The sequence below is a fragment of the Phoxinus phoxinus genome (assembly GCF_949152265.1).
Source record: "Phoxinus phoxinus genome assembly, chromosome: 23".
Taxonomy (NCBI): domain Eukaryota; kingdom Metazoa; phylum Chordata; class Actinopteri; order Cypriniformes; family Leuciscidae; genus Phoxinus; species Phoxinus phoxinus.
In genome coordinates, this window is record NC_136898.1 from 22,144,392 (window position 1) to 22,288,570 (window position 144,179).

Consider the following 144,179-nt stretch of genomic DNA (forward strand, 5'->3'; position numbering starts at 1 on the left):
GACATTAAGTCTTTTCATGTGCTTGTCCTTTGAACAAGTAAATTGGTAATTCACTTGTCCAAGTAAAAGATTTTCTTGTACATCATTTTTTTTTGTGTGTGTGTTGTAAATACTAATTTATTCTGAAGTAATATTCTCATCAGTGTTCAGTCAGCTTTGACATTTAAATTTGCATATTTATATTTTAGCCTTTATAAAGAGCATTTTTCCCTAATCGTTTTAAATATGTTTCATCTTTCATTTTAAATTCTTACATTTTATCAATAAATTAATTTAGAATAATAAGTTGCTCTATGCCGGTTACCAATCAAATTAAATAATTTACACTGAAAAATTACAACTGGATTAAATAATGTTATGAGATTGTTTAAAATATTTTTTTGAAAATACAATATGAAATATTGGAAAGAATGATACTTTTAATCACAAAACCAAACCACCAATAGGTGGCGGCAGGCGACCGTCTTAATGAGTCATTGAGCCATTTATTAAAACCATTCGTTTAAACGGTTCATTCAAAACGCTGAATCATTCAGTAGTGAAAATATAGTGTTCCCGGTGAGATGAGTTATGGTTCTGCTATGATCTTTGTTTGGAACTATTTTCGCTGCTGAAATAGAACAAAAACAGTCAATATTGTGTCTAAAATGTAACTTAAGTGACTTAATATGAATTACTTGTTTATTGAACTGTCATATGAAATCAGTGTCACATTTTCAATCATGATGGTATTCAGCACTCTTGGCAGTGTGATGTTGCTTAAAGGGTTAGTTCACCCAAAAATGAAAATAATGTCATTAATGACTCACCCTCATGTCGTTCTAAGCCCGTAAGACCTCCGTTCATCTTCGGAACACAGTTTAAGATATTTTAGATTTAGTCCGAGAGATTTCTGTCCCTCCATTAAAGCTGTATATACAGTATACTGTCCATGTCCATAAAGGTAATATAAACATCATCACAGTAGTCCATGTGACATCAGTGGGTTAGTTAGAAGTTTTTGAAGCATCGAAAATACTTTTTGGTCCAAAAATAACACAAAATAAGACTTTATTCAGCATTGTATTCTCTCCCGGGTCTGTTGTCAATCTGCGTTCAGGACTCCGCAGTGACGCTGTTGACGTATGACGCTGATGACGTGTTATCTGGTGCGCCCGAACTTCGTTTACAGTCTGAGGGAGACGCACGCTATATTCAAGCTATTCTACATTGTTTGCGTGGATATCATTTTTTTAATGGTGCGTAAATGTGCATGTCGCGGATGAGACACTTTTACAGCGTGCGTCTCCCTCAGTCTATAAATGAAGCTCGGGCGCACCAGATAACACGTCATCAGCGTCTTACGCCATCAGCGTAACTGTGAAGGATTTACAACAGACCCGGGAGAGAATACAATGCTGAATAAAGTCTTATTTTGTGTTATTTTTGGACCAAAAAGTATTTTCGATGCTTCAAAAACTTCTAACTAACCCACTGATGTCACATGGACTACTTTGATGATGTTTATATTACCTTTATGGACATGGACAGTATACTGTATATACAGCTTCAATGGAGGGACAGAAATCTCTCGGACTAAATCTAAAATATCTTATACTGTGTTCCGAAGATGAACGGAGGTCTTACGGGCTTAGAACGACATGAGGGTGAGTCATTAATGACATTATTTTCATTTTTGGGTGAACTAACCCTTTAACTGTATCATATGTTTTAAATATAAAAAATCCATATTCATTTTTACTGCTGTATGACGTTTGCTTCCATTTCTCCTCATGAGGCGCGAGCCTCAACAGCGCAACCTGGTTACCGTCACAAACAGTCGATACAGTATATATTTGTAAAATATTATAAAACAATCTGGAAAGAAATGGGCTTCATTAATCACTTGTGGTCTACCTCAGGGCTCGGTGCTGGGACCAGTACTGTTGTAAATTAACACTGTAGTGAAATTATTGTTCCTTCTGTACTATATTCAATAAGTAAAAAAAAGCTAAATAGAGGAGATTGTGTTGGGTATAGAGCTGGTAAGTCCCGCCCCTTCCGTAAAACCCCGCTGGACCTCAAAGTTGAAAAACCGTCAATGCAAGTGAATGGGAGAAAATAATTATTTTCTGGTCCCGTTTGAATTGTGCCATAAATGTGAACATATGTTGTCTGTGAATTTTTTATATAATCTTTCGTGTGAAGAATGCTACAATTTAGCGGGTAGAAGTTTGATACGGGTAGACTTTGTGTGAGAGCACTTTGTGGACTACAACTCTTCGCTGCTTTCGACGCGTTTGAAACGTCAACACCACTAGCTCACGGCTCTAGCTCACGGATCCCGCTAGACATGGCTGTCTTTGGTGCACTTCACCGCCTTCTTTCAGGGAGAGGACAAAATCGTTGAGGTTGGCGAAAACCACGGATAAGTCAACTTTATGGGGTGACGTCACATAGGCGACATGTAGTCTTTCTCGTTATGTCTTTTCCACAACTGCTAGCCGACGAATCATACCATATACTGTCAAACTTGTAACATGAAAGATTATATAAAAAATTCACAGACAACATATGTTCACATTCATGGCACAATTCAAACGGGACCAGAAAATAATTATTTTCTCCCATTCACTTGCATTGACGGTTTTTCAACTTTGAGGTCCAGCGGGGTTTTACGGAAGGGGCGGGACTTACCAGCTCTATATGGTTTGGTCAGGGTTATTTTTATTCTCCTAACCCACATTACATTAAAACCAGTTGACGTGAGGACTACACATTTTTATGTCAAAGCTAAAAATAACTTCCCCAGGAAGTGGAAATAAATATTTAAAATATGAGTTATATGTATATATATATATATATATTTAACTTAATTTACATAAATAAATAAAGTTAATTTACAGGTATCCAAATCTTAAATATAAAAGTGTAAAAATAACAGTGTTCTATCTCTATTTAGTAACACATTTATATATATATATATATATAAATGTGTTACTATTATATATATATATATATATATATATATAAATGTGTTACTAAATAGAGATAGAACACTGTTATTTTTACACTTTTATATTTAAGATTTGGATACCTGTAAATTAACTTTATTTATTTATGTAAATTAAGTTAAAAGGGCAAAAATATATAATATAAAAAAAAATTGTACAATAATAATAGTATTACGAGGCTTTGTATAGGCTATAATAAACTCAATGTTAAGAGGTGTTGAAGTAGAGAGAATGCTGGGGGTTTGCGAGCACAGTTTGACATTCAATCATCACAGCAATCAGCTCTCAGCTGTGTGTTAATGACAGGCCCACTCATTAGAGCCTATTACAAGAGCACACTGAAAAACACAACACTTTGTGAGCATCACACAAACACTGTACAGCTGAATGAGAACAGCATGAGAGCAAACTCTGCTCATCTCAACAGATTGCTGAAATTAGGTTCAAATGAGATTTGCCTTATAATGTTACAAATGCTAGATTGATCTGAAAGAGGAAAAGTTTTCAATTTCATCTCAATTTATCAGCTGGGATCGCTTTCATAATGCCTTACATGCAAGGTGCAGTCAAGAACAAACAGTGCTTAGGTCTGCCAGATCTTAAGTAAGTTTTAATTTCGTCAGATTTAGAATCAGTTATTGGTTTAATATGTGAATGTGAGTTCAGTGCACAATGGTTATTTATCCTCCAGTAAAATGAGGTCAGGTTTCTGATAATCGAGGTCACAGTCATATTTCAGAGAGTATACAGTAACTGCATGGTCTTTGCATAGAAATGCTACTTGAAACTCTCAATTTTCTTAGAACAAAATAGGGAGTAGTTCATCCTTTTTCGCAACAAATGGTCTGTGAAATCATGTGCATCATCTTCAGAAACCCCAGGACATTTTATATGAATGAACCGTTTTGTTTTCCATTCCATTGTCTGAACATAGCTTGTCTAAAACCTTCACTTTTATGTTAGATATTATATATGTTAGATAACTTGGATCTATAAAACATATCTATATGTCTCATGACAAAAAAAAAAACACAAATCAGATTTGTGCCTCAAATACATAAAAAAGTGCATCACATTCATGGATAGAGACATGAAATTTTAATCACAGAAAAAAGTATATAATACATGAAATAATTTGATTTTAAACACAATTATGTCGAATAAAGTATTCATGACATACACAAAAAAATTTATCATATTAAATATAACTTTATATATATTAATGAACTTCAATATGCTCATTTGTTTTACAATCAGTCGCTTCTGCTCGAGACCAGTGATTTAGACAATGCTGCTGTGGTTTGTGCCATTCTTGGAACTAGTGCTTTTGCAAAAACAGGAAACAGTGGTTGCTGTTGAACAGGTGAGAACAAAAAACCTCATGGATGCAAAAAAATACAAAATAAATGCAGCACTACTCACAGAACGCGATCTCAAACAGACCAGAACAGCAGATAATGTGCCTCCATCTGCTCCATGGCTTATTTTTAAGTCTCTAATAACAGTCTTGACTGTTTAAATGCTTAATTGCACGCTGAACGTAGATCCCTGCCATTACAATGACAAGTGGGACAAATCTGTTATTGTAAAAGCTACAGAAATGTTCAACGGTCCTGGTGTTAAAACAGAGACTGTCTTCAGATGAATAGTGGAGGACACAGCTGAGGGCAGAGCTGTAATTATCCTACATGAGAAGGTCACTCCCAGAGACCGGTAATGAACACAAGTGGCCTGTTTGAGATACGAGGCTCGGATTTAAAAAACATTACAGCTAATGCTATTAATGTGGTTTATTTACACTGAAAAATAGGATCATGAGACGAACAGTTTGCACATATAATCTGAGAAAACTAATTAGTCCGAAAATATACCCAGTACAATTAGACGATACATTTCACACACACACACAAAAAAAAATTCTAGGACCCCACTAAACAATTTACATTTCCAGGCTTCATAGTAATACTTATAGAAAGTCTCGCCACTGTTAAAAATAAAGGTTCCTTATTGGTATTGATGGTTCCATTTAGAGCGTTTAAGGTTCACGGAACCTTTCCGTTCCACAGAAGGTTCTTTATAGTGGAAAAAAGGTTCTTTAGATTCTTCACACTGAGAAAAGCATGGTTCTTTTAGGATGCTCACGCTTGGTTTGTTTGGTCCGGACCAAAAAAAATAAAAAAAACTCCAAAACAGTTAGTCCGTTTAGCGTTCATATTGGCATTTTAACACCGAACCTAAAGATACCGATTTTTGGAACATCAAAAACAATGCTGTGTTCTGGGCTAAACACGCTCGTTGTATGTGCGTAGCTGCATGAGCAGCTGAGAACTCGTGAAGAGCTTATAAACTGTGTAAAGAAGTAAAACGGCGTCAGGAATCTCTCCGTCACACAAACCCAGATCTGCTGCGAGGAGACGCGGTTCTGATCCTGTGATGAGCAACATCACCACTATGATGAGAATAAACGGGTATACTTGAGCTTTCTGTCTTTTTTGGGTCGCATCTTGTGACATCATGTCCTGTTTTTGGTTCGTTTACATGTCTTTGGTCCGTGTTGTGTTCATATTTCATTCATTCGTTTCGAAGCGGAGCAAGATACATATTTTCCGATTGTTTGGTGCCACCAGGGTTCAGATGGCAGCGTTCACACTCATTCAAATGAACCGCGCTAAAAACGTGTGTCCACCAAAGTGTTTTTTCACGCGGCTGGCGTGTTTTTTCAATTGTTTTCAATGTGAGTGCCGCGTTTTTAAAACGCCATGAGCGTAATGAGGGGCTGAGCGTCTTTTTCACGCTGAAGCGCTGAGCGCTCGCCGTTTTTTACAGGTCGCCAAGAGTTGAAGAATGTTCAACTCTGGGTAAAACGCCGCAATCATCATTGTCACTTTTTACCAAACCGACCAATCACAGTGGAGGAGGGGCGGGACTAATACCACACAGACCAACGGATATTCTGTATCATAGCAACGAAGCATCTCAACTGAAAAAAAAAACTGCGCTGCCAAAACACTCTCAAGTGCACATAGCTCGCGTTTTCCGCTGGCTAAAAACGCTTTGGTGGACACACAGCCTAACAGAGCAATCGCACCAGAGTTCGTTTTAATCTAATCAAACATGCCAAGTGTGAACACACCCTTAAGAACTGTTCACTGAAAGCTTCTCTGGGCAATTCTGGCTCCGCGAGAACCCCCTTTTGGAACCTTCATTTTTAAAAGGATAGTTCACCCAAAAATTAAATGTCATCTTTCATTCACCCACCCCCATGTTGTTCGAAACCTGTAAGCATTTCTTTCTTCTGCGGAACACAAAAGAAGATATTTTGAAGAATGTCGGTAACCAAACAGTTGATTGACCCCATTGACTTGCATAGTATGGGAAGAAATACTTTGGAAGTCAATGGGGTGCATCAACTGTTTAAATATCCATATTATTTAAAATATCTTCCTCAAAAAACTTGAGGATGAGTAAATTATGACATAATTTACATTTTTGGGTGAACTATGCCTTTAAAAGTGTACTTTCTAAAACCTTCTTGATTCTGGTCAGCGTATGATCTATACTTAGACTGAAGTGGCAATTTTGAGGCCAAAATACAGAATCTGCTGCTACCATATTCATTGCTAAAGAAATGTGTGTAGGTTATTTCTCAGAAATGAATGTTTCTTCTTGAACACTTCCCTTTTTAGCCATCAAACATTGGGTTGAGAAAATTCCCCACAGTGCTGCGATCAGTGTCCTCCAAAAGACGTCCGTAAGAAGAACGTCTGCAACACACAGACAAATCATAAGGCCACTGACAATACATTCAGCGAAAATAAAATGCGAATTTACTTTATCGCCTACCACTTGAGTTAAAATTAAAGGGTTGAACTCTTAATATTCACCAAAGTTTAAAGACAAAAATATGACGTTATATTTAGCATGAAGAAAATAACATATATTTAACTCTTTTTTTTCATGCAATTTATGCACATTCCCTCCCAACTACTGTAATGCAAAATATTGTCCTTCCAATTCATAATTTATTACAACCAGCAAATATTAAACTCACTACAATAAATACTACCATGATGTATGTATGAATACTTAGCAATTTAAGTATAATGCAAGAAATGTATATATTTCTATTTTGCAAAAAAATAAATCATAATGAAATGTAATAATGAAAAATATTTCATATTTTATTATTTATTAATATATATATATATATTACCAGCTTTGTGGGATTCACCCTAAAATGCTTTGGCAGGAAAATAAAGAAAGATATCAACAAATAACAGAGCTTGACTCACCGTATTTTGAAGTAGTACGCCCCACCAAGTAAGATTAATACAATGCCAAGGAAGCCAATTACAATGGCAGCGACACTCCCTAAAAAGGAATGAGGAAAATATTCAGTTTCCTCAATCATTTATGACTTATAGTCAGTCATGAAACCTATTTTAAGCATACTAAGAATAATTACTATATTATTTGTATAATTTATAATTCATATCAAGCAAAACACATAAGAATCGTGAACAAAAAGTAGACTGAAAAGACCGATCAAACTGCAGCGGACTGTAATTTTCACACACTCTTTCTTTTCGCATAAAGTGTCCCTGGAACGAATTTAGATACTTTGGACATTTGATTTTTAAATTACAGAACAAAACTTATAGTGTTCACTTCAAAATGAAGACAGAAAGTATCGTTTCACTTTGTGGTTTGTCACACGCTAGTGGATCATGTCCATAGTTCCCGTGCTGAACTACACCTGTGGTTCCTCTGCTACAGCGTGTGTGAATTTGAGGAGACCCGACTTCAGACGTCCACTCAAAATCCCTGCGACGCCAGCTAAACGTCGTTGAGTTAAAGTGTTAGTTCTGAGAAAAGCTCTACCAGCATTTGTTTGCAGATGACACTTGTTTTGTTTGTTTGACACTTGTTCAGTGCAATGACATTCAGATAGATTTAACTCTATACCAAGTTTCCAAATACCAGTTTGAGTGTAAAGTACAAACAACCCCTACTTGGATGCTATAAAAAGGGTAAGGAATAATATAACCTTTACGGGAAAAGGCTAGATAACTGTTAAAAGTTCAATCACTTAGTTACTGTTTTAAATATTAACTTGGGACACTCTTAAAGTGTTTGGGAATCAGTGGTTTGGACGTGTACAAAATAATAAATCCAGTTGCTAAATACACAAACCTGTTTGAGACCTGCCTTGATGAATATTCAAGAATTTTAGTATTTCGCAATATAGTTTAGGCTAACTATAGGCTTAAGGAATTAAAAAGTGATAATATCTTGAGAAAGTCATCTTACCCTCTTAAATTTTATACTAAAATATAATATTTTTAGGGTCACTTTAGTTGATAACCTCAATAAATTAGTTTAAATTTAATTTAGCTGAACTGATCCGGTTTATGAAAACCATATAGGAGACTATAGATACAATCTAATAAGGAAATAAAATACACCCTTGACCTACTTAAGATCTGGAGCAGAAGGTCAGAAAAAATAACTTATGTCTTCTTTCAACTAGATAAATTGGTCAACACTCAACAGGAACTGAAACACAGTATTAAACGTAATAAAATGATACATTTACACAAGTTGCAAAAAAACATGCACTCATACCTGAGCTCAGGGCCTCTGGTTCCTTCCTTTCTTGTCCAACAGTAGTTTGTGGTGATTGTTCAATAGTATTTACAGTAGAAGAGGACACAGGTTTAGATGTAGAAGTTACCGTAGTAGATGTTGCACTAGTAACATTCGCTGTCGTGTTTCCCGGCGTTGTTTTCTGTGAGGTAAGAGTCTCTGAGGAGGATGTTGTTTGATTTTTAGTCGCGAAACTCGAGATTGTGGTCGATGCGTTTGTCGTATTGTTGACTGTGCTGGTGAGCGCAGCTCCTGAGGAGGTAGTATTGAGGCCAGAGGTTGTATTTGATGTTGTCTGAGCTGATGTGGAGTCGTTCGTAGTGCTCGAGGTGGAATTCACAGTCAAATCAGTCGTTGTTTCTTGTGTACTGAGGACCGTGGAGGAAGACTGACTCGTCGTGACATCTGCAGATGTTGTGAAAGGAGAAGTCAACGCCGATGAATGAGATGCTGTAGTTTCTGATGCTGTAGTTTCTGATGCCGTAGTTGCTGATGCCGTAGTTTCTGATGCCGTAGTTGCTGCTGTCGATGTTGATGAAGTGTTAGCTATGCTGCCCACAAATATCATCCAACCTTCATGCCACAACACACACAAAAAGTCACATTAACTTACGCACAATACATAATGTCAACACTAACCACCTCTTGCACCAAAACTACATCTTCTAAACAAGAAACACTTACATGGAGTTGCTTTAAAGGGATTGTTTACACAAAAATGAAATTCTGTCATCATTTACTCACCCTAGAGTCATTTCAAACTTGTTGAACACAATATATATTTTGAAGAATGTTGGCAATCACACAGTTGACGACAACCATTGACTTCCATTGTATTTTTGTTGTTGTTCGTACTATGGAAGTAAAGGCTAACTTACCTGTTGTAGCACAACGGAAAATATTGCAAAAAATATTCAAAATGTCTTCTTTTGTGTTCAACAGAAGAAAGAAACTCTCACAGGGTTGGAACAACTTGAGGGTGAGCACAAGTAATGACACAATTTTCATTTTTGGGTGAACTTTCCCTTTAATGTCCAGTAGTAGCGCATTACGTTTAAATTCAAATCATTACCTTTATTACACCTTATAAAAACTAAAGAAACACACATGAGACACATACAGTGACGTCAAAGGGTAATTTTAGTAGTGCATGTTAAGCCTAATATATAATTGTTAAAGCCTAATAATAGACAATTTCCATTACACGTGTCGCTTACATGTAAATATTGTCTAATTCATTACAAAAGCAATGTAATTTCAATTTAAAGGTCCGTAAAATAATTATTGACTAATGGTGCGTATTTGTTGATAACTTATGTGTGAGTATAGTAACAATTTTAATCATACCTGCTAATATCACCACCGCTGAGAAGTACATCTTCATTTTCCTTCCTCTTTCGTTTCAGAGGTATCGAGTGACTGTTCAACAGTTTCTCTATCGCGCTATAACACATGTGAGTGACAAGGAAATTCAGGCGCGCATGTCGTGAGCGCGCAGGGGACACGTGCACGCCTAGGTCTAATAATGACATGTCAGATGAGCGAAAAAAGAAATAGGTGGGCAAATGTGCTTTCTAGGCAGATAAAAAGACGAAAAGCGAAGTATTATATTCGGAGTGTAGGCTAATGGCACGAACTATAAACAGTTCATGAGAAACCATAGAAGTGCAATGACCAAAACGCAACACTAGGTAGAAGCAAATCATAGATTTACCGAGACCTGTCACCATGAAATCAAAATAATCAATAATTATTATTTTTTTGGAATACCACAGCGTTTATTATAAATTGTTTATCCACGCACACTGTTTTTTTTATTTATTCATGTGCCTCCTAATCTTTAATCAAGATAACTGACAGTCACTGACAATAATCTGTCGCTCACTTGAGATCCACCAATAGAAATCCACAATAGCAGCTGATTACCCTAAAAGTATATAAGTTATAACAACATTACGTTGCTTTAACTCATCGAAATAAGTTAAGACATTTTAAACTTTTTTTATAAGTTATTCAAGATTTTAATGATTTTTTAAGTCAGTTTAATGTAATTTAAGTTGAAATGACTTAAACATCCAAGTTGATTGTACTTGATTTAAGCAAACAGCATTTGTTTACAGTCTCCGACAAGCGGATGCGAGGAGTCCCTGTTCCTGTTTGTTCTTGACGTTTGACATAAAGTATGGCTAATGTTAATGTGACATTATGACCATACAAATATTAAAGACGAAGGATATTAAGATCCATTACTGAATGTAATAATACAATCACTGTGATTATTGCTCAGCTTTTTAATTCATATATTCCACAAACATTGGTGTATTTTTACATAAATCGCAACTGCATGCCATAGATCCTGCTTGTCCCCATTTGTAAGATAATGCATATCTTTAGGTACAAATGACAGATAGGCTATTGAATGTAGTTTTATTTTTAAATAATTTGGTCACACTAATTTGGTCACAATATTGACAAAGTAAATAAACCCATGTGTTATATATAGGCTATATTTCTGTTCCTCTTAAAATCCACCTTTCCTGTCACTTTATTTATTTTATGGAATAATGCACACCTCGTGTAAAAATCTAAAATATTCTGGCAGTAAAATCTATGCATTGCCATCACTGTAATATCTCACTAACAATAGTCAAATCTAGTCAAATAGCTGGAACATGCGCACTTATGACTTATATGATATTTAATTAACCAAGATTAAATGTTATACTACTATATTAGTAATTTATTTCATTATTTTATCTTAATTTACAAGTAAAAACGTCACAATTACAGCCTTACTGAGCAATGTTGCAAACCGTTTCTTTGCGCCACCCGGTGGTGATTTCACGAACTACCTACTGAGACCTACTGCAAGACCACAGGCGGAAACAATGTTGTCATATCATCATTACATAGGCCTACATATGCTGAGACTTCGTCAGGTTTATCCTCATTCCAAACCACATTCCGACGATGATCTGTCAAATACGTCATATAGGTGCGGAGCTCAGTGGGAACAAAGTGCATGTTGACTTTGTTTTGCAACTCACAAATGCACCATGGAATATTATGGTGATGATAACAGTATCAGTAAATATCAATGATATCATATCAGTATAGTAGGCCTACAAGACAGAATAAGAACCCTGTTGAAGCATAAGGCGGTTCGCTGGTCTAAGCTGGCCAGTTGGTTTCCACTGCTTAGACTGGTTTTCAGATTAATCAGTTAAACACCGGCTAGGCCAGATAAACTATAGAGAGCAGCAAACCAACTTGTGCTAAGCTGGTATTTTGGGTACAGTAGGCCTACATCAAAAACATTCATTCTGTCAGCACATTAGTAGTTTAATGGTGAAAGAGGAAAGAATAGGCCTGTACTTTTCATCAAAGACTCTAAAGAAAGCAGTGTCATTGAGGCGCTTGTTCTGGGAGTTTCAGTGACATTTCAAACATGCTTTCATGGTTTCGAGAGTTTCATCATATTCATATTCACAAAATGATGCAACAACCTTAACACGCACAGAATACAACATGCCAACACTGTGAAACGTTCACAATGCAGAACTTAATGCAGTTTAAGCAGCAAGAACTCTTTACAGAGCAGTGTTGTTTCAGCATTTATACTAGGCTAGTTTTTATTAATATTTTGAGTTAGTGTTTATTTTATTTCGAGTAATGAAAATGTTTTTTGATTGTTTTAGTAAGTTATAAGTTAACTAACCCTGTTACAGAGTTTTGATGCAGGAAACATTTATGGACAGAAATTATGCACCAAAAGCTGAATGTTGATTCTTTGAAAGTCTTTCTCTGAAAGTTGTTTTTTCCTTTTCCTTTAATTTTTTTCTGCTTTCATTTAATTTTTGTTTAATTTAATATTCAGAACTATAAGATATATGATCATTAAATCTATGGCTATATGGTTTCCTAATAAAGTTCCAAATAAATGCCAAAAGAGAAAGGGAAATCGACAGGAAATCACAAGAGGAAACCATTTAAAGACGTATAAATTTAATTTAATTTTTGGTATAGCTATCAAAATACTCTGGATCTTGTTTCATTTAAAACGTAGTGGAAAAAAATATAGGCTACCATATAACATTAATAAATTGACAACATATTCCAATTATCTATAACATGTATAACTTTATTAACAAATAATTTATTCGAGATGTCCACCAACATCAGCACCAAAGTCTCCCCTACAATTTTTCGTATCGCATGTTGTCATCTACAAACACTGATGCCGAGTGGGCGTGGCCTAGGCTACAGGTGTGCCGAAACTTGGAGCAGTTTTGATGTTGACGAGACCGACAGTCACGTGACGTTCAACAATAGCCAGATTTAATGGGATCCTCCCACCAGAAGTTTCTACTGCCCTTATACTTTTTACACACACGAAACAAAGTAATTGATTTCCAGAGGGGCTACTTTTGTGTGTGATCTCCCAAATTTGTCATGAGAACCCCTGGGATTTTTATTTTCGGGATGGTGCTCGCGCCTTGCGGGTGGCTTCTGGAGCTGGTCAGCACCGTGGCACCAGGCTGGCGCACGATCAACAACATCCCCGGAGAATCCCTCGATCTGGTCCTCCAGCAAGGATTATGGGACATCTGCAAGACTTTCTCATCAACCCGGGATATTCAGTGCAACCAGCCGGACACTCAGTACTTCGGCGCGCAGATCATCCAGATCGCGCGAGGCTTGATGCTGGCGTCACTCATCCTCAATGCCATCGCCTTCGGCGTGGCGACGGCCGGGGTGCGGTGCTGGACGGATAAACCGCACTGGACCGTCGCGGGCGTCGGAGGTGTCCTCATCTTCATCTCAGGGGTCCTCACCATCATCCCAGTGGCGTGGTACACTCACATCATGACCACCATCTTCTCCACGTCCCCCGACATTCGTGTGGGATACTGCCTGGTGCTGGGCTTCATCGGCGGGTGCATGGAGGTGCTCGGGGGGTTGGTGATGTCCATCGGGTTGTGTCGGCGCTGTGACGGACGGAAGCCGAGGACAGACACGCGCAGAGTCCCGGTGCCCAGTGTGATCAGCGGGAGCAGTGTCCCGTACTACTCCAAACAAACCGAGATGGACCTCACGCGAGCGAAGACGCAACAGGACCGTCGACCAGTGAACACGACGACTAGAGCACGACCTTACGACTCCGATTTGTAAAATACAAACTTTTAACCTTGTGAATGCAAGACCCTTACGACAAACACCACCGTGACCATCGCAGTCTCCAGTCTCTCAGGCTGGCTAAGCTGGTTTTGCTGGTTTTAGCTGGTCTCCCAGCCTGGTCAGTGGTCAGCTAAAAAAAAGAAAAGAAAAAGTGTCCAAAACACCTCTAAAACCAGCCTGGCAGACCAGCTAAAACAAGCCAACTATCTCAGGCTGGTTTAAGCCGGTTTTTTTGTTTGTTTTTTGTTTCTTCAGCAGGGATGTCAACGTTTCATTAATTTTTTTGAATGACATATTTTTTTAGCTATAACAGGACAATATTGTGGGAAAAAAAGGCCTTTAGCATTTAGAAAATGCCTTATATTTTGCAATGGCATTGTAAAATTTAATGATTTCCCGGAAAAACTTAGTCACTGTAAAATTTACAGTCAAAGCAAGCAGTAAAAGTAAGGGGCCTAAAGTTGAAATAGTTTTTATTGTCGTTATGTTTTGTTACATTTTAGGTTTTTAGTTCACGTTGAAAATTGTGTGTGTGTGTGTGTGTGTGTGGAAAGGCCTTTTTTGATTAACTATAATTCATCATGTGACCATCTGTTTTACCACCTGTATTATCATTGATGTTATTAGTGTAACCTCATATCAACTGTTGCGGAAATCATGGTTACCATTATAAATGTTGTTAAGGGAAGTGAAGTTTTGAGGTTATATTGAAGAGCACTAACACCATCCGTTTGGTTTTATACTTTGCACTTTATAATATAAAGCCCTTGTAATTTTATTGGCAGTTCCTTCACTGTCGTGTCGTAGCACACTGGGCTCTAATGTATAAATACAGTAACTTATCAGGAACCTCTTAAGTTTGCGCAGTTATACCAACTGCAAAAAGCAAACACATTCTTTTGAAGTAAGCTAATATTTGCACTGCACACGGTACAGAAGTGTATGTCTCTAGACATAACCATGTAAAATATCTTTGTGGATTTTTTTTTTGTTCAATTTGAATGCAAATGGTTGAAGGCTGTTTATTTCCCTGTATTTTTATGGTGATGATGAACATTGTCAAGAGCTGTGGCTCATCTTTACCTGTATGAATATAATAAATGATGAAGCTAAAAATTGCTCATTTGGAACAATGTTTAACTTAATGCGTCCTAATAACAAATAGTATCCTCTTCTTGCATTTCCATTAATAAGCTATTTTTAAATGTGATGTTTTATATTCCATTTTATGGAAGTCATAAATATAACAACAATTAGAATATAACATTAAGCCATTAACTTAGTACGATTAATCATGATCAATCACATCCAAAGTAAAAGTTTGTGTTTAAATAATATATGTACTGTATGTGTATAATTATTTTGTATATATAAATACACACACATGCATATATTTTAGAAAAAATTGTTATTTATATATAAAATATTTATATTTATATATAATATAAATTATGTATATATACATGCGAATAGTTCTTAAATATATATATATGCATATGTGTGTATTTATATATACAAAATAATTATACACATACAGTACATATATTATTTAAACACAAACTTTTATTTTGGATACGATTAATCGTTGCCCATCCGTCATAATGACAATGAGAAAAAAGTTGATATGACATACTTCATAAGTAAAAAAAAGTCAAAATAATGAGATAGCTGAAATTATGACTTATTAATATCAGAATTATGACTTTTTAAGTCAATTTAAACTTAGTATGTCTTAATTTCGACTTTCCATCTCATAAACATGACTTAATTGTGATTTTCAAAAACATTTTTTTCCTTGTGGCAGAAATGGGCTTCCATAATATTTTCATTAATTATAAGCATATATTATATTATATGATATTATATATATTATAGCATATATTTTCCCCTAGCATGACAAAAATGAAAACGAAAAAAACAACAACAACTGTAAAGCAGTTGTTAAACAAACCCAATTATGAAAAAGAAAATCTGGACAAAATGTATTAAATGCATCAACATTAAACAATTATTTGGCCAAAATTATTTAATGAATGACCTGTATAAAGTTACAGCATGTAAAACAACAAGAGTGAGAAGGCATATGAATACACCAAAAACAATGTTTTCATTCATCCAATTAAACACATTTAGGGTAATGGTTCACATCTATATTTCATAACTTGAGCCAATTCAAAATATATAACTTTCCCTACATAATATTTTCTGTCAATGAAAACTATTTCATGAGAATGTAAGGTGATCAGTGTTTCCTTTGGACTTCCTTGGCTGTAACAGTGTATAGATACAGATGTGAAACATTAAGTATGCAGCAGTAAAAACTATATTTTGAACGGATTGCAAACTGATTGATTGAAACCAACACAGACTGAACAAATGTTTATGCAGATGAACTTCTGACCTGAAACCTCACAGTTACTCCGGTATAACCACTGTTTCTCTGTGACAACATGCCCCAGTCAACCCTATTCATCCCCTAGCCCTTGCATACTGGTATTCCAGGTATAAGCTGAAACATGGCATGCAGGTAAAAACCAGTTTTGTGTGAGTTTAAACCAGGTATTCGACACCACACCTTCAGATGCTAATCACAGAGAGCCACCTCCTCCAGGTTTCAGTGTGTTTCTTCTTAAGCACAAGAGACGCTTGACTCGCTTTATACGGGGACGGCTGCTCAACCCTCAAGCATGCGCACTCCGGGGATCTTGATATTCGGCATGGTCCTGGCCCCCTGCGGATGGATCCTGGACCTGACCAGCACGGTTGCACCAAACTGGCGCACCATAAACAACCTGGCCGGCCAATCTGTGGACCTGGTGGTGGAGCAAGGTATCTGGGACATCTGCAATACCTTCACAACGTCTAGAACGCAACTGTGCAACCAACGCACCAATGACAATACGTACTTCAACAACCAGATCATTCCGATCGCTCAAGGAATGATGATCGCGTCGTTGATCGTGACCATCCTTGGCCTAGCGGTGGCGACCCCTGGAGTCAGATGCTGGAGGGACAGACCGAGATGGATCCTGGCTAGTCTCGGCGGGCTCCTCATCTTCTGCTCCGGAGTCCTGACCATTATTCCAATAGCGTGGTACACTTACCTTCTCAACGGCCTCAACTCCACCTCGGTCAAGAAAGACCCATTGAAAGCGGATGACATTCGTGTGGGATACTGCATCGTTTTGGGCTTCATCGGAGGCATCATGGAGATCCTCGGCGGTTTGGTGATGTTCGTCGGGATCTGCTCCTGCTGCGGCGGACGCAACCGCGGAGAAAAGCCTGGAATCAACACAGGAAGACCAACGACCAGACCAACGACCAGGCTAGCGGACAGACCGACGCCGCTGCCCAGGGTCAGCGCACCGAGAAGCTACACCAGTGAAAGCAGCGTATCGTACTCGCAGAAGTCACTGGACGACGACCTGGACTTCCCGAGGGCCAAACCCCAGGGCAGGGGGATTGTGAACACATCCTACAGCGGAAGACCTTACGATGCTGACCTGTAAGATGACCAGCGCATACTGTGAATATTAGTTTACCACTTGTGAACGCCGTGCTAGCTGTCTACAACCGGAGCGTACACTCGCTACACCAGTACTTTTGAGTGTTTACAACAGAAAGCGATCGTGCTTTTGCCAGGATAAGTAACATGAGGACTTTAATTTTAGACTTGTAAATAGCCAAAAATGTAACTTCCTGTCGAAGGTTTGTAATACGGGTTAAAATCTACTCATGCATCTTAATCTAGCGTAATGATATTATCACATTAGTAATGAAGGATTGTGCAATATTTCTTTCTTCTGCTGCTGGAAAGTTTAGTGAAAAGGGTTAGCTGGGTTTTCTGTGATGCAGTGTAACTAGTAATACTGGTTGTTTCAGTTTGATCCTCCCTGCAAGCATGTGGGTCATGTCTGAACGGTCACGTGATCATGAGTCATGTGAACAATACAGCGATAGTCGTGAAGTATGAATAATAATGTTGCGGTTTAATGAAGGGCAGTGAGCAGATAACTTACTGTACATTCTTCAGTCTGGAAGCATCACAACAAACTTAACCGTTACACAAATGACATGAGATATTACTCATTAACTGTAAAAACAGATGCTTTTAAGAGCAACAAGGTGTAAATGAGGTTACATGGTAATAAAACCGTCCAGATAAAGGAAGTAGTGTTAATGTGACTTTATTTTGCTGTAACTCATCAGATCGTGTCATATTTCCATTCCTCAGGGTTCAAGGTTTGTGTGCTTTCTGACAGCAATAAAACATCTTTTAAATCTCTTTGTAACCATTTTTATTTTTTTTGTATTAAAGTACTATTTATTAAAAAACAGTGCTGTCCATTTGTATCGATAACCACAGTACAATTATACAAATGACCGCCTAAAGAAATGAATATCAATATGGCAACACCTTTTAACACTGGTTTAAAAAGAATAACTACAATAGTATATTGTAGACGTTATACTATAATAAGAATGCTAATGATAATATACTTTGGCCTTTTGTAAAAACCAAAACGCACTTGCTATAGAAATATATGGCGCAACCGTTGTAATTTATCCTACTAAACATAAAATTGAACATATTGTTTATTTTTGCAAGCATATTGATCACAAGCTAAAGTATATCGCAAACTAAATGTGAAAAAGTATTCACATTATTAAAGATGTCAAATGGAAGAACTTAATTTCATGTGGAAACATAATACTAATATATATATTAGGCTCTATATATATATATATATATATTAGTATATATGTATATATAGCAAATGTTGTTGAAATCTTTCAGTTTGCCTGAAATACAAACAGTCATAATTATATAAACGAAAAAATCTTTATTATAAAATACTGTACAAACAGGGTTTCACGCAGAGCTGTTGTGTAACTCCAAAAGTAAAATGAAATTCAACTAAGACCCATAGAAATTGTGGTGGCTGTTTTCCATAAATGTTTGAAAGATACTGATCAGTCCATGCAACCAATCAGCTTTCAGTCAGAGAAACTCACCGGACAGGCCTGAGCTAAATATAACCGCACTGGAATACCTGGCGTGTTTCAGAAACAAGTCGATGCACATTTAACAGGAACGCCAGTCCAAACCATGTTTAGAAATGTGTTGCAAACTTCATGCATTTCACATGCAATAGTTTTCATTTAAACGTTGAGTGCACCAATAACATGTGAATACATTCATGCACATCTCAGTGTGAGGTAAGTGTCATGGTGGAAAGCGGATGTATTTGACGTACAAGTGCGTTATGCGTTGATTGTTCTGTTGGAAGAGGGAAGCAAAGAGAGAAACAGTGTGAGTCTACTTTTGTGACCACAGAGTTCATCTCATTGTCTGTGATGCACAATGAACGACAAACCTGTTTTATGGCACGCTGCATTAAGACGTGTTAAATATGCGCTCCATTTCTCATCAGGGATTCTTCAGCGGTCTTTTTTCTGTTGACAAAGAGGTAAAAATCAGTTTACAGACTTCATGAATGCTTTAAAAGTTTGGTCTCTTTTTAAAGAAGACCCTCAGAAAGTTAAAATAGAAAATAATGTGGACTCTAAAACTGCTATAAATTCAAAGCCGCATGTCTAACCAAGTTGTGTCCCAAATTTAAACTTGATATCACAAAAACTGAGGTTCCTGTGAGATTTTGTTTAGGCGCTGTACCAAAAATAGCCACTAGACAACCACAATCCATTGAATTTGGTGCGTTCTCTTCTATCGGGTGCTAAATATAGAAACCAGGGGCCTCATTTATAAAACTGTGCGTAGGAACCTTACTAAAAGTGTACGTACGCACAAAAGCCGAAAATGGCGTACGCAAAAAAAAAATCAGATTTATAAAACCGTGCGTACGCACACCTGCACGCAATTTTCACTTTATAAATCACAGCCTACCTGATAATTTGCGTACGCAAAAAAAAAACATTTACCGCCCTTTCTCCGCCCATATTCAACCATATATAGACAATGCAAATTACCTCATTAGCCATGCATATATTAAAGGAGCAAGGACATTTGTGTTTTTTAAACCATAATGAGTGATAGGCCTACATCCATTCAAGAATGGAAGTGAAAGAAATTAAATTTACGTACTTTCAGCATATAGTTCCTTTTATGTCTTTAAACTAAACATGCATGTATGTATCTTTAGCACCCATAATGGTGATTTAATGTTATTCTTCTGACCCCAAAATTTTCAACTGTAACTCCTCCAAGAGCTTTAACTCTACAAACTCGGGTCAGACCTTCAGACTGTTCTGACTTGGTGTGTTATATCTTTTCAAACTGTTTTGACTTTCAGTTTTCTTAAAAATGTATATAAAAAATCATAAAAATCCCATAGACTTACATTGCAGAGTGCTCAAATTGAGCCAAGACAAGGTTGGGCCATTAGTGTACAAGCCAAAAACTCAAATCTAAACTCCCTGAATCCCTAGACTCAATTAAACTACCATTCTAAATCTATCTATCTATCTATCTATCTATCTATCTATCTATCTATCTATCTATCTATCTATCTATCTATCTATCTATCTATCTATCTATCTATCTATCTATCTATCTATCTTTCAAACTAACTTATCTTTCTTTCTTACTAATCTATCTATCTATCAAACTTTAACCTACTTTACACATCAAACTACTTTAAACTTCTTCAAACTCTCTGGTCCGGCTTTCTCAAGCCAGCTTAAAGTTTGTCTCAACATTTTTTGTTGTAACTGGGACTTATGAGCAACTTGTAAATATTAAAATATGTCAAACTTAATTTTGCCATTTTGCAAAGGGTTAATTCCCTTTATCCGCAGTCAGTTCCTCAACTCACCATCAGTGTCGCCAAACTGCTTTGTCTTCAAAATGTGCGTACGCATGGGTCAGAGTTTGCGTGGAGGTGCGCATATTTTCACGTCAAGTTTTTCTTTATAAATCCCACGTTTTGCGCAGGAACTGGCGTACGCATGTTTTCAGCCCCGTTTTGTGCGTACGCAAGCTTTATAAATGAGGCCCCTGGAGTCTCAGACCTTTCAGTCGATAAGCGTTTTGTCAATTTTTGAAACATGACATCACCTGGTAGGGGGAGGAGCCAGACAGATGAAAGGTTTTAAAGTCCCCCTGTAGTCAATCATTTTATCCCTCATCTTTGAGCACCAAAAGGATATATTTAAGCATATTTTTCCATGAATATTTCTTTTCATGCCTTAAAATAGCTTCAATAGCTACACCCTTGGCTCCTTTAGTATACGCGGTTCTATGAATATGCAAATTAGCCCCGCCTCCACTCACTCCACCAGCTCAGAGATCCACTCATTGATCTGATTGGTTACAAGGTAGTTTGTGATTAGTGTGTGTTTTTGAGACTGTCTTTGGTTCACTGCAGTTTTAAGGAGACAATACTCAGCAATGGTGTTGAAACCATGAATATATTCATATTAAAAACACCACATAGAAAAATAAACGAGATTAAAAGCTTGATTTACACCACAGGGGAGCTTTAAAGTCCAATATCAAATTTCAAAACGCTTTTCAGTGTTTTGAATATTTAAGCTTATGAATTCTACCCATTTTTTTATGATTACTAAAATGTTTGTATAAGCGCACAATAAATAAGTAAATAAGCGCACAAAGTTAACCCTTTATATTGGCCGTTACATATTTAAAACAGTAATATCCTATACTAAACCTAAACTAATCTTGACAAACTATATATCATTTGAAAGCTTATAATCTCTAGTTTACATATTTGGTGACTGATTTAAAAAAATACATTACAGAGGAGCCGTAATTTATCAATTTGCAACAATAATATTTTCATACTCCTAAGACGTGTTCAGACCTTTATTTTGAAATAGTGATGAACATGAAAAATCATGAAAGAAAGGTAGAAACCTCAGTTTGATGAGGTTTCATGCCAAGAGTTCAAAAGATAGCATCCATTCAATTATTTTAGAAAAAAAGATCTGAAAATGTTTTAAATATAAAAGAAAAAAAATAATAGATTCACCATTTGTGATGTGGCAGCGAGCTATAATGCACATACGTGATCTTTCGGTGTTTCTTAGAGGTTGAATTGTATGAAACTTCATAAATTGTATGAAAATTGTAAAAATAATTCCGATCACTCAAACAACATATGGAAATGGAGACGGCCTTATATGGGCAGTAATGTCAACTAGTGGAGAAGTGTGGTACTGCGCCCAAACTAAATCTCACTGAAAGCTTATTTTTTGAGATATCAACCTAAAATTTGAAACACAACTTGTTCAGATTTTTGCCTTTGATTCTTTTGCAGTTTTAGAGTCCTCCAGGTTTTGAAAATATATATATTTTATATAAAATAATAATAATTTAATTTTTAACGTTGTACATTTTCATAAACTCAAACTTCTATAACTTTTTTTCTGTTTAACTGTCTTAATTTGTTTAACTTCTACAAAAATCTACCAAGTGTCTTCTTAAAAACAAGACCAATCTTACATCTATATTCCAAAGCATTCTTGAATTACAACCATTTAACTTCGGAAAGTGCATTTTCATGTCTATTAAAAAAAGGGGGGCGCTTGATAGGTTAATACATGTGCCGAGTTCTTAGAAATATACTCTTTGTATTCATGTTGCATTTATATAGTAGCCTAAGGCTGGGCGTCATGACGGTATACTATCGTGACCACAGTATAAAGTGTCTATCGTTAGAGAGTTTCCTATATCATTCATTTCACGGTATATTCACGTAGCACAGTCGGCTACTACTTAAAGTTAAAAACACGTGAGAGTGACAAAGAAACATGAATGAGAGTTTAGGGATGTGCTTGATGTGGAGCACAATAAGCTATGAAAAATAACTGACACACAGCTGAGAAACCACCTCTCAAGACAGCACGCGATCGTCAATTCAGTTCTCTCTCCAGAGCAGAAAAAACACGCTTCTACTGATGCCTTCGTCTTCTATATTTAATGTATTCCTCTCAAGAATCAGGACAATCAACATCACAAACAAAACATCAAATGGACGCCGTGAAAAAACTGAAAATAAACGTGAAGGGATTTTGCGATGACGTCGATATAGCTTATTAAACTGAAATACACACAGTACCTTAAATTATAAATAAATGATAACCAGATATAACATACCGTGTGCCTTCCAATCAGGATTCAGGAGACATTTTCTGATCAAAAAATGTGTTTGCGACACCCTGTGTTTCTTTGGTTTTTTTCCGGTTCACGCAAATAAATAAATCACATGAAAAGTACGTCTTGTGTTACTCATTTTCTCCAGTAGGTGTCACTATTGCCAAACTATCATGCAAATCAACCAAATAAGTATTCAAGTATTATACAACATTTATAAAACAGACATTTTTTTCAAAAGGTGACAAATATTCAGCATGAAAATACACTCTCTGCGACAGCTACAGTCGGAGTATTCACGGAGTATTCAAATAAAAATAGTCGGTTATGTCTTAAATGAACGTAAACAGTTCTGTGAAAACCGGATGCGTGTGTCAGTAAATTGGATCAGTGCATTCGGCCTTAAAGGGACAGCAGCATAAATAAACTGCTGTCTGTCTCAATGTTAATCAAACAACAAAAGACACAGAAAATCACTCACTGATCCTGACTGAATCACTTCTGTATCTTTGACAAGAATCAGTTCATATTTGATTCATACTGTGAAGACTATGTCATGTTTTAGTTACCGGTATACACTATTCAATATCTGTAGTATTTCTTTGTACTTGGTTCGAGAAGTTTTAAAATATATTTTCTGAGGTAAAATTATTTATTCATTCATAAAGTTTTTGAGGAGTTGCAACACATTTTACAAAACAAACTTTCAATCACAAAATAAAGGTTCTTTATTGGCATTTATGGTTCCATATAGAACCTTTAACATCCATAGAACATTTCCATTCCACAAAAAGTTCTTTAGATTATTCATTTGTTCTTCACTAAGAAAACAGGGTTCTTTTTAGAACTGTTCGCTGGAATGTTCTTTGGGGAATCAAAAATGCTCTGCAGGGCTTGAATAAATGAAAAAAAAAATATGAATGAACAGAAATAGAAAGGAATCCAGGCAAAGTCTCACCTCTTCTTTGCCTTTTGCCTTTGTCGGAGAAATGCCATCCCAAAGAACAGGACGATGAAGCCGACGATGACCACCAGCACGCCGACGGTGAGAGGAACAGACAGAGCCTCGTTGATGGTTTCGTCACAGGAGTCTCCCGTGTATCCCAGCGTACACTCACAGCTGGGCTCCCCGTTGGCCAGCACACATCTACCATACTGGCATATGACATGTTCACATGCCACCAGACGCCGAGACACGCCGCCTTCTTCATCCAGAGGACTGGTGGACAGGGCAGACATACCCAAGCTCTGGAGTCAAACACACACACTGCAGAAATCGGTTTCAAGAACACAGACACACACCTCAAAATCTCTTAGTGGCAACAAGGTTGTGGACAGTGGGGTAAGATGTGCCACCTCCTACAAAAGTTGTAGTGTTTCTCAAATGCAGTTCCCGGGACTAACCTTGCAGATGCCTCCCTATATTACAACCCACAAAGAAGCTGACGAATTGAGCCAGACGTTTTTATTAAAATATGTAGGTAGGTGGGTCTCCAGGGCTGGAGTTGAGAAACATTGCTCAAGGCAACTACGCCCAGTTGTTTTTCAGGACGTGTCTGATCCAGGGATAGGCAACGCAGGTCCTGGAGAGTTTAGCGCCAACCCTGAAAAACCCTCACCTGCTGCGTGTAGTCTTAGTATTGATTCGAGTTGGAGCTAAACTCTGCAGGACAGCAGCACTCAAGGACTACCCTATCCCTGCTCTAATCCAATGTTATCAGAGGAAATCAGCAATATCACAAGCCCATAGAAATATCATTTCATAAAAAGGTGTGCCGTGACACATCTTACCCCACTTTATGGGTAACGGATGTTGAGTTAACGGGAGTTGGAGTTGACAGAGAGGACACAAGGAAAAAATACTTATAAAAGATTTCTTATTAATGATCATAAATACAGTAGAAACGTAATTGTGTGATATCATTACAATTTAAAATAAATATTTTAAAATGTAATGTATTCCTGTGATCAAAGCTGAATTTTCTGCATCATTACTCCACTATTCAGTGTCACATGATCCTTCAGAAATTATTCTAATATGATGATTTGATTCTCAAAAACATTTATTATTATCATCATCAATGCTGAAAACAGTTGCATGTGATGGACTTTGCGTGCGTTGCCCCTATAAACCATACATTTAAAGTGCATGGTTTCAAGAAAAAGTAATACTTTTCTCTGTTGGAACTTAGTATTGAGATACTAAGTAAGCAAATTAATGCTAAATAATTGTGAATGTAATTTTGTAACACCAATCCTAAAAGGATCAATTAAACACATTAACAGATTAGGCTACAATGTGGAATTGCAATTTTTAGTTTAATTCTTCAGAAAAAAGGTATCACATCAGTGTAAACTTGGCCACTTACCAGGAAGCAAATGTAGAGCTATTTTTAGGCAAATTCTCTAAGCAAATGAACATATGAAGACAATACACACTACCTTATAAAACAGTTCGCCTAGTGTCAATGGAAGTATGCTATTCAGAAAGCGCGGTAAAGACCTAAAACAAAATAACTATTACAGCGAGTGTCCAAAACTATAAGATATAAATATAATCGATAGCTATACTCACCATTTCCCAAGTCAAAGGTGGAAAAATACAATTAAAAGTCTAGGTGTTTAACTGTATACAAATGTGGAAGAGAAACCAGAGACAGAAATGGCTTTAGAGGAGCTGGACGGCTAGGCACGAGAAGAATAAAGCAATGCTCTCAAGCGGAAATTAAAGAGACCCACCCATTCACCACATCACCTGGGGAACTCGGTGAAACACAATTCCTGCTTGGTCGCCTAAAGAGGAGTGAACTTCAGGTTAGACAAGGGCCAGAGATGAGGATAACAGTGCAGTGACAGTCTGACAACAATCAGTGTTGTATGTACCATGTGGGCGCTGACACCCTATAAACAATCACATATTTCCTTGTCGGCGGCGCGGCACGCGCGTCCCGATCGTTTATATAGCCTACTGTCTATGGTCCCGATCCACGGCGTGGCGCCTCATAAGGTCACGTGAGGAGTCGGACGACTGCCAAAATGTGACTTAATTCGTATTTTATTTTAGTGCAGATATGTTTTATAGCTAAATAAAATTAAATCAAACGATAGCTTTATGCGAGAAAGAGACCGATAATCAACTCACGGAGTCCATCATTCCAACAGAGATTCAAATAAATAACTGTTGTGAAGTCTTAAAACGTTAAGAATAATCTTAAAAGTGTTTAATGCAGAATTTAAACATCCATGACTAAACAATATACACATCCTACACACTTTGCATGTTGCAGCATTTATTAAATCAGCTGACAGTTTAACTTAAACATATCATATCACACAATGAGCAAATCTTGTGGGCCAATAACAAGAGAAAACAAAGAGAAGCAAACACCACAAAACAATAAATGGAGTTATTTTGCTGGGAGAACGCAACTTTGACGTCAATACAGAGAACCCTTAGTCCTGATTCACACTGGAGCCTCTTCCTCTTGTTCAGACTAGCTCATGTTTCAGTGAAGGCGATGGGGTGGAGTAACAGAGTATTGAAAGTAGGCCTGGGTTTGCATAGCCAAACAAGCCTTTTGTATTGTGCATAGAAGCAGACAGAAGTGACTCAAACCCAAGGAGGAACACACCATTTATAAAATGGCAATCATTTAAAAAAGCCCTCAAATCTTTGAGCTCGAGATCAATAGCCTATAGGAAAATACACCCTTATAATGGTATAACAACTGTATGTGAGGCACTACAGTATTGAACACAGAACCGCAGATCAACTGATTGCCAAACATCTGCTTCTTACATTTAAATGTAGTTTCAATCTAGAAATACAAAGACTTTATTCTATTGAAAAGTTTTCCGCTGTCTGGGGTCCATTTCTCGGGTATTTGGACAAGGTAACAGCTCAGTCGGCCCCCAACGACTTCTCTAAGGTCTAGGCTTCATATCCCTTCTGGGCACCTAGTCTGTTGTGCAGCTTTTTATTAATATACTTATATACGTTGTTGTTGTTGTTTTTTTTTTTTGTGTAGTCTGAGCTAGTTTTGTTTGTTCTGTGTATTTACTTGAAAATCTCTTAAAATAAAGAATAAAAATAAAAGAAATAAAGACTTTGAAAGAAAAAAAAAACCCCAGACTCGGTTTCACCCCATTGCATTTCTGTTCTGGCTTGTGTTATTTCCTTCTAAGTGCTGTGTAAATATTACACCTGCAAGTTTATACACAGTACGTCACGGGTACTTTTCTTGACATTAGACTTTACAATGATTTACACTTCAGCCCTTTTTCATGTTAAAGCTTTTTTTTATTGGAATAAGAAAGTAAACCACACCCCATTTCTTGCGAAGTCAGTTTTTTTATTAGACATTTTAAAAAGCAACAGAAAAGTTAGCTGACAACAGGTGTGGTGTCAACTGGAGCAATCTGAGCCTAAAGGAAACAGAAGAAAAGTCATAGGATTACATTCTGAATCAACTTACAAGAGGATTTTTTTCTACATGAATATACATTCTTTGAAAAAAACAAAACGGAAAGCTCATTGTACCTCTTCTGGATCGTACAACTCATTATCAAAATTTTGAGAGTAGGTCGTGTGCTCCTTCATGTCAGTAGTCACCAGCGTCTCTTTCTCAGTACACACTTCCCTTGCTGCTCGCGCCCTTCTGAAAATAAAATCATATTGGGATAGTATGAAATCCAAGTATGTGGCCCAGAAGACATGCATGTATTATATTAAAAGCGTGAACCTCCTCATGTAGATGACGGCGGCCAGCAGCGCTCCAGCGAAGAGAAAGCTGAGAGAGAGAGCGAGGCCAGTGGAGCTGGAGCTGGTGTTCTGACAGAGATCCCCGCTGTAGCCCTCCTCACACTCACACACCGGCTCTCCCTTCACGCTCACACACTTCCCGTGACTCCCGCATCGCTCCTCACACGACAGCTCCGCACCCTCGTCGTCCCGAGACGGAGACTGTCCCACAGCAGAGCCCAGAGAGAAAGACCCAGATTTGGATTTGACGCCTGGTTTGGTTTTCACAAGGTCACCTGTCAACAAGCAGGAGATTTAGGCAAGAGTCTGGTTTGTGTGAATTTTGAACATTAATACCAGGTTACAAATCATTCATATTAAAATGCTGTACTACAAGATGACAAAATTATGCTTATTCAAATATTTCCTGTCATAAAGTGTGTATTATAGCTTTCTGTTAATGTAAACTGCCTGCAAAGTTCGAAAGTGCACAATAAATAAAGTGACTATCCCCAAAAGAAAGAAAGAATAGCCGTCAGTAATTCCGGTCTCACTTCCGTGACCTGCATGTGTAACAGTGACACATTAGCATAATGGCGGCCTGTGAACTACATCTACTTTGATCCTCAAACTGCAGCTGATGTGTACATGTCGAGAAGACTCGAAGAGTCTGCAAAGAATTTGAATCCACATCCTCATCCTCTGCAAAAGCAGTTGTTAAAATAACCACAGCGGTACAATAGCAGCAGAATCTTTTGACGATTGATTCTCAAATCTCCGTATGCTCTAAATGGGATTTACAAAACGCTTATCCATTAAAGATGGGACAGTACCCACTTTATTTGGACCAACTTGCTCCATAGAATCACAACCTGGAAGTATGAAAATCTGATGTACTTTCTACCGGGTGTTCAATAGTTTTGTTTTATATTGTGTAAGTTTTCAGCTAACCAGAATAATTTCTTTCTGAAGAACGTCTGCTAATCAGCTGTGGGCCATGATCACCTAAAGCGGTCTAAAAATGCAGATTGTCTGTCGTTCTCACTACTTTGATGTATATTAGTTTGTACAACAAATCTTGCTCCATCCTTTGTCTTTACTCAGTGATTCACATTAGTGCTCAGCGAACTGATGTACTACTGTTAATACAGTTCCTGTATGTGCACCACAGTAAATGTTTAATATCAGAAATCTTATTTTAAAAGAAAAAGAGAAAAGAAAATCAGATGGCTGCACTCAAGTCTGGTGAAATCTGACCGGTCATATTCATATCACATGAAGACCAATACATCAATTGGTCACGGCGTGACTTCCAAGAACAAACTGTAAAGCTTCAGATTTGCAGCATTACAGGAAAGTGGAGTACATTGTATATTTTTAACATTTGTATATTTTTAACATTTGGATATTTTTAACATTTGGATATTTTTAACATTTGGATGTATTTGTGTAAAAAAAAACAAAAAAAAAAAAAACAGCACTGTCCCCAGGAAACACATACATATATGATGTTGTTTAGAATAACTAAATCACTCACAGTCCTCATCCGATTGGTCCTGGCAGTCTGGGACCTGGTCGCAGAACTTGGACACCGGGACACACTTGAGGCCGTCCTGGCAGGCTTTACTGCCAACTGGACACTTGAGGTTGGAAACACATTTAGTCTTGTTCACAGAGAGGTAGTCCTGCGCACAGCGACACGAGCGTCCTCCGGGATATGGCAGGCACAGGTGACTGCAGCCCCCGTTGCTCTCAGAGCAGACATTGGTTCCTGGTGGGTCGAAAACACAAAACCAGACGTCACATGACTGACTTTAGGGAGAGTAACAGCTCAAACAGTGCTGTAGTGTTCAGACTGAAACACTAGCGGACTTACTGAAAAAAAACGTAAAAAAACAGATATGCATTTCTTAGGATAGATGAAACTAAAATTAAAATAAGTAAAAACCTAAAATGAAAAAGACAAGTTATACAAAAATATCAATCTAAATGTATTTGTGTTCATCAATAAGGAAAAAATTTAATCTAATATAGATAAAGAAATTATATAAACATAAGAAACATTTACTTTTATTAAAGTAAAATCAGTTAAAATGTATAAGATAAAAATCAGATAAAAAACAAGTAAAAACAAATATAAAGATGAAAATGGGATATAAATAAAATACAAAGTAAAAAAAAAAAAACCTAATCCCACAAAGCACTCAATTTGGCCTTACATTTCCAGTGTGGGGAATAAACCAGAGTGATAAAGTACTAACACTGTGTGTTCTGTTGTAGTGTGCATTTTGGCAAAATGTGTTGGATTATTAGGGCATTTCAAGTATATATTTACATACTGTTCAGAATGACATACACCTCTTCCTATTGTACAGAGTGAGTGTGCACTTATACATCTAGTTCTCACTGAAGAACCTGTCCATTGCGTGGTGAAGCTTCCTGAACACACACACACACGTGACACGCCTCAGTGCAGCTCAGATCACACACACAGATCAGAGAATACCTTTCTGACTGGATCTGCTGAAAGCCTTCAGCTCTAACACGTTTGCCTTCACCTCAAACCACATCTGCTTGGGCTGGAAGCCATCGCTGTACCACACTCGAGATGTGCCTGTGTCAAGAAGAAACCACAAACGTCAACAGCTGGCCTTTGCCATTCTGATTTTGTTTAACATGGTGCATTAATGCAATGCACAGGAAATGCTTTTCTGTTTTAATTCAGGCAATAAAGAAATCAGTATTGGTTGAGAAATAGAATGCAATATTTATAGGAGTTTGATTAGTTTATGGGAAGTAAAATTCATTCATTGTAGTCAAATTTCATGTTGATACTGTCCTAGTTTTATCTAAGACTTGGTTACAGAAGCCTTGAAGCGCTGTATTTTAATAAATATATTTTATATTAAACATTTTTTGTATATTTTAAGAGTAAAGACAGGAAGTTAATGGCTTCATGCCATCTAGTGGCACAGACACAGAACTGCAGTGTATGGAAACTGGATTCCTGGAGTTGAATGTTACCGTTCTCCAGGGTGATCCAGAAGTTGATGTTCTCGATACGTGCAAAAGAGATCATGAAGGCAGGACCGGTGCTGTACTCCTTATAAGCGGAGCCGTCTAGATTAATAGAGCTTATCACTTCTCTGCCTGGAAAAGACAAAATCAGATGCAATTGATTGCTTTGGAAAAGCCACAGCATAAAATAAGCTATTCAATTCTTGTCAAACAAACAAAACTTACTTTCCACAAGTAGAAAACAAAAGATTAAGTGTTGTATCCTAAACTAGCTAGCTCATCTTAATTTAGGCTGAATCTACAATGTTGTGTAGTCAATCCTTTTGCTCGTTTTGGGAAATAATAATAATAAATGATAAACCATTTCCTAAATTAAAATAAATATAAAATTTTACACCATATTTACAAGTTTGTGTTAAACTAGAGTAAGCTAAATTCTCACTGAGAAGAAAATTAAATAACTAGTGTCCAAGTTATAACAATTTTATTTTATATAACCACTGACCAAGTTTCATTTGAGACTTGCCCATAAAAGACGTCAATCTGCACCCTATTTGTGGAAAGGGAAATGTCATTTTTGCTTTTAACGCACCAATATCTGCCCAATACAGTGATGTTCCCTTCTCAGAAAACGCGAGTGAGGCGGGCATCTTGGCTTTGCTCCACAGCAGCGTGCGGTTCCTGCCGTCCATGTGAGCGCAGTGGACCTGAGGCACGGGCTCGGGCCCCCCCCGCCCCACTGCGGTGAAGCACAGCCGGCCCGAGGGAGGGTGCAGGGCGATGGAGATGGTCCCCTCCAGCTCTACCCGCAGCACCAGGCTGGTGAACTTCCCTCCAGGGGACGTGACGTACAGCTGCGGGCTCTTGACGCTGCTCCAGTACAGGTTACGGGTGACCCAGTCCACAGCCAGAGCGGTCACCAGGTCCCCTTTGAGCTCAAGCACGGGGCCGATCGGTGTGAAGCCAGAGCTGCTGAGTTTGAGCTGAGTTACAGATCCCTGTCCCGCGTCAGCTAGGGAGATGGTGCGGTCTCTGAGGAGCAGATCGAAGTCTGACGCCTCCTTCACGCCAGGCAGAGTCAGGTTACGGTGCTCGGGCCAGGTCTTCAGCCCAACCTCTCCTTGAAGGCTCTTGGTGAAGATCTGAGCAGGAGGAGAGCGGTCAGGGAATTAATGGCTCAGTATTCTTATAATACAAACAAGTTGTTTTATATATTATAACTTCACACACAGTAAATACTGTATGTGTTATTGAGATGCATGTAAACCAGTATTTGAATGGTTTATAGATTAAAACACTTGCAATGGAAGTGAATGGGGCCAAAGTAACAAACTTATTTTGGTGGCAAAGAAACATTTAAAACCAACGTTTTATACATTTATAATACAATTAATGTAAATTATAATTTATGAATTTTGTTTACAATGTATTCATATATCAATTATAATGATATCCAATGTATATTATAATTCTTTCCAATGTATAAAATATATATTCATAAATAAATGCTATATATATAAAGTTAATGTACCGGTATCAGGGAACTACACTAACCTTTTCCACTGGTGGCACTTGCGCTACTAACTTTTTCAGTTACTGGCGCAAAACATGATTTGGTCGCACAAATTATTTATAGTAAGCCGCTCTGGGTAATAATGAACAATAATGAAACTGTAGTGCATACAGAGGTGCTTTTTATTTTACTTGCCATCTTTTAAACCAAATGCCGCCTTGTTTTCTTTAACATTGGTTGGGATAGATTTACTGCAATAGAAAATACTGTACACAATAATGTGCTAAATTAATTTCTTTTGGATTTCAACATGCTATGGTTGCCACAGATGGGTAGACTCCTGAACTCTTAAAACAAATATAATCCATAAAATAATATAATTATAGATTTTCAGCAGCTATTGACTATTCAGTATTAAAGAAAAAAAAAAAAAAATGCATGTCTACTTCACAATTAAGTGAAATATAATAAGCCACAAATAAGGCTATATTATAAGCTACATTGAACTTAATTATCAATTCAGATTCCTCACTTTGCTTGACGCCGAAATGCAGTAGGGAGTGCTGCTGCGTCACGGGATATGTACCGGTCTATACATTTCGCGTGCTTCATACTGTCATTGTGAAGCTTCAATTTACATGGACACTTATAATCGGATTGACGGCTCTTCGGATCTTCATGTAAACACCTTAATCGATCGGATTGAGCGCGATCCGAATGCAATTTCGATCGGATTGAAAGGGTTTGTTTATTCCTTTTGTAATGCGATCGAGAGAACATGTAAACACTTGATCGGATTAAAAACCGAAACTGAAAGGACTGCGAATGTACAATGACGTATGACGCGCGGAACGAGCTGTTCTTCCTGTTGAATAAAGTGTCATATAAATGAGTGTCCCGTCATTCTAAAATTCTCATGTCACTCAGCGCCTGTGAAGTGAAGCAGGACAACGTCCCACTAATTGTTATGGATTCTCAACCACAGACGACTGGTTTTGGCCGCGGGGAGGGGCATTTTTACTGCGTGATAAATATAAGCAGCACGGCAAAACGGTTCAATGCTCATTGTCTCCAAATCATGACCAGAGACGGATTCATATTACGTCTGCTGTTTAAAACAAATAAAGAACCAATAGAGGAGAATGGTTATGCGCGAACAGCGGGAAACGTGTGACATATAAACGCGCACATCAACCTGATTACTTTATAAGTCGCGGGGCTGAAGCCAACTTTGTGTTGAATGCTCAGAGCACGTTATAAAACGTATTCTTAAAATACACATTTCTGTTTTAATAAATGCTCATAGTAAATCATAGCATATTGCCTAAAACATAAGGTAGGAAAAAAAATAATCAGTGATACATTTGCGACCCATTAAAAATTAGGGTCGCAATGGCATTTCAAAAGGTCGCATATGCGACCATTTTGGTCGCAGTGTAGTTCCCTGGGTATACAAATGTAACATCTATTATAATTAATTTTTTTTTTACATTAATATAGATAATTTTATATATTCTAAATTAGTTATAAACAATTATAATTTAGAATTAAATTATCAAATTATATAATTATAATAAATAGTGTTAACCAACAGCCAAATAGATAGTTTTAAATATTTATAGCTAACAAATTGATGAACCGATGAATCGTGCACAATTTGACAAGCAATGCGCATTAAACTAAAAGGCAAATTTTGATTTCATGTTAACTTTAAATTATAGCGTGTTCTGTAATTAGGTTTTTGTTGATTATCAGGTTGGTCCACCACAACCTGTCCTGGCGACTAACTATTGTGCGTCAAGCCATTCAAGCGCAGTACCTGTGTGATCATGGTAGGTGACAGTAGCATAAGGAAAGAGGAGGAGGAATCCACAAGTGGGGTGCAAGTGACTCCGTCCACGGCCAACAGAAGTCCTGCGGGGCAGCGACACACGGCTTTGAGGCCCGCAGCCAGCAGACACACGTGGGAGCATCTGAGCTTCTGACAGGGGTTGGACACGTTGGGCTGCAAGAGAGGGTGGACAACCTACACCAAGACACACAGAGATGACATTTATCAGTAATGCAAGGATATATTGATGTACAATACAACTTATGACATTACTAAATATCTACAGTGTGTATTCTCACTTTGAGGCCGAAAGGCTGTCCAGGTCTCTTGAGAAACACTTTGCGGTTCTTGCCAGTCAGTTTATTGGCACCTTGAACGGATCTTCTACGAGTGTCAGACCAGTAGACCATGTCATTAAACACCGCCACAGAGAAAGGACTGGGCATCTCAGACAGCTGTAGCAACTGCAAAAAAATACAAATAAATGAGTACTTTACATGTTCATCTTTAAGTGTGTGACGTTGCTGTTTGTGCATGAAAAAGGTCTTAAAGCACTAAGTCCCTCCAGCGGGAGTTACTCCATATCAAGTGTCACGGTTTCTGAACTCCCTGAAACGACTTAATTACAGTCTTGAGTTTTCTTCCAGGAACGAACACCATAATATTCCTCATTTAAATAATCCCCACCCAAGGCACACGCAAAATAAAGGGACAGGTCTGGTTGAGTTAGTATTGTTACTACTACTAGTTCGTAGTAGTGAAACTGGTCAACCTGTTCGAGCTTGTTTGGGAAATGTCCCGCCTCTTAAATCACCACCAATCACAACACTAGACCAGCTGACCAATCAGAGCACACTGCACTTTTCAGAAGGAGGGGCTTCATATCATCGAGACCGAAACTAAACCGAGTGTTCCTGACAGACTGGAAAGTGAGGTGCTGCAAAAATGGAGAATATGAAAAATAAGGTTTAACATTCAAGCATGAAAACCTATTCTAGAAGAGCTCAAAAACAATGTACCATCAAATGTTTACTGTGCCGCAAATGGGCAGGTTAAATATGTTATACTTCAAATTACCCTTATGTTTTCTCCATCCAATGTCGCTGAGCCTATACACCCGAGCTTCTCGTCAGTCCAATATAGCCGGTCCGTCAAAACGTCCACCGTCACACTGACAGGCCAGTTGAGGCCGTGGCTGATCAGCACCCTCCTGTCCGAGCCGTCCATGCCAGAGCGCTCGATCTGTGCTGGACTTCCGATCTCAGACCAGAACATTATCCTGCAAGCAACAGCTGGAGACATTACGCATCCATACAGAAGAACAATCATGTAATAGCACCAACTTGTGGAGGTTCTTCTTACCCTTTCTGCGGCAGCAGGGCAAGCGAGCGTGGCTGCTCCAAATCCTTATCCAGAATTACAAAGTAGTTTTGGGGCTTTACAATGTTGCTGGACAATCTCACAGCTAGAATCTGCCCAGCAACACCATCCACCCAGTAAAGGTTCCTTCCCATCCAGTCAATAGCAATGGAGTCAGACTTCACACCTGAACATGCAAGATTTTTGTGGTTAAGGAAGGTATTCCCAAACTTTTTTGCAAGTTGAAAATCTGACCAAAAATACTTGCATAATGCATAATTTATGAAGAAATACATTAACTACTGCCAAGGCCACAACACATTTGGATTAGAGCGAATTGAGACTTACGTGAGCCAGTATTTTCATTTGCGCTCTAAATTAGTTAAGGCTTGATGGTTACAAAACATTTTATCTATAAATGAATGCCAATATAATTTTTATGAATTATACTTATATTTTTCATTCCTGTTCTGAATAACATTAAATTGAAAGGATTTTTGGTGGAATGAGGGGGGGCTATGTATATAATGTTTGTAAAACGGTTTAATTTACTGGCGATTCACATTTCTGAATGTAATAAAAGTGAAACACTGAATGATGCAAAGGGTAATTTTACAATAATTTAACAGTTCTCTCATGTTGGTTAATGGTCACATTACATGCATGCCTTTTTTATTCCAAAAGGTATTGTAATTTTACAGTGACACTTTTCAGGATGTGTGGAACACTTGAAGCCAAAGCATTGATCGCCCCCTGGTGACAGGCTGCAGTAAAGGTCATGAACCCCACCCTCTCAATGTAATCGAATGGGACGCAAGTCAAACTAAAACAAAAAAATCCAATTACACTTCAAATAGAGGTTTGGAATTATGCAGACATGTTCAAGTGTTTGTTTTACCAATGAGTTTGCTGTCAATCATGACGTTAGACCCCATTTTATAGCATCAAATAATTAAAACCAGTGCTTGCGTTTGATTCTGCGGAGGGGGAGTATCGGGCGGGACCTTGATGCCACGGCTCCACCTCAGGATCACTACTGCGCAGACTCAGGCAATCAGCAATAATTATTTCAGGGATATTTTAGCTAAATTGTTCTACAGTGGAAGGAAGACACACGGTCCATCTTTTTTTATAGCTGTCCTTGATGCTCATTTGTCATTGACCATCTGTCATTGGTCAATAGTCACGTTTTATTTACTATGGTTGCTTTACCCAACAGATCTGTGCGTCACTGCACAACACCCTTAGAAAACACTTGTCGTTGTGCCCAACAATGGCCTTCAGTGACTATTCACAAAATAGTAGCACGGCTACTCGTAGCTTAAATTATATTTACCTTTGACAATGGTTCTAATGTTGTCCTTTTCTCCGTGGAAGGCATATTTGATGCTCTCTTCCTCCAGACTGACCCAGTAAACTCGATGCTCCCTCAGGTCATAGTCCAGAGAGAAGACGGTCTTCCGTCCTGGTGTGATGAGAGCTTGAATATTGGAGCTTCGCAGACCCAACTTTAACAGCTCGTACTGTTCAGAGACCAAAAGACTGGGCTCCTCTGCACAAAAACAAGATTCACATAGACCATATTGAGAACCAATAGTTTTTCTTTTCTTGGTGTTTTACTCTATTAATAGTATAAGCACATTTCTGCTATTTTCCAGTTGTGGAAATACACATGCAATAATTTAAATTATATATATTTTTGCCCCACATTAGCATTTTTTTGTGGCCCATTTCAGAGGAGCAGCAAACAGGTGAACTGTGGTTGTTCGCTTCACAAACGAATGGATTGATACCTGCCGTCTTGCAGCTGCGACCATCTGCCTCCAGCATAAATTCAGGGTGGCATCGACACAGGTAGGAGCCTAGCGTGTTGACGCAGTTATGACTACAGGCAGCGGGCAGAATCTCTTTACATTCATCTACGTCACTGCAGGTTAAACCGTCAGACTGAAGCCTGAAGCCAGTCTCACAGCCACATCTCTGGAAACACAAGATAATATTTGAACATACAGCCAATTGCATTTATATTCTCGCTCAAAATAGGTTTACATTTTAAGTTGTTTTAATCATGATTGAAACATTAGGGACCAGATTTACTTTCACTTTGGGTTAAATAGACACGCCGCCTGATCGCCAGCTCTCTGTGCGCGTGCTTCTGATGGGCTGTATGGTTTAAGCGCACATCCGAAGTTTAAACTAATATGGGTTTAAAACGCATGCAGATAACCTTTCATGATGAAGAACTGCAATGTACTGTGTTCGAGAAGGCAAAAACTAAACCATTGGTTTGGATTTGTGTATGGGAGGCATGAGCGGTACAGGCTCTGCACTTTTCTGGAAAGCGGGGAGCAGCAGCACATTTGCATTTAAAGATACATGCACAAAACAGCATGTTCTTCCTTGCACTAAAAAAAAAAGGGCATTTACAACACGGTATAATGATCTGAGGTATTTTAAGCTGAAACTTCAGACATTTAAAAAGGGCATAATAGGTATATTTTAAGACCTAATGCATGGATCAATATACTGTTACACAAAACTTATTTATTAACTGTTTGGGTTTACTTTATTCACTTAAACGGTCGTTATGTCTTCTCACCGAGATGGGAATTTACATTGAGCTTCGTGTTCGTGCCTAAAATGATTAAACGCAGAAATGTTCACTTTGCTTCTGCCACTTGGAGAACAGCACCACTTGTGGCTTAATGCTGTTAATGACCCTTTTATTATTGAGCACATCCTGCAGTTTATCAACAGTAGCTTGAATTCTACAACAATCACTGACCTAGACGATTTCAGAGAGGAAGGAAAGCGCACTGTTGTGAAGGAAAGAAATGCACTAAAAGCACACAGCTCCAGTTTCTTGCTGTTATATCTGTAGGGTTGCAGTCGTTGCAATGTCTACGCTCCACAAATGTTGCATATTTATTGTCTTTTTCAGACACCTGGTAGAACTACCAGGCGATAATGTAGTAAGCAATTTTAGCTGCCATAAAAAAAATAAAAAAAAAGTTATATCTCGAGTTGTCTATCTGATCGGCTTTTATAGAGACCACCAATCAAACTATATAAAGCTATTATCGTCCGATAATGTCCGATCACCTGCAGAACTTTTCACTCCCATCAGCGGATTGTGGGCTCACACATTTGATTAGTAAATCTGGCCCTAGGTATTATAAAACTATATATAAAATTAAAGAAATGTTTGACCGCTCCATGTGGAGTGCTGAAGCAGTAGTGTTGGCACGATGGGCTGCTGGGGCTGGAGCAGTTGTTCTTCAGACATCCCAGACCCTCATCAGAACCGTCGGCACAGTTAGAGACCCTGTTGCAGACCAGATCTGGGTCCACACACTCCCCACTTCCACACCGGAACAAGTGTGTCGGGCATTTCACTTCACCACCTACAAAACAAGCAAATGTTTACACTAGTATTATTGAAAGAATTCTGTTATGGAGTTTAGAATTGATTTCAGACAAGCACTCACAGCCAGATTCATCACTCTCGTCCTTGCAGTCCTTCACGCCGTCACACTTCCACGTCTTCGCAATGCATTGAGTTTTAGACGCACATGACCACTGGAACTCTCCACACTTCAGCGGAGTCACCTTGCAGTTCTAAACCAGGAGAGAAGAGCCTGTCTGACTATGGCACAGATTGATAACTTACGATCTTCTCCTTCCTCACGTCTATTATCTCACGTCAAATGTGTAAGCTGACGAGTACTCCCACTTAAACTACTAATGGCACCAGACAAAATTGCAAACAGTGGTTTTTGGGTAACCTTTTGAAACATTTGTTCAACAAGAGTTAAATCTGCCATAAAATCACAACGCTGGCGACTCAAACCAAAAGAGCAATGTTGAAATCATATGTGTAAAAAAAAAAAAAAAGCCCAAACATGCAACACCACAAACTAAACCGGCTACAAAAACACCAACACCAAAAAACAAAAAAAAACCCTGCAAACACAAAAAGCAAAAAACACAAACTACTCAAATCACAACACAAGTACAAACACACCAAAGAAAACCACACAGAACACTCCAAAGACACCAAACAACAGTTCAAGTTCAAACACTACACTACAAACACCACTCTGCAAATAAAAACTACAAACAAAACAGCACAATGTTTGTCTTTAGAGTGGTGTTTGTAGTGTAGTGTTTGAACTTGTACTGTTGTTTGGTGTCTTTGGAGTGTTCTGTGTGGTTTTCTTTGGTGTGTTTGTAGTTTTGTAGTGTAGTTTTTGTTTGCGGTTTTGTTTGGTGGTGTTTTTGTTGCATGTTTGTACTTGTGGTGTGTTGTGATTTTGTTTTGAGTAGTTTGTGCCGTTTTGTTTGTGGTGTTTGTTTTTCTGTGTAGTTACAGTAGTACAAGTCCAAACAAACATGGTACACGTGCAACTAGTAGGTTTCCCCTAGAACAAGACCGTCTCAGTGCGGCTCCTCACCGTCTCATCAGACCCATCACTGCAGTCCAGGTCTCCGTCACAGAGCCACTCTTTCAGCAGACACTCGTGAGTGTGAGGACAGCGCTGCTCCACAGGACAGTGAGGAGGCTGAGCACAGCTCTTCTCATCCGAGTGATCCCGACAGTCAGCGAACCCGTCGCAGCGGAGGGACAGAGCCACACACTGACCGTTACTGCACTGGAAACGGTCACTTGAACACGGCTCCACCACTGCAGGACAAATAAAGCCCAAGTGTAAGGAAAACAAATGTCCAAACGCTGAACAAAGTAAATCGCTAAAATGGTGTGTAGAGGTTTATTTTATATTATAAAACCTAATGTAATTTTTTTTTTAAATGTAGGTTTTCTGTGATGGTAGATTTAGGGGTAGGGTATAGAAAATAAATGTTGATACAGTACAAACTCTATTCCTATGGACAGCCCCCACAAAGATAGGGAAACTATCACTAAACTGGTGTGTACCAGCGTTCTGCATTGTGGAAGTGTTAGTGTTGCCACTTAACTTCTGTGTATTCGTGTTGTGGTTGATAGTGATTTTACTTAGGGGTCACTTCATATTAGGGAGTTAATGGCTATAAATGTCACATTTTATTACAATAAATGTGTAATTTTCCCTTTGTGTCGTTGACCTACCACAGTTGGCTTCGTCAGTGCCATCCACACAGTCTTTCTCTCCATCACAGAGGAAGGAATCAGGAAGGCAGCGAGTTTTATTATCACATGGGTGTCTGCAATCCTCTGAGAGCGTCATGCAGTTGATCTCATCTGATCGGTCCTGACACTGAGGTGTGCCGTCACATACAAGCTTCATGTCTATACACTTCTTGCCATGAGCGCACTGGAATTGGCCTGGAGGGTTGAATAATTGAAATATGTAAAAGACAGTAAAACAGTAGAAATACAATTTATTCATTATCAATTTGGTCAAAGCATACCTTTTTTACATTTACGTTCACAGTTCCTCTCATCAGATCCGTCTTTGCAATCCTTCTCTCCATCACACACGTGGCTGTACAGGACACACTCTTTCCCATCCCTACAAGGTTTGGATCCCAGGGGACATTTCAGAGGCAATGAAGCACTTGCAACCACACCAGTGTCTGAAACAAAGAAAAAAGACATTTGACTCATTTAAATGAGTATGATACAGAATTGTCATATTTAGCCTTTACCATGTTGTTCCAGAAACATGACTTTATACGGAGCAGATTCTCAATTAATAAAAATGTTCGATCTGCTCATACGAAGTTAAGTGTAGTACGGCTTCCGAAGACTTCAAACATAGCATATTTCCTCCATTTTATGGAAAAATAGGATTCAGGACATTGTTAAACAATGCTTTTTGTTTTCCAAAAAATAACTCTGAACATGTAAATGATTAGATAAATGGTACAGTAAATGATTACAGGTGTGAACTTACAACAGTTCTTCTCATCTGAACCGTCTCTACAGTCTGGTTTCCCATCACAGAGCTGCTGGCTCGTCAGGCACACCATCTTCTGGTCACAACGTAAAGCACAGGTGGGACACTGTAGCTCATCCGATCCGTCAGCGCAGTGCGGGTAACCGTCACACACTAGGGTTCTCCTAACACACTGCCGTCTGTCCTTGCACAGAAACTGGTCTGATTGGAGTAAAAAAACCTTATCATCAGATGTACATGGACTACAATACCATGTAAGAATAGAACAAATTCTACATGTTACCTGGATCTGGACACGAATATATGCAAAACTCCTCGTCTGCTCCACTCGGACAGTCCTTCTTCCCATCACATATTTGGGATTGTGTGATGCATTTTGAGGTTTCATGACAAAACACAGAAGGGCTAATGCAGACCGGCTGGGATGATATTCTAGAAGGGTCTGTGATGGACGGGCCAGTAATAGGATCTTAAATTAATTTGGTACATTTAATATCTTAACCCAAATTAAATGCGATTTCATTTTAAATACTTTTTTTTACATTGCATTTAAATATTTGTTTTTAAACTGGTTGCTTAAAATAAATGATTTATTAGTTCAGTTAAAAAACATTTACCACAGTTGTCTTCGTCAGTGGCGTCTACACAGTCTTTCTCTCCATCACAGAGGAAGTTTTCTGGGATGCAGCGAGTTTTGTTGTCACACTGGTGTTTGCAGTCATGTGATTGAGTGAAGCAGTCCATTTCATCAGAGCGGTCCTGACACTGAGGTGTGCCGTCACACACCTGCTTTCTGTCGATACACATCCTCCCATGAGCGCACTGGAACTGATCTAGGGGGAAACGTTTGGTTTAAATCCCACTTACACGCGTCTCGGCTACATAAAGCAGTTACGAATCAGCTTCATGAGTTTTACCTGCTTTACACTTATATTCACAGCCCCGTTCATCAGATCCATCCTTACAGTCCCTCTCTCCATCACACACATGACTGTACAGGACACAATCACTTCCGTCCTCACAGGGTTTAGAGCCCAAACGACACTTTAATGGCCCTGAAGTTGAGGTTTTAGCCGCTATTGTGGGACATCCCATCTCATCTGAACCGTCAATGCAGTGAGAGCGACCATCACACACCAGATTCCCATCAATACACTTCCTTCTGTCCTTGCATAGAAAGTCACCTAAAAGTAAAATTAAATTATAGTGTTATTTTCTAATACAGCCATAGCTTGTGCGCTTAAGATAGTATCCTTTAAGTACCTGAGTTTGGACATCTGTCAAAGCAAAATGTTTCATCATATCCATCAGGACAATCTCTCTTGCCATCACAGAGACTAGTGTGAGGGATGCACAGCGACCCATCACGACACAATACAGCGGGACTTTCACACTTCACCACCTTTGTGGGGTACCCTGCAGAAAAGAAAAGATCAATATATTAAATAGACTGATTAGTTTAAATTCATAGAGCTAAAAATCACATCTCAGTATCAGAGATACCCACCACAGTCAGATTCATCAGTGCCATCCACACAGTCTTTCTCTCCATCACACAGGAAGTTTTCTGGGATGCAGCGAGTTTTGTTGTCACAGCGATGGCTGCAGCTCTTGCTGCGTGTGAAGCAATCCCTCTCATCAGAAAAATCTTGACATTGTGGTTTGCCATCGCACACAAGCTTCGAGTCAATGCATTTTCTCCCATGGGCACACTGAAACTCCCCTGAGGAACAACAACAAAACCACTGAGAAACAACAAAACCACTAAGACAGAGTTTTTGAATAAGTAATATTAAAAACTGTCCTCTGAGTAACAAACTTAAAGGTGAAAGGTAACTTCTGTGCCACTACTGCCATAAAACATATATATATATATATATATATATATATATGTATATATCTGCAAGCAGCAATTAAAGGGGCAAGCACCACAGAAGCAGAATGAGGAGCTAAAAATCAAGGCAGCGAGTATCAGACTAACTACAAAAATTAGAACATTTAGTGGCGATTTTAAGCAAAATGGTGGATAGCCCATAAATACAAATCACTTGTAATGTGACAATTGCTTATTACTTGACCAATAGGTGTCACTGTCACCCAAAACTGACCACAACAGATCAATTTGGTGTCAATTATGGCGCTTTTCCACTGCATGGTACGGTACGGTTCGGTACGGCACGGCACGCTTTGGCGCTTTTCCACTGCATGGTACGGTACGGCTCACTTATGGCGCATTTCCACTGCATAGTACGGTACGGCTCGCTTTAAATGGTACCACCTCTGTTGAGGTTCCAAGCGTACCATACCAATACTAAACGTGACGTGAAAACACTGCAGATCACTGATTGGTCAGTCACTTCAGCGTCATTGTATTTGCGATACGAGACACTAAACCCGCTAGATTTAAATAGCCAAACAACAGCCAACGCAGTAGCACCTGTTTTTAGAGTATTTACTTGACAAAATAAGTAAAAAAAAAAATCAAAAAAGAAATGGCTGAATCGTGGTCAGTGGACGAGGTGTCGACGTTCCTCTCGTTGATTGCCGCCGGACCTACAAACAGTGTAGGGACAAATTAGAGGCGACAACTATTAACGATCAGTCCCACCCACTTTGAAGCGGTACTAACTGCAGTGGAAAAGCAACCGATCTAAAGCAAACCGAACCGTGCCGTACCGAGTCGAGTCATACCACGCAGTGGAAAAGCGAAGCGAGCCGAACCGTTCCGCGCCGAGACGAACCGTACCGAGCCGAACCGTACCATGCAGTGGAAAAGCGCCATTACATATCAAGTTTGGTGTCAACGTCAAATCTTTCCAGAGATACAGCCTCAGTTGCAGTTTGGCAGTATGCCATCAAATTAGTTGATATGGTATATAGAAATAGTTTCTCGACAAGAAATTCATGGCTTTGCCGACCTGGTCTGAAGAGGATCTGACTTGATTTTGGTAAAAATCATACAAAACTGTCAAGAAGTTTTATGGGAAGACTATGGGAAAATTCCCATCTACTGTATGTTCTCAGCATGACCCAAGGAATCTATTAAGACATTCATTACAATCCGCAAAAATAAAAGCTTTTAATTTTTTTTTCACAAGGTGGCGCTGTCTCAATACTTTTTAAATCCATTCAGGACGTGGTGCCAATGACACAGAGATTTGTAACAATGTGCCTGCCAATGCGTTAGTAAAATATTAGTCTCAGCCTCACACATCACGCCCACGGACTGTTGGCTGAACGTGATGGCCAAGAACATTGTGTACCTTATGCAATGAAAGCTGCGATGCAGTTCAGGCCTTCTGCCGTCAATCTAAAGGTCTGGCTATGTGAGGCCGATTCCCAAAATGGCTGATATGGGAACATTGTGTATCATTTGACTTACTGCACCAAATCTAAAAAGAAGATGTTAGAAACAAATAAAAACTTCTCTTGTCTCCTGAACACTAGGTGGCACTGCTCAAACTGTGCAGGTAATCCTTAGGTCATGCGTCTCAACAGTAAGTTTGGTCTGAATACAATAAAGCGTTGTGGAGATATAGCCTTGCATTCATTTTGGCATGCTCTTCATGGGATCAGTTCAGGCATTGTTCCAAGAATTGCTTGACTAAACTGGTTCTCAATGATTTTCAGTCAACATGGTCTTAGGATGATCTGGTTTGATTTTCATGAAAAGTTCAAAAAAGGTTTTTGAAAAAAAGGAAAATTACGTCATAGGGTGTAATCGAATTTGGTTTCTAGCCCTTACGGTTCAAAAGTCATCAGCATAAATGTGAGTGGACAGTTGGTGGTGCTAGAGGGATTGAGGCAGAGTCTAAACTTACTGTGGCTAATGTTTATACTGTCCTCTGTGTGCCAAATTTCACAACTTTTTACAATACGGTTCTATGGACAGCCATAGACTTAAGGAAGAAAACGACGAGAAAGAGGAAGACTAAAATATACAATAGTAATGTATATATTTGTTTATTTCTATAATCTTTATATTAACTTTAAGTTATTGATGAAGTGTTGGTATAAAATAATATTTGGTTTGACTACCTGTTTTACAATTAAAATCGCAGTCAGCTTCGTCCGATCCATCCTTACAGTCCCTCTCTCCGTCACACACATGACTGTACAGGACACACTCCTGTCCATCCTTACAGGGTTTAGAGCCCACACGACACTTTAATGACGCTGTTGTTGAGGTTTCAGCAGTCTTGGTGGGACATCCCATCTCATCTGAACGGTCAAGGCAGTGAGTGCGACCATCACACACCAAATCTCTCTCTACACACTTACTCCTGTCGTTACACATAAAATCACCTGGCAGAAAAAGATTGTTAAGTTAAAAGACAGCAAGATCTTTCTCTCAAGCAATACATATCAGTAAAACGAAGTAAAAAAATGTGTTCATTACTGCGATATGGGCAGTTGCGGAGGCATGGTCTCTCATCAGACCCATCAGGACAGTCTTTTCTCCCATCACACAGATATCGCTGCAGGATGCATAATGACGTCCCCTGACAAGCCACATAAGGGCTTTTGCACGGTGATGGTGGGGTCGGCAAGGCTGCAACCATTGGCGATTGTTAAATAAAATAGACTAGAATTCGATTTAATATTTGTTACCATCCAAGTCAAAACTGAAGGAATGGTCTATCAGACATTGTCAAACATAGTCAAGTAATGTGACCTGCTACATCAATGTGAGTCACTACGACTACGAAACACATTGAATTTTTTTTTGTTGCATTTAATTAGTTGACACCAGTGGTGCAAAAATGACTCGCATACTTTTCAGAGCCCATATGTATAAGCAAATGTGTAATTTGTGATGTTTCTACAGCAGACTCACCACAGTCAGCTTCATCCGAGCCGTCCCAACAGTTCCTCATACCATTACAGATGAACACCTCTGGGATACAGCGGGTGTTCCCATCACAGCGCATGCTGCAGCTCTTGGTTGGTTTCCAGCATCCTACTTCATCAGAGTTATCCGGACACTGAGGAGTCCCATCACACACTTGCCGGAAGTCAATACACTTCTTTCCCTGAATACACTGAAACATCCCTGTGAATGAATCAGCATACCAGAAAAAGTTAGGCAAGCAAAGACAAAAAAAAAAAAACTAGGGTTGAGATTGTGAAATCATGGTAACATCTCACCAGGATTGCATTGAAGATCACAATGTTCTTCATCAGATTCATCTTTACAGTCCCTCTCTCCATCACACACATGACTGTACAGGACACACTCACGTCCATCCTTACAGGGTTTAGAGCCCGTACGACACTTTAATGGCCCCGAGGTTGAAGATTTAGGAGCCATGTAACAAGCCACCTCATCAGAACCATCAAGGCAGTGAGCGCGGCCATCACACACCAGATTCCCATCAATACACTTCCTTCTGTCCTTACACAGGAAGTCATCTGGCACAATATTACAGATGTTAGTGCTTTGCTTATTGTTGAAGAAAGAGATTTGCATTGAAGATCAGGCAGAGATTTACCAGGTTTTGAACAAACGTGTACACATGAAACTTCATCAGAACCATCCGGACAATCTATCTTCCCGTCACAGAACAGAGTCTGGGAAATGCACAGTGATGTTCCTGGACACAACATGGACGGACTTCTGCAGATCGGAGGCGGGGTTGCAAAACCTGAACCACCTTTGTTCGGAGTCACCAGATTTACTTTTTTAGTCTCCGCTGTGAACACATGGAGATCAGGCATTCATCAATAACGGTTATACACAGAACAAAGCACATGATACATTTCAGAACAAAGCACATGATACATTTCACATACAAAGAGATTAACCAATAATAAGAGATAATTTACATACAGTAGAGGTCTTGAAGGAACACTCCACTTTTTTGGAAATAGGCTCATTTTCCAACTCCCCTAGAGTTAAACCGTTTTACCGTTTTCGAATCCATTCAGCCGATCTCCGGGTCTGGCGGTAGCACTTTTAGCATAGCTTAGCATAGATCATTGAATCCGATTAGACCGTTAGCATCTCACAAAAAAAAAAATGACCAAAGAGTTTTGATATTTTTCCCCCCATTTAAAACTTCTCTAAGACTCTTCTGTAGTTACATAGTGTACTAGACCGACAGAAAATAAAAAGTAGCGATTTTCTAGGCCAATATGACTAGGAACTATACTCATTCCTGCGTAATAATCAAGGAACTGCTGCCGTACCAGCAGCGCAATGATATTACAAACTGATGGAGCCTTCACGTGCTATGGAAAAGATGATATTTTCCACTTGTGAACTGGTATTTACTAGTGTGTTGTGTTCAAGTGCTTTTGTTGTCGTAATGTAGGGAAAAGATGGACTCACAGATCCAGACCTGTTATTCGGCTAAAACAATTTTAGATTGCTTAAGTCATCTGCTACAGCAAGAAGATCAGGTCTGTTGTATAGGACTAGATGTTGATATCCCTCTATAACTGCATACTTGAGGCAACGATTGGACTCCGTGAGACGGTCAAATGAGTGATGGCACCCTTTGGCTTATCAAGTGGGTGCCCTCCTCTTTCAGTGTTTCGCTGATAGGCCCACGACACCTCCAGAGGGTTCAGCAGTGAATCCCAGCGTCCCAGGTTCACTCCCTAGGTGCCATCAATTTACTTGAAGGCCCAGACGGAGTCCTTTCTCTTCATCCACAGCCACTGGCTCCCCTTTTCAGCAGCCCTGGAGAGGTCTTTGACTGTCTGCCGATGGGCCTTCCCTCGCACTCCCATCTCCCCGAGTAGCCTGGATGTTGAGGTGGCTACAAACCCTCTACAGCCTACTTCCACTGGGTGTATGTTTGCATTCCAGCCTTGTTGTGCATCGGCTGAAAGTTCAGTGTACCTCAGCCTTTCCCGTTCGTAAGCCTCCACTGCACCCTCCCAGGGCACGGTGAGCTTGATGTACTGTAGACAAGCTTGAGTGAGGCTGACCACAGAACAAGGTCTGGTCACTGCTTCCCAGCTGAGATTGGAAGCTGCTGGCAGACTTGGTCAAGAAACTCTGGTTTGTAGCAGCAATCCCATGCTTTGCCCAGCGTCTGGTCTTGTGGTGGTGAGGCTGGCTTGACCCTCGCCCTCCCGAACAAATGGTGTCGGCTGCCACCGGGATGACTGGAGAGGAAGCGCATTAACACTTGTCCGTCGACTTTCTAGCACTGCTGCAAGACTCATTAGCACCTGGTTGTGCCGCCAGGTATAACGGCCTTGGGTGAGGCTGGTCTTGCATCCCACTAAGATGTGCTTCAGTGTTGCTGGACTTGGACATAGAGGGCACATGGGGTCTTCGGCATACCACTGGCTTAGGTTTGCGGGGGAAGGCAGGACATTGTAGGCAGCCTGGATTGTAAAACTTGCCCTGAATGCCTCCATCTCCCACAACTCTTTCCAGGAGATCTTCCTCTTCTCCACTCCTTTACATGCCATGCACTGCCCTTGCTTTGCCTGCGCCACAGCTTGGGCGCACCTTGCTTCCTCCTCCCGACGTACCTCCTGGACCACCAGCTTGCGTCTCTGAGATGAAGAGGCTTTGCTCCGTGCTGGTGTACTGGGCCCAACACCAAGACCACTCCTCTCCTCGGCCCATGATGTCCTTGTGTCTGAGTGCTGCCTTTGCCTGCTCAGTAGCAGCCAATGGGGTCCACTTCCTCCCGGTGGCTAGGATGGGGGCAACTTGGGCTACGAATGGATCACTCGAATCCAGCAGCATCATCTCCAGTCTGACTTTGGCACACTTGTACTCCTCTGTCAGACTGGAAATGGGCAGGGTGTAACATCCCTTTGCCATTGAGCCCAATTCTGCTTAGGCACCTGGGAAGGCCAAGCCACTTCCTTATATAGGAGCTGACCAGTCTCTCCAGCTTCTCCACCTTTGAGAGCGGAACTTCATAGAGGGTTAGTGGCCACATGAGACGTGGAAGTAGTCCATACTGCATGCACCAGAGCTAAGATGATATATCAAAACTCAAACAGTAAATAATATGCTGTATATTTTCTAATCATGAATAGTAGAGATTTTTTTAGGGAGTTCGAGCTAATATTCCTGTTTTAGCTGCAAACGCTAGGTCTACCCTTATGTGAAGCATAGCTACTAGCCTAATCTTTCCTTTACTACATTTTGAGAAGGTCAAAGGTTCTCATCTCAGCAACTCATAAATTAAACCAGTATTTCCACTGGCCATTGCACAGCATTTACTATAGTAAGGTTGATTGAGTGAAACAGGAAGTCCGAGCTAGTGTAATACAGGGTGGAGGGGGGCTAGTTTGTAGGATTCATGGTTTTCACATATATTAAATGAAGAAAGGGTGTAGAATTACATTAAATCTATTTTAAGGAACATTTTTTACAAAAAAAAAAAAAGTAGTCATTTTGGTGATCAAAAGAGGAGTTAAGGGATACAATTATTGACTACAGGGGGACTTTAAATACTGGGTGAGCATAAATATGATGCATTGAACAAACGACAAAGTTTCCATCTTTTGAAAAACTCACAGCAGTTGTCTTCATCAGTGGCGTCTACACAGTCTTTCTCTCCATCACAGAGGAAGTTTTCTGGGATGCAGCGAGTTTTGTTGTCACACTGGTGTTTGCAGTCGTGTGATTGAGTGAAGCAGTCCATTTCATCAGAGCGGTCCTGACATTGAGGTGTGCCGTCACACACCTGCTTTCTGTCGATACACATCCTCCCATGAGCGCACTGGAACTGATCTAGGGGGAAACGCAAGTGTGATTTAAACCAAACATGTCTCAGCTACATAAAGCAGTTACGAATCAGCTTCATGAGTTTTACCTGCTTTACACTTATATTCACAGCCCCGTTCATCAGATCCATCCTTACAGTCCCTCTCTCCATCACACACATGACTGTACAGGACACACTCACGTCCATTCTTACAGGGTTTAGAGCCCACACGACACTTTATTGGCCCCGAGGTTGAGGATTTAGGAGCCATGTAACAAGCCACCTCATCAGAACCATCAAGGCAGTGAGCACGACCATCACACACCAGATTCCCATCAATACACTTCCTTTTGTCCTTACACAGGAAGTCATCTGGCACAATATTACAGATGTCAGTGATTTGCATATGGTTTAAGAAAGAGATTTAGATTTAAGATCAAGCAGAGATTTACCAGGTTTTGAACAAACGTGTACGCACGAAACTTCATCAGAACCATCCGGACAATCTATCTTCCCGTCACAGAACAGAGTCTGGGAAATGCACAGTGATGTTCCTGGACACATCATGGATGGACTTCTGCAGATCGGAGGCGGGGGTGCAATACCTGAACCACCTTTGTTCAGAGTCACAAAATTGACTACCCCTCTGTTAGTCTCAGCTGTGAACACATGGAGATGAGGCATTCATCAATAACAGTTAAACACAGAACAAGCACATGTTACATTTCATATACAAAGAGATTAACTAATAATAAGAGGTAATTTACATACAGTAGAGGTCTTTAAGTATATAGCAGCAAAAAAAGCCAGAAATGGTCAGGAATTGTTATTTTCAAAATTATTAGTGGAGATCATGGGTAAAAAATTAACAGGATATTCCACCTTTAAAGGCATTCATGTAATTGTTGTTTGACTACTTTCACCTACTCTAGATTTGTATGGAACAGTAAACCAAGGTATTTGCAGGTTGATTTTGCTAAAAATAACACTGGTGTGAACCAATAAAACCCTGTTTATGTGAGTGGGCTGGCATAGCAAAATTGACTCAACCAATGGTGAGTTTGGGTTGGACTGGTTTGTCCAACCAATAAAAAGTGGAATGATTGGGAATCTTTGAAAAAAATAACCTTGGGAAACATTTGCTACTCATGTTGGTGATGCCATTGATACAGTTAAAGGTATTGCGGATGATCTTTCCTACTTTTAGAAAAGACCCGCCCTCTCCAATTTCTATTTGCTCCCGACCGAGAGGAACGCCTACTAGCAGTGATTTTAAATGGATTTCTCAAAATAGCATGACAAACTTTACCTGTCTAGTAGAATCTTCACGACTGCGGCATCAGTGGGAAGCCCAACATGTGCTTTTAGCGCACGCCAGCGTGTGAACGGCCTTATGTAAACATATCACCAGAATGATTGACACTTAGGTGGACCAATAGTATACACTATCCACCCGGAAGAAGAAAATCCTCCGCTATACCTTTAAGAGTTCACCTTTTAAGTCCCCCTGTGGTGAAAAACAAGTTAATGTTTATATGTCTATCCCTGCATTCTCAACGTCTATACTATCCATCCTAAACCGTATTTGAGATAAAGTGTCCAAAGGCATAGTATGTTGAAAACAGTATGTTAAAAGTCCCCGGATGGTCTACTATTTCCAGCGGATTTTCAAAGTGTGGCTAGTAAAGGCCAATATTGCCACAATCCATTGCATTTGAGGAACTACAAACATGAGTAAAAAGTTAAAATAAAAAACATGGTGGCTATGCGCAACCAACAGTGAGAGGTTTAGATAATGGTTTTAGTGACTATAAAAGTTCACATTGCAGATGAAACAATAAAACATAAATCAAAGGTTGACCTGATAATTTAAGATCCATTTGGCCATTAACTTTTATGCATTAATATGAAGAGAGTTCTCTGCATGAAAGACCCACAACTGCAGATCAATGTGCTAATGAATTTTCTTCGATACATTAGGAAATAAAATGGATTTTAACTGACAAAATGATTAACAAGTCAGTTTACTGTGACAGGATGCAATAGAGCAACCGTTTAAAGACGCAATTGTATGACGTGATAGTGTCCCAGAGCTCGTCTACTTTTTGCCACTCAAAAGAATCTACTTTTTCCACAAAAAGAGTACCAGTACATATTTTAGGGCGTAGTACAAGTAGGCGAATTGAGATGCAGAATGTATTGTTTTTAAATTGCTTTAAAACAAACCAAGTGCAAATTCATAAGTCTGCACCATTGCTCTATTTTCTACTTAAAACGGCAGTGAACCAAAGACAGTCTCAAACACTGGTTACAACAGCATTTGTGACGTAGAGGAATAGCAATTTCAAACAATCACATCAACATGTCAATGGGCTTTAGCATATCATTAACTGCTGTGAAGCAGGGGAGTCTCAAGAGAAACCAGGTTATCCCGGTACATTTTTCTGGTGATATAAATAATTCACCCGATATATTGCTAAATGTACTCTAATTTTCAGATGTGTATTACAATGTTATGAACTATGCCTTTCTCCACTGAAGTTCTGAGCTTTTCGAAGCGTTTCTAAGGATGCTGATTTAGGCCAAAACACATTACCATTCTGATACATCGATTTGTAGACGACCCTGTTTAATTCACTCTTCCACTTCTTCCGAATAAGTTTCTGGTTCAAACATATGGCTGAATTAAACCAGTATTTCCACTGGCCATTGTGCAGCATTTACTGTAGTAAGGTTGATTGAGTGAAACAGGAAGTCAGAGATGGAGTAATACAGGGTGGAGGCAGGGACTAGTTTGCAGATTCAAGGTTACCACGCATAAATGAAGAAAGGCTGTAGAATTACATTAAAGCTATTTTAAGGAAGAAATTTTCACTGGAAAATCTTTTTAACTTTTTAATGTGTCATTTTGGTGATTAAAGAGTTCGAACGGATAAAATTGACTACAAGGGGACTTTATCATATTTATGGCCACTTAGTGATTATTTAAAGTCTCCATCTTTTGAAAGCAAACTCACAGCAGTTGTCTTCATCAGTGGCGTCTACACAGTCTTTCTCTCCATCACAGAGGAAGTTTTCTGGGATGCAGCGAGTTTTATTGTCACACTGGTGTTTGCAGTCGTGTGATTGAGTGAAGCAGTCCATTTCATCAGAGCGGTCCTGACACTGGGGTGTGCCGTCACACACCTGCGTTCTGTCGATACACATCCTCCCATGAGCGCACTGGAACTGATCTAGGGGGAAACGTTTGGTTTAAATCCCACTTACACGTGTCTTGGCTACATAAAGCAGTTACGAATCAGCTTCATGAGTTTTACCTGCTTTACACTTATATTCACAGCCCCGTTCATCAGATCCATCCTTACAGTCCCTCTCTCCATCACACACATGACTGTACAGGACACACTCACGTCCATTCTTACAGGGTTTAGAGCCCATTCGACACTTTATTGGCCCCGAGGATGAAGATTTAGGAGCCATGTAACAAGCCATCTCATCAGAACCATCAAGGCAGTGAGCGCGACCATCACACACCAGATTCCCATCAATACACTTCCTTCTGTCCTTACACAGGAAGTCATCTGGCACAAATTTACAGATGTCAGTGATTTGCTTATGGTTTAAGAAAGAGATTTAGATTTAAGATCAAGCAGAGATTTACCAGGTTTTGAACAAACGTGTACGCACGAAACTTCATCAGAACCATCCGGACAATCTATCTTCCCGTCACAGAGCAGAGTCTGGGAAATGCACAGTGATGTTCCTGGACACATCATGGATGGACTTCTGCAGATCGGAGGCGGGGGTGCAATACCTGAACCACCTTTGTTCAGAGTCACAAAATTGACTACCCCTCTGTTAGTCTCAGCTGTGAACACATGGAGATCAGACATTCATCAATACCAGTTAAACAGAACAAGCACATGTTACATTTCATATACAAAGAGATTAACCAATAATAAGAGGTCATTTACATACAGTAGAGGTCTTTAAGTATATAGCAGCAAAAAAAGCCAGAAATGGTCAGGAATTGTTATTTTCTATTTTTATTAGTGGAGATCATGGGTAAAAAATTACATGGAACAGTAAACCAAGGTATTTGCAGGTGTATTTTGCTAAAAACACTGGTGTGAACCAAAACAAACCTGTTTGTATGAGTGGGCTGGCATAGCAAAATTGGCTCAACCAATGTGAGTTTGGGTTGGACCGGTTTGTCTAACCAATAAAAAGTGGAATGATTGGGAATCTTTGAAAAAAATAACCTTGGGAAACATTTGCTACTCATTTTGGTGATGCTATTGATGCAGTTAAGAGTTCACCTTTTAAGTCCCCCTGTGTTGAAAAACAAGTTAATGTTTATATGTCTATCCCTGCATTCTCAACGTCTATACTATCCATCCTAAACCGTATTTGAGATAAAGTGTCCAAAGGCATAGTATGTTGAAAACAGTATGTTAAAAGTCCCCGGATGGTCTACTATTTCCAGCGGATTTTCAAAGTGTGGCTAGTAAAGGCCAATATTGCCACAATCCATTGCATTTGAGGAACTACAAACATGAGTAAAGTTTAAATAAAAAACATGGTGGATATGCGCAACCAACAGTGAGAGGTCTAGATGAGGTTTTAGTGACTATAAGAGTTCACATTGCAGATGAAACAAAAAAATAAATCAAAGGTTGACCTGATAATTTAAGATCCGTTTGGCAATTAACTTTTATGCATTAATATGAGGAGAGTTCTCTGCATGAAAGACCCACAACTGCAGATCAATGTGCTACTGAATTTTCTTCAATACATTAGGAAATAAAATGGAGGATTTTAACTGACAAAATGATTAAAAAGTCAAAAGAATCTACTTTTTCCACAAAAAGAGTACCAGTACATATTTTAGGGCATAGTATAAGTAGGCGAATTGAGACACAGAATGTATTGTTTTTAATTGCTTTAAAACAAACCAAGTGCAAATTCATAAGTCAGAACCATTGCTGGATATTTTCTCCTTAAAACAGCAGTGAACCAAAGACAGTCTCAAACACTGTTTGAAATTGCTTTTCTCTACGTCACAAATGCTTTCGTAACCAATTCCATCAACATGTCTATGGCTTTAGCATATCATTAACTGCTGTGAAGCAGGGGAGTCTTAAGAGAAACCAGGTTATACAGGTATATTTTTCTGGTGATATGAAATTTAGAGAACATTTAGCAATATATCGGGTGAATTATTTATATGATGTGTATTACAATGTTATGAACTATGGCCTTCACTGAAGTTCTGAGCTTTTCAAAGCGTTTCTAAGGATGCTGATTTAGGACAAAACACATTACCATTCTGATACATTGAATTAAACAGGGTCGTCTACAAATCGCTCTTCCACTTCCGAAATAAGTTTCTGGTTCAAACATATGGCTGAATTAAACCAGTATTTCCACTGGCCATTGTGCAGCATTTACTGTAGTAAGGTTGATTGAGTGAAACTAAGTCAGAGATGGGAGTAATACAGGGTGGAGGTGGGGACTTATTTGCAGATTCAAGGTTACCATGCATAATGAAGAAAGGCTGTAGAATTACATTAAAGCTATTTTAAGGAAGAGTTTTTTTTCCAGTGAAAATTAACTTTTTAATGTGTCATTTTGGTGATTAAAGAGTTTGAAGGTATAAAATTGACTAAGGGGACTATCATATTTATGGCCACTCAGTGATTATTTAAAGTCTCCATCTTTTGAAAGCAAACTCACAGCAGTTGTCTTCGTCAGTGGCATCTACACAGTCTTTCTCTCCATCACAGAGGAAATTTTCTGGGATGCAGCGAGTTTTGTCACACTGGTGTTTGCAGTCATGTGATCGAGTGAAGCAGTCCATTTCATCAGAGCGGTCCTGACACTGGGGTGTGCCGTCACACACCTGCTTTCTGTCGATACACATCCTCCCATGAGCGCACTGGAACTGATCTAGGGGCAAACGTTTGGTTTAAATCCTACTTACACGCGTCTTGGCTACATAAAGCAGTTACGAATCAGCTTCATGTGTTTTACCTGCTTTACACTTATATTCACAGCCCCGTTCATCAGATCCATCCTTACAGTCCCTCTCTCCATCACACACATGACTGTACAGGACACACTCACGTCCATTCTTACAGGGTTTAGAGCCCACACGACACTTTATTGGCCCCGAGGTTGATGATTTAGGAGCCATGTAACAAGCCACCTCATCAGAACCATCAAGGCAGTGAGCGCGACCATCACACACCAGATTCCCATCAATACACTTCCTTCTGTCCTTACACAGGAAGTCATCTGGCACAATATTACAGACGTCAGTGATTTGCTTATGGTTTAAGAAAGAGATTTAGATTTAAGATCAGGCAGAGATTTACCAGGTTTTGAACAAACGTGTACGCACGAAACTTCATCAGAACCATCCGGACAATCTATCTTCCCGTCACAGAACAGAGTCTGGGAAATGCACAGTGATGTTCCTGGACACATCATGGATGGACTTCTGCAGATCGGAGGCGGGGGTGCAATACCTGAACCACCTTTGTTCAGAGTCCCAAAATTGACTACCCCTCTGTTAGTCTCAGCTGTGAACACATGGAGATCAGACATTCATCAATAACAGTTAAACAGAACAAGCACATGTTACATTTCATATACAAAGATTACTGTATGTAAATGACCTCTTATTATTGGTTAGAGGTCTTAAAAGTATATAGCAGCAAACAAAAAAAGACAGAAAGGGTCACTAATTGTGATTACTTTAAAGGTGGAATATCCTGTTAATTTTTTACCCATGATCTCCGCTAATAATTTTTAAAGGCATGCATGTAATTGTTAGAATACTTTCAGCCACTCTAGATTTGCATGGAAAAGTAAACCAAGGTATTTGCAGGTTTATTTTGCTAAAAACACGTGTGAACCAAAAAAAACCTGTTTGTATGAGTGGGCTGGCATAGCAAAATTGGTCCAATCCAAAATAACCATTGGTTGAGTCAGTTTGTCTAACCAATAAAAAGTGGAATGATTGGGAATCTTTGAAAAAAGAACCTGGGAAACATTTGCTACTCGTGTTGGTGATGCTATTGATGCAGTTAAGAGTTCACCTTTTACTTGATTTTCACCACAGGGGGACTTAAAGTTTTTAATGTTTACAAATCCATCCCTGCGTCTCAATGTCTATACTATCCATCCTAAACCGTATGTGAGAAAGTGTCCAAAGGCATAGTATGTTGAAAACAGTATGTCAAAATTCCCCAGATGGTCTACTATTTCCAGCAGATTTTCAAAGTGTGGCTAGTAAAGGCCAATATTGCCATAATCCATTGCATTTGAGGAACTACAAACATGAGTAATGTTAAAAATAAAACATGGTGGATATGCACAACTGACAGTGAGCTGTTTAGATATGGTATTAGTGACTATAAAATTCACATTGCAGATTAAATAACAAAAAATAAATTAAAAGGTTGACCTGATAATTTTTAGAGATCAGTTTGGCCATTAACTTATGCATCTTTCATGCAGAGAACTCTCCTAATATTAATGCACAAAGACCCGCAACTGCAGATCAATGTGCTACTGAATTTTCTCCAATACATTAGGAAATGAAATGGAGGATTTTAACTGACAAAATGATTAACAAGTCAGTTTACTGTGACAGGATGCAACAGAGCAACCGTTTAAAGACGCAATTGTATGACGTGATAGTCCCAAAGCTGGTCTACTTTTTGCTACACTCAAAAGCATCTACTTTTTCCACAAAAAGAGTACATTTTAGGGCATATAAATAGGCAAATTGAGACGCAGAATGTATTTTTTTAATTGCTTTAAAACAAACCAAGTTCAAATTCGAGGTGATTGGTGATTAGAGATGCGTTCTAAGGGATACAATTATTGACTACAGGGGGACTTTATTATATGTATGCAGACTCAGTGATTATTTAGTTCATATAACAAATAAGTCTCCATCTTCTGAAAGCAAACTCACAGCAGTTGTCTTCATCAGTGGCGTCTACACAGTCTTTCTCTCCATCACAGAGGAAGTTTTCTGGGATGCAGCGAGTTTTGTTGTCACACTGGTGTTTGCAGTCATGTGATCGAGTGAAGCAGTCCATTTCATCAGAGCGGTCCTGACACTGAGGTGTGCCGTCACACACCTGCTTTCTGTCGATACACATCCTCCCATGAGCGCACTGGAACTGATCTAGGGGGAAACGTTTGGTTTAAATCCCACTTACACGTGTCTTGGCTACATAAAGCAGTTACGAATCAGCTTCATGCGTTTTACCTGCTTTACACTTATATTCACAGCCCCGTTCATCAGATCCATCCTTACAGTCCCTCTCTCCATCACACACATGACTGTACAGGACACACTCACGTCCATTCTTACAGGGTTTAGAGCCCACACGACACTTTATTGGCCCCGAGGTTGAGGATTTAGCAGCCATGTAACAAGCCACCTCATCAGAACCATCAAGGCAGTGAGCGCGACCATCACACACCAGATTCCCATCAATACACTTCCTTCTGTCCTTACACAGGAAGTCATCTGGCACAATATTACAGATGTCAGTGATTTGCTTATTTCTTAAACAATAGATTCATTTACATTGAAGATCAGGCAGAGATTTACCAGGTTTTGAACAAACGTGTACGCACGAAACTTCATCAGAACCATCCGGACAATCTATCTTCCCGTCACAGAACAGAGTCTGGGAAATGCACAGTGATGTTCCTGGACACATCATGGATGGACTTCTGCAGATCGGAGGCGGGGGTGCAATACCTGAACCACCTTTGTTCAGAGTCACAAAATTGACTACCCCTCTGTTAGTCTCAGCTGTGAACACATGGAGATGAGGCATTCATCAATAACTGTTAAACAGAACAATAAGCACAGGTTACATTTCACACAAAGAGGTTAACCAATAAGGTTGATTTTTCTAGAAACCGTGGTGCCAACTAAAAAAAGTTTGTATGAGTGGGCCGGCATAGCAAAATTGGCTCAACCAATGGTGAGTTTGGGTTGGAACGGTTTGTCGAACCAATAAAAAGTGGAATGATTGGTAATCTTTGAAAAATCAACCTTGGCAACACGTTTAGATTATGCTATTGATGGAGATAATGGTTCACCCTTTGGTGAAAATCAAGTTAATGTTTACGTCTGTGTATTGCTTTTAAACAAACCATGCGCAAATTGTATGTTCTCTTTAAAACTTCAGTGAACCAAAGCCAGTCTCAAAAACACGGTTTGAAATTGCTATTGTTCACAAATGCTGTCGTTACCAATCCCATAAACATGCCGATAGCCTTTAGCATATCATTAACTGCTGCGAATAAGGGGAGTTAAGAGAAACCAGGTTATCCCGGTACATTTCTGTTGATATAATTATATTTACCTGCTATATTGCTAAATGAACCCATTTTATTTTCAATATTTACATTGGAATGTTATAATAAACAATATGCCCTTCTCCTTGAGTTTGGAGCGGTTCAAAGCATTTCTAATGATGCTGATTTAGACTAAAATGCATTCCCATTCTGATACATCGATTTGTAGACGACCCTGATTTAGCAGTGGAAGAGTAAATTACACAGTTTCTGATCCAAACATACACTAGTGCCAAAACTTTTGGGACGCCTGCTTTCACATGCACATGAACTTGAATGACATCCCATTCTCAATACATAGGTTTTAATGTGTAGTTGGCCCACCCTTTGCAGCTATAACAGCTTCAACTCTTCTGGGAAGGCTTTCCACAAGGTTTAGGAGTGCGTTTATGGGAATTTGACAATAATTCTAGAGGCGCATTTGTGAGGTTAGGCACTGATGTTGGACGAGAAGGCCTGGCTCGCAGTCTCCGCTCTCTAAATCATCCCAAAGGTGTTCTATCAGGTTGAGGGCAGGACTGTGCAGGCCAGTCAAGATCCTCCACTCCATACTCACTCATCCATGTCTTTGCGCACCAGTGCACAAAGCAAGGTCCATAGTCATGTTAAAACAGGACGGGTCAATCTCCAAACTGATCCCACAAAGTTGGGAGCATGAAATAGTCCAAAATGTCTTGGTATGCTGAAGCATTAAGAGTTCCTTTCACTGGAACAAAGGGGCCGAGCCAAACCCCTGATCAACCCCACACCATAATCCCCCCTCCACCAAACTTTACACTTGGCACAATGCAGTCAGACAAGTGACGTTCTCTGGCAACCGCCAAACCCAGACACGTCCATCGGATTGCCAGACAGAGAAGTGTGATTGGTCACTCCAGAGAACAGATCTCCACTGCTCTAGAGTCCAGTGACGGCTGCTTTACACCACTGCATCCCACACTTTGCATTGTCTTGGATGCGCTGCTCAGCCATGGAAACCCATTCCATGAAGCTCTCTACACACGGTTCTTGAGCTAATCTGAAGGCCACGTGAAGTTTGGAGGTCTGTAGCTATTGACTCTGCAGAAAATTGATGACATCTGTGCACCTTAGCATGCGCTGACCCCACTCTGAGATTTACGTGGCGGAGTTGCTGTTGTTACCAATTGCTTCCATTTTATTATAATACCACTAACAGTTGACCGTGGAATATTTAGTAGAGGAAATTTCCAGAATGGACATTTGCAGAGGTGGCAACCTATCACAGTACCAAGCTTGAATTCACTGAGCTCCTGAGAGCAACCCATTCTTTCACAAATGTTTGTAGAAGCGTCTGCATGCCTAGGTGACTGAATTTATACAACTGTGGCCATGGAAGTGATTGGAGCACCTGAATTCAATGATTTGGAGGGGTGTCCCAATACTTTTGGCATTATAGTGTTTATGGCTGAATTATTCCAGTATTTCCACTGGCCATTGCGCAGTGTTTACTTTAGTAAGGTTGATTGAGTGAAACAGGAAGTCCGAGCGCGAGTAATACAGGGTGGAGGCGGGGACTAGTTTGCAAATTTATGAATTCTACGTATATTAAAAGGGTGTAGAATTACATTCAAGCTATTTTAAGGAAGAAATTGTCACAGAATATATACATTTTTAAATCTGTCATTTTGGTGATTAAAGAGGCGTTATGAGGGATACAATTATTGACTACAGGCCCAGGTTATCTGTAGGCTTGATTACTGCAATGCTCTTCTGGCTGGTCTTCAATCATGTGCAACTAAACCTCTACAAATGATCCAGAATGCTGCAGCCCGTCCTGTCTTACACGAGCCCAAAAGGGCCCACGTCACTGTTCATCTCTCTGCACTGGCTACCACTCGCTGCTCACATCAATTTCAAGGCATTGACGCTTGCTACCAGATCGACTACAGGCTCAGCTCCCTCCTACGAGTCTACATCCCTACCAGAAGCCTGCGATCGGTCAATGAGCGACGGCTCGTGGTACCATCACAGAGAGCCACAAAATCACTCTCCAGAACATTCTCATTCACGGTTCCCAGCTGCTGGAATGATCTCCCTACCCTCGTCCGGAATGCAGAATCCCTGACCACATTCAAAAGACAACTGAAAACTCATCTCTTCCGTGAGCACTTGACAAAAACAAACCTTTTCCTTTAATTTTCCCTTGTTTGGCTTATGCTACTCTGAGCAATGCCTTAACTTTGTATTTTGAGAACTTCTTGCGTTATTTTTGCCTCTTCACGATGACTCGCTTCCTGTAGTCCTCAGTTGTAAGTCGCTTTGGATAAAAGCGTCTGCTAAATTACTAAATGTAAATGTACAGGGGGACTTTATTATATGTATGCAGACTCGGAGACTTATTTGTTCAATTAACTGCTTTCAAAAGTTTGTGATTTAAACTCACAGCAGTTGTCTTCATCAGTGGCGTCTACACAGTCTTTCTCTCCATCACAGAGGAAGTTTTCTGGGATGCAGCGAGTTTTATTGTCACACTGGTGTTTGCAGTCGTGTGATCGAGTGAAGCAGTCCATTTCATCAGAGCGGTCCTGACACTGAGGTGTGCCGTCACACACCAGCTTTCTGTCGATACACATCTTCCCATGAGTGCACTGGAACTGATCTAGGGGGAAACGTTTGGTTTAAATCCCACTTACACGTGTCTTGGCTACATAAAGCAGTTACGAATCAGCTTCATGTGTTTTACCTGCTTTACACTTATATTCACAGCCCCGTTCATCAGATCCATCCTTACAGTCCCTCTCTCCATCACACACATGACTGTACAGGACACACTCACGTCCATTCTTACAGGGTTTAGAGCCCATTCGACACTTTATTGGCCCAGAGGTTGAGGATTTAGCAGCCATGTAACAAGCCACCTCATCAGAACCATCAAGGCAGTGAGCGCGACCATCACACACCAGATTCCCATCAATACACTTCCTTCTGTCCTTACACAGGAAGTCATCTGGCACAATATTACAGATGTCAGTGATTTGCTTTTTTCTTAAAAAATAGATTAATTTACATTGAAGATCAGGCAGAGATTTACCAGGTTTTGAACAAACGTGTACGCATGAAACTTCATCAGAACCATCCGGACAATCTATCTTCCCGTCACAGAACAGAGTCTGGGAAATGCACAGTGATGTTCCTGGACACATCATGGACGGACTTCTGCAGATCGGAGGCGGAGGTGGAGGCACAAAGCCTGAGCCACCTTTGTTCGGAGTCACAAAATGTACTTCCCCTTTGTTAGTCTCAGCTGAGCAGAGAAATTACAAATACAGCATTAATCAATAATATTAAATACAATGTCATCATTGGACAGTCTAAAATAATGTGCATAAATTACTAGTGATTAAATTCAAGCACAAGAGTGCCAGATCCACCAGCTTAGAGTAAACAAAACAGCACTCACTGGTTAAGGAAAAACTGGAAATGTGAGGGAAATTTTAAATTATGCATGTAAAAATCAAGAACATTTGCACAGAATCTTCTTTTTGTAGTTCTGTTTAGCATGAAATTTCATAGGCTAGGAACTGTTTCTGAATGCAATCTTCATAAAATGTTTAAGATCCTTGGGCAGGGTTTGCCAAACTGGGATTGGTAAACCCCTGGATGTTCATTAGGGAACTGGAGGGGTTCATGAGCTTATGAAAAGCTAATTAAATCATGAATATAAAACTTGCACAAAATATATACATGCACAACTTACTAAAAATGAACAAATACTTTAATACAGTATACAGTAAAGGGGGTATAGAAAGTGATGTGAACGGGTGTGGGAACCCTGTATATAGAGAGTCAATGTTGACTAAAAATATCCATAGATTAGGCAAAAAAAACTCAAATGAGTTACGAGACAAATTAACCTCAATCTTCTGAAAGCAAACTCACAGCAGTTGTCTTCATCAGTGGCGTCTACACAGTCTTTCTCTCCATCACAGAGGAAGTTTTCTGGGATGCAGCGAGTTTTGTTGTCACACTGGTGTTTGCAGTCGTGTGATCGAGTGAAGCAGTCCATTTCATCAGAGCGGTCCTGACACTGGGGTGTGCCGTCACACACCTGCTTTCTGTCGATACACATCCTCCCATGAGCGCACTGGAACTGATCTAGGGGGAAACGTTTGGTTTAAATCCCACTTACATGCGTCTTGACTACATAGAGCAGTTACGAATCAGCTTCATGTGTTTTACCTGCTTTACACTTATATTCACAGCCCCGTTCATCAGATCCATCCTTACAGTCCCTCTCTCCATCACACACATGACTGTACAGGACACACTCACGTCCATCCTTACAGGGTTTAGAGCCCGTACGACACTTTAATGGCCCCGAGGTTGAGGTTTCAGCAGCCATGGTGGGACATCCCATCTCATCTGAACCGTCAATGCAGTGAGAGCGACCATCACACACCAAATCTCTCTCCACACACTTACTTCCATCATTACACAGGAAGTCATCTGGAAGAACAAAGCATTTTTTAATTCATTTAAATTTCCTGCAGTCTAATGACCCATGCATACCAAGTCAGGTTAAACGTAGGCAAAAACGCGCTACTTGCAAAAAACAAACTATTTTATGCTTCTGTGACTTTCAGGTGTTATTTTTTCAGTTTTTTTTTAAACAATGCAAAAACAGGTCTTGAGGATTTAGAAAACGTAAGAAAAGTCGAAGCATTCGAACATTAGTTTTGTTAGTAATAGGGAAATGCCCAAATCAAAATAATATATTTAGATAGGAAATTACACATTTAACTGAGAATCTAAATTGTGATGGAAAAAATATGAGATGAGGAAAAATATATACATTTAATGATTTTGCAATTATACAGTTGGGTAATTATGTTTCATCTAATTTGTGCACCAGGGAACCACAATCAATATGCAAAATCCCTTTTTAATGCACTCGATTTTCCAACACACTCTGCTTACAGAGTGCGTCATCTCTCTTTACTATAGTCATGTGGGAAGTTAAATCTGATGTACTGTAATATAAATGACTACCGCAGCAAACCTAACCATGTCTCTTTAGGAGCTCCGGACAATGCATCGTTCATTTTCTGTGCATTTCTGCACTCAGATTTAGGCTTTGGCCACATCCCTAGTTAATAAATTACCTTTTTTTATTTTTGGGTGAACCATGCCTATCATAAAGCATACCTGGCTTTGCACACATGTCCAAACATGAGGCCTCATCAGACCCATCTGGACAGTCTTTCTTCCCATCACAACGCTGAGATCGACTGATACACACCGTTGAGCCTTGACAAAAGACTAAGGGACTTTTGCAAGTCACCTCAGTAGGATGAGCATCTTCAGCCATCTTATCTGAAGTGCATACAAAACTACAAATAAGTAACTGTAGCATAATCACACAAAATGATAACCAGAAAAACATTACAAACCTTGTTGGACTTCCCTGAGAGCAACAGATAAGCTTACAACTCCATTCTCGACAGCCACCCCAGAGACACGAGCCCCGTCTTTACGACTCCAAACGGTCAGGACGTTATTGAACAATGCCACCATGTAGGGTTCATAAGCAGCCAAGATGGAGCCAGGAACAATCCAGTCTAAACCAGCTGAGTACTTCCTCGTCTTCAATAGACTCATAACCTGCAAGTCTAAAGCAAACGTAACATTCAGATTAAGTACATGAAAGCCAGAAGTGTTCACACGAACAGTCAGTTCAGAAAGAGGACACTCACTAGAGTCACTGTTCCAAAGGAAGCTATTCGCTTTTCTGTCAAACGCAACGCTTTCGACTCCACTGTCCTCAAAGCTGAAGATCGATTCTGCTCTTCCACCAATCAGACCCAGTTTCATTCTCATGATCTGAGCTCCCTCTAGCCAGTACAGCTTTCCTCTCTGCCAATCCACAAACAGGTCCAGGATTGCAGTTTTGGCTTGATATAGCTGCCTGGAAATGCTTTGGTCAAGAGGGCCAATGGTTGAAACACCAATGGAAAGTTCATCACATGCTAGCCAATACAGATTGCCGGTTCTCTGGTCAACTCTGACGACGCAGGCTAAGGGAAGAGACAAAGCAAGTCAGAATTACTCATGAGCAGGAATTATCAGTGTGAATAATGTAGTGTAACCAATCAAAGAGTCATATTTTGCTTATACATGCATGTGTACGTATCAATTTTCACATGTTTAAGATTTCCCAAGAAAAAAGTATTTTCAAATATAGATAGAGTCTTTATTGTCCCATAGGGATAATCATTTCCACATTCTTTTTTTATATAGAGATAAAGAATTATTAACAAATATAATGAAGTTCAGGAATGTCACACCACATGACATTTTATAATCTGAATTAACCATGCAATGTCATAGAAAAAAACTAAACTAAAGGGATTAAACTAAATCTGTTAACTTTTTATGACAAAATAGTTTGGTATAATATTTTATTACCATTGCTTATAAAAAAAACTGAAGGAATTAAAAACTAAATCGGTTAACTTTAAGCAATGGTAATAAAATATTATACCAAACTATTTTGTCATAAAAAGTTAACTGATCTAGTTTAATCCCTTTAGTTTTTTTTTTTTAAATAAACAATGGTGATAAAATATGCCAAACAATTATTTTTCTTCATTCTTTTAATGAGGCTTTTATTCATCATGAAATGTATCAGGAGAGTTCAAGTGTTCAGGCCTTATGTGAAATAATAACAACTTACCAGGTTTTAAAGTCAGCATGTCCTCGGATAAATCCTGAGCACGCATGTTAATCTTTACGTGGCCTGTCCCATTAGACCAAACCAGACATCCTCGCCGCCAGTACATGTCAAAGGACTGGATGTCTTCATCCGAAGTAAAGAGTGCAGTTTTCACAGGAGTCTTCCCAGCAAACTCCAAACTGTATATGGTTGTGGCGGTTGCATAGGCAACTGTAAAATCTGACAATGACGAGAAATTAAACAAATCGTCAAAGCAAGTTATATGCCAATCTTTAAATAAATGCTCAATATTAAACGCTAAATAAACAAACACACTTTCGCAAGATCCCCAAGACATGGGCAACGCTCCCTCGGGACACAGGCAGGTGAATCCAACGGCACTTTTCTTGGAGGGCAAACACAGCTGGCAGCCTGAGTCTTTACATGGTGTAAAACCTGCATGTACATGGAAACAATATTTAGTAGAGGCTTGAGCCAATGACGTGGTGTAACCACTAGGTGTGTGCGATATTGACAAATTCTCAATATTTTCTGGGATTTTGTTGATAATGATCAGACGTATTTTGCCGAGTGCGTTATTGAGCTGGCCCTTGGCAGGTTTAGGACTGCCGTAGACAGCGGACTCCTAAAGTTTTTGCTATTCTTAATACAGGTGAAACTCGAAATTAGAATATCGTGCAAAAGTTAATTTCAGTCATTCGACTTAAGGTGAACTTTGATGATTATGGCTTACAGCTTAAGAAAACCCCAAATTCAATATTGTGAAAAGGTTTTCATAAGCTGTAAGCCATCATCAAAATTATAACAAAGGCATGAAATCTCACTTTGCATGTAATGAGTCTATATAATACATTAGTTTCACCTTTTAAGTGTAATTACTGAAATGAAATTTTGCACAAAATTGAACATTTTCGAGTTTCACCTGTATTTTGTGCTGTGGTTGTGACGCTTGTGTGCACAGAAAGCCACTTAAGACAACGCTTGAACGGTCAAAACCACATGCCAAAATGCCTGTTTTGCCAAGTATCCTTGAAAGTCTTAAATGAGTTAAACAAAGTTTTAAATAAACAGAGTTGAAAATGGGATGTGTATCAGATCTGCACCATGGCGTCATAGACATAAGATATACACACCCTTATTAAACAATGATGAATTCAGAAAGAAGGAGTTGACTAAATGTAGTTCACCTTGGGGTTGCTGAAGCGCATGGTAAACGTTCAGGACAGGAAGCGAGGCTTTTAGGATGAATCCATCTTGATTGGCAACAGACAGATTTTGAGGAGCCTGCCAGAGTGTTTTATCATCCGCCCAGTAGAACCAGCCATTAAACACCGCCAGAGTCTGAGCACGACTTCCTTGAAAGACACCCAAAAAGGTGTGCTGCCCAGTGCCATCTGTCCTGATGCTCTCAATTGACTGAAATACCAATTTAAAGATCTCAAAATAAATACACATTTGACATACGAAAATAGTGTTTTTCCGAATGTAACGCACCATTTTGTAAACACTGATCCAATACAGCCGCTGTGCAGCCACATCCAACACAAGACTTCTTGGTAACTGTGCAGTGATGAACAACAGTGTTGTCCGATTCGAACCATCCATTTCCACCCTCTCAATGGTCATTTCTTCATTCGTTGCTTTATTAATCCAAAATATGAAACTACACAGAGGAAAAAAAGCCAGATATAAATGGTGCTCCTCAAATCTGTACTAAGGTGAAAAGCCGTTTGTACCTCTCGATTGGGCTGAGGACCATATCGCTTGGGTCCATTTCCTTGGACATGACGATGCCTACAGCACTACCATCAGCAGCACCAGTGTAGACGGCTTTCTGGGTAACACTCGCCCAATACAGCTGTCCAGTGAGCCAGTCGACGGCTAGACTCGTCACACCAGATTGCCCTAATAAGTGGGGAATAAACAACGTTTTTGGTCCAAAATTTGAGGCATTTCTGCATGGATTTAGCAAAAATCCCCTCACGATAACTAACCTGAATACAGAATCGTGCTCTTCCGGTTATACGCCTTGTAGATATTCCCATTTTGATCAGCCCAGTAAATGAAGTTCCTCTGGATATCATAGGTCATCGCTACAGGGTCACTCTCACTTGTAAAGAGTGGCTCATACACTCTGGTCTTCACATTCACCAACCCAATGAGTCCCTTCCTAGTTGTCAAAATCTTCATCACGGCTCCTTGAAAAAACAATGACATTATCGGTACTGTGTCTACTTGTTTTTACTAGTAAAATCTGAAAATGTATGCCATAAGTTACCTTGAGCTTCACAAGAGCCATTGCCAAGAGGTTTGAAACCATTCTGGCACAGACAGCGAAAAGACCCTGGTGTATTAGAGCACAAGTGCATGCATGGTCCGAAAGGCTGATCACACTCATTGACATCTGCAATATAAAAGAAAAAAAATCCTCAACTCAAACTGAAAACACCGCAATAGATTTGTGTACAACCAATTATTTATTCTAAACCTGACCACTATTGGTCTGGTCACATGTGCTACATGAACATTTGTCAATACAAAAGGTAATGTTTGTAATTAACAGTGTACAGAGACTACTGCATCCTGCCGACCCATTAACTACGATTTGTTGTGCTTGCGAAGCATCGCTATTAAGTGAAAAAGTGAGAGCATCATGTTGACCATCTAGCTTTGTGCTAAAATATGCTGCAAACATGCGTTAGCAATAAGCTAACCACGTTATCATCTTGCTAATTGTTTTACATTATGCTAATAATATGCCAATTGTGCTAGCATTAATTAATATGTTAATATGTTATTTTGTGTTAGCATCATGCTAGCCAAATGCTAAAGAGAATTATGCTAAAAAAAGCATATACTTTTCAGAATATTGTAGAGAAAAGGGGGTGAGCTTTTTGTCTCAGGGCAGTGTAGTTGTGCACTGCAAGCAAAGCACCACTCACATTTTCTTCAGAAAATGTATATCTAGTAATTATTATGAAACAGTTTGACAAATTTAATTAATCCATAAAACAGTGTAGATTCTGCATGGCAGATTCTGTATGACTTGTATGTGTGCTTCTCCAAACACAGCCTGCTTAGAGGCACAAGACAACTGTACCTTCACAATCAAGTCCGTTTGCAGAAAGAGTCATTCCAGCGGGACAAGAGCACAAGGCTCCCCAAAGCTGGTCAATGCAAGAATGGATACAGCCACCATTGCCATCATGACAGGTTTTACCTAGTTAAAAACAAAACATGAATGAATTAAAAAATAAATAAATAAAGTTATATAGATAAACCAAATTAAACTAAGCCAATAACTAAAACAAACGCCTAAACAATAAAATCGAGCCAATCCGTTGTTGTATATATGCTGCATGATCAAATTCAAACATGCGTCAACACAAACAACATTGCGAGTCTATGTACCACAGGTAGGAGGCTCATCTCTCCTGTCCGAGCACTGAGCGACTCCATCACACCTCTCGCTCTGGCTTATACACCTGCCATCAGCACAGCGCATGCTCATCTTCCCACAGGAACCTACAACACATTTCACACAACTATAGAACATCAATCTTAGAGATCATCAATAAAAAGGACATGATACTCTAGATATCAACAGATGCTGTACAGCATACAGGGTGTCATTTTTTTAAAGCCATAACCCACAAACATTTCATTGGCTTGCATGTTCTGAGTGCAATATTCAAAGTTCACAGGCCAATGAAGGCATTTACAATCATACACCAATGAGTTACAATGGAAAAGTATCCTTATTATGCTTTTTTTCAGACGTTACCTTTCATGTAATGTGTAATAGGGCTGTTTGTGAATATAAAAGCTACTATGTAAAGTTTCAAAGAGTTATCGTCTCCAAAAAGAAAGCGATTCTGAACTGCCAGAAACGAGTCGTCAGTAATGCCAGTCTTACTTCCTGCTCGAACCTACATTGGATTCTAATACTTTTGCATAATGCCAGCCTATGTCTTCATTGGCAGCCCGTGAACAACGTCTACTTTGACCCTCAAACACTTTAGTTGTAGCGGAGACTGGAAGACTGCATCTGAAATCGCACTATTACCTACTATATAGTACACACAAAAAAAAAAAAACAGTATGTGATAGTACATCAGAATTCAAGGTACTGTACTGTACTCATAAAAGAGTATGTAAAAAGTCCCCAGATGACTACTTCAGGCTGAGGTGTGCATACAATGAACACTTTACTATCACGGGAGAGGAATATTATAAAATTAAAGTGTGAATTTTGACCATGAATGCATGTAAACCAAATCAGGAATCTTTAATATAACAAATTACAGGCACTTTTCATTTCCCACCAAATATAACTACCTGAATCTTTTCAATTCAATTTCGCATGTGAAAAAATTCCCCCAATCTCCCTTGTGTTAAAACTCTGATAATCAGAGCTTGCCTCTTCTTGCATTTACTAGTGTGTACAGCAATTTAACAAGTCAGTTCAAGTCTCTAATGCAATGGCATTCATACACCAAATAACATGAGTTATCACTTCTAGAGCATCTCACCACACGTTTCTTCATCAGAGTTATCGCCGCAGTCGTCGACGTCATTGCAGAGAAGGTCTCGTGGGATGCAGACCTTGTTCTTGCACTTCCAGTCTCCCGAGAGACACCCTAAACGCCAGCTGCAATCCCACTCATCTGAGGCATCGGGACACTGGGGCCGCCCGTCACAAACTGCCGACCCAGACACACAGCCGGAGCCATCCGCACATTCAAAATCCCCTGCTTGACATACTAATGTAAAATGTATGTTTGTTAAGTGTTTTTCTTCCATGGAATCAAGTTGCAATTGTATGAATACATCAAGATTATTATAAATGTAAAGAACAGGTGGTACATACAGCAGTCCATCTCGTCAGATCCGTCCTGGCAGTCGCTGACAGCATCACAGCGCCATCTGTGCGGCACACACACCCCATCGTCACACTGCCACTGACTCCTGCTGCAGTCTCCATACACACCTGAGAGAACAGTCACTGTCAGTGCTTTTGACACACACGCATTATACGACCACGTCATACTAAATGGAAGATTTCAGCAGGTAAAATTAAAATAGGGATATCCAAGGAGGTAAAAATGCAGTTTTCTTTATTGCTTTTTAATCTCTACTCGCAACCATGATTTCCTGATTGAAAACTGAACACACATTTACCATTGCAAGAATAATATTTTATACTTTTCTATTATATAAAATTGCAACATAAAATGTGTAAAAACTTGCCCTGCAAAATCATGTGTTGCTTCATTGTTTTATGGAAAACGTGATACCTGGTGTGTGACATTTATTTTAAATAATTGAAGTAATGGTGTGAAAGTACTGACACTTTCGGTTAACTTAATGAATGTTGACGAAAAAAATAAATCTTAGTGAGTAGAAAGTGTACTTTTGCTAGTTTAATTTATTAATATAAAGATTATTGGAGTCAATAGAAAAAAAAAAACGATTAATTAGCAAAATAATTGACACTTAACTGGTTTTTAGAAATGAATCAAACTCTGAAGTGTACATTTTGAATGGTAGTCTGACTTTCATTGTGTTTACTTGTCACAGGATGGAAAATATAATATATTTTATAATAAAATATAATATAATTTTAGTTTAAAGGACAGAATTCATACAACAAAAGTACTGTAGTTGAGGAGAGTGTCAGAAACAAACAAACGAGAATAGTCACTTGTGAAGCCGAAGCCCCGGTTTCTCTTTTAGATATCTTTTAAAGTATCGGTTGCATATTAAAATAAATATCATTAAAATATCCTATCGCTTTTGTAAGTTTATAATCTAAAAGCGAAAGGCAAGACACTGACCTGCCAGTAAGGCGAAGACCGCCGTGCAGCAGATTAAACGCCTCAGGTCCATCACACCTGTAGAGCCACGCGCGTCTGAGGGCCAATCACAGCGCGTTATAAGCGGGAGAAGACGCGCTCAATCATGACGTCACGCAGGCATACACAATCAAACATCTTTTGTTTTAAATACTAAAACACATTAAATATGAATTGGTTGAAGAGATGCGTTCTTGGGTCAGATTCTATGTGGTATTTTATCCCTAATAATATATTTAAAAGGGTAGGTGGCCTTTCTGTTTTGATGAAATGTAACTCCACTGGTAAATTACCCATTAAATTGGCTAGATTTCATCAACAAGTTCTGTTAGCCTGGAAATTGGTTTACAACCACAACTTTCACCCCTACAAAACCATCTTATAGAATAATTCAGATATTCAAATTAGAAATAGATCAATCTTTTTTGATAAATGGTGATCATTTATGTGATCACCATTTATCAAACTTAAGAAGTTATGTTCACTTCTTATGAAAAAAAGTGCTGGTCATTACTCTCTCCATTCTCAGGCTGTTGTCTTGCTTTCTGTCCCACATGTCAGCACTGAGCTGGGTAAAAAGGCATTTGTTTATTCTGCTCCCTTTACATGCTGCAGAACAACTTAAAACTTAGTAAATTGATTCCTTTGAGTGTTTTTGAGTTGACAATGAGATGTTTTGAGTTGGACTCCCTTACATGTCAATGTGTTTATTGAGATTTCATTGTAAGTGCATAATTGGCTTTCATACTGTTTCTATTAATTTATTTGTTTTTATTTGTATGTTATTGTGCGTGTCTTTGTATGTATGTAATGATGTGATGTAATTTTGCTGCCTATCTTGGCCAGGTCTCCCTTGCAAAAGAGATTTTTAATCTCAATGGGCTTTTCCTGGTTAAATAAAGGATAAAAAAAATAAAATAATAATATCTGTTTGCTATTTCTTTTTCTTTCTATTTTTCCTTCTTCTTTTTTGTTTTGTTCTTTCCATTTGTGATTAAGCAAGAATGATTTTGCTTGTTTAATATATACATTGTTGGAAATTGAAAAAAAATAGAAGAAGAAAAAAGTATACATACATATATATATATAAATTGTTAAATTTTTTTTAAATTGTTTTAGTTTGGAATAATTTTTCAAATATGTTTTGAAAGGACTCACCAAGTCTTCATTAATTTGGTCAATAAATACAATAAAAATAGTCAAATTGTCACATAGTATTACAAATAGGCATAACTGTTTTCTATGTGAATAGATTTTAAAGTGTACTTTATTCCTGTGATCAAAGCTGAATTTTCAGCCTCATTACTCCAGTCTTCAGTGTCACACGATCCTTCAGAAATCATTCTGATATGATGATCAATTATTAATGTTGCATAATTAGTAGGTGGCTAGTCCACGTCGGTCCACGAGACGGAGGACTGTGAGGTGTTTCTCGTCTTCACACCAGCTCCACAACTTCACAGCTGCTCAACTAGACATATTTCATGAATAAATATGAATGATCTGCCCAAGGCCGTGATTGTGCTCAGTTTATGGCGTTCTGTGGAATCACGTGATCACATGATCATCTCTGCACGAAGAGTTTAATCTACGCCATGTTGGATTAGCCACACACACTCAGGTTTAGTGTTTGATTTGCAGTCACATTAATTAGTTAAATGACAAATGACTGCTGTCAACTTCAGCAGATGTCCTTATGTGTCAGTTTACATACAACATCCATGCAAGCATTTCATCTGAATTTTTTCTGAAAGTTTTAGGAAGGTACAGTACAAATACACAAAGTTTAATTTGCATATTCTTTGAAACATTTCCGAATATAATGATCATTTCACAAAATGTAAATACAATTATTTACAAATATAAATACACATCTGAATAATAAAGAATATAATAAAATATGAAAACAAAACATATTAAATAAAGTGTAAAAATACATTGCATATATGAACAAAATACTTATGGGATGATTGTGCACATCACTGACACATTTTCAGCTTTATTGTAAACTCCTACATATTATTAACATTTCATCTATAATTTAATTTGTAGCAACAAAGCATGCAAATATTAGTCTAGTCAAAGTTTTAGAAATATAGCACAAAAACACTGAGTTACAAAATGTCTATTACTAAATAATTTTATCGTGGGTCATTTTAAAATGCAATTTTGCCAAATTATGCAGAAGAGATTAAACTATAATAGTTAGGCCTGGTTTCACAGACAGGGTTTAGATTAAGCCAGGATTAGGCCCCAGTTCAATTAGGACATTTAATTAGCTTTTATAAACGTGCCTCAGAAAAAAAAAACATTACTTTTATGCATCTTGAGACAAAACAATGGCACTGACATATTTTAAGATATATCAGAGCGAGATGCTTAGTTAATGTAATTATAGTTAAATAATAATTCATAATACATTTGTATAATAATAATTTAATTAATTTGACTAATTAATTATAGGCATACTTAATGTAATTCATATTTAATTATTATTTAAAAATGATATCTTTGAGAAATATTACCAGAGTTTCCCATATATTCCTGCTGTATCTCAAGAAACCGTGCAGAAACCGTGCAGATGTCATGTTACATGTCTCTGTCCGGAAAGGATGAAACATACACTGTACATGTACACGTTTATTCATGCACTGTAAAAATAATAATAATAATAAAATAAAAAAATTACTGCCTTAAAATTTTAAGTACAATCAACTTGGATGTTTAAGTAATTTTAAACTTAAATTACATTAAACTGACTTTTAAAAAATTAGTAGAATCTTCTTTAACTTATAAAAAATATGAAAATTGCTTAATTTATTTTGATAAGTAAAGCAATGTAAAAACGTGCTGTCATCATAACTTATTGATCATATCATTGTTTACAGTGACAGAAAAACAACATGCAGCGATTGAATGATGGACAATGGTGACATCTAGTGAACATGAGCTGCTACTGCTTTGTGTGCTTTTTGTTATTACTGGAATATGTGCTTAGGCTTTATCGTTACATTAAATCACCTTTATGAAAAATAAAAATATAATTTAGAACAAATCTTGCCATATTGCTATAATAATGACTTCCATAACATCTGTGATGTACACATCTCACACTTTTGCCCATTTCTCGACGTTACAGCGAACATCATCACACTGTTGAGGGCAGAAAAACAATGGTGATTTTTTTAAACATATGTGTGTGTGTGTGTGTGTGTGCACGCTGCCTCGAAATATTTATTATAGGAGCTTTATTACCGCAAAGGAGCACAGGTGGTTCATAGCACATGCTTATGTGATGTTTTAGTCCTATTTGTTACACACTGAATGGCGGATGAACGCAACACAACACATCCCAATCTCATAGTAATGTTATTTAGAGGCAGTAACTCGCTTGCAATTTCCCCACCCCGTTCGCTTCGAGTCTATTATGAAGTCAATAGATGGACAGCCACATTGACGAACCACTGCCTTCTACTAGAACCTAAACATCGCTGATTAGAAGACACACTCTGATTAGCCAATAAAAATCGACTGTAGTTTGCATATTAAATTTTTATCAAGACTGACGGTTTTATAAGCCAATCCACGAGAAGCGTCTCGATGACAGGCTTCTCGTCTATCCAATGAGAAGATAGAAGGCGGGGCTTATGCAGAGCGCGTATCGCGTTGCGTGCTTTAAGGTTAGGTTGCGCGCGCTGGAGGCCGTCGTCTGCTGCTGTAATTCGGCTACAGTGGGAAGGAAAATATTGTTTAAAGTCGACTTTTACCCACCCACGAATAATCCGTTTCGCTGGGATTTTACGCTACTCCTTCCTTACAGAGAAAGCCTCTCGCTAAAAGGGTGAGTTGAAGGGTAAATGTGGAGATAACGGCTCGCGAACCCGTTTGAAAGCTGTTTATTTTTCTGTCAAAGAAAGTAGCGCAGGCTGCTAGCGGTTTCCACAAACTCAACGGCCACGCAAACTCACACACCTCTCATAAGCAGGCAAATGTCGATTTTTCGCTTTTGCACAGATGAAAGAGTTTATAATGCAGCGATTAATGTAAGTGTATTGATCCTGGGGTTTGTTATATCGCAGGCAGACCGGGACAGTGAGTCGATTAGCGGCCCATGCAGCCATAACAAGCCCGTGATACTCCACCAGATCACTGGAGAAGGTAAACAATGCGTTTATTTATTAATTATTAGTAATTTAGAGCTTTTATGAGTTAATGACGAGCAGGGTCTGTTTGGCTCGACTTCTATGCATGATTACTTCGCATGAGACCAGGAGATGTATTGAACATGGTGATGTTTGTTTTGCCCATACATATGTTTTTGCTTTGGTGTTTGCACACAAATGCATTCATAGGAATATTGTGTTATAACTTACTCCTGCCTCATTGGTCTCTGTGTATTGCACATCTCAGGGTTTGGCTGTCAAAACTTAGAGAGCTGTCTACCTAGACAACATTTTTTTGGGCTTCAAAGTTGCATTACTAAATGCTGCTGACAGGGAACGCGCCAAAACGTTAGAATCAAACATTCCAACACGTCAATTATAGGCAATATTGAGTGTTCCATTTGAGAGTTCCATTTGCAACTTTCAAAGCATCTGTGCTCAAATTTTGTGAACGTTCTTTTAAAAACGTTCCGAACACTTCAATGATTTCCTGCTTGCAGTGTTCCAGATGCGTTTATTTTGTACTTTCCAATTTGGTCCATGATACCAGAAAACTTAAAACAAAAATCAATCTTCCAGGCGTCTCTATATCTTATCAATGCACTGAAAAAAATGAGTAAAATTCCATATGTGCAATTTACTTAACTTGCAAAAAAAAAAAAAAAAAAAAGTCAAGTCCACTTAAATAAGTTAAGTGAAATTAACAAAAAAAGAAAATAATTCTAACCTTGCCTGTAAAAGTTTAAGTACTTTCTACTAATTTGAAGTTTGCTTTGCACTCAAACAATATAACACTGAATTAAACCATGCTTTTAAAGTGTATGCTTTATTTAGAAACATCTAAGCAGTAAATAATACAATAGATATTGTGTAGACCATGTTTACATAATAGAAGTAACACGGTTCCCACCCGAACACAGGGACCTCAATACTTGGTACACAATGACCGTAACATTTGATAGATTGTTTTTGAGTATGACTGTGTCATTTTTAATAAAGATAATGAACTCCAGATGTCACAAAACAGCAATTTACTAAACATAACAATAGAAGCAATGATAAAGCGTGTGTACTAAATACAGCTGAAAAATCAACCTTATTAATTATTGGTGCTCCAGTGCATGATGGGAACACCATAACAGAAAGTCTTAATTTTACTTAATTTTATAACGTTGATATTTACGCTTTAATTTCTTCAAGCTTGAATTGAGTTCTAGAATTTAGAAATTACGTTTGTTTTTTAGAAGTATTTACTTCACAACAGAATCATTTTTTTATCAGTGTGTGTTTAATTTTTAATTCAAACCGTTCAAATAGGCGTGTTGCCAAAAAAGTGAACATTATAATAAATCTTTCAAATGCTCCCGAAATCTGCTATTCATGTTCAAAATGTGCTAAAATGCTTCAAAAGTTCTCTTGAAATCATTCACTTTTGGACTTTTGCTTTATTGTACAATCTTGATATTCGAGATTTAAAATGTTGAATAGTTACTGTACGGGCTGACAGTCACTAACCATTTTTTTGGTAATCGGTCGAATATTTTAATGATTAATCGAGTAATCTGAGTTTTTTTTTTAATGGTAATAAAACTAGACCCAAGTGAACAATTGCTGTATAATGAATACATATATAATACAATGAGGCAATAATATTTGGTTTAAATAAAGCATCAAAAGCAAGTAGCCTAATCATTTGGTTTAATAAAACAACACTGTTAAAATCCTATTAATCATCTTATGTGCATACGGTAATGTATTATAACAAACGCCTGCAGGTGTTGTTACACTTTACAGCAGATCAAATCCTTGTTTAATATTGGCCAACGATATTTAATTCTAATGTTGACTTAATCTTTCATATTTAACCACTTCTTTATGATAGAAATGCTACAGCCACTGTCATGAATATGTGAAAATCAAAACATGCAAACTCAGAGCGAGGGTCTAAACCTTTATTTTAAAATTGCGAGGTCTAATATTGATGTATTCTCCTGTGTTAGCGTCGGTTTATACATGATTTATCTTACAAATCTGATGAAATGGCACACGTTGTGTTCCTAGATGAATATTATAAGCAACTGAAACTAGAGACTGAGTTTGAGACGTCCATGCATGAACCGTTCATGCAACATCTACTGTGAACGGAGCCGCTCTGAGACATACACTCATGTAAATAAAGCGCATATTAAACCCACAGGGCATGTATTCATTTAATTGCAACCCTCTGTTAATTCACAATAGCACTATGCTATAGTATGTTTTTTTTTAAAGGATTTAATACATTATGCAGCCTTGGTAACAGTCTAATATATATATATATATTTTAATTATAATTTTTTATTATTATGTTGCACTTTGGGATTTACTTAAATATAAAGTGCATTATAAATGAAATGTATTATTATTAATATAATCGTCCGTGAATGCGTCACTCCCTGTCTGTATTTTGACACGGGTAAATTGCAATCAAAGGTTGTTGTTTTTTAATCGAGTAGCCGACTCTAAATGTAATCGAGGAATCGTGACCCTAGTTACTCTTCATAAACAAGACAATTAGGAGGATTTGTTTGAGTTTTGTTAAGTTAGCACATTTGCCAAATAATTTTCTTCCATTAAGTCTTGTTTCTGATGTCATCCGTTCTCAAAGTCGAATGCGTTTGTTGAAGTAGCGTTTCGAGGTGTTCTCTCAGTGCCCGTCATTTCCCCTTATCATGAACGGCACCCAGAGTAAGGGTATGTTGTAAGCCTAACCCAAATGATCAAGATGTTTTACTTCCACTTCCCCATGTGCACAACCTGGCATTATGCGGCTGGTTTCTGTGCGCAGATTCTCTTGTTATGCGGATCCTCTTTTCAAATGAAGCTCTAAACCCTTTTAAATGAAAGGCTAGCTTGTTTTCTGCAGTTTTTTCCTGTAGAAAATTGTTGTCAATGAAATCTCTCATTTGCTGACCAGGGTTGAGTCGCTCGCTACTGAAACCTGAGTGGCTGAGACCAGTACAGGAGAAATCCCACGGTTCTTGGTACCACATTGTATTGAACGCGCTCCTTTATGTGTGATTTCTGCTCTACTAGTGTCACCAAAATGCAAAAATTATGTTTTAAGTTTCTCAAGCACTCCCCAGTTCACCATTGGTCAACAAACCGATAGTCCAGACATGATTGGCGTAAGAAATGCATATTTAATTAAAATAAGAGAATGTACACAGTTTTAAGTCAGTGTGTGTATATATATATTTAAAAACGTCTATTCAGCGAGGTAGCATTAAATTAAACCAAATCAAAGACATTTGTGACACCGTTTAAATTTCAAATAAATGCTGTTCTTTTGAACTTATTCATCAAAGAATCTTGAAAAAAATATATCCCGGTTTCCAAAATATTAATCAACACGACTCAGAAATGTTTCCTGAGCATCAAATCATCATATCAGAGGGGTTTCTGAAGGATCATGTGACACTGAAGACTGGAGTAATGATGCTGAAAATACAGATTTGATCACAGGAATAAATTACATTTTTACAATATATTTACAATATTACTGTTTTTTTTTCTGTATTTTTGATCAAATAAATGCAGCCATTGTGAACTTCTTTTAAAAACACTGAGCATCTCACGACCCAAAACTTGTGAATAGTAGTGTAAAAAGTGTATTAAAAAAATTATTTTCAAATAATGATTGGGTAATAATGCCTCAGTAGTGACCAATAATTCTAATACAGAAATGGATGAATCCCTATAGAACGAATAATAATAAAAAGTAATACAACAAAGATACAATTGAATTAAGGGTGAATCCCAATTATCTGTTTTACCCCTTAGTTTTGCACGTTCACTTGAGAGGTTTCGCTTGGTTTCAAGTAAGCTCGCGAAAATGCTTGGTTTTAAGGGGTATCTCCCACTTCCCCTTAGCCGTACCCCTCGATCAAAACCCTCTACTAGCCCTTACTCTCACGTGAACGTGCAAAACTAAGGGGGAAGACAAACTAAGTCTTTAGTTTGCAACTGTAATCAGGGCTAGAAACAGGATTGAGGTGTAGTCTCATCCCTGAAGTTGGGTTTGTACAGAGTCTGTCATCAGCTGTTCTTGATTTCTGCTTCTCTCCACTCAGGTGACCCCTCGCCCCCCTTTCCTCTCCCGTTTCCTAAGCTTCTGTCCCCTGCCCCCTCATAATCAGCCCAGAGACCCTCGTCCTAAAAGCCAGTTAGGAGCGTTGGGTCTGTTCCTCCCCATTCTCCTAGCCTCCATCTGTCTCTCTAACTCTGACCGCTCGTCGGACACCCCAAAAACATGTCCTCCATCTTGCCTTTCACTCCGCCCGTGGTGAAGCGCCTGCTGGGCTGGAAGAAGTCGGCCAGCGGTTCGAGCGGAGCGGGAGGGGGCGGAGAGCAGAACGGCCAGGAGGAGAAGTGGTGCGAGAAGGCCGTCAAAAGCCTGGTGAAGAAGCTGAAGAAGACGGGCCAGCTGGACGAGCTGGAGAAAGCCATCACCACACAGAACCTCAACACCAAGTGTGTCACCATCCCCAGGTACGCCAACATCACAAGCTGCTCGCATTCCTGCTTTTAGCTCGAGCGTCGTCTAATCTAGCGCTTCAGTCTTTTGAAATGGGAAACGCAAGAAAAAAGAAGTGTCATTTATCCATCTCCTTGTCATTTGAAAAAGTATGCTGTCATTTAATAATCAGTTTATGTAGGTTTGAAGCGACATTTTTTTTAGTTTTAGGTAAAGTATCCCTTTAATACGGTTAGAGTTGCAAACCCATGATTGTAATAGAAAACGTTTTGAGTCTTCATCTTATTATAAAGCATTAAAACTCCTTTAGTGATTTAGAAATGCTTGTATTTAGGGTTAGAAGTAACCTTAGCCGTATCATTGCGTGTGTTGCTTCGTGAGTGAAGGTGAAGGCGTGACGCCGAGTTGCGTCTACCGTTGTAAAATATCAGCATTACTCCCCTTTGTTTCTTTAAATGATTTCTGCTCCATCTGTCTCGACTTGAGTTAAGGTCATTCTGTACAGCTCCACGTCACCTCCATTCTGCGCTCTCGAAGGCTTCTCATGCTGTGTGAATGTCTGCGCTATCAACCATCAGGCTTGCTTTTATTCCATTCATCATGACGAATGGTGAAATATCAGCGCTGCTATTTTAGGGAAATGCTAAGAGGAGAGGATGAGTAGTGTGTGTGTGTCCGAGCCACAACATATCAATAGTTTGAAACCAAGACGTTACAGATACACAAGGGTCGGGTGATGTCTGATACATTACATCTGTTTTAGGCCCTTTGGTGATATTGGAGAGAAATATCTTGATGTATTTGCGGTTAAATGGATTCAGTTCTTTTGTATATGTAAAATGCATGTATTACACACACACACACACACACACACACACACACACACACACACACACACACACACACACACACACACACACACACACACACACACACACACACACACACATAGTAGTCAACATTTGAAGTGTATAACTTTGATGAAAGGTTTTGATCCACTTCAAATGTTGACGTGTGTGTATATATACATGCATACATACACACACAAATTCTATAATTTAAAATTATTTAATTTACAACCTTATTAAAGCATCCATAATGTTGTTCTTTAGATGAACTCAACAATGAAAATGTTAAGTTGTGTGTCAACAAAACTATACATAATTAAAAATTCGAAGTGATAATGGAAATCTGAATTGTCCACTTTGAAGTTCCAGTTAAAAAGGGAATAATTTTTTTAAATAAATCAAGTGTAAAGCAGTCGTTAAGATCTGCTGTTGGTCAAAGTGCATTAAGATCAGCATGATATTCACAATAGCTGTTTTCATCCACATTTATATGCGCATTTTAGAATATCGCATGAAAAACGCTGTATGGAAACTAAAAAAAGTGCATAAAAAGCTTGTGTGTTTAAGGCGACACAGAAAACTGATTAGAAAATGTGCACATAAACTACAATGGAAACACATTTACCTTACTAATTTCTCTGCGCATCAAAAAAAAGACACGTGACTTCCCGATGGGACGGCGTAACTGGACTAAACTCGCTGAAATGTTGTTTTGGTCATTCTGAAATGCCTTCGCCTCGTCTTACACAACTGTGTTCCCAAAACAGAAGACATCTGCCTCCGAAATCAAGATAACACGGCAGTGTTTACTACGTTTCACCTGTGTGCACTTATACGAATAAAAGACCCACAGTGGCTTCTACTGCAGAAACTTCCATTTTTCTTATGTTATATTTGGCACCAGTTTATCAGGAAGTGGTTTTGTTCTCTTCAATGAATGTAAACGGTGTGTTATTCGCAAATGGTTTAAGCGATAAATCAAATTTTGCGAATAAGTTTTATTCGAAACGTTGAATGGAAAACAGCTTTTGTTGCTTAAATTCTATAAACTGTCCATTTGTAAGAGACACCACAGCTTTGTGTAAGATTTAGATTATCTAGTGCTTATGTAAAGGTTTAGCAGGTTCTCGTTCTTTGCCGTCTAATATAGTTTAATTTTGGTGTGAGATGCTGAACAAACTTGAAAAGGGCATAATCGCATGAAAGCGGCTTTAAACATTTCCTGGGTTAACTAATTTAAAAAGGTGTTGTCGAAACCGATAACGCAAGCGGCTTGTAATGGCAAACAGGCATTGTCCTTTGTCCTTGAGAGATTTATTTCTATTGAATCCTTTTTGAATGAATTCTAACTTCTCAAATCCACTGAGTCTTTATAAGTGTGTAATTTAACAAATGCAGGCCTGAATGCGTATCTCCCTCTTTTTATTGAAAAATTGTGCAATGGTTATTGTGAAAATGCTCTGTGACTTGGCACTTTGCCTTAATACTTGATCAGGTTCACTCAGCAAAACCTCTTAAGACTGTATAGCTTACAACAAACGCAGGTTAAATCTGTCCCCCCCCCTCCAGCTGAAATGTGTACAAGGGAACATTAAAATGATGGCTTTTCTCTGCTCAGATGCAGAGCTCCAGGTCAGACCTTCAGAAATGCTTCCAAGTCATCCAGAGGGCTTTGTCTTCCCTTGAGAGAGGATTCAAAGGGTGGGAAACTTTGCTTCCAGCATGTGTTTTCTGCTGCTAATCTGTTCTCTAACCTTGGAGGCTTGTGGGAACGGCTGGATCAGTCATCGCGTCCGCCGGTTGTCATGTTTGGTAATGGCAACGTCAAAAGCCTCCGCAACTGTCCTTTCCAGCCTCCCCTCACATACCTGTGAACAAAAGGCTCAGCTGGAGTGTTCTTCATTTATGAAAGGGCATAATAGCTTGTAAATGAAATGAAGATTGGTTTCAGATTTGTTCTGTTCATCACATCCAGTGAGACATCAAATATAAAATCTCCTGTGTCTCGGATGCTTTTCAAAGCTTGATTCTTCCAGGAAAGTCGTGTAAAAATTATCACATTCATGAGCTTTTGCAAACGCACACTTTAAAAGAAGCTGACATTCAATGATTTTCCACACCAAATTTGTCGTTCCAAAACTTTATTATAGTTTGAGAAATTAATTTTTCTCTCGCCTTACAATGGAAGTCAACTATGTCCAAATTAATATTGTTAAAGTATTTTGATGACTGAAATTAATTTTCATCTTTTTTTTTATCAATTTCAATCCATTCCACAGATGTTCGATCAAATTTCTATACTAGTTTACAGTTTAGTATCATACAAAATCTTGTGTATTTGCTCTATCAAACCTTATTATGACATTATGACTTCATGAGAATAATAATACATCCACAAAGCGTGAATTACTTATCGAATGCTCAACTTTTGCTCTTGTTCTGTTGTATTAGAGCAAAATAGATTTCTGTTTTTGTCTAGAAGTGAAGCACAAACATCATTTACACGCGTTACGATAAGCAGAATATCTACTGTATTGTAGCTGTACTGAACCGACTTGAAGTTTCAAAGTTGAAATGGTTGCAACAAGTGAAGGATTTATTATGTGCTTTTAAAATGCCATGATTGAACCACCCGTATTTTTATCCAGTTATCAAGTACATTATATACAGAACTGATTGAGCTGGCAATCTCGAATGTAAGTCGGGAGATGATTTGTTTCGATAGTTGCTTGGGAAATCAATCTTGAATTTGTCCAAACAGATCCAGCTGTATGCCGTGTGTTTAATTTGCACAAAACAAACGCTATATCAAAACAAAATGTTCCCGCATGCGTACATCCAGAACTAAACAATACGAACAGGCGTTAAATTTTAGCTGATGTTTAGTCCTTTTTCATTACTTGTTACGTTACTCTTGTTTAAAGGGAAAACAAACCCGTATCTGTCTCGACCTAACTTCCTGTTGAAGATCTCCACGCAGGTCTGTTGTACAGAAGTGCTGATAGTGTATCTGTAAGATGCCTTGAGTGAGTGTAAGAATGTGAAGAGGGTTTCTCCGTGAGGACAGAGCTGGCTGGCGCTGTGGCTTTTTCGGGTCTATTGATTGTAACCTGAAGACTCTGTTGTCTGTCTGGCTTTCCATACAATAATTAAGGCCTGGCTTTCATTTGGTTTGATAAATGACTTTATAATTGAGGGAAAAATGTCCCTTCTCATATATTTGTTTATAAAATATTTTCTCGGATCACAATTTATTCCGAATATTAGTTCTGGTATCCATTAATTAGCCTTTTGTATTATAGGAATTGCCAACAAAAAAGCAAATCAATACAACAGATCGTATAAGTGGGAGAGACAATCAGGTTAGCCATTTAAACAAAAGGATACAAGTTTTATGTGAAAGGAAGTCATTTTATGAAGCATTTAAAAAGACCGTCTTGGATTGCTTGTTCAGACGTCTCTCGTGGGATTAAGATGTTGGTCACTTGGCACGTGTTCAAACGCAAGCCTGAAACGGGACACTCGTTGACTGTTCATTTGCAGGAATCATCCTGAGATTTGACGGAGACATATGGTTTCCTTTGTGATGGCTCGGTTTTAATCCGTCCTGGGGTTTGTTTTGATACGCGGCCCATTCATTGTTCCTGCTAAATCTTTGCATTGTATTTTAAGACTAACTTTTCTTTATTAGCTGCTAGTCACATGGTACTCAAAGAAGGTGCTGCTTTTAAAATAACACATTTTTTTGCTTTCATCTCGTGCCAAGTGAGGGTAGCAGATGGACTCTGTGTGTGGTTTAGTGGGGATGGGGTCTCCACTCACCGGGATACAAGGGTTAATTCCCTCCAAAAGTGTGTCATCTGTCTGGGACACGGACGCCCAGCGACGCTGGTGTGGGATCCAGATTTATCAACTTGGTTCTGGTCACTTTGAATTAGGGTTGTGCAATTAATTGGAAATTATTTTAGTTTTTAGCGTCCAACAATCATGAAAACAAGATAATCAAGGTAAAATGATTATTGCGCGATTGTGCCAGCGGTGTTCTTTCATTCCTCCATAAGCCAAACTTAAAGGAACACGACGACTTTTTGGGACTTTAGCATACTATACATTACTACATACTAGTATACGGTTAGAAGATGGCTGTGTCTCATGTGACCTTGTTATTTGTGCACGCTGTGACTATACAAATCACAACATATAAATAGGATAATGTTTGTTATTTTGTCACTTATTGGGAGCAGTATGCTAGCTGGAGCCATTTACCTCTAGTCTTTGTGCTAAGCTAGGCTAGCGGTGTGCGCGTCAGACAGAGTAACGGCACGCACGGAGATGAGAAGGGTATGTATGGACTTATATAACTCTGGGGGATACGGTGAATAAGCTAAAGTCCCAAAAAGTGTGTTCCTGTTAACATCCAAAATGGCCGAAAAAGTGAGTATTGTAAAATGCAGTCTACTGTTGCTAAACAGCGGGATGTGCCTGATATGAAATTATGTCATTAAAAGCAAATAAAGCTGCGAAAGAGACGCTTCCCCAGGTGGCTTTCTGTGTGCCAAACGCGCATAAGCAAAGTATACTGTGGGCTTCAGATATGCGGCTAAACGGTCAAATAGCCTACATGAGAAAATGTCAGGATGCCGTTTTAAGTATCCTCGTAAACCCAGTCGGTTATGTCTTAAGTAAATGTAAACCGCTGAGAAAGAAAACGTGTGTAACAGAATATTGGATCCATGCATTACCTTTTAAAGTGGCAGCAGCCATTCAGTGTCATTAATGTTAATCAAACAATAACAGATGGTGCAAAAGTTCATTTATTTCAGTAATTCAACTTAACAGGTGAAACTATTATATTATATAGATTTTTATTTGTTATAATTTTGATGATTATGGCTTCCAGCTTATGAAACCCCCAAATTCAAAAGTAGAATATTGTGAAAAGGTTTTCATAAGCTGTAGGCTAAGCCATAATCATCAAAATTATAACAAATAAAGGCTTGAAATATCTCACTTTGCATGTAATGAGTCTATATAATATATTAGTTTCACCTTTTAAGTTGAATTACTGAAATAAATGAACTTTTGCACCATATTCACATTTTTCGAGTTTCACCTGTACTTGAATGAACAACTTTTGTAGCTTTAATAAGGATGAATCTATATTTATTGTAAAAGGTGAAGACTTTGCAGTGTTATTTTACATTGGATTACTTAATTAATTTTCTGTTGTAAGTTATTAGTTATCTGAATACCACTGTTAGTACATCTTCCTGAAAAACTTAAATCACTGTTTATTTTTATCTTTTGTTTTGTATTTTGTAATTAGTTTCTGTCTTGTGTTGCCGACTGTTTACTTGTAACCTGTAACTGTTTTGAGGACTGTAACCGTTTACTTGGCTCCATTACTTAGTAGTATTAACCTAGTATTAGTTTTTGCTGATGTAGTGTAATAATAAACCTATCCATAATTGTGAATTGTAAATCATTGTTTTACTGATATCTAAAATTACTCCTCTCCTGAAATAAGACTTTGATTGATAATCTTGGTTTCAATATCGACCACAATAATCGTGATTTTATTATTTTTGCAATAATCAAGCAGCCCTACTTTGTGGCGTCCATCTTATGATGGACTTTAATATAGGTTAGTCTTAGTAATAATTGAATTGTCCTGATTTAATTTTTTGGTGACTATGTAATAAACCGGGTAAAACTAAATTGGGTATAGGCATTGGTAAAATATTTTGTTATTTCTTTTTAAATTACATTGTTTTCACCAGTTATCTATAGTCATGTAATATTGATAGAATTTCTGCAAATGTTTATCATAGTTTTGTGAATGATCATTATCGTGCTTGAATGCACCTCTGTTGATATCACACAGTGATCGGCCATCTGCTCTATTGTTAATTTGAGGGTTAATACTGAATCGGGTTTCTATTGTGTGCCGAGTGTGTGTGTTTTAAGAGCGTTTTGGGAAACCCTCCATCTACTGGTGTTGAAACTGAAGTCCCCATCCCCCCTAAAGCAGGTCATGTGAGTTTATGTAAACTCTGTGGTTTCACTTCTTTAATGGTTTCACATATACATTCACTTTGCTCTTTTTCTTTCTCCCTCCTTAACAGTGCGTGCCATTTGAAATTCACTTTAAGCTCAAAGACTTCAAAGTATCAGTTATGGCAAATATTGGAGTGTTGTGAGGATTTTTTTTTAAATATATAAATAAAATGCATATTTAAATAAAATATACGCAGGGTTAACACTGAAGTTAATCTTTAAAACACTGATTTAATAAAACTAACATAAATCTTAAAATGAATATACATGTTTGATACTGTAAATTGCAATGTTATGATGCCTAAATTGACTTGTATAATTTAAAACAATCTCAGGTTTTGGTGTTTTTATTTAATATATTTAATGCAATTCTATAGAATTTGAATAGTGTGTAATTGTTATTAGCCATAACATAAAATGATTCCAGTATTGGCCAGATTTGTAATATTGGTCCAATACTAACAATGGAACAGGTCAATTAGATGTTGAATTATGCATAAATACAGTAAAAAAAGAAAAGAAAAGTGAATTCTGTGCCACTAGCATCACCGAGTGGCATTATAAAAACAAACGCCATTTTTAAACCAGTTTCTACAAATTAATCTTGCTTATAAAAATGAGTAGACTGATTTAATCTGTATGCTCTCCTGGCATGTCGTTGACTAAATCTGCCTATCGATCATGTTCTCCGGGCATCATGAAATCTTAATTCCCTGGAGGAATAAGGACACGTTATACTCTGAGCAAGCTTCGCTCAATATCTCGGGTAACATCGTTACATCAGGGTCGGTCTCATTAACTTTTGCCATCAGGCAGCAGCGAGTGTACAGGTCGAGGGTTAGCGATACACGCGCCGCTCAGATAACCTGCTCTAATGTTAATGTTCTCCTCAAGAGTTTTCTTTCTTTACAGGCTCCTTTGGTCTTGTCCTGTTTTAATGTGGGTTAGCTCGTTGTATAAACGCTTGTTCGTCAATGGCTTTACTTTTGAGTTTCAAGCTTCAAACAAACGCGACAAATTAGTCTTTTGGAAAAGTTAAAGGGATCGTTCACCCAAAAATTAAAATTGGTCATTTACTCGCTCCTCATGTCATCCTGAACCCAGAAGACTTGTTCATCTTCTGAACGCAAATTAAGATATTTTAATGAAACCTGAGAGATTTCTTTCCCTCCTTTTGAAAGTCCATTCAACCAAAACTTTTACACTTAAACGTCATAAAAACGTCGTAAAAGTAATCCATATGAATTGAGAGGTTTAAAGGTACAATAAGTAAGAATTTTGTAATATCCAAAAATCACTTGCACCGTGTGATGTATCTCCTGCAGTTGTGCACTTCAAAAATCTTTGGAGACCTTTGGGATATTGTATTTCGGAGAAATTCAAATTTTAAATAATTGCCCGTCTCGGAAAAAAATGTCGCCTGTCAATGACGCAATATCCACGCTATCCTCGGTTTCTGCTCGTACTGCCATGGCCATGATGTAACCATGGCGACAGACGTGGACAACTGCGTAGTGCATAACGTTTAGCGGCACGCTGTTCTTATTTCGTTCAATCATTATGGACCATGGCAAGCAGACTTTGGGACAAAAAAGAACTAAAATGAGGATCAATATCGGCGCGGCGTTTTCGAGATGCCGAGAGCTCAACGTCCGTGACTAACTTGGACTCGACAGAGCTTCACGAGTCACGACTTGACAGCGACGCCGCTCTTGCACATACTTTATTAGACAGGTGAGCAAATGTACATAAAACAAATCAATGTTATATAGCTCACCATGATGAAATGTTAGAATACAATCTGTATGTTATTCTAATGTTGATCTAGCTTACTAGTAAGCTGCTAGTTTCATATAGCAAACAAACTCACACATAGAATAACATTATAACTTTCAACACATGCTGTTTAGTATGATAGTGTAACGTTACACTCTAAAAAATGCTGGGTTGTTTCAACCCAATTTTGGGTAAAATATGGACAAACCCAGCCTTTGGGTTAAATTTTTAAATTACATTTGTAACCCAACATTTGGGGTTGTCCATATTTTACCCAAAATTGGGTAGAAACAACCCAGCATTTGTGTAGAGCGAGTGAAAGAGCGCTGCGTTACCTCACAAGTTTAATTCGTCAAATAAACTGACCTGTGCGAGTAGTAATTCAGCAGTTGCGGGTAGTTCGGTAGAATTAAATATCCTTTTTCCTTTATATCCGCGGGACTCGCGTGTGATATCTGTCTATTATTAGCAATCGCGACATGAATGTTTTCACTCATCCATTAACATTATTAGATCCATCAGCTTGACAGCAAGTCCCTTCGCGTTTGTAAGAGGTTAGCGACCCCTAGCGGCATTTTTTTTTTTAACATATTGTAGCTTTAAGCAAGTTCTTGCACGTCAAGCAAGTACAGTTGAGCTTTAGTGTTTGCCATATTTGATGTGCTATGAATATGCATTGGTCAACTCTTTTAGCCGTCAGACTTTCAATGGAGGAGCAGAAATCACTGGTTTTATTAAAAATGTCTTCATTTGTGTTTCAAAGATGAAGATCTACAACATGATGGTGATAACACATTTTTTGGTGATCTTTCCCTTTAAGGGTCACAAGGTAGCTACATTAAAATTTTTTTTAGAGGTTATAACATTTTATGTGATACATTAAACAAAGAAAAAACGTGTCAGAATGCATAGTAAATGTAATATTTAACTAAATATATTTAGCTTCAAATCAACCTTCTGGGAAGTCTTTGCATGATCACTATCGATTTAAAAGATATTCAAAGTTTCTTTGTCAAATACATGAGTTTTTATATTCAGTTGTTAGTGCAAGTTGGAGCAATACTTCAGTATCCAATAGGACCACTGCTGCAGGACAAATGTAAAAATAATAATAATTTAGTCTGTGTTTGAGAAAGATTATCAAGATTGTGATAAGAAGTGAGTCCAGGTTGCTGGTGGAGTCTGGCACGCGTTCGTGAGCTTCTGTCTTTCGAGTCCCTTTTCAGAGACCGTTAAACCACAGGGGGCCAAAACTTCATTCATCACATATCAAGTCTGTGCGAGTCCTGTTCCTGTCACGTCACCATGTCTGTTTCTCATCCCATGTTTCTTTTTCAGAACTACTGAAGGTCTGTGTGCTTGTGTGATTGACTGATAGCGTTGTTTATCTTGAGTGTGATGTAGTCAAGCGACAGTAGGTCGTAGGCTCCTGTCCTGTGCTGCATGTGTAAATGTTGAAATCTGATGTGAAATCAATCCCTGAATGAAACGTCTTTTATAACGTCGATTGCCCTGTTCGTCTCATAACACCGCATGATGACCGGGGAAGAGATTATGCACTGTAACTAGAGCTGGGCGATGTAGCAATAAATGCCTATTATTATTTTTTTAGCCTTTTAGATATCGATATTGCTATAAAACTGCTTTTAAAACAACAACTGAAATAGTCACGTTAAAATAATAAGGCGTGTTTTTCCACTAAATGACATTTGTGCGGCAGCAAAATACGTAATTTTCCGGGAACATTTGTCTCGAGATAATTGTCGGTCTACTTTTTTAAATGACAACCTTGAGCTGATTCATGGATTCGAATCATGGAAATGAATCAGACTGGCATACTTTACACTGCCTAATTTTCATCGCGAATATATTGTGAATATTCAATATATCGCCCAGCCCTAACTGTAAATACATCTGTCAGTTTCTCTTCGGTTTTCTCATCTCACTGTTATATGTGAATTTTCCGTTAGAGAGGCTTCTTTTATTCGAGGTGGACCGCGTCGCTCGGCACGTTCAGACGACCTGCGCAAAACATCTCAAATAAAAGAAACGATGCCCTTCGATTTTCCCCTCATGGTACTTCATCTTGGTATTTTTGAATGAATCATGCCCCATGTTTATCATTTTTTTTGTTTCTTTGTGTTTGTTTTTTCTTTTTTGTTTGTTTTTGTTTTTTTACTTTCTGTGCACAGCAATTGCTCTGAAATTTGGGGACTGAGTACACCAAATACGATAGAACAGTGGGATACCTCAGGCCTTTACAGCTACCCTGACCAAACCAGGTGAATATCCTCTGCTGACATTGTGCCACACTCACCCCACAAGCCACAGGTGGGGATGAACGAGCACAGGGGGCTCCAGGGGCCGTGCAATAACCTGCTTTATTATTGCTGATTTAGATTTAAATATCTTAATGATGGCATCACTTATGTTATTGTAGAGTTTTAACTCTGAATGTTACAATAGATTTAAAGCAGATCGACATATTTTCATAACTCATACATACACTTCACTAAAGAAAAAGTTTAAAACGGTGGTTCTCAACTGGTTTGACTGATTTTACTCTGAAATGGTGACCCAAGCCATTGCCAAATTGATGCAGAAGTAATCATGTCCGTTGTCTTTTTTTTATATATATTTTTTTAGGTTCACCTATATATCGTTTTGAAAGATTTAGGGTCAGCAATTTTTTTTTTTTTTTAAGAAATTAGTACTTTTAATCAGCAAGCATACATTTAATATATCTAAATTTACCAGTTAAATATATGTATAATGTTACAAAAGATTTTCAAATAAATGCTGTTCTTTTGAACCTTATATTCATGTTTCTTGATCATCATATTCAAATGATTTCTGAAGGATCATGTGACATGAGTAATGATGCAGAAAATTCAGCTTTGAGCACAGGAATTAATATCATTTTACAATATATTCACATAGAAAGCTATTTTAAATTGTAGTAATAATACCGTGTTCTTGGTCAAATAAATGCAGCCTTGATGAGCAGAAGGCTCAGCGTTTGAATGCGTATTATATAGTTATTTAGTTATGCCGTTTGATTGGATGCATATCAAAATTGATGCCCCACTTTATATTAGGTGTCTTTAACTGCTATGTACATGCATCAAAAAAGAAGGTTGGGTTAAGGTTTTGGGGAAGGGTCAACAGTCTAATTGTAGATGTAATTACAGAAATGAATTACTGTGTAATTAGATGCAGGTATTTTATGTTTAATATAAGTACTCTGTAAGAACATGTAAACAATAAGTGCATTGTATCAAATGATTCATTTAAATGTTAACACTGTAGTCAATGACACTTAATATAAAGTGGCACCAAATTAATATTAAACACACACACACATTAAGACTATGCACTGTTATATGGTTAGTTGCTTTTAAAATGTGTGTTTTTTTTACTTCTCCCTCGATTTATACAACCCATTTTTTGGGTCACAACAACCCACCAGTTGAGAACCATTGATTTACTATAGTAGTATTCCGTTATTGTGTATAAACATTCAGGAGTTTTAATAGTAATGGTATAACCTTGCACCTTGGTCATGATTTGCTGTCTAATCACACCACCTTCACTCTTCCCTCCATCCATGCATGTCTTTCTCTGGTCATTTGGCACACTCCCTTCTCCTCCATTTCTCTCGCCCTCTCTCTGTGGACGCTCGGGTCAGATCTCTGGACGGGCGTCTGCAAGTGTCTCACCGTAAAGGTCTGCCTCATGTCATCTACTGCCGCCTGTGGCGATGGCCCGACCTGCACAGCCACCACGAGCTGCGCGCCATCGAGACCTGCGAGTACGCCTTCAACCTCAAGAAGGATGAAGTCTGCATCAACCCCTACCACTACCAGCGGGTGGAGACGCCAGGTGTGGAAATCGGCAGCTGAGTTGCCAAGAAAAGATTTGAGTGTTTTTTTCTGAATGCTTCCTAATGTGTGAAATTTGAACCGAGTGTTTCTCTCGATTGTCAATGTCTCTCCTGTAGTTCTTCCGCCCGTCCTCGTGCCAAGACACACAGAGATCCTGACTGAGCTGCCTCCTCTGGACGACTACACCAACTCCATACCTGAAAACACCAACTTCCCAACAGGGATAGAGCCCCCTAACAATTACATACCAGGTAGGAACACGCATCTCGCACAAAGTCTCACCAAATCGTTTCACACCAAATTTAAGGCCGAAGACTTTATGCGTTATTGTGTAGTTTAAGGCCTGGTCACACCAGGAACGATAACTATAACAAAAAAACTATAATGATGACGGCACAGAGAAACAATATCATTGGACTCACTTTCAGAATGATTTTATCTAACTGATGAACGAGCAAATCCGAATCCTGCTTTAAAGAGCTTGACCATTTTAAACTGGATCATGCTTGAAATAAAGAAAGATATTGTTTCTTGGTGTGGACGCGAATATAGTTATTTTTATAGTTATCTTTCTTGGTATGAACAGGCCTTTAGAGTAAATTGGTGATCTTTATTTTTGATTTCTAAATCCGTTCAGAAACTCCTCCCCCGGGATACATCAGTGAGGATGGAGAGGCCAGCGACCAGCAGATGAATCAAAGTATGGACACAGGTACATTCCCACAGTGACATCACTACATGGGAGTGACAGCCACGTGTGTGTGTGTTTTAGAGTGTAAAGCACAATCCACTTTTACTGCTGAGGTTTCCTTTCCAAGCTCCATCTAGACAGTAGGATAATGAACCTCTGAAACCTCCCTGGACAGAACATGTTTATTATAGACTGGAATACACACTACACAAGTTTTTAATATTTGAACAGATTTCAAAACGCTAGGCATCATCATACACATGCCACCTTTGTAAATGGTTACAGAGGAAAGGTCAAGTCAAGAATATTTGTATAGCGCTTTTCACAATACAGATTGTATCAAAGCAGCTTCACAGTATTAAATTAAAATAATAATAAAACGTCCATGTTTGGTAATGCTGATCAATAGTATTATTCATTAATTAATTAAATTGAATATCCCCAACTGAGCAAGCCAAAGGCAACAGTGGCAAGGAAACGATAAACTCCATCAGGTGACCTAATGGAGAAAAAAAAAACTTGGGAGAACCCAGGCTCAGTCAGGGGCCAGTTCTCTTCTGGCGGTTATGAACTAGAGGCCGGATTTAACTGTAAGATTAAAAAATGTATATGAATGCCTGGCTGAAGAGGAGCGCGATGGATTATATGGCGATAGAAGATCCGTTAAATAAACTGGAGCTAAGCCATTTAGGGCTTTATAAGTCAGTAACAATACCTTATAATTAATACGGAACTTTATAGGTAACCAGTGTAGTGATGATAAGATCGGTGTTATATGATCATATTTTCTTGATCTAGTAAGAACTCTAGCGGCTGCATTTTGGACTAACTGTAGCTTGTTTATTGAGGATGCAGGACAACCAGCTAATAGAGCATTACAGTAATCTAGTCTCGAGGTCATGAATGCATGAACTAACTTTTCTGCATCAGAAACTGATAGCATATTACGTAGCTTAGCAATGTTTCTAAGGTGGAAAAAGGCAGTTTTTGTAACATATGAAATATGATTTTTAAAAGACAGGTCGCAGTCTAGTATGACACCCAGGTCTTTTACTGTAGAGGATAAAGTAGCAGGACATCCTACTATGTTAAAGTTGTATTGTGAGAGGTTTTGTGGGCGTTTTTTTGAACCGATAAGTAGTACCTCTGTCTTGTCTGGATTTAATAAAAGAAAATTACGCGTCATCCAATCTTTTATATCTTTAACACACTCTGTCAATTTTGATAATTTAGCGTTTTCATCTGGCCGTGATGAAATATATAGAGTGTCATCAGCATAACAATGGAAACTAATTCCATGTTTCCTTATAATATTTCCAAGTGGCAGCATATATAGTGAGAATAATAGAGGGCCTAGCACAGATCCCTGCGGCACTCCATAGTTTACTGAAGTTATGATCGATTTTTCTCCATTTAAATAGACAAAATGGTAGCGGTCAGATAAGTATGATCTGAACCAGCTTAATGCTTGTCCCTGAACGCCAGTATAAATTTGTAGTCGATCTAAGAGTATTGTGTGATCTATAGTGTCGAACGCAGCACTAAGATCAAGTAAAACTAGTATTGAGATACAGCCTTGGTCCGAAGCTAAAAGTAAATCATTAGTGATTTTAACGAGCGCAGTTTCAGTGCTATGGTGCGGCCTGAATCCAGACTGAAACTTTTCATAGATAGAAAAAAACGAGTCATCAGGCAGTAAACGGCACACTACCAGATCTTCAAGTCGTTCCAAACACAACAAACTCAGAACTTGTGTGGCTTGTTGCAAGGCGCATGACAAACGAAAACAAAATGTGATCTAAAATCGGTTCAATGTCAAACATGGTTGATCTCCTCCGACTGGATGGAATCAAAGTCTGAAGGAAAAAAAGACTCTGTGTCCATCCAGACTGGAGTTCATGGCAAAAGTCTGGACTAAAATCATGTTGGTTTCAGCCTCAAGGCAGTCAACACCTTTTACTTCAGGATCCAGATTTTACAGACATCAAGTGGCGACCTGACAGAAGTTATGTTATAGTAGTAACGCCACCTCACTTAAAGTCCACATGATATCAAAATTGACCATATTTATTTTGTTTGCCTAAATTGATAGTTTTGTGGTGAACAACTTATCCATGCAAATCAATCCACACACAAAAAATGTTTGGCTTGGTAATCTTTAATCCAAATCTGAAAATGCCCCTCCCCTCTGCATTGGAGGACCTTCCCTGATGACGTAGGTTTGACTGTTTTGGTGTCTGCTTAACATCCGTAACCACGCCCCTCCAACTGACAGTAGAAAGGCTGAATGAAACACCTACTTTTCTAGATCCAATCAGGTGCTAGTTGGGAAAAAACCCACGCCCACTATTTCCCCTCATTTAGTATTCCGTTTCTCTCGGAAATACGTCACAACTCTGAGATAAAGTCGGTTGCAACTTCCGGTTCACGCGGACTTTAAATTTAATCATACTTAGTTATTTTAAACATTCCAAATGTCACGTCAGGTTTTCTAAATGCATGTTATTGATTTCATTATGAACAATTCATACATGAAAATGTTATTATTTTTAAATGCAACTCAATCTTCCATTGGAGTGACAGACTTCTCTCTGGGGACATCATCTGCCAGTTTCAACAACCAGTGGATTGAACCAAGTCCTTGCCCTAATTTTCTGCTTATGATAATCTGTTTTACTCAGATGTACATCACACAACATTGCAACCTATTCAGTTTTCAACCCAGTGTACCAAGAATTTCCATTTTAGTGCAATGCTGCCTTCTGTTATTGCTCATACGTAGGGTTCGAGGTCTAAACGGGCCCCTAAATTAAGCTTCAGTTGTGTTTCAGACAGGAATGATGCCTCAAATCATGTGTCCATTGATAGATTATAACATTTTTACATTGGCAAGCACCAAATAAACCAGTTATTTCTTGTTTCTGCCATTATCTCTATTATTGTAAGGAAAACCTCTTCTTTTTGTCAGGTTCTCCTGCAGAACTGTCGCCAAGCACACTCTCGCCTGTCAATCATGGCATGGGTAAGAGCCGATTAACTGCTTAACCTCACTCTTCATAGCCATTATATTGACATCTTGACCATTTCTTAAGATTGAGGACTTTAAAGATCTATGCACAGACCCTTATACTGGTCTTCCTCATCTCTCTTTTAGACCTGCAGCCAGTGACTTACTCGGAGCCTGCGTTTTGGTGCTCAATAGCTTACTATGAACTAAACCAGCGGGTGGGAGAAACGTTCCACGCCTCTCAGCCCTCCCTCACCGTGGATGGCTTCACAGACCCCTCCAACTCGGAGCGGTTCTGCCTGGGCCTACTGTCCAACGTCAACCGCAACGCCACCGTGGAGATGACCCGGAGACACATAGGTATCCAAGACCTCTTCAGCTGGCCTACTATCAAGCGTTTCAGTTGAAATTAAGGGACAGTTCACCCAAAAACTAAAATCGACATCTTATATTTGCTTTCACGTCATTCTGAACCTGTATGATTTGCTTTAGTCTACAGAAGACATCAGTAGGGCTTTTCACTCTGTGCTTAACCCCGGGTTATCGTTGTTCTAACCCTGGGTGAAGCCCCGGCTAGATGCTTAGCAACAGGCAGCCAATCACATGCCTCGCATGCTTTGAGTCACAGGAAGAGCATGTGTTGCATAAACAGGCTGTGTTTCAGCGGTTGAGGGGGAAATGTCAAATGGTGACAGAAAATGTTCTATGATAGTGAAGAGGCTGTTCAATTCTTACCTTTATAGTCTGATAGTCAGTCGGCAATATATAATCCAAGCATGTGCAATGCTAGAGCCTTTATGTAAACAGTTTGGGTGCAGTGTTCGTCCAATCAGTGACACTGACACCTCAAATATGCAAACAAGGATATTAACCCTGGGTTTAGGAATGCATAATGGCATCTTATGGATACCCAGGATAAATTGTTAACCCCGGGTTTATTATGAGGAGTGTGAAACGTGAAGCAAGATAACCCAGGGTTCGGTTTACCCGCGGTTCATGATAACCAAGGATTAACTAATTCACGTGTGAAAAGCCCTATTGACTTTCTTTAATGAAACACAATACTATTTTGAAACTGGTCTTTTCTTGTCCATGCAATGAAAGTTAATCAAACAACATGAGGATGAGTAAATGATTTTCAATTTTGGTTGACCTATCCCTTTGTATGTTCCAAGACAATTATAGACTCCTACAAAATGGTCACATGTGCAATATTAAGTTCTCACTGCTGTTTGTCTTTGCTTAGGTCGAGGGGTCAGGCTGTATTATATTGGCGGGGAAGTGTTCGCCGAATGTCTTAGCGATAGTGCCATCTTTGTTCAAAGCCCTAACTGTAATCAGAGGTATGGCTGGCACCCTGCAACAGTCTGTAAAATCCCCCCAGGTAAGAGATTCACTCACTTTCAGAGTCAATGGTACCACAGGTGGGCAGTAAAGCGGTAGACAGAGTAAACGGGGACAAACTTGTCATCCTGTAGTTTTTTGTGTAAGATTTTTGTCTCTGTCGTGGTTGCGCTCGTGAGTTTTGTGGTGCTGCATCGCCATTAAAGTTTATAATTTGCATTCGTATTTAAACTGGTAAGGCTTAGAAACACAAGTAATTTAAAATCGGTTTCTGTGCATGTACACTACCGGTCCAAAGTTTTGGATCGGTAAGATTTTTAAAAAAATGTTTTTAAAAGAAACTTCTGCTCATCAAGGCTGCATTTATTTGATAAAAAAAACAAACAAAACAAAAAACACAGTAATATTCTTGAATATTGTGACAATTAAAAAAAAAAAGTTTTCTATGTGAATATATATTAAAATGTAATTTATTCCATGTGAATATATATTAAAATGTAATTTATTCCTGTGATCTAAGCTGAATTTTCAGCATCATTACTGCAGTCTTCAGAAATCATGCTAAAAAACATTCATTATTATTATCAATGTTGAAAACAGTTACCAGTATGTAAAACTAGTTTTCAGGGTTCTTTGATGAACAGAAATTTCAAAAGAACGGCATTTATTTGAAATGGACTTTTTGTAACATTATAAATGTATTCATCAAGGATAAATTAAAATGATCAAAAGTGAAACGTTAAGACAAGTATTGATTTATTTTATTTATTTCCACCAAAAATAAAATAAAATTTCTACCCGACCCCAAGCTTTTGAAAGGTAGTGTTTAATGTTACAAAAGCTTTCTATTTCAGATAAATGCTGTTCTTTTGAACTTTCTATTCATCAAAGAAATCCTGAAATAAAAATGTAAAAAACTCTTTTCAACATTGGTGATAATCAAATGATTTTGCGGTGGTGTACATATAAAGCAGCCAGTCACACAGCACATCACACTGCTTTGACTTCTTTTTCACCATTTATTGCACTAAAACAACATGCTCGTCTTGGCGAGTATTCATGGAAACACAGTCGGTATAAAATCAATGTGTACTTAATTCACGCAGTAAAGTAAAATGAAAAAATAAATAGAAAATAAACACTGCATACAAAAATACTGCATTCATTCAAATTCTGCAGTAGAAATTTAAGCACTGTTTATTTTTTTTATTTATTTTTTTTGTAGCATTTTTGTCATATTGCTTGTAATTAAATTCTTATTTTATTACTAATTATTTTGTTGTCTTCCTTAACTTTGAACTTTTTACTTTCATTAGTTAGGCTAGTATTAGTTTTTTACTGTGATTATCAAAAATGATATTGATAATTATGAAATTTCAACTGTTTCTAAAATGTTGTTGTCATAACAACCTTATTCAAGGAAAAATAACTATTGTGATTATATATTGTTATTGTGAAATAAAATGACTCGTATCGTTTGATAAGAGTGTGGTCCTATCGCTCGCCTTACGTTATATCATCCATCAGAATGTGCCAATTTACGTCAACTATTGACATCATGATCTCGTCTTTCTTAGGCTGTAACCTGAAGATCTTCAATAACCAGGAGTTTGCGGCACTGCTGGCTCAGTCGGTGAACCAGGGCTTTGAGGCTGTATATCAGTTGACCAGGATGTGCACCATTCGCATGAGTTTTGTCAAAGGCTGGGGAGCCGAGTACAGGTATGGACAAGCCCTGCCAATAGTGCATCTTTTTAATGCCAGAATATAATAACACAATAATAAACTTCCTCAGGGATGGGAGTATGATCTGTATTCAGATTCATTTAGCTGTAGTTATGGAAGGTACAAAAAAATAAATGCAACCCCAATGACCAAATTTAAGATGGCATGGTAAATATGCCAAGGAGGCACTTCAGTATTATTGTTATAAATTATTGTTTTTAGTCAAATTATCGACTCCACATCACGTCAAATGTGAATGTGTGGCACGAATGTTTGAAGATTTTGAATAGAAACCATTAAATTCCTGTGGAGCTGATGAGTGTTTTACTGTATTTAAAGTGTGAATGCATACGGCTCCTTTTGAGAAGTAAAGGTCAAATTACACTCGCAGTGAAATGTATGAATCAATATTTCTCAAAATGAGTAAACACAGATGAATACAAACACTAGCATATAATATTAACTATAGGTTTACATAATATTCAATGTACTTTATGCACTTAATCTCACTTTATTTACCTATGTCTTTGCTGTTGACCTTAGATTATCTAATTCAACCATGCAAATGACTTAACATTAAATGTCTCGTGTTTCAGTATTTTTACTGATGAAATGACTGTTGAACTTGGTTTTCCGGTGTTCTCCTGTTTTTGATATCCTGATGCACAGTTTGGGTGTGTTCACACTTGGCATGTTTGGTTGGATTAAAACGAACCCTGGTGCGATTGCTCTGTTAGTGCGGTTCATTTAAATAAGTGTGAACGCTGCCATCTGAACCCTGGTGCCACCAAACAAGTGGACTGAAGCCATAACTGGTGCGGTTCGACTGAAATATGAACGCGACACGGACCAAAAACAGGACGTGATGTCACAAAAAAAGATGGAATACTCTCGCGTTCCTGTTTTTTCTCATCATAGTGGTAATGTTTAATGTTGCCCATCACAGTTCAGTTTAGGCGTCAGAACCGCGTCTCCTCACAGCAGATCTTGGTTTGTGTGACGGAGGGATTCCTGATGCTGTTTTTACTCCTTTACACATTTTAAAAGCTCTTTGTAAGTTGAGACAAATACCATAAAATGTACGCACATAAAACGAACGCATTTTAACCCATCATTGTTTTGGATGCATGTCATAACAGCCATCCAATCAGGTTGTGATCTTATTCTTATTCTTTTTTTTTTTTTTTTTGTGTTAAAATAACTGTGTGAACCCTAAACAAACCAGGACTAAATTAATCTTTTTGTTTTTGGTCCATACCAAAAGACCCAAGAGAACCGAACTAACAAGTGTGAGCACATCCGTAGTTAACATTTCTGCCATCAACCGAATCAAAAATCGAAGTTTCTTTCTAGCTCACGTGTGCTTGTAATTCAAGATATTAAAAGTAGCAGTGTTTCAAAACTGGAAAAATAAAACCATGCCAGTTTTTGTACTGTATTGGTCAAATATATATGGTCATATGTAGTATATATGGTCACGGTTATATAAATCCATGCCAGTTTTTGTACAGTGTTGGTCAAATATATAATATGGTCAAATATAAGCATTTTTACTAACGGTTAAAAATGGCAAAGGTGTCGCTCATGCATGTCAGTGAGTTTGTTGCTATGCTACTTTTTCGGGAGCTAATTAATATTCATGAGCCACGCCTTCACCACAGTAGGATTTGAAACGCCGGCTGTCCGTCACTCTAACACAGGGTTCCTCAAACTCGGTCCTGGAGGGCCACTGTCCTGCAGAGTTGAGCTCCAACACTGATCAAACACACCTGAACAAGCTAATCAATGTCTTCAGGTTCACTAGCAACTCACAGCTAGGTGTGTTTGATGAGGGTTGGAGCTAAACTGTGCAGGACAGTGGCCCTCCAGGACCGTGTTCGAGGAACCCATGGATGTATTTCACCGCAGTGACTTGAATCTCCCTGACGCACCCTGTCGTTTGTGTTTGTTGTGCAGACGGCAGACCGTGACGAGCACCCCATGCTGGATCGAGCTTCACCTGAACGGCCCGCTGCAGTGGCTGGACAAGGTCCTGACTCAGATGGGCTCGCCCTCCGTACGCTGCTCCAGTATGTCCTAATCGACACGACCAAGCTCTCGGTCCTCTGCCCCTTCCCCCCCAAAAAACGACTGATTCTACAATCACATCAACCGACAACAAGAACAACAACAACAACAACAACAGACTTACTATAACCCCGCCCCCTCTTTCTCTATCATAGTACTCGTGAGCCTTTCTCTATCTCTCTCATCTCCCGACACTGACGTTCTCACCGTTCGGACCTGAACGCAGCACTTGCTGTCTCATCAGCTTCATGCACCTTTAATTCTCTCTTGTTTTTCTTTCATAAACCCTCAATATTAAGTGTATTAGTGGTAGAATATGAACTGTATATTGGTTTTTTTATTTTATTCGGATGGTTTTCGAGAAGGAGGGAAGGTGCGTATGATGTGTGGAAGTTCAAGAAGGCAGGAAATAACTTCACACACACACACTTGTAGCAGTAAGGCTTTTCCCCCCTTGATGAAGTAAATACTTTTCCTGGATGGCGCTCCCAATCCGGTCGTTCAAGGAGGTTACTTTTTCTGGCAAAAAGTCACATTCTTTGTTTTTATACACGTTATGATTGTGTAGATTGGCGCGTTAAGACTTAATCATGTTTTTCGATTTCTTCAGTAATGCCAAAAGATACCTTTTTATTTGAACATTTTACAATTTCTCCCCCCTCCCCCAAACCACTATATATGAATGTTGCCTTTGATTCGAGGTATGCTGCTGTAAGACATGCTTCTTTTATTCAAACTGATAGGAATGTTTAATAACGCAAAAAAACAAAGAAAAAAAAGCCCCTCGTTCAATTCGAACTTCAGAATTAACTTTTTATTCACTGGGTGAAATATTCACTAGTTGGCTGTGGAGTGGTTTTCTTCAGAAAGTGGCTTCTTTTAAGGACGAACAAAAGACTTTCAAAGGTTATTAAAAACGTCTCACACAGTCCAAATCTTTAAAAAAAAAAGATAAAAAAACAAAAAATCTAAGTATTTAAGCTTTAAGTGTTAATAAACTAGGTTATCCTTCACACAATTACAAGATTTTTTTTTTCCCTTTATCTTTCTTTTAGCTACTTTTTGTATTTTCATGTATTTTTATATATAAATATATTTAAGATCTTTAAAGCTCTCTTCCTTTTTATTAGAATTGAATATTTTTTTAGATCATGCCCTCTTTTTAAAGGAACATGGCTTCATAATGAAATGTCCTATCATACGAAAACGTTATTTAGCATGAACTTTTTATAAGCGCAAATATCTTTTCTCCTCTTCCAATTCAAGCTGTTGTCCCGGTTAACGTTTCGCCCTGATCTTAACCCCCCCAACACACACACACACACTTTGATTTTCTTTTAGTTGCTTTTCCTCCCATGTTCACAACACGATACTGTTTAACCCACCGCCCCTCAAAGTACGGTTACCCGAAGGGGACATTCAGCCTATACGGGAACATCGCGGTGTTTTATTTGTTTGCAATTGGGGAAAAAAAGACTTCCAAACAGGGAGAACTGTGCAACTTTAGTGTGCGTGCTCGTCGTACAACTTTTACTAATGACTGTGATATAGCTGTCTGTTATTCTTTACTTGTTGTGGCAGTGACCAGGCGTTGCAAGTATCCATTCCCCTCTTCCCACCTCTGTCTCCATCTTTTCCTTCATTGATCTTACTACTCTTGCGATTGTACTTTAAGTGCATCTAGTAAAAAGCTGACGAAGATGTTGTGGCCCGTTTTTAAAGCCCACAAGCGGCCAACAAGACACTGGGAACGTTCTGTTTGCCATTTTTTGACTGGGTGTGGAAAGAAAACCAAATAGAACTGAAAGTGGACCAGACATATATGCATATAAATGTGTATATATAATTTTATTTTACTTTTTCTGTTTTTTTTTTCCTCCTTTTGCAAAGCATTTAACAGTTGGTGAGCTTGTTTTACCATTAGAGAGATGTATTGGTAGGACGTGAACTTCAGGCGATAAGCTTTTCAGGCGTGTTGCATATGCAGACTTCATAAATACACTAATAAAAAGTTTTAATTCTCATGTTAAAGCCTGTCTTTCTCTATCTCCCTCTTTTGTTGCATCAATTATTGGTGCGTTCAAGTCCTCCTGGGAAGTCCCTTTCGTCGGAGCAAGATGGCAGTGTACCTTCTCTTAATAAACGACACCAAAATACAGCATTGGTTTTAAACTACTAGAAAAGGAAGAAAGATTGTGCATGCAGTGTTTTTTGCTTTTTATGTTTTTAATGAATTCATAAAGCCACTGTAAACTTTATCGTTGCAATATATTTTTTAAGGTAATTAGCTTAGTTTGTTGTAAATAAAAAAAAAAAAAGCCTGAAAATGTCACTGTTAAATATTCCGCCATGTTTCTCACCGACACCGCCCAACTCATAAACTGGGGGCTTCCCACTGGGATTTACAACTTTTTGTTGGTGTTCATGTGCGTCCGTTCTTTCCGACATGACTTGAAGGGTGTATTGATGCCATTTATGTATCATATTTTCTCAATTCTCATTCATATTATATCTCAAGCATACTCTTTTCTGACAGTGTACTAGGTAAATACTGCAAGTACACGAATGTTTGAGAACTTTATACTTTAACAAAATTGTTGGTTGTGATGGAAATGATGCTGCTTATGTGAGAGTCATAACTCATTTGTGTGAAATTTTGGTTACACATTATTTTAAGGTGTCTTTGTTACACTAATTATACATTTAATGAGTAGTAATAATTAACTACATGTACTTATTATAGGTTTATGGTTAGTTGCATGTAATTAGGCATAATTTACTGTTATTTATTTAGTAACTATGTGACCCTGGGTCACAAAACCAGTCATAAGTCGCATGGGTATATTTGTGGGAAAAGCCAATAATACATTTTATGGGTCAAAAAAAATTATAGATTTTTCTTTTATGCCAAAATTCATTAGGATATTAAGTAAAGATCATGTTTCATGAATATATTTTGTAAATTTTCTACCGTAAATATATAAAATATTTATGTTGGTGAGTGAATGCAGCACAATCGTGAACATAAATGCACAACTTTAAAGGAGATTTTCTCAATGTTTCGATTGTTTTTTTTTGGTGCACAGATTCCAGATTTTCAAATAGTCAAATATTGTCCTATCATAACAAACCATACATTAAAGGAAATATTATTTATTCAGCTTTCATATGATGCATCTCAATTTCAGAAAATTGACCCATGTGACTGGTTTTGTGGTACTGGGTCATATATGTAACAATGACACTGTACAATAAGGTGTTACTGAAACTTACATATTCACACAATAAATATTATGTGACCTTTATATAATAAAAGGACAGAAGTTGCGGTTGGAATTTACAAAATTATTACTAAATATAAACAAACTACATGCTTCTCTCGTTTTTACAAGATTGCATGAGATCAAATGTGTCCCGCTAAATATGAACTCAATGTGTCCAGTTATATATACTTGCAGGATTTTGTTTGTGCCATAAAAGGTTAATATGCAGAAGTATTACTGAGTGCCCTACGGCTGCTGGTGTCGTTTAGTAGCTTTTATTTGTGCATGGCAGGATTTTCTAGTTTGCATCAAGACCACACACCAATCCAAGCTGGATGAAAAGTGGAGATAAGATGCACAAAGAGCCCAAAACATTTGTTAGGGTTTTCCTAGTAACAATAAAATGACTTCCTTGTGAATTGTGTGATCCTGAAATGTGGTGGTTATGTAATAGTGATATTATACAAATGTGCAGAGCTTCATTCTGTGACATGGGCGGTGAGAGGCCGAACATCTTTATTATTCATTATAGTAAATGGACTAATAGGGTCAAGTCAGTGGCCATTATCCAACAGCTGTAGAGCTGCACAGGCTTTATTCTGGAGGCTCAGAGTGAAAACTCCTGATTTAAATAATAATAATAATAAAAACGGCTAATATTGAAAAACTGAGCCAGACAAAAACACAAATAAAAAATAAATGAATCCAATCTTTATAATAAATAATTATAATGTAATCTGACAATTTTCAGAATCAACTTAATAATCTTTTACAATTAATAGCATCTCACCTTAAAATTGTAGCTATAAATTGATCACATTAAATACCCAAACTAATCAGAATCACTTTATTTAAAAAAAATAATTTGACTTGTTTAATGTCACACTGTTTATTTATCATTTACTAACAGCAGTACTCTTTGCCACCGGGGTCCCCCGAGGTCTTCTCTAATAATTGGCACAGACAGAACAAGATGGATGAATCCAAGTATAGCCATTTTATTAAAATAAAAAATAAAATGCGTAAAATTAACTCCATAAGTGCCAGGATAGCTGTTAAATTATAGCATTGAACTCTTGGGTCATACAAGTACACTGTAAAAAAAATTGCTGCGATTAATTATCACAACTTAAAATCCAACATTGTTTCAACTTTAAAAAGTATGTGTTCATGCTTGACTTAAAATATTAAGTTTAGTTAACTTTAGTTTAGTTTAGTTAAGTTGGATATTTAAGTTATCTCAACAAATTTTAAGTTATAACTAATCGCAGCCACATTGTTTACAGTGTATGGTATGAGTCAATAAAAAAATAAGTCTACTACTGTACTTCCTTACTCTGGCCACCAGGGGGCGCTAGAGCTTCAGTAAGGAGGGGTGTTTCTGTCATGATGATCAGTTCAGCTGCCCATCAAATGCCTGATGGATATTCTCTTCTCAACTCTCCACACTTCCCTGCCGAGTTTTAATCAAACACACCTGAACATGCTAATCAAGTCTTCAGGGTTGCTGAAGTTCAGGTGAGTTTGATCAATTATTATCATCACCACAGACGTCCTTTAAAGGCTTATATATACATCTACAGCAAATGTTCACGTCAAGAAGTGTTAGGCCACTTCACCGGATCAAGACCTCACTGTTGATTATGTCCATAGGGGCCTTGACGTTAGGCAAGACCGCATAGAGCCGATCGGTTGCTAAAAGCTCAGAGTCGTATCACAGCATTCGTTAATCATTCCTCTCCTGTTAAAACCCCTCTCCGTGGTTGGGATAGGCACTAAGTGGTTTCTCCAAGTTACACTGTAATAGTTCATAATTTATGTGGCATTTAGTCTCGAAGTTACATCTGGTTTGGCAGCGTTTCACGGCGTAAACCCCGGTGGCTCGTTAATGTGCGCCAGAAAAAAACATTTCCCAAAAACGTATATTTACTTACAAACCGACTTACTGGAAATGCCTTCTAAATAGGCCTATTGGGTTCACAACTTGTTTGATTTGAATGGGCGTACAATCAGAGGACATCCGCGTGTTCTCGATACGACTGTGGTTCTTGTACAGTATTTTACACTCAAGCATTTGGCAGACTCTTTTATCTTGCATTGCATGCAAGGTATAGATTTGTTTTATTGTGTCAAGCATTTCGTTGGAAGGCTGTTTTCCGCTTAACCCGGTAAGTCCTCGAGGGGGCCAAACTATTATGTCCAACTATCCATAATGTAAGTACGATACTGTTTTCCATTCAGAGTTTGCTACTTGAAGCCCTCTTCATTCACATGATTGGTTACCTGTGAGATTTCTTTACATACAATACCTTACTGACCTTCACAACGACTCCACCGTCTTATTCTGCTTGGTTCACTCAAGAGTAGCTCTATTGTTCAATTTTGGCCATAGGGAAAGAGCAATCATGTATAAGTTATGGCCAACTAATTAAAACATCATCCTAACCTATACTTGACCCCGACTCCTTTACAATGGGCTCTGCAGATCCTTTTGTGCCCTGCCCTCCGACTTGTCCAGTGTGAAGTGTTGGATGTCTCCTGAAGTCTTTTTCCTGATACTTTGGCAAAGGTCTGCAGCGGTAACTGGAGCACAAGGGCCCTGCAAAGAATTAATTAGGCTCAAATGAGTTTTTCCACCCATGGTAAGCACTGACAATGACCAGGATATACAGGACATCAGGGTGGTCAGGTATTCTCCAGGCAAGTGACCCCAAAGAGACCTCAGGAGCCAGGGATGGTGGAGACATTAAAGGGATAGTTTGACAATTCTGTCATGATTTACTCAACAATCTTTACTTATAAGAAGAAGATGTGGTGCCATTTAATGGACACAGCATGTGAGGGTCCTGGAGAGAAATTTCAATGCAATTCGTCTTGTTTGTGAGGTCATCGTATTTAGTGGCGGATGATTGTTGGACCCTGAAACGACAAACTTTTAGCATCATTTTAACTTGATTATGGGAAGTCCCTCACCCTCAAGAATCAATGCACCTCTGGATACTGTAATGCACATTGTTACCAGCAGCTGGCAGCAGTCATAAAGAAAATCATCTGTGTGGGCCAACAGCCAGGCTGTGAATTTGTGTTGCTCTTATTGGCAGGGTAATTAAAGCAATTATACAGATTATTGCTGTTTTAACCGATTAATACCGTTTCAGTAATGAACACTTTTATTTGCCAGTGAGATGTCTTTAACTAACAGCTCTGTTTTGGTAATCACAGGAATAATTTAAAGTGCTTATTACCGGAGTACTTGCTGTTTAGGTGGCTTTGAGTGGGGACAAATCTTAACTATGTTTTTGGAGGCTATGCTAACAATAGCATTTTGTGTAAATGATACAAAGAGATTGTGAAAGCTATGACCTTGTCTTGACCTAAACATGGTGACACTCCAGATAGGAGGGAGACCATTTAACTGACAGTGACTGTTTGACCTCAGGGGTCAAGCTGCATTTGAACAACTGGAGTCCTGGACCAGGATGTTTTTTTTCATGCTAACCTTTTTCGAAGCTGATATAGATAAATGGCATTACACTCTTTTGAGATGTTCACTTCGCAAGTCATAAAAATATGCTAGAGCAGTTTTGAAAAGGGCCTAATACATAGCCTTGCTGAACCCCCTTAGTTATTTCAACGCACTAAGTGCGTGAATGGCTGTGTTAAAAAGTATGCATCATAGTTTCCTAACCTACTATGTAAACGTTGCATCAGAACAAAGGAGACAAGAGCCATGAGGAGTATCAATGATACTTGGCTTTGATGCACGGCACGGCATGCAAGAGATACGAGGGGTTGTGAAGATCTGAGCAAACGTCCTCTCATTTGCTGTCTTTTTTCAGAGGTAACACCCAAGCGATTTGCCGTACCCCACTCCCACCCAAAGAGAGGCAGGGGAGAGTTATAAAAAACTACGCTTAATAATTGATGTGCTGCATTTCAATCAATTTTACCATGGCGCTAGGCTAATTAAGGGTTGTCTCTGATTCCCAGGGGTAATTTAAAGAAAGAACGCAGAAAAGAGTTTATTCTCTCTTCTTTATTCTTTTTTCTCTCTCTCATCCTCCCTCTCTCTCTCTCTCTCTCTCTCTCTCTCTCTCTCTCTCTCTCTCTCTCCCGCTCTTTTCCTTCCTAGCTCCTCAGTTCATGGGAATCCGCTATTTCAGGAAGCAGAGATGCGTTCCTCTCCGTGCGTCTCCTGGGGCGGAAGTCTAAATGCAATTAATACAGCCGCTTTACTGCCTGCTAATTATTAAACGATAAAAAGAGATTATTTTACACCAGACTAATTTAAAGTTCATAGATGATTGTTTTAATTAATTAAATAAGAAAAAGTACACTTTAAGCATGACTAACGGCATTTGCATATGAAGGTAATAATTAGCCACAGCGACGGTTCTCACCTAGCTGGGCTATATGGAGGAGAGGCGTATTAATGAGAGCTGCTTAAAAGTGCTTTTCTTTGGGTATTTAACAGTAAAATTAATAACTAAGGAGCTCGGTTAAGGGAAGGGGGAGTTGCTAATCCTTAAATATACAGAGGCACCTCCTCCCTCCAAAATCCATCCGTGACTCAGGCGAAAAGTGACTCAATCTTTAGGCCTGTTTTTGCTCTGGCATTGATTTCAAATTGATTTCCTTTGGATATTTCAAGGTCAGTTTTGTCAAAGTGCCATTTAGTCAATGAGTATATGGACATCTGAGAAGTTTTCTGCAGTAATCACTTCTGAAGCCTTAAGATAACTTAGTGTGAAGAACAGTGAAATTCAAGGGTCAATATGTCTAATTTATAATATTAATAAACGTGAAAATGCATTTCATATGACTTAAATACATGACATGACATGCATATTTTTAATTACTAAATTGAAAATTATTTTGATAACGTTTCTGGCATAAAGTCAAGGTGATACAAATGTTCTGACATCTGACGAAGAAAAAAGCCTTCAAATAATTCAATCTTTTGAAAAGAAAGCCTTGGGTAGTTCGTCATGCATAAACATTCAGAAAAAGAAACATTGTACATTATTTCATAGAAAAGACCTCTGCAGACCCTCATGAAAGTGTGTCAAGGTCTATAAGATTTCTAATATTTCAGATAATTAGACGTTTTTTTATGACAATGTTAGTTCAATTTCATGTTGTGTAATTCTGTAAACACTTGATATTTAGGCATTGCTTCGTTTCACTTTGAAAGATACATTTAAAAACTTTTTTGTAAATAATTATTGTAAAAAAAAAGATCTGTCCTCATGTATTGAAGCTGTAAAGAAATATTAATTGGTTGGTTACACCTCATGGTATTTTTAGAGTCATTAAATTGAAAATTGTGCAAAGGTTTTTCGCAACCATATGACCTCAACACCAACATTTCAATGCTTTAGACTTTTGGATACACTTGAGGGTGAGTAAATGAAAACAGCATTTTCATTATTGGCTACTCCTTTGAATCGCCAGTTGTTCAGTAGTGTTATTCATAGCACATGTTTTTTTTTTATGTAGAACCTTCAGCTCAGACTCCTGACCTCACGAGGGCCGGTGGAAATGATCGCGCGGTGGACAATCTAATTAAAAAGTGTGTCAGAACAAGAAAGAAAGTTCCCTTGTGAAGTGGCGACTGATACAAGGCCCCTGAGAGAGGAAGCGGGAGAGGACTTGCTCTCGAGTGTTGATCCTTCCTGAACAGCTATTGAGAAGATGAAAAGGGAGCCATGTGCGACTCTATTAAGCATTGCTTCACGGAGCTTTGTGTTTGTTTGTTTAATTCTGTGTCCGGTTGTAGAGATGTCCCCTCACCAAATAGCGAAAAAGGAGGCAAAGGGAGGGCTTTGTCAGAGATGAAAGAAAAGCGAGTGTGGTGAGAGGTTTGGTGGCAGGAATGGAGGCCTTGAAAATGTGCGATGGTCTCAGGTGTTGAAGGAGCCTCCCATTACACTCGGAGCCGGGCGCGCGCTTTACCTCCTCCCGCACTTGCCGTCTTTGGGAACGGCCCTTTTGTACGGATAGCTTATTATCCGTTTTGAACAACAACCGATTGCTGGGCGACAGCGCCGGCCCTTCTGCTTTTGTCTTGAGTGTACTCTTCTGTGTTCTGCTAATCAATTTCATTCTCCGTCTTTTATTCATAATAAAGAAGATACACTTGACAATATACGTACCGACTGAGGCTAAGTTAATTTTCTTAGAAAAGGCGGCAGTAATGCATGCTAATAGAATCACTATCAAGGGCTTTTGTTCGGGTTCATTAAAGCCTAAAACACTTTCATTTAAGACAACACGTTCTTGTTAATTGCAAACATTCTTGACACATTCTAGGTTTGCATGTGGTAAGTCTCGGATGAAATGGCGTTTCACAAACAAACAAGTGTGTGTGCAAAATAAGTTAGCGGTCTCATTTGGTTAAGCTGATCATCTGTGATATTGATCTTGATTAAAGCTGGCAGTGGACTGGTAATTTTTGGGACGCCATAAACAATCCAACTAGAAATGTATTGATTACCCTCGACTCTCTCGTAGAGGAAGATTTCAACTTCTACATATCACCACCCTGAAACTAAAGGATATTGCACAACTTTACGCGGTAGTGCGTTTTAGTTTCAGGTCTAGACGTGAGTGGCTCGATCCTAGACTGTGTGTCCTGGGCAACTCTAATGTCCTTTTCATCTGAGATGAAGTGGGGGAGACCTGTTGTTTCCTCCAGGAGTTGGCAGCCTTTGGCAAGCAACCAAAGGTCATTACGTTCAATTAGCAGCACAGCACTCAGCGAGCTCATCAAGCCTGACATTGACACCCAGATCGTATTCAACAACTATGGATTGAGGGGGCATTAACCTTGCTTTGCATTTAGCTTCCTTTCATGTGGCGAATCAAAATTCATTTGATGCAATCTGTGTTGAAGAGTTTAAGCTACGTGGACCAAACATTTATACAGTTTTCAAATAGGTTCCACAAACACTTCTCCCTCAATGGATTAGACAGACAAGTAGTCCCAACTCAAACTCACACGCGGTGGGCCATGGACTGATTCAGAGCCTGAAACAAAACGTAAAACTTTTTTTCCAAGTTTCTGTACTTCAAATTCAAATCAAAAAGCAAAATTCAAAACAATATTTCAGCAATGTATGGCTAGGCTGCAGATAAATGAGGCCCAAATCCGATGTGACTGAGTGTGAACTGCACAACCCACATGGAATCTGATCTTTTCAATTCTGATTTGGGCCAATTCCATTTGTGGTCCTGAATCCGACAATGCGACCTTAGTCAGTCTGAACAGTCATATGGGAATTCATGCGACTTTTACGTCAATCTAGAGCATAACAATTCTGTACTCATGGGAGTCACTTCAAAGATTTTACATAGCGAAAATTATCAAGACAGTTGCAAAAGATAGTCAGTAGAAGGACAGTGATGTGTCAGAACTCATGTGTGTTACAGTTACAGCTCTATATACAAGAAAACATGACGACTTGTATCATAAATGTTTAAAAACTCCGCTCTCATTTTTCGTATCCTCGTCTTTGTTTTTATATTGCCTGCACATAAAGTCGCTGACTTCGGCGGCAGATCACACTATAAATAAACGCGTAGTCGCTTCCTTTAATGTTCTCCGTGTTTACTACCGTATAACAGCGTGCTGCTTGAAATCTTTTCGTCGTTCTTTTGCGCATGCCGGTGAGTTCAGGACCATGATCTGTTCACACTGAAATATGATATTGGCCACATTTAAAACCACAATGTGAACAGCTATACAACAAAATAGGAATTTATCGTTCGCAAAGACCCGCCCCCTTTAGTTACTGTTGCCATGTCCGACAAGCTACGCCGCTCTCACGCCCCACCATGTTCTCACACATTGAAAAATACATTGCGGAGCAGAGAGGACACTGACAGACAGGACAGACCAGGTTACTTTTGTTATTAAACAAAGTCTCAACTTTCAAATTTGGTCATTTTTTTAAAAGAAATTTAATCGATAAATACCGTTTTGTGGCTCTTAAATGTGTCTGACAGATCGCTGTAGATTCTCAGTTAAAGCTGCTCGTGAACCGATCATCTCTTCTAGTTCATTTATAGCATCAAATAAACATGAACATAAGAAGGAATGTTGTTTTAACCGCGGAAAGACATCAGTACACTCCATTTTTCACGTTCAAATCCTCCAACATTAATATACTAACTCTCCTGACTGCTTTGTCGGACAAAAATGGCGGATTCGGCGGATGCCGGATAATGATTGGTCAGATCACCTGTCAATCAAACTCCCTGCGAAGGGTCAATTGAGCACTGAGACTGTAGCCTAAGTCAGGTATTTGTGACATTTAAACTCCAAAACAAAACACAAATAAAAAAATACTGTATTTTAAGTCTATGCATGTCAAGTAGAAGGACATTTAATGTGTAATCATCAAAACAACAATAAATAAATAAAGGGACAACCTGCATTTCAGTTAGTCAGGTAACAGTGTGGTATTGTAGATTTAAAAAAAAAAATCTAATTAAGGATTATTGTGTGGTGTTCTAAAAAAGATTATCTTAAAGACAAAAAAAATATGATTATTTTTTAAATTCTGAATGTAAAATACAAATGTATATATATATTTTTACTGTTCCTTTAACCTTCTTTTACTTTTTTTTTTTGTCAACATCCTCCATAGCTCTGTCATCCTGACAATTTCTTTGAACATTTCATTTCGCTATTCATAGCTCAGCTGTTCTGTCATTTGCACCATATCCGACATGCATCATACGGACATACTGAGTACAACAAATCTCCCGTATCTCATGATATATGATGTATGAGTGATATGAACCAGTAGCCAGACCCCTGGACGGTCCCATCCTCTGGCTGGTCACAGGGTGGCGTTGACCCCAGGCGGGGTCGGGGTGATGACGGATGGCCGGGCTGTAATGTTGGGGGCGCGTGGTAGAGGCCTGGGGGCTTCACGCCGGCCCTGTTCCCTCGACCGGCCGGGTGTGTGTGTTATTGATGCTCCTGCCCCGGGGGAGGAGAAGAAGAGGAGGAGGAGGGGGGCTGAAAGGGGCTTGTGGGAAATGGATGCACAGGGGCAGCTCGCCGTTCTGTCATCAAACAATGGGCTTGTGAAGGATGGGCGGCACTCAATATGATCAGTCATCTGTTGATCAAGTCTGACGTCGCCACTCTATCGTTTCTGAGTTTTTTTTTTTACGCACGAGTCCTTTTTTTTTTTGTCTTTAGTTTGACTTCTTGTTGTTGTTGGAGCGGGGCGGTAGTGGGATAAGTCAATTCTGTGGCTTCATCTGTGTGCGCATGGGATACGCACACACACACACACACACACTCACACGCCATACGCTCTACGGCAACCACTTCATCTGATATCGTATGACTGTGGCTACTGAAGACCTAATGCACACAAACAGGCAGTCTCGCTGCGGTGAATGGGTAATGCGTCAGATCAGAGTGAAGTGCTCGGGCTGTTCTGTGGCCTGACCGCAGCGCCTCGGTTTAGTTCCCGCAAAATACATAATGCAGCAGTTCTGACCACTGCCAAAGTATTTACGCTTCTCCATTCACCTTACATTAAAAAGCTCTCTCTGACTTAAGTGTCCTGAGTAAACATGGGCTGAGGGATTGCTGTTAAACAACAGGACAGATGTAGCCTAACAGTTGAAGTGCATCTGGGAAAACATTATCATTGCTTTGAGGAAACTGTTGATCACTCTTACAACTCCACTTTCTGTCAGTGGTCCTGTTTACACTGGGTATTAAGATGCGTTTTGGTGGATCGGATCACAAGTGGACAACGCTAAATACAGGTGTAAACCGGGTCTAAATGTTTTGAGCTTGTCCACTTTTGACCACTTGCAGAGGTAGTCGGAAACAAATCAGACCGGATTGCTTTCGTAGTATAAACACTCATGTGATCGAATGTGTTCGAACAGCCACAAAAGACCGTCTGCTCTCCGCCTACTTACCTAATGCGTAAACATTATGGGAAGCGCACTAGCCAGACGGGATTTAAACTTTGTCGGCTGAAGACCCAAATTTGGTCTGAAGATGAAAAACGTAAATCACAATATTCTCTCACCATTCCTGATTTCTAACACACACTCACAGCATTCGGCTGGTCTTCGGATGTCAGAGCAGAAACGAAAGCTGCTGCTCTCTGTGTGTTTTTCCCATCATCTCTGGTCGCGTTCATATGTAAATTGCACAAACTTATTTCGTCCATTAGATCCAAATATCTGAAAAACCCCATACATTTACCCACCCATAGACCCTCGCCTCGATGAAATTGGATTAAAACCCCAGGTGTAAACGGGAATGTGTCTCCCTCGTCTACTTGTGAACGATTGCCCAAAGCGCATCTTAATACCAGGTGTAAACAGGGCCAGAAATGCACTCCTGTGCAGTTTGTAACTTTATAAATGGACAAATGGAGTGTTTTGCTATGGCAAGAATGTCACACAACTACAAGTACTTCATGCAACTACAAGTACTGTACTTCATGGAACTACAAGTACTGTACTTCATGGAACTACAAGTACTGTACTTCATGGAACTACAAGTACTGTACTTCATGCAACTACAAGTACTTCATGCAACTACAAGTACTTCAAGTACTTCATGCAACTACAAGTACTTCAAGTACTTCATGCAACTACAAGTACTTCAAGTACTTCATGCAACTACAAGTACTTCATGCAACTACAAGTACTTCAAGTACTTCATGCAACTACAAGTACTTCAAGTACTTCATGCAACTACAAGTACTTCAAGTAACTACAAGTACTTCAAGTACTTCATGCAACTACAAGTACTTCAAGTACTTCATGCAACTACAAGTACTTCATGCAACTACAAGTACTTCATGCATCGATAAGAGAGTCTTGCCATGGATAGATGTCATGCCCATGACAAGAGCTTTCCGCAAGGGCAAAAACACTGTGCCATGCAAAATAAGCTATGGCGAGAGCATCATGACAGTAAGCACATCATGCCATGCTAAGAGTGTTTCCCTACGACAAGAATCTAAAGCAACTACAAGTACGTTATCCATTGACAAGAGTCATACTACAGAAAGAGTATTTCGCAAGGGCAAAAAGTTTGCCACGGCAAAAATATCACACCATGATGCGAGGGTCACATTATGGCAAGAAGGTCAAGCTGTGGCAAAAGCGTCGTGACGTGGCAAGAACTGTTCACTGCTACAAGAATGTTATGCAACTACAAGAACATTATGGATCGACGAGAGTATCTTGCCATGGTAAAAGTGCATGACCACAAGAATACAACAGAGCAAATTTTACGTGTCTCCTTAAACACAATTCATTCAGTTCATCAGTAGAGACTCAAAGCCTTGAAATAGATGTCAGACAATGTTCAAAATGTGCAGTGTTGGGGAGCTCCAGGAACAGGGCTGAGAACTGGACTTCTCATATAACATCATTAAATCTACTGACAGCACTGCATTAGTGTATGAGAGGGAAGAGCTAGTGATTAAACTGACATTAATGAATGAGCTTTGTGAATATTATGAAAAACATGAACATAAAAAGCTCTAATTATGACTGCATAAGCATAATTATATGAGCCAGAAGGAGAGCTGCAGGTCATATCTAGGGACCAACAACACTTTAGCAACTACTGATAACACTGTGTTGGTGACTTTTCTTATGAAAATGTAAAAATTTAGTTTGTTGAAGCAACAGTTCAAAATCGGCCGTGAATTGCCAAATCTGACTTCTGTGGATCATACAAGATAATTTGTAATAAGTGTTTTTTTTGTTGTTGTTTTTTACAATGAAAGGCAATAGGGCCCAAAACAACATTTGAAAAACTGGATAACAGTTTAAAAATATATATTTAGTATAATTTTTCTTCAGTGTTCCACAGAACAAGGAAAGTCATGCAGGTCTGGAACAACATAAGGGGAAGTAAATGATGACAAAATATACACGTGTGTGTGAACTGTCCTTTTAAACACACAAAGGACAAGAAACATTTGCACACAGCACTCTATAATACACCATGACACATGAACAGTCTTACAAGCATCTTAAGTGGGAATATTAGCCTGATGGCTTGTCACTACTTCTGTGGCATTGTGTGCCTTTTTGCCCTGTAACGTTATCCGCCTCTTTAAAGCTGGAAGCATACGCCTTTGGCTGACCCCACTGTCTGACCCTAGTGTAAACACCATGTCATGTTTAGCCCTCTTAAATAGCCAGAGCTCTCATCAATGTTTCATCCTGGGGTAAATATCATATGCTCTTGACTTATTTACATCCGCTCAAGGAGCTCTGAAACCCTTGTCCACATGAAATATTCATCATCATTTTAGCAAATGCATGCCTTTGTCAATACTGTTGGCTTTGGGTGCCCACCCTATCCCAGTCTGCCCGGGCTTTATGACTTCACAGATGTGGGACCGGTACGGTTACGATGAATTACATCAGTCTGAGGAATCCTCCGCGTCCCGACGGCGCAAAACACGATCCTGCTTTTATAGAGCCACTTTCCTGATAGTTCATTTTAGTTGGGAATCAGACAAAATGCCACATTAATTTGATTTCTGGTGATCCTTACACAGTGGTGTAATTCATATACGTGTCTGTAAAGAGATCTTTAGAGATTAATATTGTTTTTCTGAAATGATGTCTATTGCATCATCTTTTAGAGTTGATTTTAATGAGAAAGCATATTGTGATTCTGAACGTATTGTAAGGCTGTTGTTAAATCGGACATGGCCCACTTCACTCCCGACAGCCTCAGGTGTTAGATTAGACTTCATGAATACAGTCTATTTAACATTGCATTAGTTTTGACAATCAACCGTCTCTTCTTTTTTCATCTTTCATCCTTTTATGTCCGCTCAGTCTTTCTTTGCCCGTTTTTCTCCACACACTTGGTTTCTGTCTTTGATTTTAAATTGGAACTTCAAGATGCTTTATGAGTTTTGCTCTTTGTGTCGCCATTTTGGGACTGATATAAAAAGATTGCATGTTATCTTATTTAGTAAGGTCCATTTTCAAGTGGCAAATTAGTCAAAGAAGTTTTGAGTCAAAAGAACATGAGTTTTTCCTTTAAGAAATGTTGGTGATTTAAATGGAAAACCTGTATATTCTCCCCTCTAAACCCTACCTCTAAACCGACTCATCACACACAACTTTCTGCAGTTTTACAGTTTTAATAAAACAGTTTGTCCAATGTTTTTTAAACCATTTTAATTGAGGATCATAAACCACACTTACGTCATATTACAAGTGTAATACCCATGTAATTATACATATTTGTCCTCATAAATCATACACACACACACACACACACACACACACACACATATATATATATATATATATACACACACACACACACACACACACACACACACACACACACACACACACACACACACACACACACACAGTATTATATATATATACTATATTATACACACACACACACACACACAAATTATGCATTATTTTAACGTCACATGTATTACATTTTTCCATGTTTGTGTTTCATTATTGTTCATGGTTTTGATGAACTTTTATTGATCATGTCTTTTATTTTACCACCTGGCTGTATTATACTGTGCACGGGTAAATGTTATATGTAAATTATATGTTATGAAACAAATTGGCTATTTATGATTTTAGATAATTAAAATTAGATAGTTAATATGCAGTGCCTGCCGTAATGTCTGAAACACTGTCAGTGTGTTTACAGTGAATTTCCGGCCAATTGTATCTAACAAATTCTGATTGAACACAAACACACATTTGAATTCAAACAACTACAGATGAATGTGTTTCCACAAGTCTCGTGTTGCACGTTTGGCTTTTCCATATCAGCGAGGCGTTCGTTCTGATTGAGGATCGGTGTCTTCCCGTCCATAAATGAGTGTTTCCAGCAGGACAGATCCGTTATAGTGCGGTGTGTGTGTGTGTGTGTGTGTCTGATCCCATAGGAAGGCCATCACATCGGGTCCCAGCAGGATACAGTGCATTTAGCTTCACACAGACACCAGGGACAGAGAGAGAGAGAGAGAGAGAGAGAGAGAGAGTAACGTCTTATCAAGCTTTCACCTCAGGTCTGATTTTTAAGTGTCTTGTTTTTTGTTTCAATTATTTAAATAGGATTTTGAGTGTTTTTGAAAAAATTTCAAAAATTTTGGTAACACTTTACAACAAGGTACCAGTTACTGCATTAACTAACATGAACTAACAATGAGCAATACATTTGTTACGGTATTTATTAACCGTTTGTTCAATGTTTACGATCAAGTCATTTCACAGTGCATTGTAACTTCGCTGGTTTGATTTTCAACGTGTCTATGGTATATGCAAATGCACACATTTTTACCAGTTCTCCTTGACCGAGAAATTCACGTTTATTTGTCAGCAAAAGTTTTGACCGCTCCATGGCTTTCGGGAAAACTACAGATTATGCTTCTGCGTTTTCGTGTCCCCGCCCACAGACCGTCGGATCAGAAGAGGGTTATTAACTGAATAATATCAGGGGTATTTACAGGTAATAACAGGGTTATTTATCACTGACAATAGTACTTTGTCTACTCTTTAAACCGCATTATGGTAAAATTGAGCACTGGCAACAGCTTTATTACCTGTACGGTACGGGGAGGAACTGACAGAATAAACGTTTCTTGTAGTTTCCCGCTCCGTTTGGCCTAAAACACTGTTTGTGATCATCCAGCTTGAAATGTAGACAAACACAGAGGTTTTTCAGCTGCTGCCTACAAGCGATGGATCCTTCACTGGAAACAGAAAATAACTCATTCCACTAAACGTTAACTCTGAATTATTGCACCCGCGAACAAAACAAGATATTATTATGATGACTAAAAGTTTATTAAGGAGTATTTATTAAAGCAAGGCGCTATTTGACTCATTGACTATAGGGGGAGTTTAATTGGATGGCAGCATGCCCAGTGCATTGTGGGTGTTGAAGTTTTCCAATCTATTTAGCAAAAAAGAAGACAACAGCTTTTCTCTGTTTTCTGTAGCAGAGATTAAATTTTTTCACATTTCTACAGAACAGTCAGTTTTAGTTGCACTGTCCAGGGAAGTATCCCTTTAACTAATGTTAACAGATGCAACTTGTGATGTGAAAAATGTATCAGTAAATGTTCAAATTAACATTATTAATTGCAGATTAATAAATCCTGTGGAAGTGTTGTTCATTGTTAGTTCATGTCTTCCAGTTTTGCTTTATTACATTTTTTTCTCATAAAACATTCCATGCATATGAAACTAAGCGGTATAACAGCCGGTGTAGAGTGTTCTCTTTCATCATCTCGTGTTCGAGATCCACCTATGGGAAGGGCATCCGTACCTGACCTCTGCAGAAGCATCCAATTGCACCAAGTCTGGCTAGACAGACAGAAGCGCGCAGCCAATGCCAGGTAAGGCCCCGCCCCCTTACCTAGTGGCATATAACGCCTGCAAGCGCTGCTATTCTCCAGTTGACATTCGCTTCTCGCGATCTCTGCACTGACACAGTTCGGTTGGATTACGCTGCTCACTTTCGTGTCTTCAGGAGGACATATCGCCTGATCAGCCTCCGTCAGACGTGACAGTCGTTTTTTCAGCCTTTCTGCTGTGTTCTGCATTCGGAGCCGCCCGCGCTCTCGCCGTTTTCACCTGCTCCTCCTTCCACGGCTGCCCGCCACGGATTTTTCCGCGTTCTTCTCCGGAATGTCGCTGTCTAAACCTTCCGCTTCTCCGGGGAACAGCCTATCACGGGCCTGCCCGGCCGCGTGTGGTGCGCTCATCGCCGCTAAGGACCTTCACCCGTTCTGCGTGGTCTGCTTGGGCCTTAAACACGCTCAAGAAGCCTTGGAGAACCCGGAAAATTGCAGTCATTGCCTTATGCTGCCCAAGAAGCTTTTACGACGTCGTCTGAAAGTTGCAGCGACCCAGTGCTCCGAGCTCGGCCTCTCTGACTCGGATGGGGGACACGGTGACGACGACGCGCTACCGGGGGACTCCCGGGGCGCCACCTCACTCATTTGGGCTGACCAGCCCAATCCCGCATTCCCCGAAGAGGACATCTTCGCGGGCAACCTCACCCTCGTCGACGAACCGGCCGGTTCCGGCGATGAGGATGACGCGGCTCTTCTTGGGATCTCAGAGGACGAGGAGGCCATCCCGCCCTCTGGCTTTCCCCAGGCTAGCGCCCACACGGCCTTGCCTCAGTCCATCCTCCTGGAAGTTTGTGAGCGAGCGGCCGCTCGCCTCAACATGGAATGGCCGGCTCCACAGAGCGCCACCGACCAGGAGAGGGATATTTACGACGGGAAAGTGCTGGGACCCCCTCCCGGTCCGAGAAAACAACTCTTCCCCGTCCTTCCAGCGTGCGCGAAGCACATGAGGCACAATTGGAGCGACCCCCTCGACTTCAAACACGGTCTCACGGGTCTTGAGGTGAAGGACATGGCAGCTCATGGTATGGGTGACCCCCCCGCTATCGAGCCTTCCATCGCCAGGCACCTTAACCCCGCTCATGGAGGGCTGCTCGCTCCCTCGAAGCCGGTCTTGCCCAACAAGATGGACCGTTTTTCTGCCTCAGTTCACCAGGCCGCATACAAATCCTCGGCCTTGGCTGTCAGGGCCCTGAACGTCTCTTCACTTCTCTCCGCTTACCAGGCGGAGATTTTGGACGAATTAGGGCAACAGCTGGAAAAGGGAACTCCTTCTTTAACCTTGTGGAAGGAGATCCTCACGGTGAACGACCTCGTCCTCCGTAACGCTCGGCAGGCCGTCCAAGCCTGCGGGCGCTCTATGGCGCTCTCTGTGGTGGGAGAGCGCGCGCTCTGGCTTAACCTGTCGGGCCTTCCTGACAGTGAGAAGCGGCGCATCGCGGGCGCGTCGGTGGAGCCCGGCCGGGCTCTCTTCGGCCCCGCCGTCGCTTTGATGCAACAACGGTGTGACGACAAAAAGAAGGAGGACGAGGCCTTCAAGTTATGCCTTCCTAGGAAGGCGGCCCCACGCCAGGCACCCCCTGCGCGTTTGCCTAACCCACCTGCCATGGGACGACATTTCCACCAGGGCAAGGAAAGGCCCCGCAACAGACCCCCCGCCCCACGGCAGAATAACCCACCGCCTGCTAAGCACTGGGGAAAATCTACTCCCGCCGCGGCTGGAAGACCATCTAACACTACCCCCACCGACTCGAAACGCAAGCGGCCTGCCTGATGTTCGGCCGGTGGGGGCATCGAGTCCACTTTCACGGGCTACGAGCCTTTTGGACTCTCTTCATGTCCAAGAACCCCTGTCCAAAAGACGCAGGGTCTCTCGCGAGGCTGCCCAGCCCATGTGTTTGTTGAACGTGTGTTCCCCCCTCACGTTCGAGGGGTCTGTTGTGAGGAAAAGTCAAAAAGCAGTGTCACCACACCGCACACACTCACTTCCCCTCACCAAATTATTAAAGGCTTCGGCCCCAGTGTTCCCCCAACACAAAACACACAAAAGAACAAAAAACACATTAAAACAAACGAATCAAATGAATTCGTTACGGAGAGAGGATCTCTCTCCGCAGAGAGAATTCATCTCCCTGCAGAGAGAGAAAATCTTTCTAAACCCCGGCATGTCGCCCCTAGTTCATCCACTAGATGGCGCCATTGCATCACAAATGAGTCCGCTGGGCTTACACAGCTCAACTGCGGCTCGGGTGGGAACACTCGCGAGTCACGAACGGGCTTGGCAAGCTGTTTCGGCTCCCGAGTGGGTGATGCGTACTATAATGCAGGGCTACAGACTGCAGTTTGCAATGAAACCCCCGCATTTCAACGGCGTTCTCTCTTCACACACGGAAGAGAACGCTTCACACATTCTGAAAGAGGAAATATCCTCCCTCCTAAACAAGGAAGCTATTCAGGTGGTGCCCCCCAGTCTGATGAATCAGGGATTTTATTCTCGTTATTTCCTGGTCCCAAAGAAGGACGGCTCTCTCCGCCCTATCTTGGACCTTCGTGTGTTGAACAAACATTTGAGGAAATACAATTTCAGAATGCTAACTCATGGCTCGCTCGCCCGCGCCATAAAACAGAACGACTGGTTCACATCGGTAGACCTGAAGGATGCTTTCTTCCATATAAGCATTTATCCGCCACACAGGAAGTTTCTTCGTTTCGCCTACCAAGGCACATGTTACGAATTCACAGTTCTGCCGTTTGGACTCAGCCTGAGTCCTCGCAGTTTTTGTCTGTGTGCGGAGGCGGGTTTAGCACCCATGAGAATGTCTGGTCTGAGGATTCTGACATACATAGACGATTGGCTCATAATAGCCGAATCGAAGGAGAAAGTGTTGCAGGACACCTGCCGTGTGCTCGCGCACATCACATCTCTCGGGTTCAGAGTGAATGTGAGCAAGAGCAATTTTACACCCAGTCAGAATGTCATTTTCCTGGGCTTGGAGTTGAACTCAGTCTCCATGCGAGCGCGTCTCTCTCAAGAGCGCGTTCTCTCTCTAATGAACTGTCTTTCGCAGTTCAGAGAGGGGGCGAAAGTACAATATCGCACATGCCTCAGGCTGCAGGGTCTTATGGCTTCATCCATCCAAGTTGTGCCACTGGGACTCCTGAGAATGAGAGCGTTCATGAAATGGGTTTTGTCACTACATTTCAGCCCGATTCGCGATCTTTGCCGCTCTGTAATAGTGACGCGCGCCTGCTCGGCAGCCGTGCGACACTGGAAGAGCGCAGACTTTTACGCACAGGGAACCCCTCTGGGGACGGTTATGATGCGGAAAGTTGTGACGACAGATGCGTCCTTAACAGGCTGGGGTGCCACCCAGGAGGGCAGAACGGTGAACGGTCTGTGGCCGAACAGACTACGTTCAGCGCACATAAATTATTTAGAGCTGTTGACCATTTGGAAAGCTCTGAATCATTTTCTGCCTCGCCTGCAGGGACATCATGTTCTCGTACGCTGCGACAATACCACGGCTGTGGCTTATATCAACCGTCAGGGCGGCGTGCGCTCGTCGAAACTTCACGCTCTAGCTTACAAGCTTTTGGTGTGGAGCAGACGGGTTTTCCTGTCGTTACGCGCGACTCATGTTCCGGGCATTCTGAACAGAGGCGCGGATCTTCTATCAAGGGGAAACCCAATCTACGGAGATTGGCGCCTTCACCCCCAGATAGTGGATATGTTATGGATGAGATTCGGACAGGCAGCCGTAGATCTATTCGCCTCGCGCGAAAACTACCATTGTCCTATGTTCTTCTCGCTAAAGGACGTGGACGCACCCCTCGGGGTAGATGCACTGGCCCACCCATGGCCCAGAGTGCTGCTGTATGCTTTTCCTCCCCTGTGCTTGATAATTCCAACACTGGCCAGGGTGAGAGAGCAGAGCCTGTCTCTCATTCTGATAGCACCCAGGTGGCCCAAGGCACCGTGGCTGGCGGAGATAATCCCTCTGTTATATGCCGAGCCGTGGCGCCTCCCCCCACGCACGGACCTATTGTCCCAAGCGAACGGGGAGATTTACCATCCACACCCGGACAGGGTGGCTCTCTGGGCCTGGCCCGTGAGAGGACGAACCTAAGCGCACTGGGGCTTTCGCCGCGTGTGATTGCCACTATACAGAATGCCAGAGCCGTTTCTACACGGTCCTTATATGGCTGTAAGTGGCAAGTGTTCGAAGGGTGGTGCGATGGGCGTGGTCTCACATCTTATCAGTGCTCAGTTCCTGATATTTTGTGTTTCCTTCAAGACCTCATGGAAAAAGGGAGGTCTTTTTCCACCATTAAGGTCTACCTGGCTGCGATTTCGGCCTGTCATGTGGGCTTTGAGGGCTCAACAGTCGGGCAGCATCCTCTAATCCGCAGATTTATGAAGGGTGCCCGTCGCTCTTTGCCAGTCGTCAGGAGAACTGTTCCTGAGTGGGACCTCTCCATGGTGCTGGAGGCTCTGTCTCAACATCCTTTTGAGCCTCTGGGAAGTATTTCCCTTAAGCTACTGTCCTTCAAGACAGTTTTGCTCTTGGCCTTGGCATCAGCTAAACGTGTCAGTGAGCTACATGCACTCTCGGTTCATCCCTCGTGCACTAAATTCTCTCTTAGTGGAGATAAGGTTTCCCTTAAGCCTAATCCGGCCTTCATGCCGAAGTGCTTCCCTGCGTTCACTTCGGAGGTGTTGGAGCTCTCCGCTTTTCACCCTCCACCGTTTTCCTCCCCGGAGGATCAGAGGCTAAATGCTCTGTGTCCTGTCCGTGCTTTACAGACATATATGACCAGGACCAGTGCGTTCCGGAAGAGCGACCAGCTCTTTATTTCATGGGCGCCCCCTCACAAAGGGAGTCCCATATCTAAGCAACGCCTCTCACATTGGCTTGTGAATGCTATAGCTGTGGCTTATGAATCAAAAGGAGTGCAGCCCCCAGGGGGCATCAGAGCTCATTCCACGAGGGGCTTAGCCGCCTCTTGGGCTTTGTTTAGGGGAGTGTCACTGCAGGACATCTGCTCCGCTGCCAGTTGGGCTTCTCCTCATACCTTTGTGCGTTACTACCGGCTGGATGTCACCAGAATTTCGGTAGCACATTCGGTTTTAGGGGTGGGGTCTTCTTAGACCTTCCCTGTAACCCCGTTGGAAGTAACGAATAAGGAGTGAATGGGCCGGCAGGCCATGCACATTCCTGTCACCAAGCACGTATTTCCAGTCCTTCCTGGGTGTATATATGTACATTGGTGTTGCTGGGGTTATTACCACATACATGTTTCATGTCCTGCATGTGCACAGCAGTTATGTGTGTGCGTCAGGATTGCAGGTTCATGATTATGGGACGTGTCAGGCACCGCCCCCCCCCCTGGGGCGACCGTCCTTCTCTGGCTTTCAGAACCTCACTGTGAGTGTATTGGGCAATCGGGGAGCTGTCCATGTCTCTCCCATAGGTGGATCTCGAACACGAGATGATGAAAGAGAACAATAGGTTACTGTCGTAACCCCGGTTCTCTGAAACATCGAGTGGAGAGATCCACCAGCTTTGCCCCGCTTGCCGCACGAGAAGCGAATATACTTACTGGAGAATAGCAGCGCTTGCAGGCGTTATATGCCACTAGGTAAGGGGGCGGGGCCTTACCTGGCATTGGCTGCGCGCTTCTGTCTGTCTAGCCAGACTTGGTGCAATTGGATGCTTCTGCAGAGGTCAGGTACGGATGCCCTTCCCATAGGTGGATCTCTCCACTCGATGTTTCAGAGAACCGGGGTTACGACAGTAACCTATTGTTTTAATGCAGCTGATCATTGATCCTGTGCAATATTTACTGGTCATTTATTTTCCAGTATAAAACTCTCATCTCGATCTTTTTTTTCAAAGTGGATAGAGAAGAATTTCTGAAAACTTGAAGGTAAAACTGGGCAGATCTGGATCCATGAGCTTATTGCTTACATTTATGAATGCCACGCACTGCATTAAATAACAAGACATATCACACCATTGGCATCTGCAAACGGAGGATTCCAGGGCTTTTCTCTGTAAATGTATTTTTAAAATTATTTTAACCAACTTGTCTCAAGAAGCTTCAGTTCCCTTCAAGTTCACACAGGTGTCGTAGTGTTTGACATTAATGTAACACATGTACAAACGATTTAAAAATACAAAATACAAAGATTTATTGTTTTTGCAAGAAAATAATATTTCAGTCTTTCTAAAATTGTACGTTTAATTCAGTGTGCTACTTCCATTTAATTATTTTTTTAATGTGAAATTTACTGTAAATTTCTGAGTGAATGAACATGATCCACTTTAACATTTGACACCCAGAAAGAGTGCCAATGGTTGTCATAATCATTTCAATAATCATTTTCATATTGAACAATTTATTGCTTTACCTATAATTAAAAGCCTAAAAAACGTCCCTTTGTGCATATTTTTACTGGACGAAATTTTGAAAAAAGGGATTTTTTAAATGTATGTTTTGGTAAGATTTTACAATAAGGTTCAATTTGTTAACATTATACTCTAAAAAGGGTCTTTACCGGGCAAAATAATAACACTGTGAGGGGAAAATATGACATGACATTTAATGACTATTATTAATTGTATACCACTCTCAAAAAAAAAACGTCCAAAAGCTTTCACTGGGACGGACACATTTCAAAAGGTATCGGTATTTTGGTACCAAAGTGCACTCTAAAATTTGCATGGTTGTTTCAACCCAAATTTTGGGTTGAAACAACCCAGCATTTTTTAGAGTGTGACCAACTATGTATGATATGTAATTTGTTTGCATCTTAAAAGCCTTTTTATGTAGAAATTCCTAACTTATTGAACACTTAACATTTGAATGTCCCTCGCCCGATTCATCAAGGTGACTTGTTTTAGGCGTCCGCTTTGTTCTGTGTGCTTTATCTGAGGGGACAGCAGAGCCCTGAGTTTCACAGACTTGAGCGTGACTTTGTCTCTTAGTTTGTCCAAGGTAATGAGGAGACGTGGTGGCAGTCTTCTCTGCCCAGGGTGAAATTATGATAATAAGAGAAAGCAAAGCTATTACTGGCGCTGGGCTTTCATTATGCAAATGATATTAAAACAGGCCGCATGGATGGCCCCTGGCTACAGGCTAATCTCCATGCAGTGATTACAATGTGTCAAACTTAGTCATTTTGATTATGACATGTTAATTACATGCCATGTTTGCACCTGCACAACTGATAGGTGCACTCTAAAACAAAAAGGAGCCGCACCGAGACAAATATCATTTTTGGAGATAAAAACACAATTAATTGTTAATTAATCAATTAATTGTGGGGGATCTGTCACTTTGGAGATGTTCTGATGGTGGGGTGAAGGCGTAAACTGTAACAATTTACTTCATTATAGTGTTATGTATGCATTTTGAACACAAATATATTACATTTTAACACAAATATTTTACAGTATTAATAATAATACTAATAATGTAAATGCTCATAAAAAAAAATATATATATATACTTTATTACGAGCTCAAATTGAACCATTTTCTAACTTAATAGTACAAATTCTCAGTCACAAATTTTACTTAGAAAGTGCAGATTTTATTTAGTTTTCCTAAAATATTTTACAGTTATGTTACTTATTTTATATTTTAATATAACACATGTATATTACATTTTACTTTTTAATGCTTATACAAATATTATTTCATAATTTGTAATGATTTCTAATAAAAACTATTACCTTGTAATTTTCATAAATTATATATATATATATATATAATTGTAAAAAAATACAATACAAATTTGGCACCACTAGTTAAATTTTTCATTATTTTACATTTAAATCCCCAGTTCCAAACTTGACCTAGAAATAGTGCAGACATCTTATTTCACTTTTATATTATTGTTTTATATTTTTATATCAATACAAATATTTTAATATAAATCATTGTAATTTAATTTAATTTAATTGTAAATGTAATATATTTATATTCTAGCGTATCTAACAAAAGTAAATCAAATCTAATTAAACTTCACTGTAAAATAAAATGAGGATCAGCAAGTCATTCCAACATTTGTTTTTAAACGAACTTCAACATGACTTGTACAGACAATTTTATCACGCTAAAAAATGTAAGGCAGCAACAAACTTAAGTTTTTAATATGAAATTGCGGCAAGTAAAAACACTGCATGTCCGTAAACACTACAATTCAATAACAGGACCCAAAACCAAAAAAATAGCATTTCATTTCAATGCTGAGTATTTTCAATATAATCTAAGTCCCATTATTTTTAAAGAGCATTACAAACGTGATATGGAGCGTATAAAATCAAGCCAAAGTAATACAAATCCCACAAAGATCTTGTGAGGCCCTTTCTTGCGTCATTAACTCCTTCAGTTACAAAAATCTGAATTTCCATCTATATATCCAGTCATACACACACACATCTGCTCACAGTAAGAGGGCTTGGGGACTGAGCTGGCTCTGCTAATGGAGGTCTCTCGTCCTCATTGCAGTGGTTTGGGTTTTCTGAGTGTTCTTCAGCCGGGCACACACTCCGGCCCATCCACTGCTCTGATTGTTTATGTGCTTTATTCCACAACATCCTTGGGGATTCATAAATATTGATTGGAGGCAGAAAATGGATGGAGTCCAGGCCCAGGGAATCAACTCTATTTCTCTGACTATAGCCCAAGACCAGCACAATGGGATTAATGCTTCAAGAACGCTCCTTGTTGACACTTTTCTTTCTTCTTCTTTTCACATCATGTGTCTGTTTTCTACTTTTGACATTTCCAGCTGTTGTTGTTTTTTAGGCGTACGCACCGCTGTCGTTGTGTTAAGCAGGAGAGTTTGTGAATGTGTTTTCATTACAAGCTTCATATCCCTGGGGATATTCATATCACTGATAAATCGAGGCGTCTGCTACTTAATTAGAAGTACATGTAATATTTGCTTTGACAAACATTTGATCTGAGCAAATATATCATTATTTGAACTATTAGATAAATGGCTGATCCGATTTGAGTCTGCACAGTTTTGTATGTTCCACTAGAGATTGGCATAAATCATCAGTGTCAGAAATATCATGTATATGTTTTATATTACAGCATCGTCAGAAGGGGCCCACACGTATTATTGATTACATATTATTAATAAAATATGTGTACTTGAGTTACTTAATAAATAAATTAAGATTATTGTTTTTTTTTTTAATGATGCATATCTGTAATATTGAAAATAAATGTTATAATTAAAACACATGTACTTATAAATAAAGAACATCATTTTTATGATTATTTCTTATGTATAAAATTATTTATTGTATTTGAATTATGTGTTATATGTTTTGTGCAAAGTATCTGCTTGTGTGATATCTGGTGATTATGAAAATCATGACATTTATTAGTATTCTTTCTCTTTTTTTTAAATTAGTATTTTTTCTCTTTTGTATAAATAATAATTGCTTAAAATATGTTTTGATCATGTTTAAGCATATACAAATATATTAAGATATTTGTCTAAAAATAAGTTAACTTCTTTCTGTTGACATAGTTAGAAAGTATAAAAAAATATCTTCATATTCACAGAAGATAAATATTTTTTTGATATTAAACACCATAAAAATGTCATTCTTGTGGTAACACTTAAAAATATGATTGCAAAATATCACGGTAAAAAGTTATTGTTGGTTTAACGTGAAAAAAGAAAGTAATCTGGTTGCCTTCAAATTTTGAGTTCATTGAAATTAAAAGTTTGAGTTAATACAATGAAGGAGATTGTTTAATAAATGCACTCAAAATATGATGTTATCTGAACCACATTAAATATCTAAGTTGATTTGAAAAAAGATAAAAAGTTGTGATAACAAATCATGAAAATGTTAGTTTACAGTGACCTGACCTAAACTTCTTATACAATTACGTTTTATTAGACATAAAGAATTGCTTAAATATATGTATTGATCATGTTTAAGTGTAAACAAAATATACTGCATATTATATTCTTGTCAAAAAGTTATAAAGAATAGCTATATTTCAGCAAATAACTTTTGATAATTTTTTTTTATTTTTGCCAACACTGTAAACTTGCACTTCATGTGGCAATGCCTAAGAATATCATAGCAAAATATCAAACTTTTTATTATATAATGACTTATTATATAAGTACTAGACTTTTTTTTATGTTGACAAGATATGACTGCATCTTTATTTTTGCAAATAACTTCATATTCACTATATGGAAGCATTGTTGCCAACTCTGTAAACTTGCACTTCATGTGGCAATGCCTAATAATATCATTGCAAAATATCGAACTTTTTATTATATAATTACTTATTATATCTTTGTTTTATGTTGAGAAGCAGGAATATATGGTGACATCTTTATTTTTGCAAATAACTTCATATTCACTATATGGAAGCATTGTTGGCATGCAGTGCTAAACATGTGCTTGACTTTTATTTCATTAAACCGAGTCACAGCCTCTTTCTATAACATCTGCACTCTTTTTACAGTGAAGGTAAATCTCCAGTCCACCCTCGACCCAAAAGGCTTGTTTTCTTGAAGTTCTGTACGTGCTAATGTCTCCGGACAGCTAGCCTGACCCCGCAGCGTGCCGTCAGCTTTGCTTTAGGAAGACACCTTCTCCCGAATTAGAGCCCTTCATAAGCAAACCCTGCAATTTTGTGCCGACGAAGAGCAGCGTGGGACGAAATGGGAACAACAACAACTTATTCAGTACCTGTCACCTCCCGTTAATAAATAAGAATCTCTTTTTCGTGGCGTCCCGCGCCGTCCGGGGCGATGTGAGGTGCGCGCTCGCTAGATTAAACATCTTGTCTAGTCCGGCAGCATGTTAATGAATAGCAATGGAGATTCACTGTGTTTTAATGAAGAAGACACCGCTTTTACAGGGTGCAATTTATTGGGCCAATTCCCCCTGTCCGTCACAGCGAGAGAAGGGTGGCGGACCCCTTCCCCTCTCATTGTCAAGGAGAGTGTGCTGGAGATTGGGCGAGTGCCTGATGTAAGGCCAGGGCCTCTGACTCAATTTACCCAGTGACATCTCTGATCTTGCTCCCTGGATCAGTAAGCAATTCTGGCAATGAGATGCATGGGAATTAATTACTCTATTTGTGACCCCAACACACACGCGGACACCTTTCTGCTGAGCGGGGTGACGGATTGGTTTACATGCGCTTAATAACTGGCCGGGGTGTTTTGCGGGTCGTCCACGCACACACACACGCTCGGTCTGAATGGAAGTGACATGGCCTGTGTGTGTAGGACTTTCTTTAGTTCTCCGTCCTGTTGTCCTATACGCAAAATCTAACTTGTTGAATTGGTTTACTTAGAAACTATGCACGTGACTCATGGGTAAAACTACAATAAGGTTTCATTTGTTAACATTAGTTAAAGTCTCACTAAAGTGCCTTGGAAAGCAGAGCTTTGTTTGATGCGTTGACGTCATTTCCACTGAAACAGGAAGCTAAGGCGGGACATATTGAATGGCTCCTCCCCCTTTTTAAATAGCCAATAGCGTTTAGTTTACCTCACAGACTGCGAGTTGTACTTGACAGCGCTATGAAAGTGAATCCGAGCTCTGATGATACGTTGGATTCAATAGTAGAGGTGTGTATAAATTCTAGCTATTTCATTCTTAACAAACGTATGGTTGGAAAACGGAATAAAACTCGAGCGCTTGAGAAACCCAACGCACGTCTCCAGCCCATGTTGCTCCGTGACGTGTCAACGGTCGCTTTGGCCAGGTGGTGTTTATAGCATAGGGGGTGGGGCTTTAGATTCTAGAGAGCATTTGATTGGACAGAAGATGTCCGCGGTGATGTCATAAAAATCCGTGATCCATTTTAGCGGAAGTGAGAGACTGTACGTTTAAAATGCTTGTATCTCCTCATTGCGAATTTTGTCATTGTTTTGGAACAGACCAGCTTATTAATAACCTAAGGCTAACTTATTCATACTAAAAGCTAAAATACTAAAATTTTGATTTCAGTGGGCCTTTAATTACATTAGTTAACATGAACCAACAATATACCACTTCGACAGCATTTATTAGTCTTAGCTAGTGTCAATCTCAACATTTTCTAATACATTTTAAAGATCAAACGTTGTATCTGTTAATATAATGAACACCATCTATTTTTATGCACATTTTAAGGTTATCACATGCTAAAAAAAGTTGAAATGCCAAGATGCACTTAAATGATAGAAATGAGCATAAAAACACACGCGCTGAAATGAGGCTGATCCCTCGAACAGAGGCTGTGATTGGATAACTGGACTAACCAGCAGACCAATCCCATCGCACAACATCTCCAAATGTTGTTTTGGTCGTTTTGAAAGTCGGTCATCAGAATGATTTGCTTTAATTCCCTCCCAGAAGCGTCTCGCATGACTGTGTTCCCAAACACCAGCATCCGAACGCAAGAGAACATGGCAGCGGTTATCCTCCCTGGTCTGACTTATGCTACTCTGAGCAATGCCTGGACTTTATATTTTGAGCACTTCTTGCGTTGTTCTTGCCTCTTCACGATGACTCGCTCGCTGTAGTCCTCAGTTGTAAGTCGCTTTGGATAAAAGCGTCTGCTAAATTACTAAATGTCAAATGTAAATACCCACTCTTTAGATTTTCTACCATGAACTGCGTTTCCCAAAAGCCATTGGCTGGACTCATAATGTGTGATTCGGTTCAGCTGTGTGTCATCCTGTGTTTTCACTCACTCTTTGCGAAGTCTTGTGTGTGTCACACTGCATTTCTGAGCGCTCACTCCCACCCTGTGTTTTGGTTTTGACTTGGTTCTTTTCTGGATTATCTGCCCTGTGTTTTGACCTATTTCCTGTTTTATGGATTATGATTCTAGATTGCCTTAATAAAGCTGAATTTGGATCCTCAACCATGTCAGAGCAGAGGAAAAAAGAGCCACTTTTTATTATAGATATTTTACACCAATTTCCAAGGAAGTGACGATTTTGTTCTCTTGAACACATGGGATGGAAACGCTGCTTTCCCCCCCGAATGTTTTATGCGATATTCCAATTTTGTGCAGAATGTAAATTTGCAATTAACTTTAAATGGAAACATAGGTCTTGTTAGATCATGTTAAGTTAATACATTAACTAATGCTAACAAATGAGACCCTATTGTCAACCCTTTTTTTGTCTCATGTGACCTTGTTATTTGTACACGCCGTGACTATACAAACCACAACAAATAGGAAAATGCTGGTGTTATTTTGTCACTTATTGGGAGCAGTATGCTAGCTGGAGCCGTTTACCTCCAGTCTTTGTGCTAAGCTAGGCTAGCGGTGGGAGCGTCAGACAAAGTAACGGCACGCACGGAGATGAGAAGGGTATGTGTGGACTTATCTAACTCTGGGGGATACGGTGAATAAGCAAAAGTCCCCAAAAGTCGGCGTGTTCCTTTAAGTGTTGCTTTTGAACATCACGGATGTGCATTGGATGTAATTCCATTATTGCAATGCATGATACATTGCACCCTGTCCGCCTCTCTGTGTTCAAATGGAAACTTTATCTCCATGCAGTGACCTTGAGTTAGACTTGTTGTAGACGTTAAGTCAAGTTACTGACAGTGATGCACACATATACTCTCACTCTCCCTGTCACACACCGTTTTACATTATTTAGCTATTATTCGCACTGACTTCAAATGCTGGTTGGTTATATTAATATTAGAAATGTAGTATTAATAGAGCAAATCAAACTCTATTTATTAGCTAAAAGTGTTGTGCTGCTTACATGTAGCTCAGCATATCACTAGCTGTCATTATCATTCTTTATCTTGGTTAGATCGGCACATAGGTGACGTGTATGTGGAGGAGCCATTCCTCAAGCAGTCTGGCAGGCAACCTGAGAGATCCCATCTTTACTTATTTATCAGCTAGACATCAGGTCAGGTTGGCGTTCACGTTACATTCCGACACTCAGTTAGCAAGGCTGCAGTAAACGCGCTCTGCCTCAGTCTTTGCTTCGGCTATCCCAGAATCCCTCATTCAAACGCGTGTCCTAAATACTCTCTCAGAACGCTGCCACAATGGGGCGATGCATTTAGTCACATGATTTAAAACTCTGCCCTTTACAACCTTAACCTAATGTTTTGTTAATTTTTTTAAGGTTTTTGTGTGTTAAAGTATAACATAAGAAATAAAGTCTTGTTGTGAGATACAGTCACAATTATGAGAAAGCGTCACAAATAGCCGTTACATTGTATTGGTACGTTACATTGTGAGTATTGTGAAATTAAATCGCAATTATAAGAAATAATCATATCGTGAGATATTAAGATGCAATTACGAGAAATAGGGTCAAAACTATGATAAATAAAATCACCTTACTAGTTATAAAGTATAATTGTGAGATACTAAGACAAAATTATGAGTAACAAAGTCGCAATTGTAAGAAATAAACCCATTTTGAAATGAAAAAGTCACAATTATGAGAAATTAAAGTGCAATTATCAGAAATAAAGTGCAATTATGAGAAATAAAGTTCCATTGTGAGGCATAAAATCGCAATTACAAGAAATTAAATCGCAATTATGAGAAATAAAGTTCCATCTTGAGATATAAAGTCGCAATTATAAGAAATATGGTCACAATCATGAGAACTAAAGAACTCACATTATTAGTTATAAAGTTACATTGTGAGACGATAAAGTCGCAATTATGAGAAATAAAGTCATATTGTGAGAAAATAAGTCACATTTTGAGATATAAAGTCGTAATTACGAGAAATAGGGTCATAATTATTAGTAATAAAGTCATATATAGTTATAAAAGTACATTGTGAGATATTAAGTCAAAATTATGAGTAACGAAGTCGCAGTTGTAACAAATAAACCCATTGTGAGATGAAAGTCACAATTTCGAGAAATGAAATTTCAAACTGAAAAACTTAATTGCAATTGTGAGATATAAAGTATTAATTATAGGAAATGAAAGAGATATTATTGTGAGATATTAAATCACATTTATGAGTAACAAAGTCTCGATTGCAATAAATGGTCATACTGTGAGATGATAACATGATGCATTATACACTATAACTATTGTAATGTTAAATTTGTTTGCTGTTAAATGTTAAAAAATGCCGAAGCTGTTATACTGTACATGGTATATTTTTGCTTTAAAAAAAATTTTTCTGATACTTTCATATAATCCCAATTTTTATACAACTTGTAAAGCACAGTCAAAGGGTTCATCTACAAAGCCAGATCTTCTTTCGAGTCGCCACGTCAAAGTGTAATAATGCGAGAGGGAACCAAATGGAGAACGAGTTTAGCTAATGTGTCTGGAGTGTAATTACAGCGCCACCTTTCCCTAAATATCACTTTCTTGCATCATGAATTAGCTATAAGATCAGTCTCAAAAAACACATGGAGGGAGTCAATGAGAAGATACCGTCTGATCAGTGTAAGCAGGCCTGAAGATAAAGAGCTCAAAGATAAGACACACAGCTTTGAGGCACTTAACATAAGTGCTACCATTTTAGATGTGGTTACGACGATCTAGTTAACAAATCTTTGATGATCACACATTTCTGAATTTTGTACAAATAAAAAAACACTTACACTGACCTATACACTCAATCTAATAAACATCTCAAAAAGAGCAAGACGTTATAATCAAACATCACAAAAACATGTACTGTGTGTTTTATCTTCTGACAGGAAATGTTTTAGTGTTGTATTGTGCTTTAACAGTATAACACTCTAAAAAATCTTGGGGGTTTTTCTACCCAAATCCTGGGTTGGGCCTTTTGGGTCATTTTTTTGGTTTATTTTTTCAGTACTGTAGTTTTTGTGTAACCCAGATCCTGAGTCAGACGTAACAACCCAGTGTTTGGGTAGTTTTTGTGCAACCCAGATCCTGAGTCAGACGTAACAACCCAGTGTTTGGGTAGTTTTTGTGTAACCCAGATCCTGGGTCAGACGTAACAACCCAGTGTTTGGGTAGTTTTTGTGTAACCCAGATCCTGAGTCAGACGTAACAACCCAGTGTTTGAGTAGTTTTTGTGCAACCCAAATCCTGAGTCAGACGTAACAACCCAGTGTTTGGGTAGTTTTTGTGTAACCCAGATCCTGAGTCAGACGTAACAACCCAGTGTTTGGGAAGTTTTTGTGTAACCCAGATCCTGAGTCAGACGTAACAACCCAGTGTTTGGGTAGTTTTTGTGTAACCCAGATCCTGAGTCAGACGTAACAACCCAGTGTTTGGGAACTTTTTGTGTAACCCAGATCCTGAGTCAGACGTAACAACCCAGTGTTTGGGTAGTTTTTGTGTAACCCAGATCCTGAGTCAGACGTAACAACCCAGTGTTTGGGTAGTTTTTGTGTAACCCAGATCCTGAGTCAGACGTAACAACCCAGTGTTTGGGAACTTTTTGTGCAACCCAAATCCTGAGTCAGACGTAACAACCCAGTGTTTGGGTAGTTTTTGTGTAACCCAGATCCTGAGTCAGACGTAACAACCCAGTGTTTGGGTAGTTTTTGTGCAACCCAAATCCTGAGTCAGACGTAACAACCCAGTGTTTGGGTAGTTTTTGTGCAACCCAAATCCTGAGTCAGACGTAACAACCCAGTGTTTGGGTAGTTTTTGTGCAACCCAAATCCTGAGTCAGACGTAACAACCCAGTGTTTGGGTAGTTTTTGTGTAACCCAGATCCTGAGTCAGACGTAACAACCCAGTGTTTGGGTAGTTTTTGTGCAACCCAAATCCTGAGTCAGACGTAACAACCCAGTGTTTGGGTAGTTTTTGTGTAACCCAGATCCTGAGTCAGACGTAACAACCCAGTGTTTGGGAACTTTTTGTGTAACCCAGATCCTGAGTCAGACGTAACAACCCAGTGTTTGGGTAGGTTTTGTGCAACCCAAATCCTGAGTCAGACGTAACAACCCAGTGTTTGGGTAGTTTTTGTGTAACCCAGATCCTGAGTCAGACGTAACAACCCAGTGTTTGGGTAGTTTTTGTGCAACCCAAATCCTGAGTCAGACGTAACAACCCAGTGTTTGGGTAGTTTTTGTGCAACCCAAATCCTGAGTCAGACGTAACAACCCAGTGTTTGGGTAGTTTTTGTGCAACCCAAATCCTGAGTCAGACGTAACAACCCAGTGTTTGGGTAGTTTTTGTGTAACCCAGATCCTGAGTCAGACGTAACAACCCAGTGTTTGGGTAGTTTTTGTGTAACCCAGATCCTGAGTCAGACGTAACAACCCAGTGTTTGGGTAGTTTTTGTGTAACCCAAATCCTGAGTCAGACGTAACAACCCAGTGTTTGGGTAGTTTTTGTGCAACCCAAATCCTGAGTCAGACGTAACAACCCAGTGTTTGGGTAGTTTTTGTGTAACCCAGATCCTGAGTCAGACGTAACAACCCAGTGTTTGGGTAGTTTTTGTGTAACCCAGATCCTGAGTCAGACGTAACAACCCAGTGTTTGGGTAGTTTTTGTGTAACCCAGATCCTGAGTCAGACGTAACAACCCAGTCTTTGGGTAGTTTTATTCTGTTACCCACATCTTGGGTCAGACGTAACAACCCAGTCTTTGGGTAGTTTTATTCTGTTACCCACATCTTGGGTCAGACGTAACAACCCAGTGTTTGGGTAGTTTTTGTTTTACCCAGATTCTGAGTCAGACGTAACAACCCAGTCTTTGGGTAGTTTTTGTGTTACCCAGACCCTGGGTCAGACATAACAACCCAGGGTTTGAGTTATTTATCGCTGATTCGCGGGCTTTTTGCGACCTCTTCAGGAGAGAGCAGTGCAGCTCCGTCAAAATGGTGCATGTCTTCGTTAAAATACAGTTTTGGATTTTTTTTTTAAATCTATAAATTCTTTATTGTGCTGTATATCGTTTAATTTAATGCAAAGAACTACACAGGGGCGCGATGTGACTCACCTAAACGAGTGTGGCATCGGCGGTCGATCTTTTCGCGTGATGGAAACGGCTGATAAAATGTAATGATTTTATTCAAAAAGATACAGAATATAAATATGTACTGTATGATGTTAAAATATGTTCTCAGAACTGTACACTGTGTGTTTATGGACAGGTTATGGAGCCTTTCGCCGCATATTTTGGCTACGAGTGAAACGCAGGGCGGAGGTCTGAAGTTAAAAGCCCCCGCTGAACACGACACAAGCTCCGGCACGAGGTCCAGCGGCACAACAGAGACTGGTCGATTACACTTGAATGACTTCTAAATGTTTCATTTTTACTTCTAATATGTGTTAAACTAGCTTAAATGTTGGCAATATGTATTAAAAATTATAAAAAAATGATATAAAACATGATTGAAAATAAAGGAATTATCATGCAAGCCTGTGGTTGTATTAAATATTTTAAAAAAGTTTAGAGGATTTAAGTTAATCCGTAGACATTAATTCATGAATGAAGTAAAAAACAATAAGTGAGTATAATAGTAAACATAAATCAACTATGCTGGGTTATACACCCATTGTGCAGGGTTAAATAAACAACCCAATTTGCAGGGTAAAATTAACCCAATATGTATTCTGTCCTATATTTACTCACCCCTCGGGTTATAAACAACCCAAATTGTTTTTTTTTTAAGTGTTTTTTTTTTTTAGAATGAAATGTACATCTTTTAGAAAAACATGCATTAAAGGGATAGTTCTCCCAAAAGAAAAATGTCATAATTTGCCTACTCTCATTCAACTTTGAAACACAAATGAAGATATTTTGGAATGACATGAGGGTGAGTCCATTTTTGGGTGAACTAATGCTTTAAATAGACGATCTAGTATGCGCTATCAGGGTGAGTCTCTATATGTGTACATTTGTCATTTATTACATTTATGCAAGTATGTTTTGTTACAATTAACATGCACAAACACAAGTACGGATCTGTCGAACTCTCTATCTTGAGTCCCTTGACTCGTGGCGCTACACTCTCGTTCCGATGTTTCAACATGAAGCAATTAACCCAGCAGCGCGCCGCGGCCCGACGCTCGCTCTCCACCGGTGAGGGACATGAGGTTAATTGGCAGCTTGGCTTAGACAATTTGCTGGAGTCTCAGGCTGGGTTTAAGGGGCCACGCTCTGCTTTGTACGAATCCATGAGGCGCACGTACATCACACACGTCCCTGTGGAACTATGGTTTTACAGATGATGAGTCCTGCCAAGTTACAATTTACCCCCAAATTACTCCATTTTAAACATGTGGCACAAGGACAACCTATGACTCTAACCTGGACAGAAATTACCAGAGATGTTCAATCGGGGACGTATATTATGAGCTTGCAATAATGATTGTTTTTTTCAGGGCAGGTAACGATATATTATAGAGCGCAGTCTAAATCAAGACGTTCTAGAAATGATAACAGAAACATCCATGATTTTTAATGATAGGATTTTGCAGTCAACATGGCATGGCATTTGTGCAGTAAACTTGCAAAATTAAAAACAGCAGCTGTGGTTTTTAGAACCGTAAAAAAAAACGTTAAAAAAAATACGGTAGCAATTTGCAAAAATAGCAGTAAAAATTATATTTTAACGGGCTGGGGTTGGCAAATGCGCCGGCGTGTTTTGCTCGTTTTTTACTGTAGCTGTATATATATGTATATTTATATATAGCTGTATATATATTTTTACTGTATACTGTAGCTGAGACGTGAAGAAAGGAAATAAGGATGCACAAATTAGAAATGAGAAGCGGCCACAGTTTCCGGTGTAGAGTTATGGAGGTAGGTTGTCGATTAGTTCATTAGTTCATTAGTTGAGTAGGTGAGTAGTATTCCTCCATAATGTGTCAATGGTTTATTTCCAACTTACTTAGCTTCTCAGCAGTGACTGGGTGCATTAAGACTCGCTTTAGTGAAATCATGGCCACATTGCACTAAAAAGTAATAGGAACATTTTGCATTTGTGGCCACGGTTTCCATTTTTTTCCATTTCATGTGTAGGTCTCTGTGCTTATTACTTTTCTCATGAGCATCTGTCTTGTTTCCACAACAAGGTAATTGTGACTTTTTATCTCACAATTGTGAATTTATATCTAACCCTCTGAGAAAAAAGTCAGAATTTTGAGATACATTTCTTTTACTCCATAGAGGAAACAAGCTCCCTTCACCCCACCCTGTAACTAAAGCGTTATATGTTCGGTTTCAACTTGAAAACGCTTGTAAAGAAAGCTCCTTATTTTTGCGAGTCTTTCCCCTCCACGTCATCAGTCTTCTGCAGTGCTAGCTGTCATGGCTAATCTCCACACAGTGGAAACCAATGATCGCTAAACCAGTATTTAACGCTTGCTAATTGCTATTTAGCAGGTTTAGCCGACTCACTGTGTCTCGGCTGCTCGAGCTGAGTCAATATTTTAGCAGCTTGAAGAGGTCAGAAATACTGTAGCATCCTGATACCCCAAATAAACAAAGCTTATATGCAGTTTACTGGTTTGGATTCGTTTTAAGGAAAAAATATACAAAATAATTACCAGGGTTATCATAGTTTCGGGAAAATACCAAAGTCACAATTATTAACTGTAAAATAATAAGGTTTCACTTTATTTTGATGGTCCCTTTAACACATTTTGTTGACTATAAGTAGCGTTGCACCTACATGTCGACTTACTCTCAATAGAGTATAAGTAGAGTATAAGTAGAGTATAAGTAGAGTATAAGTAGAGTATTAGTAGAGTATTAGTAGACTAGGGTTCGGGTTAGAATAAGTTGACATGTAGTTCTTATAGTCAGTATAATGTCTGTTGAGGAGCATCACAATAAAGAGTTAGCAGATATTAAGCAGACAGTCTACTAATACTCTAATGAGAGTTAGTTAACGTGTGATAAGTAACACGTAGTTGCAGAGTTACTTATAGTCAATATATATTGTTCAAAAGGGACCATCAAAATAAAGTGTTACCAATAATAATAACAACAAATTAATATGGGATTTCCTTCCAACTGTTTAAGAAGCACTTCAAATATTTCTGTAAATTTTAATTAAAGTAAATTCTCAATCAACTATGGTATTTCAACAGGAACTGTAGTAATCACAATTTTGTAATGGAGTAGGACATAAAATGTCATGTAAATGTCATCTAGTCAAGGTTATATTTCACAATAAATAAATAATATAATATAAAAGCAAGGATATGTTAATGGTCATTAAGATGTACCTTTTGTTGTATTTTGTTTCCAATTATCCTTACTGTAAGGACACAATTGCTATGTATTTAATTATTTACATGTCATACCATAATTAAATAAGTAATCAAACATAATAATTTTAAAAAGTTATGGTTTAAACTAGTGCTGGGCAACGATTAATCGCATCCAAAATAAAAGTTTGTGTTTCCATAATATATGTGTGTGTACTGTGGATAATTATTTTGTATGTATAAATACACACACGTATATATATATACGAAATATTTGCATGTATATACTGTGTATAGATTTATATATAATTCATATTATATATAAATATAAATATTTTATATATAAATAACACATTTTCTTAAATATATACATGCATGTGTGTATTTATATATACAAAATAATTATCACACACATATATTATGGAAACACAAACTTTTATTTTGGATGCGATTAATCGCGATTAATAATTGCCCAGCACTAGTTTAAATTGATTAATAAAACATTCATACATAATTGTATGCATCTGATGTACTGTATTTGATGATGCTATTCATTTATGCTTTTTTTTTTTTAAGAATCCCCCCCAAAAATCAAAATTTCAACACCAAACTGCATTAGTGTGATTTGCTTAATTATCAAAAAAATAAAAATAAATAAATATCACAATGCATTTTTTTTTTTTTTTAATGAAATGTAACCTGGACAAGGTTTGTGCAGATTCATCCTTATTTAACCCTTTAAAGAAAACAACACTTTATTAACAATCCCACTCTCATTTAGTGGCCGTTGAAACCCCTGTGGAAATTATTGGGGGGGTTGTTCACCACTATTTGGATGGGGGTCTTGAATCACATTTGGATCATATGGAGATTTTCCAGTTAACCTGGCAGATTTCCGAATCCCCTGGCTGTTGGTGAGAGGAGGATGAGGAGGAGGAGGCCCGTGTCCCGCTCCTCATTCAGGGACAGGCGCTGGAGGCACGGGGCATCTCTCTCTCTCTCTCTCTCTCTCTCTCTCTCTCTCTCTCTCTCTCTCTCTCTCTCTCTCTCTCTCTCTCTCTCTCTCTCTCTCTCTCTCTCTCTCTCTCTCTCTCTCTCTCTCTCTCTCTCTCTCTCTCTCTCTCTCTCTCTCTCTCTCTCTCTCTCTCTCTCTCTCTCTCTCTCTCTCTCTCTCTCTCTCTCTCTCTCTCTCTCTCTCTCTCTCTCTCCTGCTGAGCCCCATCAGGCTGAGGTCTGAGGACTATTGTCTCTGCTCTGGGGAGGAGGACAGGTTTGTGAACCATGCTTGGTTGAATTAGCATTCGTCTCATTGGTGTCTTTGCCGCACTTTCAGCCTGGTTAGCAGCACAGTTTTTGAGATTGTCACTTCAGATGCCGTGACAACAAAACCGACTGAGTACATTAGACCTCCAGTGAGTCAATAACAACAGCTTTAATAGTAGAGCATGTTTTGAATAGTAATTATTTGGAGTTTGTTCTGACTAATAGGTTGTTCTCACTGATCATCTTAATATTTGGTTAGGCATTAGAAAATCAAACACATTTTTACTATAACACCAAACGAAAATAATAATATTAATAAAATGAATTTGAATTACATAGTTCTTCTTTTGTAATGTGTTAGGCTGGTATTTTTTTGTTGTTGCTATTGACAATATAAAACATTTTGTTTTATAGAAACCCAGTAACATGCACAGTTAAACTCTGGTTACCATGTAAGATTTATTATAACTACATTTTAATAAGGATTGTGTCAGTTGTATAATTTGCTTATTTGCTCCTTTATAATCAAAATTTAAAGCATGCAAAATTATTTTGGACCCTACAATAAATATGATACCATGCTCCAAGGCTTTGGTTTTGAATAAATAATTCATAATAATTATGAAAAAAGTGTTGTTTTTTTTTATAGAAAAAGTGTTATATATATATATATATATATATATATATATATATATATATATATATATATATATATATATATATATATATATATATATATATATATGTGTGTGTGTGTGTGTGTGTATATTCATAATTTAAACAGTATAGATTAAGTTCAAACTTTTTATTATGATTTTTATTATATAAACAGATTTTTATTTATTTATCATAATCTGATTGTATTTTAAGTACTCATTTATTGATGTGAAACAGACAAAATTAAAGTTTTCTCCATATCAGATTTTTAGCTAAGAGTCTCTCAACAAACTTTAACTTTATACCTGACAAAATATGAAACTTACACACCAATGCTTGCTAATGTCCAGATTCATCTGATGGGTCCAGTGTTTAAAAGCTGTCGTTGATTCGCCATG

The 144,179-nt window shown here is 39.0% G+C and overlaps 8 protein-coding genes across 16 annotated transcripts; 3 read left to right on the top strand and 5 right to left on the bottom strand.

Annotated features, from left to right (window-relative positions):
* Nucleotides 1-5,027: 5,027 nt before the first annotated feature.
* Nucleotides 5,028-10,135, bottom strand: parm1 (prostate androgen-regulated mucin-like protein 1). The gene is made up of 4 exons (XM_079600314.1): nt 9,987-10,135; nt 8,619-9,212; nt 7,286-7,364; nt 5,028-6,757 (listed from the first exon to the last, which is right to left on the bottom strand). The coding sequence occupies exons 1-4, from the start codon at nt 10,021-10,023 to the stop codon at nt 6,676-6,678; spliced, it is 792 nt and encodes a 263-aa protein (XP_079456440.1). The 5' UTR covers nt 10,024-10,135; the 3' UTR covers nt 5,028-6,675.
* Nucleotides 10,136-12,766: 2,631 nt separating this feature from the next.
* On the top strand, nt 12,767-14,939 carry cldn23.2 (claudin 23.2). Its single transcript, XM_079600846.1, has one exon. It carries the CDS (start codon nt 13,092-13,094, stop codon nt 13,809-13,811), a length of 720 nt encoding a protein of 239 aa, XP_079456972.1. The 5' UTR covers nt 12,767-13,091; the 3' UTR covers nt 13,812-14,939.
* An 898-nt stretch (nt 14,940-15,837) lies between these two features.
* On the top strand, nt 15,838-17,797 carry cldn23.1 (claudin 23.1). The gene has a single exon (XM_079600712.1). It carries the CDS (start codon nt 16,505-16,507, stop codon nt 17,324-17,326), a length of 822 nt encoding a protein of 273 aa, XP_079456838.1. The 5' UTR covers nt 15,838-16,504; the 3' UTR covers nt 17,327-17,797.
* An 838-nt stretch (nt 17,798-18,635) lies between these two features.
* LOC306992154 (uncharacterized protein) lies at nt 18,636-26,160 on the bottom strand. 6 transcript variants are annotated; one of them, XM_079600716.1, is made up of 5 exons: nt 25,837-26,160; nt 25,693-25,746; nt 23,912-24,201; nt 19,196-19,274; nt 18,636-19,098 (listed from the first exon to the last, which is right to left on the bottom strand). In XM_079600716.1, exons 3-4 carry the CDS (start codon nt 24,190-24,192, stop codon nt 19,226-19,228), a joined length of 330 nt encoding a protein of 109 aa, XP_079456842.1. In that variant the 5' UTR covers nt 24,193-24,201; nt 25,693-25,746; nt 25,837-26,160; the 3' UTR covers nt 18,636-19,098; nt 19,196-19,225. The 6 variants fall into 6 exon arrangements, with proteins under 6 accessions (XP_079456842.1, XP_079456840.1, XP_079456841.1 ...); XM_079600714.1 differs by having other exon boundaries at nt 25,693-25,887; XM_079600715.1 differs by having other exon boundaries at nt 25,709-25,884.
* A 1,076-nt stretch (nt 26,161-27,236) lies between these two features.
* Nucleotides 27,237-50,012, bottom strand: LOC306991245 (uncharacterized protein). Of its 2 annotated transcripts, none has more exons than XM_079598926.1 (30): nt 49,807-50,012; nt 46,805-47,005; nt 46,461-46,724; nt 46,150-46,365; nt 45,712-45,864; nt 45,351-45,617; nt 42,820-43,035; nt 42,576-42,728; nt 42,230-42,496; nt 41,930-42,145; nt 41,596-41,754; nt 41,310-41,513; nt 40,825-40,989; nt 40,523-40,738; nt 39,870-40,099; nt 38,904-39,033; nt 38,626-38,819; nt 37,209-37,395; nt 36,752-36,967; nt 35,419-35,602; nt 35,134-35,335; nt 34,356-34,520; nt 34,045-34,251; nt 31,305-31,854; nt 30,719-30,844; nt 30,201-30,308; nt 29,232-29,465; nt 27,696-27,990; nt 27,494-27,611; nt 27,237-27,378 (listed from the first exon to the last, which is right to left on the bottom strand). In XM_079598926.1, exons 1-30 carry the CDS (start codon nt 49,994-49,996, stop codon nt 27,337-27,339), a joined length of 6,075 nt encoding a protein of 2,024 aa, XP_079455052.1. In that variant the 5' UTR covers nt 49,997-50,012; the 3' UTR covers nt 27,237-27,336. The 2 variants fall into 2 exon arrangements, with proteins under 2 accessions (XP_079455052.1, XP_079455051.1); XM_079598925.1 differs by having other exon boundaries at nt 41,596-41,781.
* Nucleotides 50,013-50,078: 66 nt separating this feature from the next.
* Nucleotides 50,079-56,791, bottom strand: LOC306991470 (uncharacterized protein; the record flags this gene model as incomplete). The annotated part of the gene is made up of 9 exons (XM_079599333.1): nt 50,079-50,368; nt 50,491-50,655; nt 53,014-53,229; nt 53,314-53,577; nt 53,658-53,864; nt 55,733-55,945; nt 56,030-56,293; nt 56,374-56,580; nt 56,788-56,791. 9 exons carry the CDS (start codon nt 56,789-56,791, stop codon nt 50,079-50,081), a joined length of 1,830 nt encoding a protein of 609 aa, XP_079455459.1.
* A 1,002-nt stretch (nt 56,792-57,793) lies between these two features.
* Nucleotides 57,794-71,987, bottom strand: LOC306991246 (vitellogenin receptor Yl-like). Its single transcript, XM_079598927.1, has 23 exons — nt 71,921-71,987; nt 70,954-71,073; nt 70,616-70,846; nt 69,495-69,608; nt 69,184-69,303; nt 68,362-68,487; nt 68,078-68,281; nt 67,820-67,988; nt 67,578-67,746; nt 67,271-67,499; nt 66,399-66,518; nt 66,084-66,302; nt 65,104-65,424; nt 64,801-65,019; nt 64,556-64,723; nt 63,590-63,856; nt 63,290-63,505; nt 62,442-62,654; nt 62,094-62,357; nt 61,794-62,009; nt 58,632-58,838; nt 58,284-58,547; nt 57,794-58,199 (listed from the first exon to the last, which is right to left on the bottom strand). The coding sequence occupies exons 1-23, from the start codon at nt 71,970-71,972 to the stop codon at nt 57,937-57,939; spliced, it is 4,491 nt and encodes a 1,496-aa protein (XP_079455053.1). The 5' UTR covers nt 71,973-71,987; the 3' UTR covers nt 57,794-57,936.
* A 3,406-nt stretch (nt 71,988-75,393) lies between these two features.
* On the top strand, nt 75,394-104,044 carry smad2 (SMAD family member 2). 3 transcript variants are annotated; one of them, XM_079599469.1, is made up of 12 exons: nt 75,394-75,779; nt 76,018-76,096; nt 80,214-80,631; nt 91,491-91,580; nt 92,987-93,180; nt 93,299-93,433; nt 93,820-93,894; nt 96,842-96,895; nt 97,028-97,240; nt 98,127-98,264; nt 99,802-99,946; nt 101,906-104,044. In XM_079599469.1, exons 3-12 carry the CDS (start codon nt 80,393-80,395, stop codon nt 102,027-102,029), a joined length of 1,407 nt encoding a protein of 468 aa, XP_079455595.1. In that variant the 5' UTR covers nt 75,394-75,779; nt 76,018-76,096; nt 80,214-80,392; the 3' UTR covers nt 102,030-104,044. The 3 variants fall into 3 exon arrangements, with proteins under 3 accessions (XP_079455595.1, XP_079455597.1, XP_079455596.1); XM_079599470.1 differs by having other exon boundaries at nt 75,665-75,779; nt 76,022-76,096; XM_079599471.1 differs by lacking the exon at nt 76,018-76,096 and having other exon boundaries at nt 75,627-75,779.
* The last annotated feature ends 40,135 nt before the right edge of the window (nt 104,045-144,179 follow it).

Coding starts and splice junctions, on each gene's coding strand:
- LOC306991245 (XM_079598925.1), bottom strand. CDS start 49,996: ATGTGTATCGACAGAAAGCAGGTGTGTGACGGCACACCTCAATGTCAG. Junction 34,252..34,355: donor GACAGCCTTTCGGCCTCAAA/GTGAGAATACAC, acceptor GTCTTGGTGTAG/GTTGTCCACCCTCTCTTGCA. Junction 30,309..30,718: donor CTGGATCACCCTGGAGAACG/GTAACATTCAAC, acceptor TTCTTGACACAG/GCACATCTCGAGTGTGGTAC.
- LOC306992154 (XM_079600713.1), bottom strand. Junction 19,275..23,911: donor AGGCAAAAGGCAAAGAAGAG/GTGAGACTTTGC, acceptor CTTTGTCAACAG/AAAAAAGACCGCTGAAGAAT.
- parm1 (XM_079600314.1), bottom strand. CDS start 10,023: ATGAAGATGTACTTCTCAGCGGTGGTGATATTAGCAG. Junction 9,213..9,986: donor AGCGGTGGTGATATTAGCAG/GTATGATTAAAA, acceptor TGTGGCATGAAG/GTTGGATGATATTTGTGGGC. Junction 7,365..8,618: donor ACCAGAGGCCCTGAGCTCAG/GTATGAGTGCAT, acceptor ATTCCTTTTTAG/GGAGTGTCGCTGCCATTGTA.
- LOC306991246 (XM_079598927.1), bottom strand. CDS start 71,972: ATGGACCTGAGGCGTTTAATCTGCTGCACGGCGGTCTTCGCCTTACTG. Junction 65,020..65,103: donor CCTTTGGAACAGTGACTCTA/GTGAGTGTCCTC, acceptor CGTTTGCTTTAG/ACTTGCAGGTTATGAGTCTA. Junction 58,839..61,793: donor CACTGATGAAGACAACTGCT/GTGAGTTTAAAT, acceptor ATGTGTTCACAG/CTGAGACTAACAGAGGGGTA.
- smad2 (XM_079599469.1), top strand. CDS start 80,393: ATGTCCTCCATCTTGCCTTTCACTCCGCCCGTGGTGAAGCGCCTGCTG. Junction 96,896..97,027: donor GCCTGTCAATCATGGCATGG/GTAAGAGCCGAT, acceptor TCTCTCTTTTAG/ACCTGCAGCCAGTGACTTAC. Junction 99,947..101,905: donor GGCTGGGGAGCCGAGTACAG/GTATGGACAAGC, acceptor TTTGTTGTGCAG/ACGGCAGACCGTGACGAGCA.
- cldn23.2 (XM_079600846.1), top strand. CDS start 13,092: ATGAGAACCCCTGGGATTTTTATTTTCGGGATGGTGCTCGCGCCTTGC.
- cldn23.1 (XM_079600712.1), top strand. CDS start 16,505: ATGCGCACTCCGGGGATCTTGATATTCGGCATGGTCCTGGCCCCCTGC.